At 37.6% G+C, this 114,534-nt stretch overlaps 9 protein-coding genes across 21 annotated transcripts; 3 read left to right on the top strand and 6 right to left on the bottom strand.

Moving 5' to 3' along the window:
- The first annotated feature begins 11,626 nt into the window (after nt 1-11,626).
- On the top strand, nt 11,627-17,556 carry LOC131319506 (uncharacterized). Of its 2 annotated transcripts, none has more exons than XM_058349772.1 (10): nt 11,627-12,085; nt 13,058-13,247; nt 13,557-13,690; nt 14,713-14,825; nt 14,936-15,059; nt 15,544-15,699; nt 16,447-16,602; nt 16,818-16,897; nt 17,027-17,076; nt 17,295-17,556. In XM_058349772.1, exons 1-10 carry the CDS (start codon nt 11,708-11,710, stop codon nt 17,423-17,425), a joined length of 1,512 nt encoding a protein of 503 aa, XP_058205755.1. In that variant the 5' UTR covers nt 11,627-11,707; the 3' UTR covers nt 17,426-17,556. The 2 variants fall into 2 exon arrangements, with proteins under 2 accessions (XP_058205755.1, XP_058205756.1); XM_058349773.1 differs by having other exon boundaries at nt 11,639-12,085; nt 13,063-13,247.
- Nucleotides 17,557-34,842: 17,286 nt separating this feature from the next.
- LOC131321389 (B3 domain-containing protein At2g36080-like) lies at nt 34,843-40,672 on the top strand. 4 transcript variants are annotated; one of them, XR_009198464.1, is made up of 4 exons: nt 34,845-35,739; nt 37,100-37,320; nt 38,842-39,156; nt 40,380-40,672. XR_009198464.1 is itself a non-coding variant. In XM_058352372.1 (3 exons), the coding sequence occupies exons 1-3, from the start codon at nt 34,953-34,955 to the stop codon at nt 40,434-40,436; spliced, it is 1,059 nt and encodes a 352-aa protein (XP_058208355.1). In that variant the 5' UTR covers nt 34,843-34,952; the 3' UTR covers nt 40,437-40,672. The 4 variants fall into 4 exon arrangements, 3 of the variants coding, with proteins under 3 accessions (XP_058208355.1, XP_058208356.1, XP_058208354.1); XM_058352372.1 differs by lacking the exon at nt 38,842-39,156 and having other exon boundaries at nt 34,843-35,739; nt 37,106-37,320; XM_058352373.1 differs by lacking the exon at nt 40,380-40,672 and having other exon boundaries at nt 38,842-39,420.
- A 5,512-nt stretch (nt 40,673-46,184) lies between these two features.
- On the bottom strand, nt 46,185-52,164 carry LOC131321393 (uncharacterized). Of its 2 annotated transcripts, none has more exons than XM_058352376.1 (4): nt 51,892-52,164; nt 48,914-49,135; nt 48,216-48,378; nt 46,185-46,556 (listed from the first exon to the last, which is right to left on the bottom strand). In XM_058352376.1, exons 2-4 carry the CDS (start codon nt 49,049-49,051, stop codon nt 46,363-46,365), a joined length of 495 nt encoding a protein of 164 aa, XP_058208359.1. In that variant the 5' UTR covers nt 49,052-49,135; nt 51,892-52,164; the 3' UTR covers nt 46,185-46,362. The 2 variants fall into 2 exon arrangements, with proteins under 2 accessions (XP_058208359.1, XP_058208360.1); XM_058352377.1 differs by lacking the exon at nt 51,892-52,164 and adding an exon at nt 48,589-48,752 and having other exon boundaries at nt 48,914-49,038.
- Nucleotides 52,165-56,328: 4,164 nt separating this feature from the next.
- LOC131321390 (probable F-box protein At2g36090) lies at nt 56,329-57,846 on the top strand. The gene has a single exon (XM_058352374.1). The coding sequence runs from the start codon at nt 56,386-56,388 to the stop codon at nt 57,400-57,402; it is 1,017 nt and encodes a 338-aa protein (XP_058208357.1). The 5' UTR covers nt 56,329-56,385; the 3' UTR covers nt 57,403-57,846.
- Nucleotides 57,847-62,254: 4,408 nt separating this feature from the next.
- On the bottom strand, nt 62,255-66,308 carry LOC131321394 (small RNA-binding protein 11, chloroplastic). The gene is made up of 4 exons (XM_058352379.1): nt 66,096-66,308; nt 63,134-63,202; nt 62,930-63,036; nt 62,255-62,670 (listed from the first exon to the last, which is right to left on the bottom strand). The coding sequence occupies exons 1-4, from the start codon at nt 66,217-66,219 to the stop codon at nt 62,563-62,565; spliced, it is 408 nt and encodes a 135-aa protein (XP_058208362.1). The 5' UTR covers nt 66,220-66,308; the 3' UTR covers nt 62,255-62,562.
- A 2,396-nt stretch (nt 66,309-68,704) lies between these two features.
- Nucleotides 68,705-75,828, bottom strand: LOC131321388 (mRNA-decapping enzyme-like protein). 2 transcript variants are annotated; one of them, XM_058352369.1, is made up of 8 exons: nt 75,339-75,828; nt 75,169-75,209; nt 73,931-73,980; nt 73,106-73,250; nt 71,437-71,490; nt 70,888-71,011; nt 69,878-70,354; nt 68,705-69,190 (listed from the first exon to the last, which is right to left on the bottom strand). In XM_058352369.1, the coding sequence occupies exons 1-8, from the start codon at nt 75,495-75,497 to the stop codon at nt 69,134-69,136; spliced, it is 1,107 nt and encodes a 368-aa protein (XP_058208352.1). In that variant the 5' UTR covers nt 75,498-75,828; the 3' UTR covers nt 68,705-69,133. The 2 variants fall into 2 exon arrangements, with proteins under 2 accessions (XP_058208352.1, XP_058208353.1); XM_058352370.1 differs by lacking the exon at nt 68,705-69,190 and adding an exon at nt 69,256-69,411.
- A 4,412-nt stretch (nt 75,829-80,240) lies between these two features.
- On the bottom strand, nt 80,241-81,461 carry LOC131321392 (casparian strip membrane protein 2-like). Its single transcript, XM_058352375.1, has 3 exons — nt 81,088-81,461; nt 80,787-80,910; nt 80,241-80,691 (listed from the first exon to the last, which is right to left on the bottom strand). The coding sequence occupies exons 1-3, from the start codon at nt 81,393-81,395 to the stop codon at nt 80,476-80,478; spliced, it is 648 nt and encodes a 215-aa protein (XP_058208358.1). The 5' UTR covers nt 81,396-81,461; the 3' UTR covers nt 80,241-80,475.
- A 1,584-nt stretch (nt 81,462-83,045) lies between these two features.
- Nucleotides 83,046-98,395, bottom strand: LOC131318809 (probable UDP-N-acetylglucosamine--peptide N-acetylglucosaminyltransferase SPINDLY). Of its 7 annotated transcripts, XM_058348787.1 has the most exons (19): nt 98,094-98,395; nt 96,555-96,631; nt 95,871-96,464; nt 94,891-95,052; nt 94,595-94,770; nt 94,404-94,479; nt 93,560-93,688; nt 93,206-93,325; nt 93,048-93,116; nt 92,871-92,952; nt 91,138-91,232; nt 89,617-89,681; nt 88,165-88,363; nt 87,689-87,883; nt 85,823-85,917; nt 85,600-85,735; nt 85,272-85,489; nt 84,466-84,593; nt 83,046-84,006 (listed from the first exon to the last, which is right to left on the bottom strand). In XM_058348787.1, exons 3-19 carry the CDS (start codon nt 96,279-96,281, stop codon nt 83,594-83,596), a joined length of 2,769 nt encoding a protein of 922 aa, XP_058204770.1. In that variant the 5' UTR covers nt 96,282-96,464; nt 96,555-96,631; nt 98,094-98,395; the 3' UTR covers nt 83,046-83,593. The 7 variants fall into 7 exon arrangements, with proteins under 7 accessions (XP_058204770.1, XP_058204775.1, XP_058204769.1 ...); XM_058348792.1 differs by lacking the exon at nt 96,555-96,631 and having other exon boundaries at nt 95,871-96,459; nt 98,099-98,395; XM_058348786.1 differs by lacking the exon at nt 96,555-96,631 and having other exon boundaries at nt 98,099-98,395.
- Nucleotides 98,396-102,376: 3,981 nt separating this feature from the next.
- On the bottom strand, nt 102,377-106,391 carry LOC131319141 (NAC domain-containing protein 96-like). The gene is made up of 3 exons (XM_058349280.1): nt 106,138-106,391; nt 104,906-105,204; nt 102,377-103,411 (listed from the first exon to the last, which is right to left on the bottom strand). Exons 1-3 carry the CDS (start codon nt 106,358-106,360, stop codon nt 102,584-102,586), a joined length of 1,350 nt encoding a protein of 449 aa, XP_058205263.1. The 5' UTR covers nt 106,361-106,391; the 3' UTR covers nt 102,377-102,583.
- Between the last annotated feature and the right edge of the window lie 8,143 nt (nt 106,392-114,534).

Consider the following 114,534-nt stretch of genomic DNA (forward strand, 5'->3'; position numbering starts at 1 on the left):
TCTAAGTTGCGGAAACTAGAATCAAACCACCAACTCGCCATTCTGGCTATTGAGGACGGACAAACCCAGAAGAAATGCCACCAATCCAGAATTTGAGACCATACAGACCAAGAGAACTTACAGTGGAGGAATAAATGATTAGGCGATTCCTTATGTAGCGAGCACAACGGGCAAGACTGATCGGTCAGTACAATGTTCTTGCTAAGTAGAACCGACCTCATGGCCACCCTTTCCTGAATAACCATCCAAGCCAAAATTTCCACCTTAGGGGGGCATAAATTCTTCCAAACCGAACCTAGGAATAAGTTCTGATCCAGAGATAACGACTCCCACTGTTCGTACACTGACCTTATCGAAAACCTCTTGTCCTCCGTCCACTTCCATAGCAAAGAATCAGGCTTGGACGGATCCATTGCATAGGATTGCAATCTTTGTATCAAAACCCCCAGTTGTTGATTCTCCCTATCTCGTAGCCTTCTTTTAAAATTCAGCCCCTAATTTCCATTCTCCAGCCCTCCCCAAATGTTGTTAATCACCTCATCTTTTTGAGAGGATAACATGAACAATCTTGGGAACTCCTCTTTGAGAGAATACGGTCCTAACCAATTGTGGATCCAAAAGTAAGTATATATTGTTGCCCGAATAAACTTTGATTTTGAAACCCTCTTTCACAATTCCACCAACATCCGAACTAGGATCACCCACCGCACATATATCTTTCCAAACAGTTGAAGCGGAGCCTCTCGTTGGGTATTCCGGAAGCCAACTCCTCTGATCCAATTTGTATTTCGACCTCACCACCTTCACCCACAAAGATTCATTGTCATTGCTAAACCTCCACCACCATTTAGCAAGCAAAGCTAAATTTTGTTGTAGTAGCCTTCTCACCCCTAAACCCCCAGCTTCCTTTTTCTTTGTTATACTCTCCCATTTTATCAGATGTAATCTCTTCTTGTCGATTGTGTCCCCCTTCTTGTCGATTGTGTCCCCCCAAAAGAATTGTCGTTGCAGCTTCTCCAATTTTTTCGCCACTGCCACCGGCATCCTAAAGATTGACATAAAGTAAACAGGCAAATTGGACAAATTGGAATTAAGCTGGTTTAGTCTACCTCCGGTCGACATGAATCTACTCCTCCAAATACTCAACTTCTTTTGAGAGCACTCAATAACTGGGTCCCATGTTTTGATATTCCTTGGGTTAGCTCCCAAAGGCAGATCAAGGTATTTAATGGGCAATTTTTCAACTTTACATCCCATCGCTTGGGCAAGAGCAGACACATCTAATTTGCGTACTTTGATACCACAGAGAGAGCTCTTCGAGAAATGAATCAATAAACCCTTGTTCACATATACGTGAGATGAATCAAGAAACTGCTTACAGGTATGGCTTGACCACCTTGGCAATAAGTATCTCGCCCGTTCGGAAACAATGTAGTGGAAAATGTTTGCTTGTAGTCCGGGTGTTATGGGGTTGTATCCATCTACCTTTAGTGTTAAGAATCTTTATTTGCGATTACAAGGGGAAACAAATTGTCTACATATGTTACATGGATCATTCATTTTGGCTCAAGTACCCGTGTCGATATGTCCGACACCCCTATCCATTTTAACATTCGGATCGATCCTCTTATGGCTATAATATTTATAGAAAAAGAATATCAAATTAGCTAGGAAAACGATATTTTGAGTATTTCACATGGACAAAAAATAGCAAAAACATAATTTTCTTAATCTCTTCTTGTTTAAATACGTCCCTGCGTATAATTTACAATACATAATTTGGAAAAATTATGCAATATGCAGTATATACTACAACCAAGTGTTCATGACGTGTTCCCGTACCCATATCCAATTTGGGGATACATATTCTACTATTTATGTGTACGAAGGTCCGACGCTTGGATTTGCACCCGTACATGATACTCGCACCCGAGTCCAGTAACATCTGTCTATGCATGTTTCGTTAAGAATAAAGTTTTGAATGTCACTTAGTATAAGAAGTATGTTCAAAATGATTTTATTTGTATGGCTCCCCAGGAAATGTAATCCTCGTCCAGTCCCTACATTTAGCTAGGAAAATATTGAAATTCAAAAAATGCAACATGGTTTAACATGAAATCTTGCAGTTTACAAGAAAAATGCATTAAATAAGTTTCTAGATGTAAGAAAAAGAACTTACAATGAGATATTTCTTATCACATGTAGGTCCAGTACCATCTAGTTTCTTTCCCGCAATTTACCTCGGGCAAGGGGACTTAATATCTTCCTTTGCTCGCCATATGCATTATCCAAAGATTTCCTCCAATTAAGGAAACCCCACGTTGTGTTTACCTAAAAGGAGAGAGCGTGAAGCATTACAGCAAAATGTAGGGACCGAACGAGGATTACATTTCCTGGGAGCCATATATACCAAGAACATCATTTTAACCATACTTTTTGGTCTAAACCTAGAGATGGCAATTTCTTTGATTTTATGTAGTCAAGTCGCTTGGCACACACAATGCTTGGAACCATGGCTATCTTTGTGTTCAATAAAATGCTTAAACGAGTTTTCTTCCATTTCCAAAACCTCATTTTATGAGTTAAACGTGATTTTCATGGCTAAATCCTCTGAGTGAGATCGAACAACTTTGGGTCCCACTTGATTAATCTAATAGAAGCATTGAATGGCTTAAATTGTTGGTGGATTGAATCCCCTAGGTCTTGCCGCTTTTAATCTTAGTTCAAACTTCATTTTCAATCAAAATTTGGAGGTAGAGAGAATTCCACCGTCAAATTAAAACCAAAAGTTAGCTGTCTTAGCACCAAAAACCTTGCTTAAGGAAAACCTCCGACCTAGCTACAACCGTGCTCCCTATGAATTCAATCCCGGACTTCCGGGCATTATGTTGCAATTGACCTAACCCTACGGTTGGGGCATTCTATACTACGATGCACTTTAGTCCAACAAGTACATGTGGATGCTCCCCATGCATGGCTAGAGGCATCGCCACACAGTTTGGAGGCATTTTTAAAGGAGTGCGCAGCGTGTTTATGGGACTTCATTGTATGCTCATTTATTGTGACACTTCCATGGCTAGAGGGTTGTCGCGTCTCGAATTTTCCGCTGCGGCGTTCCCCGGGAGAAACGGCAGAAGAGAATACTTGACTTTATGCGACGATTTGTACAAATGAATTTGACAGTTGTGACTTATTTAAAAATTAGAGTTGGCCACTTGACAAAGAGTTTAGGTGTATTAAGTCACCTCTAAAAATATTTCCGAAAAGATATCTTTAGAAAAACATTTGTTTGGAAAATTTATTTTTGTCTGTGAATGACTCCTTTTGAGTTAAAGTCTACGAAATCAGAGATGGGTCATGGGATTTATTGTTATTAGTGAGGAAGGTGTTAGACACCCACATCGCCCAATCGATACTTATTTTTCAAAATTAACCATTTGTAAAATTTATCCCTGGCTGAGAAAAAAATCTAAAATAGCATTCGTGCCACATTTTCATTCTTATTATCTAAGTTCAAAATTCATTTCTTGAACTTGTTAATGAAAGATGCGCGAGGGCACAAATCTCATTTTTTATACCAACAGTGGCTTACTAACTTCGACGACCATCAGGACCCATAATTCAATGAAAATAAACTTCAAAATGGAAACTTATAATAACCGTTTTGTGAAAAACTTTAATACTTAAAACCGATTTGGCCGGATTGAATCGATTAATGAAAGACGCACGTGAGTATGAATCTCATTTTAGATATCAAAAGTGGCTTACTGACTTCGACGGCCGTCGGGATCCTCAATTCAATGCAAATAAACTTTGAAATGGGAGTTTATAATAATCATTTGTGAAAAAACCTTAAAATTCAAAATGCATTAAATTGATTAATGAAAGGCACACGTGAGTACGAATCTCATTTTAGATACCAGCCGGATTACTAACTTCAACAGCCATCGGGATCCTCAATTCAATGCAAATAAATCTTGAAATGAGAATAAAGATACAACATAGATAATTTCTTTTGAAAAGTAAACAAGGTTCACACAGTCCACACAAACTAAAGACAAGGTTCAGCTTAACAAAACCATAAACCGAAATAGCGAACAAATTAACTATCGATTGACTAAAAAAAAAAAAACCCCAACAAATTCACTAAAAGAATCCCTCGCCCTTTTTTGTCACACTCTCTCATAAAAGAATCCCTCTCCAAATTCTGTCGCAACAATTAATTTATAGCCACACATTTACACACACACAAATACACAAACTCACTCATACTAGGTTTAGTGTGTGTGGAGCCCCCTATTGAATGTGAATGAGTTTGTGTATTTGTATGTGTGATTGTAGAAGCGTTGAAAAAAGGAATGATTTCCACCGTATGTGCGTGTGCGATTCAGAGACCTATCGACCGAACCCCAATCTGATGTAGACCTTCCCCTTTTATAGGCATACTGTTTACACCATATTTCACCGCCTGTCGATGATCGACCGAAAGGTGGCAATTATGAGAATGCTTCCTATTTTATTATTATTAAGTATTCGTATTAATATTAGAACTAATATTAGTATTCCTTTTATTATTATTTGCATGCAGGACACTTGGCTTGCTCCTACACATGTGGAAGTTAAAAGGACACTTGTCATGCTCCTACACATTTGAAGGGAAGTGGGAAGTTATTTTGACAAGTGGAAGCAAAAGATTGAATGAAGACTAGTGGAGAAGTTAGGAAGTTATTTCCTACGTTTGTTGTTTTCTATAAATAGTCTTTTAAGACTTCATTGTAATTCCTCTCCAACAAATCAAAGTCTATCTTTATTTGTCTTAATTTTTGGCACTACTAACCCATTCGGGTTATAATTAGGAGTAGGAGTAGAATTTCATATTCTAAGCTTAACTTAGGATCTTCGATGTGTCGCTCACGGCGATGGATCAATCCTTGAAGATTAATGGAAGTCTCTTCCATTTGTCTTCAATTTCGTTCTTAATCTCACATTTGACTCGACTACCATTTCTCTTCCGGTGAAGTCCTGAAATACGGCGTGGAACCACGGATCCGTCTTGTGAAGACATAGCCGCATTCGCCCTTATTTTTGTTGTTGGCATTGTTTCCCGAAATCTCTGTCGATTTCGATCAAGGAAAAAATTGGTAAACAATTTTGGCGCTAGAAGGAGGGCAACATTACTAAATCGGAAGTAATGGCAAAGATTAAATGTGAAAATGCAAGCCTTGCATGTAAGGCTTGAACAATTTGCAGAAATGAAATAATGGCCATTTATTGGCCAACTTTGGAATCATTCTGGGCGACAGAAAGTGAAACGGCCAATTAATGGCCAACTGGCCAAAATCAGAGGGTTCATAAGAAACCAATTTATGTGTTTAAAGAATGTCATCCAATAGGAAGATTAACCATTATTAAGTGGGACAATCTGTGGATTTTTGGCATCAATTAATTACATAGAAGACCAATCCTTCATGCCATTTTTCGTGGGTGTTAGAAGATTATTCACGGTCTTCAAGTGCTTAACTATGAAAGTGACCATTATTTATCATAGGCTACGGAAAAATTTGAATTGCTTTACTGGTATTGTATCCCTCTCATCCAGAATTTCATAAGGATGAAAAGCATGTTTTTCAAATTACGGAATTGGAAATGACCCTCTTTCCGACAATGGATTTGGGGGGCAAAAATTCATTTTCAAAAGAGCCAAATCATATGAAGTAAATGGCTTTGGCGTTGAAACTCAAAAGGAGTTGTGTCATGAGAATAATTTGATTGAAAAACCTTGCAAGGGTTTGACCATTTATTTGTGCAAAGAAGCCATTAATTCACTGGCTACCTCTTGGAATAATTCTCAGTGGTTTATATCAAATGGGAAACAAAATTGTTTCTCAATCTTGTATTAAAGGTTTGGACGATGTCCTTGCCTCGGGTAAAATGATTCGACTGGGGAACTGTAAAGCCATGACAGTAGTTTTGAAGGTTTTGCCTTTAACCGAAAACCACAAGAATGGTTTTTATGGAGGAAACACGGCGCCAACAAATTTGGTGGGCAAATATAGAATGAGAAATAATCCTCCCTTCAATGATGAATTTGGGGGGCAGAAATTCATCTTTGGATATATGGCAACGATTGGATTGGTTGCTTGGTCTAGTCGATTTTGAACACTTTGCAGTCGATAATGGACATGCAGAGACTTGTAATTTTGGGCGCCACCTGTGTTCCTAAAGGCCTTCATAGTTTATGATTTTCAACTGTTTTAAAAAGAGGCCATGGTTCATCGTTGGCGACTGGAAAATTTTCAAAGGTCTTGTTGGCATCTATGTCTCCTTCATCCAGATTTTAGTAAGGATGATTGAAATGAGAATTAGGGCCTCTTTTGATATCGAGTTTGCAAGGGGGGCAAACTCATCTTTAGAAGAGCCAATTAGGGGCTCGAAAATTTGAAACTCAAGCAAGTCGAATCATGAAAATAGTCATTCGACTAGAGTTTTTCAATTTAGACCATAGATGGTCGACGTAGAAAATGATCCTCCCATTCCTCCGTACTGGTTAAGAAGAGTAATGGTGAAAATTTAACCATGGAGAATGTTTTCAGCCAAACATGGCTATAAATACTCTGCGTATTGATTTCTGTCGATCAATATACATTTTTGGAGGACACGGAAAATTAGTTTTTGATGGAGTTGGCTAATAGATGTTGGTATTTGGTATTAATGCATATATATAGTAGCCAACGTGTGAAGCCAAATGATGCCTATTAATTGGCTGTTGTTTGTGACTTTAAAGTTCATTATTGTGGGGATTAGGCAAGGCTCATGGCATATGCGTAGTGCTCTGATCGACTAACCATGTTTTGACGTTCCCGGTTTCCTTCCTGTAGGAATCAAAGCCTAAGGGAAACTAATCGACTGAGGCATGCCACCATTCGACGGTGGTTATTAAGCCTTGAAGGCTTTATGGTACCAGTCGAAAAATGAAAAGATTGGTGTAAAATTTATCAAAAACTCTTCGAAAGTTGGGGGCATAAATGTTTTCACTGTAAAAGGTTATTACTTGCTTTTGGCCCTTACTCTTGTTTCAACTTTGTTTTCCGAAATCTCGGATGAATTCGATAGAGGGAATGTTTGTCGTTTGCTACGAGCGTGTTTTGGCCTTTTCTTTATTGAAAGAATCTCAACTCCCATAATTTGATCAAGGGGAATGTTTGTCGTTTGCTACGCGCGTGTTTTGGCCTTTTCTTTATCAAATGTTGGGGGAGAAATTAAGTAAACAAATGCTTGTGCTTGATTAAGGCTCATGGCATAAATCCTTTTATCGATATGCCATTCGTAGAGTTTTGATATATAGGCCTTTATTCGATAGGCCACGTATGTCCAACATGATCTGTTTCTGGTATCAATTGATTGCCCAATTGAGTTGGAGGGCATAAATGTTTACACCATAAAGAGTTATTACCCGTCGATATCGACAGAGGGGTGATTTAAAACTAGTGAAATTATTCACTTGGGTTACGTTAGCTCTTCACCCAAATGAATAAGGGGGGCATTGTTTACACCATATTTCACCGCCTGTCGATGATCGACCGAAAGGTGGCAATTATGAGAATGCTTCCTATTTTATTATTATTAAGTATTCGTATTAATATTAGAACTAATATTAGTATTCCTTTTATTATTATTTGCATGCAGGACACTTGGCTTGCTCCTACACATGTGGAAGTTAAAAAGACACTTGTCATGCTCCTACACATTTGAAGGGAAGTGGGAAGTTATTTTGACAAGTGAAAGCAAAAGATTGAATGAAGACTAGTGGAGAAGTTAGGAAGTTATTTCCTACGTTTGTTGTTTTCTATAAATAGTCTTTTAAGACTTCATTGTAATTCCTCTCCAACAAATCAAAGTCTATCTTTATTTGTCTTAATTTTTGGCATTACTAACCCATTCGGGTTATAATTAGGAGTAGGAGTAGAATTTCATATTCTAAGCTTAACTTAGGATCTTCGATGTGTCGCTCACGGCGATAAATCAATCGTTGAAGATTGATGGAAGTCTCTTCTATTTGTCTTCAATTTCGTTCTTAATCTCACATTTGACTCGACTGCCATTTCTCTTCCGGTGAAGTCCTGAAATACGGCGTGGAACCACGGATCCGTCTTGTGGAGACATGGCCGCATTCGCCCTTATTTTTGTTGTTGGCTTTGTTTCCCAAAATCTCCGTCGATTTCGATTGAGGAAATATTGGTAAACACATACAAGCATTGCATCGCATCTATAGATGAGGCACACTTGTCCTTGCGTCCTGTAGCAGGCCGAAATAATGGTTCATGTCCATGCTGAGCGTATATCGAGCCTCCCACGAACGATCTCTGTTGGTTTGAACCTAATCAATGGTTCAGCTCGGTCTATACCGACGCTCGGCAGAACCTCCCTAGAAGTCAGAAGGAGCAGTCAGCCAAGCATGCTGACCCTTTGATAGTCGGACTCCACGTTCGGCCTTGAACGGAGGTGGGGACCATGCTACCAGCTCACCCACGTGGGAACAACCGTAGCCATGATGACGTCCGTGGACTCAAATTATGTTTATCTTTAATTCGAATCTTAAGGCTTCCGATCTATTTTCAAGTTCCAAGAAATGTAATCTTAAGTGATTAACTTCTTCTTTTGTAAGGCTCAAATTATGTTTTATCTTTAATTCGAATCTTAAGACTTCCGGTGTTAAACTCTGTTTTGAAGAATAATTACACTAAAATTATTTTAAAATTTATTAAATCAATTAAAAATGATTTAATTAACGTTTCCAAAAATCGAGGCGTTACACATACCAGCATTGCATCCTATACTCATGAACCCTTTTAAGTAAAGGAACGTACCCTTTAAGTATAGGAAAAGAACATCATCGTAAAAATGTAAGAAGGGCCAATGGGTATCCCAAAGTCCAAAGCTCATTTTGTGAGGATAACCCATAAATTGATTTTGATCCAACATTTATACAGATTCCTCTATCTCCAAGTACAAAGGAGCTATTTTCATTGAAGTCTCATTTAACTGTATTGCCCAATGCTATAAAATTCTATTTTGTGTTGGCGTAGTAATAACATATATTCATGGGCAACCAAACGAACTTTATGTAGAAAACCAAACATCATAATTGATTTACCGATCAGAATGTAGAATTAAACCAAACATAATGTAGAATTAAACCAAACATCATAATTGATTTACCAATCAGAATGTCTAAACCAAACATCAATTATGATTTTGTGCTGACATATAACATTCCGTTCATAATAAACACTGAGCTGTGTAGATATACCAATAAGAGGGATTGCCAAAACGACCTAATTTGGTACCCCACAAGGTGATGCAATATTCAATGGTGATGCACACACGTTTGATTTCTTGAAGGGTTCCAACCTAAAATCAATTGACAGTAGGTGGACTAACCTCTAAAATAACCAAGCTTTGGTAGCTTAGATGAATGATGTGGGATTAAGTCCAACACTTCTCCTCACGAGCAGCCCGAATGCATGTGGATGTACGAATTAAGGAAACCAGGAGATTTGACTCGGGCGACCCCTTGCGTGCATGATGAGGTGAGGCGATTGACTCGAGCGATGGAGACTTTACCATATGAGGTGAGGTCAACTAAGATCTAACTCTGATACCATATATATCAGATTTTTTGGAGAGTTCCAATGTAAAACCAATTGGCAATAGGCAGAGTAACCTTTAAAATACATTAACCAAGTTCAAATTTAGGTGGTTTAGATGAGTGATGCGAGATTAAGTCTAACAACACATCAATGAAACATGGTGCCATTAGCATGAAACAGAAGGGGGAAAAAGATCAAGAAATGATAATTCCTCTAAAATTGAAGAGGTGCACGTGCCTGTCCTAGTCCTCAATTAGATATGGCATTGCAAGAAACTAGAGACGTAAAGGTCAATTATTAGGTACGTGCCAAGTGACATTGTCACGTGATACTGATCGCAAATAAAAGATCGTCATTGTATAATATGAGCCACTCGTTTCTCTCAATCAGCAAACAAAAGTAAATGATAATAAACCAATCGGAAGATTTGTCGCCACTTAAGTGATTGAAAGTACTTCACAGGCAACGCTAAGTAGTACCCTTGAACCGCTGAATATATAAATTAATCTGACATAAAAGGGCTGGATTGCTTATTAGTACTATATAAAATCCAGATAAATAGAGAATCGTACTGGCCTGTATGATTAAATAACATTAAGAGCAAATCTCGTCTGTTTTATCCTCGCCTCAGAAGAAGTTCAGCCCGCACTAACCGCTGACCTGACATTACTTTTTTTATTCGTTAAACTTAACCTATTCTGTCACATGGAATTTTCACTCGGAGTGATTATTTCGTGTTTTCAGCGCTACAGTTTCTACCATTACACATTCACATGGAGTCATTACATTTAGTCCTTGCCCCACGTGAATATGGGGTGACAAAGGCTTTAGAATCACCTCGTGGCTGTGCTTCAAGAGCGATTACTCCCTTCTTTCATTTTTAACTACTATCTCACTTCGTATATCTAACTTTTTATGGAGATGTCTTTGTTACTACTCCTACATTTCAGTTTTAACTTTTTATAATTACCCTCTATGAAAACATCATTACACTTTTATTCACTAATTTTTTAAAATGAAATATTTTAATAAGGGAAAAATAAAAGTGCACCAACTTTTTTAAAATGAGCAATTATTTAAGGAACAACTTAAAATGAAAATACTGGACTTTAAAAAAAAATGAACGGAGGGAGTAATAATTCTCCAATGAGAAGTGGCCTTTGAAGGGGAACAATGGCCAAAACAAAAGTTTGGATCAACTTCGAAAGTTTCTCACCCTTTCCTTGGGGGAGAAATTTGTTCAATTTATAATTATTGAACTATGGAACTAAAACCCAGATATTCAATAAGAACAACCCTTGGCTCAAAAAAACAAAAAAAGGATAGCGGTGTACGGAATTAATTTAAAACCTTCACAAGAATAACCATAAAATTAGCCTTACTGTTAGGACTTGTGACTAATACATGAGAGGTACTGAGAAGTTTTACAATAAGGGCCAATTGCGAACATAGTGGAGTGGAGCAAAGCGGAACGGAACGGAACGGAGCGAAACTCCTAAAATGGACTATTAAATTAATGGATCTTTAAGTATCTTTTTCAGATATAACAGTCCTAAATCCAATATGGTAACAACATTTCATATTTAATCACAAATAGGTACTCCTTTCGTCCCTATTTAATAGTTCCTCGTTTTATTCTAATCGAATAAAAAATTAGTTAGTATATCGTCAAAATTGGTAATGAATTTTATATCTAATATGGATGTTAAATAGATCTCAATTAGTCTTATAAGACAGTGTTTTTAAAATCGGTAAAACATTATAAATTATAAGATATAAACAATTAAAAAATAACACGAAACTCCTAAAATGAACTATTAAATGGAAACGGAGCTGATCCTGATCCAGAAGATCTTTACCCCCAAGATCTTGTCAACTTTTTTTAATTGATACCTTCCAGCTAAGCTAGCGATAGACTATTCTCCATCCTCAACAAGGCAACAAAGAACTCTTCTAACTTTAACTTAACAACCCACCCCCCTTGTCTCTCCTTTTATAAATCTCCTAGACTCTCTCTCTCTCTCTCTCTCTCTCTCTCTCTCTCTCTCTCTCCATACATGAAAACAATGGCAACTAGGCTCATATTCTTATGCTTTTCACTCTTCTCTTCTACTACTATCTCCTTTGCCAAAGCCACGCCTAAGTTCCCTTCTTCGATCCTCAGGCCAGAAAAGCTCTCTCTTTCCACTGAAAACGAGCTCTACAAAGCAAAATACTTCACTCAAACACTTGACCACTTCAACTATCACCCGGAGAGCTACGAGACATTCCAACAAAGATATTTGATCAATGACACCTCTTGGGGTGGTGCTGAGAAAAATGCTCCCATTTTCCTGTACACCGGAAACGAAGGCAATATCGAGTGGTTCGCCCAAAATACCGGTTTCATGTACGAGATTGCCCCTCGTTTCGAAGCTCTCATTGTCTTCATTGAGGTAATTTATTTTACTTAATTCTTTCATTTCTCATAAAAAAATTTTTTATGTACACTCATATACTACAGGGATCACATTTTGACACCTCTCAGATTGCTATATATCAAATCTTTTGCGGTTAGTCCATACAAGATATTGTCTTTAAATGGAACCCCTACTAGTGAACGACGGGATTGGTAGTCCCGCAAGATTAGACATCGAGGACCTTAATCGTTTGATATGTACGTCCACAGCATACTCATTGTAGGTGCACATGCACTTTCTTGTATGATGTAATGTCTCAACTACCATTTGAAACCAAGTAACTTAATTCATATTTCGTTTTTCAGTAAAACCAAGCAAGTATAGTAAAGAAAGGATCACGCTCTACATAGGAGTAAGTTTTAACCTACCAAATTCCAAAACTAAATGATGATGGTGTAATCTCAAAAATATTTCCACAAAATATATACTTCTTTCGTCCCTAAATAAGTGTCCGGCGCGCAAAACTAGATCTTCAAAAAGATGCATTTGTTTTGTTAAAAAAAATCAATTTTTTTAAAAAATCAATAGATAGCAATGAATTCTATTAGATTGTGAAAAAAAATTAAATTTTTTAATAAAAAATATGCACATTTTGTAAAGTTTAGTTTTGCGGACCGGACACTTATTTAAGGACGGAGGGAGTACTATATATTGCTATGGAATTTCAGTACCCAAAAGAATAAGCATTTTCCATAAAGTGTAATGCTATGCTCGCATGATTTTCGTACTAAACTTTTACGGTAAGGTGCGGCCACTCATTGCCATTTTATTTCAAATCAAGGCACAAATCACTGTAGTTCATAAATTTCAAAATGTACGTCACCGTCACATTATTCTGGAGGAATGTATTGTGTACTATTCGCGGGTATTTTCTTTCTCAAGAGAGGGTTGATTAATTGTTTGCTTTTTACAGTTTAAATTATGACATTAATTTGTTGAATATTGCAGCACAGGTTTTATGGAGAATCCATCCCTTTTGGGGGTGACAAAAAAGTAGCCTATAAGAATACAAGTACACTTGGATACTTGAGCTCAACCCAGGCATTGGCAGATTATGCAACTCTGATAATTGATTTGAAGAAGAATTTGTCAGCACCTGACTCTCCTGTCGTAGTGTTTGGAGGTTCCTATGGGGGAAGTCAGTATTTTTTCTTTTTGGGGAAAATATTCCATCTCTCTTCTTGTCTCATTAAAAATATTTAATTTTCGTCTTTCTTGTGTGAAATTTTAAGTCCGGCCGCCAACAAATTTCGCATTTCTTAGATAAAAATAAATAAATAAAATGGAGATGAGTGGCAACAAATTTGAATCATTAATTCAAGTCACTTTTTATTCTTCCAATTTGTTTTTTATATGTGTCTTTGGAAATTACTAGGGTACAAGTAAGTTTAAATTTGAGTGGTTGGATATGGGTTGGAATTTTGATTGGATTTGGTGGTATTTTCAGTGCTGGCAGCATGGTTTAGGTTGAAATACCCACATGTTACCATTGGGGCTTTGGCATCTTCTTCACCAATCCTCAATTTTGAGAGTATTACCTCAGCTTATAGCTTCAACAACATCATCACTCAAGACTTCAGGGTCTCTCTCTCTCTCTCTCTCTCTCTTCCTTCTTTTTTTTCTCACCCACTTCCTCTTTTTTTTGAAAGGCTCATACACCCACATATGAATATGGATTTTTTGATAACTCGAGTATCTGGACAACTTACTACATATGCATATGTATACTAAAGTGCTATGGAATTGAAAAAATGTATCTTAATTTTATTCCGAACACAATAATAAGTGGATCATATATTTTTTTTTATCGGCAATAAAGATTTTATTGAAACTTGACAAAAGGTACATCGAGGAAAAGCCAGATACAATACCCAAAGAAAGGGCAAAGTAGGAGGCAAAAGGGAAAAGAACTAATTATTTTACTTCATTATGACTCACAACACTACAATTGGAATCTACACGTTAAATTTATTTATTTATTTTTGAATATTTTCACTTTCAGAGTATACAAATTAATTAGTATGATATACTCATGTTCTCTTTTTATGTCTCTATTTGTCCAAGATTTAGACAGCACACTAGAGTTGAGGTTTAGGATAAGGTTGTTTGTCTATGGTCCAAAACATCCATTATTAAACAGACGACAAGTTAGTCTCCGATCTGTTGGTCTCCAAGAATCTCTTTACAGGCTAATAGGAACCAATCAATAATTCAAGAAGTATTAATCGCATAAGCTGGCCTGGACACTTAAGTTATCAAAAAATTATTTACATAAATTAAGTTCATTGGTTTTTTTTTTTTTTTGTTCAAAAGGAAATTGAAAATTTAGTTCATAGTTTTGGCTTCTTGCCAACCGTGGCTTTTGTTATTCTCTCCCTTTGGGTCCTTGCGGCATATGATTGTCGGAGTTTGGAGTAGCCTCTTTGTGGGTTTGCTTGTCCCGGCTTGATGCTTTGTGTTAAGGATCTTTTTAATCTTTATAATTTATTTTCAAAGATCAATAAAATTCTTTTTGACGGTTCAAAAAAAAAAATGCAGCTTTTGTTTGCAATTGAAGAGGCAGAATAATATAATTGCTTTAATTTTCCCATGTTGAAAATCAGAGTGAGAGTGAGAACTGCTACAAAGTGATCAAAGGGTCATGGCAGCAAATTGAAGACACTGCGAACCAGCCCGGGGGACTTGACCTGCTCCGAAAATCATTCAGAATTTGCAAGTAAGAACTTTTATTTTCTTTTTATCGGCGCGGCCGCCGTGATCGTCCTGCCGATCGAATAGATGGGTACGTAGATATATTTGATAAATTTTCGTTCCATTTTTCCTCAGCAATTCTAGCGTTGCGGGCTCTTTGGCGGGTTGGCTTGAAACAGCATTTATTTACACTTCCATGACGGATTATCCTACGCCTTCCAATTTTCTCAATCCTTTACCGGCTTACCCAGTGAAACAGGTACTGGTGTTCAGACCAGCTTACATGCGCGCAACTCAATTAATTCCCTCTCCAATCCAGTCAAAAGCAGGTCATCCATGCCGGGACTAAAAAATTTACAAAAAAATTATTTTCTTGCAACCAGATCCAAGAATTTGTAATGTACATCCACATTCTAGAATCCAAATATTAGCTCCCAAACACTCTTTCTATACGAGCCTTTCATTCAGAATATTTGACAAATCTTTCGGGACCATAAAATTCCTCTTTTTGTGTCAGCATTGAAAAAGAAGAAAGCGATAAGTTTTTAACCCGTTAAGCAGTCCATATTTTTTTGGCCCCAAAACCGGCTAGGGTGGATAAAATGGAGAGGGGGATGAGCTCATCCGGGTGCGAATTGCCCAGCCGTACCTGTCCCATCAAGGCTTCGTCCGGGCTGATGAACTCATACCCCTTTCTAATCCAACATCCAATCGAGGCTTCATTTCGTCCATCCGTTATGCAGATGTGCAAGGCAATTGATGATCCAACGGGAGGCAATGACACATTTGCCAAGTTAAACGGTGCGGCTAACATCTACTACAACTACAGCGGCGATGCCACGTGTTTCGATCTCGACGACAATTCTGATCCCCACGGTCTTAGCGGGTGGACCTGGCAGGTACCAGAATATTTTCCCCCTACCCCGGTCATTTTTTTCTCCTTCTCATAACTCCAATCCATGCATGCTTTTGACTATGAAAAATCAAAAGTTTTTTCTGTGACCACAAAACCAAAAGGCCCCATAACCTTCACTAGAAGAATAGCCCTGTCCTCCTGGATTAAGACTTGAGAGCTAGCCAATCAAGTTATAGTCGAAAAATTCCAAAATTAAATTCATGAGAAAAGATAGAAAGGTAAAGTAGTACTCAAAGTGGACAAAATTTGGACTCATGGTGTAATAATTCACATAAACAAGCTTGAAAGCATCTTTGAAACACATCGCAAACTAGTAAAATTCGTGAGATCGAAAAATCGATAGCACGATCGAGCGCAGCGGAGTAACCGAGAGAGCTAGGGAGTTGATTATTCAGTGTTCCAAGAGCACCGCCATGTGGTGATCCAGTGATCTCACCACCGCACATTCGAGTAGAGCCCTCCTGGGCCCGCGTGGAAGTTTGGTGACGAAGGTTCAAGAAAAACTATAGTAATTTCTCGTTGTGTGGGGTCACAAACGTCCCAAAACAAGCTAGATTTGAATGACTCAAAGTTGGGGCCATGAGACGAGAATAAAGTTAGTGAAACAACTTTAAGAGTGTTGCTACAGATACATACATACATACATACATTCATGTATGTACATACACTGCGTACATACCCATTTTGGACCCGTCTCAAGTCCTAAAAAAAAGGGTCTGATTAATTGCAGGCTTGTACTGAAATGGTAATGCCAACTGATGGCAACAACAAGGAGAGTATATTCCCAGCCTCAGAGTGGGACTACAATGATCGAGCCAGCTTTTGCAAAGAATACTTCAACGTTGAGCCCAGGCCCACTTGGATTACCACCGAGTTCGGCGGCCATGTAACTATCTACTTTCTCTCACTTACACTACCACTACTTGCATACATCTTATCCATATTCATAGACAGAAAAAAAAAAATCCATTTTTTATATGCTGTGTACAATGAAAAAAGTATATCAAGGAAGAATTATAGAGCAGAAGGTTTCGACAACGCATACACGAGTTCATCGACACTGGAAGATCAATTTTTGTTTTTTGTTTTAAAATGGTACAGGACATTAGTAGAGTCTTGAAACGCTTTGGGAGCAATATTATTTTCTTCAATGGTTTAAGAGACCCTTGGAGTGGTGGAGGGTACGATCCTCTCTCTCTCTCTCTCTCTCTCTCTCTCTCTCTCTCTCTCTCTCTCTCTCTCTCTCTCTCTCTCTCTCTCTCCCCGTGTGTTAATGATGTTGAGTGACTTTTTTGTTATGTGTGTGGCAGGGTGCTAAAGAATATATCCGAAAGCATAATCGCCATAACAGCGAAAGAAGGTCAGTAACATGGGAGTAGATAATTTAAAACGACAATGCATTTAAAAGAGATGACAAAACAAATAGATTAGGGTACACATTAGTACAGTTTTGGCTTTTTGGCTCGAAAATGATTAAAAAACTGCTTCAAAATTTCGACATTCGTAACAATTTTCATGCGAAAATTTCACGGATCCCTTACGCGCGCTTCTCTGTCTTGCATAATATACCAACAATAGGGGCACATCATGTGGACCTGAGGTTCTCAACAAGTGAAGATCCAGGATGGCTCAAAGATGTGAGGAGAAGAGAGGTCAATATCATAACCGAGTGGCTCTCTCAATACTACCACAGCTTGACTCCTAATTAATTACCATTAGATCCTTTTAGTATTTCTACATTTCTTAGATGCAAATTCCAGAATACCTGTATTTTACTTGATCAATTAAGTTCCATTTATGCAACGAGGGGAAAAAATCCCGTTCTCTCAACTTTATATTACTACGACAACTGTTTCTGTTGAGTCAACTTTGATTAAGGGAAAAAAAAGCCTGTTCTCTCAACTTTATATTACCATGACAGAAACTTTTGTTGAATCAACTTGATTGAGGGGAAAAAAGCTCTTTCTCTCAACTTTATATTACCACGACAATAGTTTTTTGTTGAGTCAACTTGATTGGCTATTTGCCCTTCTTCTTTTTTTTTTTGAAAAGGATAAAAAGATTTAAAAAATAAATAAATTCTTGACTGTAAGTAACATTATTGATATTTTACTACTATATTAATCCATTGAAAACCTTGTTCATCAGTTTTTTTTAGAGCATGACGTGTCATTTTCGATTATAATATTGTGAATTTTTTTTAATGTACAAGTTTATTGTTTGTACTGCATTAGGCTATCAATCATGGAAAAGTGCCATGCAGGCCCGTGGACTGTAAATAGGCTCAAGTATTCACTGAGGCCGCTTGGCCCAACTATATTAGGAAGGCCCGTGAATTGTAAACACGCCCATGTAAACTAAGATGACAATGCGAGCGGCTGCCAAATACTCCCTCCCGTCCTTATTTAATTGTCCACTACGGTTTTGCATGTATTTTAACGGCTTATATCTCTTGCCGTATATTGCTAAAAATATGCGATATAGATCTTATTTGATAGATTTCAATTTTTTCTATAAGACAATATTGATTTAAAAAACATAAAACATAATATATGTCGAGAGATATACCCCGTTAAAAACGCATGTAAAACCGTAGTGGACAATTAAATAGAGATGGAGGGAGTATTATTTTGACAGAGTCTTAGATTCTAACTTTTAAAAATTAGTTTAGAATGGTTGCCAAAAATTCTACATAAAGATTTTTAGAATTTAAAAATTCTGAGAACCTAAAGATCAAAGGAAAGAAATTCTCAAAATTTCAAAGTTAGATTTGGGTAGCTTTTGTGATTCTGCAACACAAATTCTCGAAAAAGGAACGATGCCCCGAAATGTCTAAATTTTTAACTTTATCCTATAGCACGAGTCTAAGTTCGTAAATTAATAGTACTATTAGGAGGCGTTTTCACTAATTAACAAGTTATGGATCACAACTTTTTGATTTTGTCTTTATTCAAAAAAATTTACGTTTTTAATTTTGTGCCAAACTTTTACTCCTATGTATTATGGATTTGTCTGTGAGAATCCCAAATCCCACATCGGAAAGATGTGAATAGCCAAGTTGTATACATGTAAATGCCCATCAGTTACAGTATAACTTGAGATTAACATTTTGAGTCACGTGGTTAGGCGAAGAGTTAGAAAGTCAGCTGGGGCGGGTCATTACATTGTCTCGACGAGAGGAATTGAAAAAGTAAAAAATTATGATATTTACACAAGTATTTTGATAAATATTCAAGAAAAACCCAAAAAAATCAAGTTTTTTGGCTTTTTCTTGGCGCGAAGCTAACAGACGTGAAATTTTAATTTTTAATAAGGACAGAATGAAAAAATTGTGGTCCACAACTTGTTAATTAGTTGAAACGCCCCGTTTTGCCAAGGAAAATTGAATATGATGCAGGAAGTCTTAGGCCCCGTTTTGCTAAGTTCCAAATTGAGGGATTGTGCCACGCAGTCCTGTGCTGTGCAGCGTGCTATGCGGGGCAAATCGCCGCCACTCCGGTTTTGGTCTGATAATCGGAAACGTTCACTTCGTAGAGCTCGTCGAGTAGAACAAGCGTACCTAAAATCAGTTTGATCGGATATCATTAAGTGCCTCATTTGAACATTATTATCTTGAAATTATTAAGTGTACCAAAAAACAGTGGATTTTAATTTAGTGTTTCGGATCCATTCATTTCAAGATAATAATATTCGGATTAGGCACTTAATGATATTCGATCGAGCTGATTTTTGGTAAACTTGTTCTACTCGACGAGCTCTACGAACTGAACATTTTCGATCATCGGAGCGAGACCGGAGCGGTGGTGATTTGCCCCGCACAGCACGCTGCGCTGCACGGGGCTGCGCAACACAGTCCCTCAGTCCTCTGCTAAGAGAAATTTTGAATTAAAGGTAATATATTGTGAGAGAATAATCTGTCTTGTAAAACGAAAAAAAATACTTAAAAAATAAAAATCTTAGCAAAACGGGGCCTAATCTCATCATTTAATTCAAAGGCCACTATGATAGAGAAGAAAAGGTCAAATCTATAATTATAACAAAAAATATTTTTTAAAACTGATTGTTCCTAGTTCCATTTTAACAAATTTAGTCCCTTAAATAGTACAGTATTTCGACCACCCCGCTGGGGTCTCCTTCGTACCACATATTTCCATTTACTACACCGGTCTTCAATGAATTCGATACTTTTAGAACCAGATGGCTAAGAAAGGGAGCTCCAATTTAACTTGCACTTCGATAGGGTCCTGGTGAAAGAGCGCACGATGTGGTGACAGATCAATATTTCTTTCCCGACAAGGTCATCTATGACTTGATCCGAACATTCTGGGTTGGATTGGTTCTCCCAGTCGATTGGGAGTCACTACGCTGGTTCAATCCAACTCACCTTTTTACTTCCGGAAAAAAATAAATAAAATAAAACCCACTAATGGTGGATTTGGACAAAGATTTTCAAACACTTTGGACTGACATAGTGGTCCAAAAAAACTACTAACAAGGAACTCACAAGTTTCAACATTACTTTTTGGTTACAATTGAAGCATGTTTTTGTTCCCTTTTTTTTTGGTCGGTTTACAAACAAGTACAGGAGTAATGAGATGTGGCCATCTTCAGCATCTTTCCACTTCAAAGTTAGGCCAAGAATTAGGACAGGTCGGTCCATTATTCAAATTGGCAAGGTGGGCTTTCGTCAAATATTTATCTTCCACTTTTGAAAGTCCAATATTGCATGCAATTTTGACTTTCCGAATTCCCCAAAATATATGGCTCCATCCCAAATATCTCCATGAATACATGATTGGGGCTGGAAAATGACGCACAAGGCTAGCTGAAACCGATTGACAGGCTCAGCTTAATTGGATCGATCAGAGCAGACAGTGATATTATGGGTAATTAAGCACTTTACCCCTAATATTATTGGCTGTTACGTTACTTACGTACCGGTTTTTGCCCCTTTCGATACATGTATCGACCTATCAGTTTTCGATTCGTGAACCGGTACACAATGGCTACGTATGGTCGATAGTACTCCACCGTTGCCGCTAATTTAGGCACTTTACAATAATTTTTTCCGGTCAAAAGTTGTTTCTATATGAAAACTCACAAATGCTACAATCGATTCCCGCTACGTTCCGTTTAATACTTTCGGTACCGTTACACTGCAACCCCAACCATTACATGTCCCGATGATGTTATTATTCAAGAACTTGCATGAATCAAACCGGGACTCGTCACCTAGGTGCACTTGACACGGCAGTTGAAATACAAGTTCATCTACTTAGTGAACAAAACTCATTAACTCCTGTCCGATAACAGAGTCATGCATCTAATGAAAAATGGACCCGTTCTGGATTCTAACTAACTGATCATCATAAAGTGAGTTACGTTCACTTATCTATCCATTGGCTCCGTTCCGTTAAGAAAAATAAGTAATTATTTTTTGAATTAAATATAACGTATTGCGAGAGAATGACATGTCTCGTGAAACGAAAAATAAGTACTTAAAAAGTCAGAACCTTGGGGGAAAGGGCCGGGCCTCAGGCTAAAACTCTATTTTCTAGTAAGAGCATCTCCAATCCAATACTCTATTTAAGAGTATCAAAATAGTCTATTTTATTCATAAAGTGATTTTAGAGGAAATGACTATTCATATTTACTCCAACTACAAATCCTCTATTTATTCATAAAGTGATTTTAGAGGAGATCCTCCATATTTTCTCCCATCCTCTAAATATGGAGGATCAAAATCTCATCCTCTCAAATAGAAGAGGCTTGAGAGGATGGATTGGAGAAGTTCTATATTCTCAAATGGAGGAATAGAACATGGATTAGAGATGCTCTAATAGGCATGTTGAGGATGGAGGGAGCAGCAGGGCATTAGTTCATTACTTTACTTCCCAACCTATTGATAGTGATGTATGCTACTAGTATCAGACTAGCTTCATTTTCTTGATTCAACAGAGATACTGATATCTTCTGCTAGGCCTGTCAATGGACCGGATTCGATTCGAAAAATCCGATCCGGATCCGGATCCGAATCCGATAACATCGATCCGATAATCCGATAATCCGGATCCGGTAATTCAATACGGATCCGGATCCGGATCGGATTAAATCCGTTATCAATCCGAATCCGAACTTTATTTTTTTAAAAAATTTTAATTTTTTTTAAAAAAATAGTAAAATTTTTATTTTGAAAAAAAAAATGTTTAAGAAGTTGTATTTTTATTTTTATTTTTTATTTTTTATTTTTTAATTTTTTTTTCTGAAAATAATTTTTTTTTGAAAAAAAAAATTGTATTTTTTTGAAAAAAATATTTTTTTTTGGCTAAAATTTTTTAAGTAAAAAAAGTTTCTGGATCGGATTCGGATTTTCGGATCGGATCCGGATTTTTCGGATTCAGATCCGGATTCTCACTATCGGATTTGAGTCTTATCGGATCCGGATCGGATTGTGTCTTATCGGATCCGGATCTGTCGGATCCGGATCGGATCCGGCCCATTGACAGGCCTATCTTCTGCTGAATCATTTTCTTTCAAACTGGAGTATTCAATTTGCACTTACTTTTTTTTCCCTTATTTTCTCTCTAGAGAAACTCCAAACCCTAGCTGTGAGGCAGTTTGTCTAGACACGAGTACAATATAGTACATAGAAAAGTTTTTGGCATCGTATCTTTATTTTGCTCACCCGTCTGTTTCACGCTTGTACTCCAACCTTACGAAGTAACTAACAAATTAAAGACATGTTACGATTTAAATGCCTAGTCCCTTTCCGGTACGTACGACTCTGATTTTCTATCTCGCCAATGTATAGGGGCGTAACTGCATCGTAATCGTGAAAAAAAATCGTTACGTATCGGTTCACGTTACGTAACGGCCGCCGATTTTAATTAAAAACTGAATATATAAATTTTGAGACTCCAAAACGAACAAGGCAGACTCCAAAACGAACAAGGCCAACATACGAGGCAGTTTTAGACCTAACATACGAGTAGAGTTCCAACTGGCCCTCCTCTTTTTCCAGTCCACTTCTGAATGGTGATAGGGACAGTATATATATGCTAGAATTGAAGGTACCAAAAGTTGGGGGAAAACAAGAAGGTCAGCAGAGGCTGTACCTGGAGTATTTTTGAAACACCTCTCTTTACTCTTTTTTTAGGCCAAACTCTTTCATCATTTTCATGGTTCTGGAAGTATAATTGCATACAAGTACGTCCTCAAGAGTGTCTGCTGTAGAAACTAAAATTCATGCGGATTTCACGAATAGCTAGCGATGAGCGCGTAGGCATAAATTTAGCAGAAAAGCTACGTGCACAGCAAGCTGTGCACAGAGCCCATTTTCTCCCGCCTCGGGTCGTATAAAGATGATCTGAGCCGGCCTAAATTCTGAAGTGATTTTGGGTGTTTTGTCAATGCCTCTAACGATATCGAACGAAGCTCATTTTTTACAGGGACCTTAAACGACATATTTTGAACAAAATGAGCGGCTCCGATCATCTTTGTGCGACCCGAGGCGGGAGAAAATAGGCTCTGTGCACAGCTCTAAATTTAGACCTCGTTGCGGGACCACTGGCCGGGTGACATTTCAGACTGTCTCGTTCACGGTATTTTTCTTTCAGGCAGATAAAGATTGAAAAGTACTACTACGCTACCATTCACCACTTTCGTTTTCCATCGCATGATATTCACGCGCGACTCTGTTTTTCCATCATATAAGACGGATCACCTAACGACGTACGTCACTAGAAGATTTAAAATTGTAAACGAAATGGGAATCTTTCACGTAACGAAATGGAAGTGAAACCACAAACTCAATTGGTTCGTTTTCCTTCAGCATTTGCATCATGGTCCTTCCACCTCCACGGGCAAAAAATTGGACCACCCTAGCTAATTGAACCTTTTGCATGATATGCTACTGATGGTCCCATGTCTAAACGGCACTCCACTACAACTGCTACCCAATGCCAAAAAGTCCAACAGCATCACCTGCCACGTGGCATCAACCCAATTTTTTTTTTTTGAACGGGCATCAACCCAGTTGCCTGCCTCTTTTGTTGCACATGCACACCCAAGAAAAGATTTTGGAGAGATCTTTTTTGCAGGGCCACGGTAATAATGAATACTCCAGCATGTATTGGAAATTAGTTCCCGTCCAGTTAAAGTTATTATTTTTTAAGTATTTATTTTTTGTTTTACGAGACAAATCACTTTTTAACAATGATTATTGTAATTTACTTTTTTAAATTTCATGTACTCTAAAATTTGTCTTTTAATGTACTTTAGAATTTGGGTTATCGATCCATAAATTTAAGAATTAAAATATATAGTTCTAGAATGATTCGGAGAATCAGACGTTCCCGGACTAGCATACAGGGGGACTAGCTAGGGGAGGGAGGGATTGAGGAGGTGCTCTCGATCTGATGGGGCCCATCTGTGGAAGTCCATGCACGCCTACTGATCATGCAAGTGTGGGGGATTTTGATTTCGATTTTCAACGCGCGCGCGCACAAAAAAAAAAAAGGAAGAAAAACCTAGGGACCATTTTAGAGAGAGCTAGCCGGGCCGACAGCCTCAAAAAGAGGAGACGTGGCTTCTTATATATACTAATATATACTAGTTGTAAACATGTAATCCTCTCTCTCTCTCTCTCTCTCTAGATAGTAGTAATTGATACATGTAGTTGCGTACATCTATACAGTATAAAACTACTGGAATTTTATTGGAACTCCAAGGCCAAATTAACCCCGAGGGTGGCCTGGTAGTCAAGAGATTTAGAGGTTCGCTCCTCTTTAAGGTTTTACGTCCAAAACGTTTCAAGTCCTGTCAACACGTTTGGATTAGTTAATACGAATTTTGCTCTGGCTTTAATTAGGTTTCTGCGCGCAAATGAACTGTAGGATTGGACTTTCAAAATTAATCGAGGTGTGTGCGTAAACTGGTGAGATACTTGAGTTATAAATAGTAAAAAACTTATAAATATGTATGACAACATTTGGATTGTGGTGAGCTGTTGCTTGTACGTTCTTGCCTTGGGAAATTGATGTTTTGGTGCAATTTGGTGGTTAATTTATTGGATGGATTGGCTGTTAGCCCCTCTTCAGTCCATGTGTTTTCGAAATTCGTTTGTAATCGTATATATAGACCTAAGTGGTCCTTTTATTTTAATTTCTCTCTCTTTTTTTTCCCCTAAAGTGGTCCTTTTTTCCCATGCTTCATCTCGTGTGTGCATATGTATATATGTTTCTATACATACATGTTCGCAGTGTATAAAAAAAAGACAAACCCAGTGCACGAGGATATTATTTGCCGACAACCTTCTAGTGGCCTATGCTTGTGACATAAGTGGTTTAAAACCTCCTGATGGGGTGTTTCTGGTAGTGAAAAATTTATAGATTTTTATTTGTGATTGAAAATTTGCTATGTGTTTCCGGTAGTGAATAAGTTGTTGAGAAATGTCAAGTTGTTTCCGTCCCGCTAATAAGTGCCCTTGGGGCATTAGTTTAACCCCTAATAAATGCAACAATTTTATATTTACAATAGCCTACATTAATTGTTTTGTAATCAACAACAACCAATAGTTTAGGGGAGCTAAACAACATGCTTGTGCAAAGAAAACTCTTTCTTGTAATTTTTCCGGTCTGTGGACAACTACCTTGCCCCCATGGGTTCCTTTCTCTTTGATGTTTAGGCGTTTTTCCGCCTCTCAGATTAATAAAATCTTCTCTCTTTTGTCAACAAAAAAAAAAAAACATTAATTGCATCGATGATGGACCATAATGTTTCCCAATAGTACCCTCTACTCAGATGCAATTAATTGACCATTTGATATTATCCAATAGTACCCACTACTCAAACGAAATTTATATTCTTACATTATTCTAAGATAAAAAAAAAACGATACATAAATAGGAAAGAATAAAATCTCTAGTCACAAAAAATGGGATGACAACTACCCCTATCCTCCTCCTCAACCTTACTAAAACTTAATGAGGTCAACAATTAAACCTCATAAAAAACAATTCTTTTGCACAATTGGCTGTCTAATATCCTAGACTCTTGTTCTTCGTCGTTCTTCCTAAAATTTTGAATAGGTATTTTTTCAGCATTTTAATTTATAAAAAAATATTATTTAACTTTTTGTCTTAATTTATCCGATTAATCATTCGTCTCGACGTGAAATAAAATAAAGTATAAAAATATAGATAATAATTAATGTAAGACGATACATAAACAAAACTATCAAATGCTAGCTAGTATTTTGTTCGTCTTCAGTGAACTTTTTTTGTTTTTAATAACCTTTTACTTTTTAGACTTCTCTTGTTGAAACGGATGATTAGTCAAAAATATATATAACATGAAAGTAATAAAAATTCAAAAAAAAAACCAACAAAAATACCAAAAAAGGTACCAAAAACTTAGGGATTTGACATGATAAATATATTATTATATCTCATATAAAGTAATAAAGCTAACATAAACCTTGACTTTAATTTTTAAAACCAGAAAACAACTAATAAAAAACAACGGTAGATTTGGCATAATAAATATTTGGTGCTGCTACATTTTAGTACTAATAGTTGAGACCCCTCGTTTACCAAATCTACAGTATTAACTAACCTTTGAAATAAAAGGTTGTTTGCTATTCTTATAACAATTAATGCACTATAACTTGTGCCCCAGGGGCATTAATTAGCATTTGCCTAATTGTAATTCTTGTTGTTGGGTCAGTTCATATAGAGTTTTTGGCCCGATTTTAATCAGATCTTCTCTAGTGATCATCTGGATTTTAGCTCCCGAATGTTTAGTCAAGTTGTGAGGAAAAAACTTTACAATTTTTTGGTGCATTAATTTCTTTGGAGAAAGAATAATTATTGCCTATTTTCTCCCAATTCAACGTCTCTCGGGGCTGATTTTGTTTTCCTTCAAAAAAATTTCCAAAAAGAGATATATAATCAAGCTCAAGCGTAATTGCTTCTATTCACTTGCGTCAAGCTCAAGGCAATACTTGACATAATTGATCCATCAGTCAAGTAGATGCATATACTCCTCCTTCTCTCTCTAAAATTAAAACTCTCCTCCTTCTCTCTAAAATTTCAATAGCCACGTAGGGTTTCAGCCGGGGGCAGCGGCGCTCCTCCTCCTTCCCCGGGCATCTTTGTATGCTTAAATACAAAGTACAATGAGCTGGACATTAGCACTACACCATCGATCCATGCAAGGAGCATAACCCAAACATAGATGGGACATACCCCTAACAAAAATGAAAGAGAAAGCAGTCTAAAACCGAGAAAGTAGCAAGATGCCAACAAAAAACAAAACACAAGCAAAACACCGGAGGCATCAACTCAATGACGCAAATCACCCAGAAACCTTCTTGCATGAACACACCCAAAAGCTCCATAATGTAGGATGTGATCGCAACTTAATAATCTACATGAAAAGCATCATATTCTGCCATCTCCTTGACATCAATTTAGGTATTTCTGAAGTCCAAATCCATGCTGAGTGGCCGGTCCAGCCGTTCATCTCGGCACGGATGACTCGGATTCAATCTGAGCGCATACGAACCTTCCATTGCTCAGTTAAGATCCGGCCGCTCTATCTGCACCACTCTACAAGAAAATGCTTGGTAGCTATCTTCCCTTCCCCAAATCCATATCATGTCATAGTCTAACTAAAATTCAAATCTCGTAAAATAATCATGGGGAGGGGTAAGGTATTCAAGTCCAAAAGAGTACAAGTAAAGAAAGGTCATCTTGGCATGACTAGATTAATTAGGGGCCGGATCCAGTCCATTTGCTCCGGACCAGTTTGGTCCATTTGGACGGCTCAAATTTAAAGAAGTGTTTTTATAATAAAAAAAATCAAAAATACTTTCTTTAAATCTAAGCCGTCCAAAATACTTTAGGACTACTCGGATACACTCAAATGGACTGAATTGGTCAGGAGCAAATGGACTGGATCCGAGCCCGATTAATTAATCAGCCCCACCCTAAAGTTAAAAGTCCAATTAAAGTTAAAAGTCCAATAAAACGGCTCCCATACAGCTCGCCAGACGTATATTATATGAAGGATTTCTAGGTGCGGTCCGTGTCAAAGACTTGTAATCCTCAAATATGGTCCCCCGCCCACATTCGGATTAGCCTAACAGAAAGAAAATATTTTTCACCAATCGTTTCCCTTCAGGAGGTTTTTTATTTTATTTTATCATCCATTTCGAAGGTTGATTTTTTATTTATTGGCTGTCCGGCCACAAAGCTTAAAGAAAAAGACTTTTCCAAATTTTCAAAGTGAGAAGACAAGGAGGGATAAGGTTTTTTTTTGGAAGTTCAAGGGAGAGAAGAAAGTTATTGAGTTCTAGAAAGTTCTAGGGACAGACCCTAGAGATCGTTGGGATGACCGTCACTCCTGCAGTGATATTTTAAGTCCTGCGGGAATTATCATCTGCTGGGAATAAATCCGATCCGTTCACCAAATTTTGTGTTTAAACGATAACAATATGAATTTGATCCAATTTTCTTGTTCAATTTGGCCAAGAAAATGACTTGAAAATCAATCTTGTCTTAGTGCTATGTGTGTTGGTCATTAGAACGCTTGTGGGTTATACATTTATATATACCTTCCAATAATAAGATAATGAAGTTGATCATAACCTTCACTTTACGTACATATATAGAATGATATCTCATATTTCTATGGTATCACTAGGTTCATTCACTTTGTATTTCCATCATCAAATTTTGACGAGATTTATGTGAAAAATGAATAGATAAAGTAATAACTATATTTTCGCCCATGGGTACTTTCACATAATTGACAAAAAAAAAAGAAGGGAAAATGACGGCCAATGACGTGTTTTGATAATTAATATCTGCCAAGGACATTTTCAGTATTAACAAATGTTCTTAATTTGTCCTTGGCGAGTATTAATTATCAAAACACATCCTGGGCCGTCATTTTCCCAAAAAAAATTCAAAAAATTCACACACAGAGACAAGCAATGTAGCATCAACAGTACCACCCAGCAAACACAAATTAAAGAAATCTAAACAAGTTTTCAACTTAATTGATTCTAATCCCAAGACAAGCATATATAGTAATTAAATTTCCAACTAACTACTACTAATTAAGAAGTTCCTCTCTCTCTCTCTCTCTCTCTCTCTCTCTCTCTCTCTCTCTCTCTAAAATAAATAATACAATTAATTAATTATCATGGCCTGACTTTAATTTCCCTTATTTTATGGTCTACTTTTTCAATGAATCACATATGTACAGATGAAACATGTCACTATTACCCATATGATCGGATGGATCATCGGAAACATAAATAGATTCCAGATTATAGGAATAAACTATGCAATAATCATGATTAACCTAATACAAATGCAGATTGCGTATCAAACTTGTGGATTTTGGTTCATTGTTCGTGGTCTAATTAAGGTACACGTTTGGGATTCTATATATGCAGTACTGATGATACCATCTCAAGTGTGCTGCTGATGTAATTAAACCAAAAATATTACTCCAACTGGTTGGAATTATTAAAGCAAAATGCTCCTGATGATGCAATGGACATATATATATAAGTTGGATCGCTTTTCCACTTATTCTCTTAAAATCAATTGGTGTTAGGAAAGCTAGGCTTTAATTAAATCTTTTTCGGCAATATTTGACATCGCAACTGCAAATCGATTTTTAGAGTGCGCGGTCGCAAGGGAGTTGCAATTGTTTAACCAAATCCACAGAGGCACTCAAGTTCAACGAGATGCATTCCAGGGAAAGATATTTTTACGGTAAAACTAGATTGGTTTGATTTGTTTTACGACTATATCATGCCGATCCGAGCAATTAATGAAGCTCTTGTTTTTTTGTTTTTTCAAATTTTAGAGGTACTTTCATTGATACAAAAATTATACATCAGAAACGGGTAGCCACTTCCAATGAGAGAGGAAAGCAATCACAAAAGAGGCCTAAACTGATCACAAACGAAACATTTAAAACCTCACACGGAAAGACTCGTTGCCAAACTTGAAAAGCCATCAAAACGACGTAGAATACCGACTAGACAGGACTGTCTCCGAACAATGAAGCTTGTTCGACTCGTAGTAGACTAAAATCACTCTATGGAGATTGAATTGGATAATAAGCTAGTCAAACATAAGACACACACACACATAGAAAACTTGCTAATTTTAATTACTATATATGCTTTTCTGAAAGCCTATACCTATAAATATTATATTCACATAATATTGTATATAACCGATAAATATGAACTTTCGTGGGACGTTCTCACAGCTAGATTGGTCTCTTAGAAACCAGGTGGGTTTCACTTGGGAATTGGAAAAACTCCAGATATGGTAATATTAAATCTTTTTATTATTATAATATAATAATACGACTAACTCTCTAGTCATCACTTTCCACAATTATCTCATGTGGTTGTCTTCTTCCCCCAGCATGTGGAAAGAAAAATTCTGGACTTTATCGACCAACTTGTGATAGACTCACAATAAATATATTATCTTTTAAATTCGTATCTTGAATACTCAAATTTAGTAGCCAGTAATTAAATGGTAGGTTCCCTAAATATGTATTTTTTTTCCTCGGCAAACGAAACATTTTATAAATCTCCAAAGGGGTGCGTCGAGAAGAAAAGCAATAGAGCGACAAGTGCTTGGTTGCAAAAAAGAAAATGGAAAAAAAAAAACATCCAACCAATAGTTGGATAGAACGCCTCAATACTAGATTACAATCTCAATTTTCGATTACTATATGTATGCTAACTCTTGTCACATATTAGATCTCCTTCTCCATATACTAGCTAATTACAAGCTAGAAGTAAGTCTCTAGAGTATGGTTTAAGGGAATAAGAAATTCCACATTCACAATCGGTTATCCTGTCATATTCAAATCACATCAAAGGCAACAGGTTTATTTAAGAAATCTTGATAAATGATACATCAAGTTGGAGGAGAAGGGAGGAGAATGCAACTGAAGGTTGAAAAAAACCCACTAAATGGGACAACCCAAACACCCAGTTGGCCAAGTCCGAAACACCTAGATTCAAATCACATCTTCTCATCGTTGAGTTACCGAACCCTGTGAATTTTTGGAACGTCTAGGTACGCTCAGAGGCGGCTCCATGTGTGTCCTTCCATGGTCAATTGACCACCCAAATTTTTTTTTTTCCCACTTAGAATACATGTAAATTTTTTGAACTAGCCTTACTTTGAACACACAATCTAATTGTCAATGAACACCCAATCCAAATGTTAATGAACATCCACCCCAAAAATAGCCCACAAATTAATCCACTTGAAATTGAAAGCATTTTGTGCAATCGAATGAGAGATTAATGGATAAATGATTACTTAATTACTTATATAGAGAGTGATGTATTTGATACCGTTGATAACGAGGATATCATGCAACGATTTCAAACTATGAAAACTCGTCGAAGACAATTCTAATAGCTTATATACTTTGCTATTTTTGGGTTGCATTTTAGATATTATGTATAGTTTCACCTAAGGGCGTCTGTACTCAGCAAAGTGCGAAACGTCCCCTTTTTTGACCAGATTTCGATGATCTGAGCCGCTCAATGTGTTCAGAATGTGATTTTAAGGGTACCTGCGAAAAATCAACAAAAAAAAAATCGAGAAGAGCTTCATCCGAGAAGTTTTTATTGAACGGTTAAAAAAAATTGCTCTAATGGAGCCCTTCCCGGCCATTTTCTTTTTTCCGATTTCTCTCAAATATCCTTAAAATCACGTTCTGAACACATTGAACGACTCGGATTATCGAAATTCAATCGAAAAATGCGAAGTCCTTACTTTAGCTAAGTAAGGACTCCCTTATAAGGAGACTACTTATGTATAATTTTTTGTTTATATATAGTTGTGATTTCTCAAGATAGTATAATGCAATTTCAGAACACCCTTAAAAGAATTGCTGGAGCCGCCACTGGGTACGCTCTAATAAACTCTTTATTGAAATGGATCTTGCGACGCGCATGTCATAGATAGATCAGAATGTAATCAGTGTGGTGACTAAAATGACACATTCATGTTATATGTACCACAAATGCTATGCATATACTATTATACAACAAAGGCCAACGACTTGTATTATATACTATGTGACTTCTTCCAACATGGACGTGAATGACAACCAGTCCAACCTTTTGCAGGGGAAGACAAAAGGTGTCCGAATCCACCTGGAAATTGAGGTGGGTTTTGTCCGAAACTCCTAATAACAAACCAAACAATTGAATAATACAAACTTGTAAGTATGAGATATAGACCTCACTGAGGCCCCAAGTGAGTGTCATTAATGTTGTACAGATAAACAAATGTTAGAGAGAGAGAGAGAGAGAGAGAGAGAGATGGGGGAGTGTGAGGAGAGGATTGAGACACGAATGTTAGAGAGACGTAATCAATTGGACAAATCTTATCTGGTCCATCTATAGCTCTCTGCTTATTGGAAAGGCAAGGGATCTCTCTGTATTAATTTCTTTTGTTTTTCTTTTGCTCTCCTGACACCGATTATGGTCTTGTTTGCTCCCATAATAATAAGAATAGATGTGGCCAAATACCAATAATGCTTTTGTCATGCCTGCACGTGACTGAAATTACTACAGTTGTGTTATCTTGTGTATGCACCGCGTGCACCTAAATCCAAATCTAAAAGACACCAACCCCGCTACGGACACGGATGTCGGATACGAAGTTGCATGCTGATGTGTTTAGCGTCGTTCGACGTAAGTGAAGTGCGTGTGTTGTGATGCATGTAGACCTACACATCAAAAACGACTCAAAATTCTCAAAATACATTTGTCTCCGGATCGAGCTTTCTTGAGTCATGACTCATGACAATATTTGTTAAAGAGTGAAGAGCGGAAAAAAAAAAGCAAACAGAATGAGACGACGTTGGGTTGGGTCTTATTAGTTGTGACAACATAGTCTTTCTAATGCTAACGCCTTCTTTCTTCGTTCATTTTCTCTTAGTTTAGGTGCGGTAGCTTTCCCACAGGCCAGCAAGGTACGGCGAAACCGAAGCAATAGTAAACGAGAAAAAGCCCTTTCTAACTTACTATATAGTAGCTGGGCATACACCACACTCTATTTGTGTGTGCACATATTTAGAATGAGTGGAATCGAAGACAATCGGCAGCCGTTGGATGGATGGTCTTGGATTCAATGAGGTGGCGCCACCTGACGATCAATTTCTGAGCCAAGATTACATAGGGACATGGGGTTGTTTCTCCTTTAAGCACAGGACTATTTTGGGATGCTCCACACGTCTCAACTATGCCACCACAATCACGCCAACACTAGAAATTACAGTCTATACAGACAATCAATTACTAGTAGGATAAAATTCCTTTTTCAACCCAAAGTAGATACTACTTTCGGATGTCTGGGTTAAGTTACGCGTGTTTTAAATAATTTCGTAGCCTTGAAATCAATGATCAGGCAAATCCTCCAGTCGTTTAAGGCTTGAAATGTTTGGCCTCCATAAGATTTGAACAAGCAACCTCGTAAAAGAAAAAACACTTATTTGTTTCTCATTTTTACTTGGCCAAACTCAGTCCGACTATACGTACAGACCTTGGTGGTACCGATAATGCACTGACCACTTTTTGGTCCCACTTCAGGTTCCCATATAAATTATCCGAGTTGTTAACTAATTTTTTAATGTCTTTTCAATTAAGCTGGTAAAAAATCAGCTCAATTTGATATGTTCAAAAAATCTTGATCCATTGTCTTACTTTTCATTCTGTACCGTTTGGGTAAGAGACGGGTAGCCCAGTAACCATATGCCCAATTCTCTTCTCTCTCTCTCTCTTCTCGATGATCACGAGTGTCTGGGTCAACTTCTGCATACCTTATTTAATCTTTTACTTTGTTCGGTCAAGATTGAACTAAGAAATTCGCAAGAAATTACTTTCTTACTTCATGATCTCAAAAATCGAACCCTAATCATGCGTGTCAGAAATAAACCCACCAACTAGCCGGATTGACTTCATAGCACAAGGAATGATTTACTCCTACATCTTCAGTAGCTGAGTCAGAATTTTAATCCCGGAAGGGCCAACTTAGTAGACATATATTTTTTATCGGAACGTTTACTTAAGTATATCAAAATGTTTTTGCTTTCGAATTCATTACATTTGTATATTGAAATGATTATTTAGGCTACATCAAATGTCACGTGTTTATTTTTTATTTATGGAAGAAAATGAGAATGTAAAATAATCGATTTTTTATCAAATTGAATCAAAATTATTTAAATTATAAGTAGCTTTACACGAATAATTATCAATAATATTCAAAATCTGATATATAGAAAATAAAATTGAAAACTCAGACGCTAAAGCAGCCGGGCCCGATCCCAATATGGCTATGCCCCAGTACATCTTTTTCCTACTACTGCTACTACTCTGCCCAACGCCACAATCCTGTCTGTCACCCTCACGATATTTTATTGCAGGAGAAAAAAAAAGATTTACGGCGTTAAATTCAGCGTGTTTAAAATTATTTTGAACGGTTCGAATTGAAAATAAATATTGACCGATAAAATTTCACCGATCAAAATTAAAAACACATTTCAGTCATTAATTGAGCGAATGAATGAATAAGATTGAGCGAAGCCGTGAAAAAGTTCTCTTATTGCAGTACAATCTCTTGCATGTACACCATTACTTCTTCTGTCATCTGTATAATCTGGAAAAAAATTTCAATGCCGGTAGATATCACGTGGTTCGTGCTCGGCCTATTTGAGCAGTCCATTACGTTTTTAGACAGCTCAAATTTGAAGACAGAAAAGGAAGAGAAAATATTGGGGTGAGAGAATTTTAATTCAAATAATCCAAATGAAATATTATACGATCCAAATGTATTGAGCGAGTATCACGTAAAATATAATAACTATCCGGCACCGAAAAATTTCTGGTATAATCTAATTTCCACATGCACAAAAACAGAAAATAAGAGGAGACAGACACAGACTGTAACTCTCATCGAGAATATAATGATTGAAATTACCCCATCACGCAAAACCTTAAAACTACTCTAGTACTACTACCACTTGCACAAGTCACACCTCTCTCTCTCTCTCTCTCTCTCCTCCCTCTCATTGTCACACTTGTAGCAGTTGCTAAATAGTCCCACATCAAGACCACAATCACCGCCCCTCCTCCAAAGTCACAAACTCCTCTCTCTGTCTCTCTCTAAAATGCCCATAAACCACTACCCCTCAGACCTCCCCCAATCACTCTGGTGGATACACCCCCAACAACCCCTCATGGACCCAACAACTCCCATTAAACCCTCAGACCACCACCGAACCGCCGCCAACGCCGCCTCCCCATTCTCCGCCCCTCTCAATTTCAACCTCAACCAATACAACGACGAGTTCGACAGCTCTCTCGACAGAGAATCTGAGAGCCCCGACAAGCGGCAATTGCGAATCGGCAACGACCAATTCAATCTGGACGTGATAAAAGAGCCGATGTTCGAGAAGCCGCTGACGCCGAGCGACGTGGGGAAGCTGAACAGGCTGGTGATCCCGAAGCAGCACGCCGAGAAGCACTTCCCGCTGGGATCGGGCGGGGGCGGAGGGAGCGGAGACTCGGGGGGGCTGCTGCTGAGTTTCGAGGACGAGTCGGGGAAGTCGTGGAGGTTCCGGTACTCGTACTGGAACAGCAGCCAGAGCTACGTGCTGACCAAGGGATGGAGCCGCTTCGTCAAGGAGAAGCGGCTCGACGCGGGGGACGTCGTCTTGTTCCTGCGCCACCGGGTCGACGCCGACCGGCTTTTCATAGGGTGGAGGCGGCGGGGGGCGGCGCCGGGTCAAGTACTGGTGGCGGGTGGGAGTGGGGCGGGAGTGAATAGTGGAGGTGGGGGTAGTGGGTGGGGCCGCCGCGTGTACTATTCTGCGCATGCTTATCCTGTGCACCCACAGCCAGCTCCTCATGGAAATGGGCCTTGTTTTCCCTACCAACCTGACTGTCTTCATGCAGGTATCGTTTTTCCACCCCTATCTTGTTTTTATCAGGAGCCTCTAGTTGATCTATTAATCTTTAGAGTAATCACGTAGCTTAAAAGCTCAAATCTCGAATTATACAGTAGTAGCTGCACGCTCTGCACGCTCAAAAATCTTTATAATATTATTTAATATTTTCCCAATTCCCCGATGCGAGACTTCACACATTTCGCTAGGGAAAATGACGGTTCAGGACGTATTTTGATAATTAATACCCGCTAAGAACAAGCTAAAAATATTTGTTAATGCTGAAAATGTCCTTGACGGATATTAATTATCAAACACATCATATATGGCGGTCATTTTGCCTTCCGCCTATAAGCCCACGTGCATCGAACAGTTACGGTTTGATCAAAAAGCCCACGCATATCGAACAATTACAGATACGATTGCGTGATAAGCCCTCGTACATAAAATAGTCACGAACACGGGATACATAAGAACACAGGATACAGTTGGGTACGGGAGAGGTACTAGACTTTTCGATATACGGAGTAAATGTAATTGTATGTATGCATATGTGCATGAAATACATGCCCGTGTCGTACGCGTAGAAAAATATTCTACTCCTAGATATTGGTTTTATTAATAATTACTCAAAAATTAATGCCACTCCTAACTTTTAATTGTATTTTTGTATTCGATATTTTGGATGACGGAAAAAGAAGAGACAGTCATGCAATCAATGAGAAAATGATATACATTTGTTTTCCGGTTCCCGGACAAATGCGTATGCGCGCGCTCACACGTATTTTGAGCAAATATTTAATATCGCCCATTTTTTTCACTCCTTCAATGTGTTTTTATGGTTATAGTCCAATAAGAAATCACTAACGCGAATCGAAGTAAATGATCACTGGATCTAGCATTATTGGACACTTCCAGATACACACGCATCAATTTTAAGTTTTTTATTTTATTTTTATAAATGCATTTCAAATTGTATCTTCTACTTTCCCTATCTTCTAATGTGATTTGAGACCCGTATTGTGCTTAGTTTGAAACAGTTAAAGATATATTGTAAAGTGCATTTACAAGAGAGAGGAACGCAAAATCTAGCTACACAAACACGTATTGACTCCAGATACGCGCACATACATATCAATTTATGTTTGTAGTATACGATAAGTTCGATAGTATAAAAATCGTTTGCTGGGGAGGAAAAAGCTTTCGAACTCACTCTCATGTTTAAACTTTCCGTTTTACTAAAATTTCTTCTTTTGATATTAATTTGAAAATCGATGAGTGGTAAATAGAATTAAACATAGCCAGGTTTTGTTGTTGTTGTTGTGCGTCTATAAATGTGGGTGTTTAATGTTTAATTTCTAAATTAACAGGAGCAGGTGGGCAGAACCAAACGTCGTCCTCTAGCAAAAACTCCAAGACACTAAGGTTATTTGGGGTGAACATGGAGTGCCACCAGCAGCCGCCGTCGCTGCTGCCAGATGAGTCCGAGCCATCCACACCAGATGGTTCATCGACATCGAGCCAGGGCGGTCAACCCCACTACTACCACTACTCCACCAACCTACCTCATCCTTCTAGTTCTAACCACATGGTAAGTTACAAACTTCAAAACAATTCTGCCAAATGTTAATTACATTACACCATGATAATTTTGTCTTCTCTTTCATTTCTGCCATGTCATTTTAGATTCGTTTTCTATTAGTAAGACATTTTATTTGTTAAGAAAGAAACCCAGTTCGATTTAGGTTTTGAAAGAGACTTTTCAGAGTAACGAGAGGGTATTTCCACTAACAAAAAATACTAAAAACTGAACGCATTTTATCATCTCATTTTCAGAGATAACAAATAGTATTTATTGGGAACCGTACACCAAAATTTTGAGACCCAAAATGAATAAGCCCAGTACTACTATAAAAATACCAAGAGTTAATGAAGAGATACGAATAGCTAGTGCAGTTTACCACAATGATTCTGTTGTTTCCTCTAATGAGACAAGTACACAAGTAGTACTCCAATAGTGTTTACTAATTTACAGACAAAATGTACACTATAGTAATACTGCTGGTTAGAGTTAGACTAGTACAGGCCCCACTTACTAATTAACAAGAAGATTTAAAGATCAAAATTAAAGAACAAGAAAAACGTTTGACCAAAAAAAAAATAGAACAAGAAAAACGTTTCCAGCTGAGGGTAAATTTCTTTAGGTCACCGACTCACCGCTCCAGCAAGTGAAACACAAATGCAAGTTACCAACCAAAATGGGTACACGTGGTGTACAGACGATGGTCCCACACAAATAATTCGATCCGTTGATAAATTTTAAATCAATCTTGTGAAAAATCAACTCAATCCAATCCAATAACTGGAAGTATTCGATCGAATTTTCTACCTTTCCATTCATAATACAGGCAAGGCTACTCGAAAAAATTATTTTAAAATTTATCAACGGATTGGATCATTTATGTGGGGCTGTGAGTGAATCCCACACGTCATACGTACACCATCGTATGTACCCATTTGGTCAGTACTAATAGTCGGGTTGCAATTGAAAGCTTTTACAAAAATTTGTGGAATCACACGCAATGGTGGGATCGGTTTAGGATTTAAAAAATAAGACACTAAAATAACAAAAATTGTTCAAAAAAAAAAGGGAAAATGATATCAAGTCTAGTTCAATAAGTGAAGATCCCTTCTGGTAGCAATGATGTATGTAAGCAACTAGACACTTTTGGATTACTTTCTGAACTTAGGGAAACATTGTCTATTCCATAATAGTAACGCATAGACAGCTTTTGTATAACACAAATACATTCATAGATGCATGCATTTATATATGTATGTATGTAGAGAGAAACTTATTCACGGAGAAGCCGTAAATAAGTTCTTCACGGCTTCGCACAATCTTGCCCGTCCATTCGCGCAAAGAATGGTTGAGATTGTTTTTCAATTTTGACCGGTCAAAATTGATTTTCAATTCGGACCATCTAAAAACACTTTGGACGCGCACATTAACCTAGCTATGTCAGTTTATGAAAAGCTCTATAAAGAAGTTATTCTGATGTATGCATATGTAATTTATCTATTTAATTATAAGTGCCATATCTACATGTAGGAATCCTGGTCTTAGGGTAACCCCATGTGCTAAGATGCATTTTTCCACCCCACTTGAGAACATTTCACAACTGTGTGAAAGGAATTGGGGACACTTGCACAAGAAAAGAAAGGGGAAGAAACAGTGCATGATTGCTTTACATTGGCACATAAATCTACATCAGTACTATGTGGGGGGCCATCAGATCATCGACCATGCTGAGAGATAGATGACTTTTGCTGGGTCTCGCTAATCAGTGTGGTCCTGCCTTCCTAGCTAGCCAGCTAGAGATATGTATTGGAGCCCATAAAGTCAACAATGGAATTCAAGCAGAAGGTATATAGTTAGAAGCCAACCAGCGACAAAAGGGTTGGTTTGGTTTTTGAGTTACTGTTTGGAAGGAGGGTACCATCTTCTGCAATTGAACCTTTCATTGTAGTTCTAGTCTGAAGATAGGTTTGTCACGTGAATTGGTGGTCTCTGACTCTATAGAATGCTTGTGGTCTGTCTCCTAAAGTAAACCATAAATAGATGGAAATAACTTTTAGTTATGGTGTACTGTTTTACGCAAGTTATTGGATCCTCTCCGGTCCCTTTATTGGATTGTTTCAGCTTGTTTTTGGTCCTTTCCATGCCCACATCAATGATCCAAACCGTTCACTCTTCATGGAACATCGAAAACAATTATTGTACCCAAAAATCAAGTTGATCGGATGCCGTTAGATATTATTTTAAAATGCATTTATCTTGCCCGAAAAAGAGGGAGAATTGAAATCCATTAAACCCATTTATCTCAAAATAAATTCATTTCGAAATCATCTCAAATGGTATCCGATCAACTTGATTTTTGACGTGGTACATGTTGTCGATCAACATGTTCTAAAATTGCCCTTGCCGTATCATTCTGTTGTATTTTTTGTATGAAAGTCGAGTCATGTATCATTTTTCACATTGATTCATTGCATGTTAAGTTGTTAACGAGGCATTATGACCTTAAAAAATCTAAGCAAAAATGGGGTTAGGACACCTTTTGGGGGGAGAACTTTTGCTTGCATTGTATTATTTGGTCCAAGTGTCCTTATAATTGGTCAGTTCTGTTTCTCGAATGAAATTAGTGGGGTAGATTTTCGGGTAAGGTCAAGGTAGATAGTGACAAGCATAACCAAATTCATGAGTTCTAATTGTTGTTTAAGTGGTTTTGAGGATTAAATCCTGGTCAACTACAAGGACATTTTTTAAACCTAGCCCCCTGTAGAAGTTAGATAGCCATCCCAATCAACACCCTCATTTATGATGAGTTCATGGAAAGGGTAAGGATTTTTACACACTCCATAGGCACACTCCTTTGTTTACTACTATCTTGAATCTTCTATGCTCTACTCTCGCTCTCAATCATTGCTTCGCAAACTTTAATAGTAGGTTGAAATTTGTTTCAAAATAAGACGCTTTCGCGTTAGAAACCGAACTATTCAACTCAGATGCATGCTCTAGATGTTTCATGGTTACTGCTGATGAGTAGAGGATGTACTAATCATCATCGCACTGTATTTTGTCTACAGGCACAGGATACCAACTACTTAAGAGGTGTCAACCAGATGAGATATCACCAAGGATGAAGATCTGTGGATGTGACTTTCATGATTTTTGACTATTTAAGGCACTTGGAATGTCCACTATAAAAAAAAAAAAGAGAAAAGAAAAGAAAAAAAGAAGGGGAAATGGAAGTCCAAAAAAATGGGGAAAATCCCAGATTTTCAGGCAGCTCCCTCATTAAGAAAAATGGTTATATCACCATCATATCATCAAAGCCCCCAGGGTTAAGGTGTGTGCGAGAGTGAGAGAGAGAGAGAGAGAGAGAAGTGGGGGGGGGGGGGGGGGGGGGGGGGGGCATAAAAGATAGGGCTGATGTCATCCAGGCCCAAATTGAGGAATGTGGATGGTTTCCACCAGGAATCTATCTAATACTTTACCACATAATGTGGTGTACTGTTGGGATTCTAGCTGAAGATTTTAGTTTCATGGGGGAGGGCCCCAATTCATGACCATCATAAGTACTAGAAGGAGAGGGTGTGTGGAGTGGAGACTTTGATCCATATTATGAGATGAGATGAGATAGATGGTAGCCCATAGTAGTACTACTAGCCCAGTCTATGCAGCTAGTACCTTTGTTTCTGTTTCTCTCTTTATTTCACTTCTCTTGTGACATGAATTACCAAAATACTAGTGCTACAGAAATTAGAGATAACAAAAAAGGGCCCAATTACTTTTTCATTCGATTGTCATCAACATTCTTCAAGCTTGCTCGCTTGCTTGCACATAGGTGTAAGCCAGTCAATAGGAATGTTTGGTTATTCTGTTTTTTGGCTTTTTGCATTTTGATTATTGACTTTTTGAATTTTGGTCAGAATGTGTTTTAAATATGGTAGAGTGTTTGAGAGATATGTGCAGAATGTATTTTGTAACATGATTAGTGTTTGGAAGATATGCCGTTCAAAAAAATAATGTTTGAAAAATATGTGCAGAATACCTTTTGTAGGTCTTTTTGTTAAATAAAATGAAAAAAGTCAAAAATGAGAAGTCAAAAACTTCCTCTTTCCCTATCTTCTATTCTCTAGACCCAAAAACTCATGTTCGAATAATGAGTTCTAGAATGAGGGAGCCAAACGGTAAAAATTCAAAAATAAAAATGCAAAAGTAGATAATGTGGTGTTTTGAAAAAATTTTAGTTTGATTTTTGGGTAATAGGTTGAGAGAGAATAAGGCAATAATTAGAGATGGAGGTAATGAGTAGAGAGAGAAAAATGAGAATAATAATTGTAAAAATGAGAGGGAAATAAAAGTAATGGTTGAAAGTAAGGATAATGAATATTTTTTTAGTTAGAATTTTTTTTTCCAAAATACCATCCAAACAAGGCATAAACATGCTCAATTTACCACAAGCTTATAAGTTAAACCAATTATCCTGAATAATGTATATAGAGTTTCAAGGACACTGGTATGCATAAACTGATTCAGCCATTTTGAGCTTATACCAAGATAAAAGAATAAAAATAAAAAAAGACCGATGTACATTTTTCAAAACTGGTTTGCCTATTTTGACCTCACTAAAAATGCTCAATTGACCCATCCTCAAATGGAGTGAACAAAATTATGTAAATCTAGTTTCAAGGGCAGACGTATTTGTAAAATAGTATATAGTTATCACACAAAAAGAAGGCGGGCGTACAGTTTTCGAAATTGTTTTGCCTATTTTGACCTCAATACAAATGCTAAATTACCGCAACATTTAATGGACCAAGAAATGTTTCTCTAAATTTTTGTCCCACTGCTCTCCAATCTTGGGTTCGCATAGCAGCAAAAATATTTAGCTTCTATGCAGTCTAGGTGCGAACTGCATACAGCAATCCGTTAATCTTGGCTGTATAAAAGTATCTTTAATAGTTTAGGTTTGCTACAAGACTCGTACCAGTAAGAAAGTAAGAATGTTTAATAAATCTACACTATTCATTATCAAGATGGAATTGCGTCCGGGTTTGGCAAAGAAGCTGAGTCCGAAACAATATGCAAACAAAGCAACTTGAACTCGAAACTGTCTCCAAATCAAAGCTAGACCATATCCAATTGCCAATTGTCTCACAAACTTTATGCTTTTAAGTAACGTGCCAAATGTTAGTTTATACCAAGCTTCCAACAATAAACATGTGTGTAAAACAAGAACTGCCATGCGAAATACTCCCAAGTTATTGCTTCACTATGTGAAATAGCATCAAAGAAATGGGTATGACTTTGAAGATCGAGGAAGAAATCGGACGATTATGCCGTATATGCGAATGAGTATAAGGATTCGAATCAAAGTAGAAATTTATTTCAAGGTTCGAGGGGGAGGAATAACCAATTGATAGACAGGCCTCCTCACTACATTCTCAAAGATCATCAGATCGAACTAATATGGTGCATACTGCAAATTCATAAATTGCAGGGAAATCTCCTACCCCTGTTTATTCTTTTACCAAGGCTTTTAGATTTTGAATCTGATAACAGACATCTTGGTCATTTGATGGCATGGAAAGTTTCACCTAATCGAACACCCAAAATAATAATAATAATAATAATAATAATGCAGCTAGAAGAAGGGTTTTGCCCCTCTCTTGGTAGTCACCCGATCAAGGCAAGTAGTAGAAGCACAAGTATCAGATAATCTAATACAGTGAGCAGTTTATTAAAGCAACAAAAGTTTGAAGAAATGTGTTGCATTACCTCATGTATTTAGCCCAAGTATAATTGTGACATAAGTATCAGCCTATCAGGTCCCATATAGATAAAGACAGGAGAGATAAACACCCGTTGACCTACGGTAACGGTGGCACTGGACGCTTAGTGGTTCTGCAAGTGGGAGGGTCCTGAGATATACACACATGTACATATAATCATTGCCCAATAGGAAGTAATCAAAACCAAGGGCACAGTTGAAGGGACTAATGTGTTTGCACTGAAAGAAAAATAATTGCCTTGTGCACAAATAGTCTAGACTCTAGACCATGTGAAAATATTTCTTCTAACTTTGCTTTTCCCCTAAGCATGCTTTTTGCCCTTTTGGACTTTCTGGGTCAAGCTCATCTCCTCTTGCACCTGAAAAAAGAAAGAAAGAGACATTTTGTCGCTTGGAAGTTAAATCTCATCAAAAGTGAAAAATCAAAGAAATATCGATATTAGCAACTGACAACAGTAACGATAGGAGGCGCTTCTTTACCAGAGATGCCCGTACAAGCTTTTGGAAGAACATCGTTTCATTTTACTGCTGCTGCTGCAAGCCCCTTCCCCTGGAACTATCCTACTTATCGTAACAAAGATAAAAAATAAAAATAAAAAAACACAGGATATAAGTTGATGACAAAACAAACAAGCTTTTGAAAGAACATTTCCAAGTGAAGTTATTCTTCTCATACTCACATAAGTGCGGTGACCACTCGTTCAGTGGTCGAAAATACAGCCCTACAGATCTCTAAATCTTAGTTGCACAAAGCGGGTGCGGGAGCGCAAGTGGGGAGCAGGGAGCGATGGAATACAGAAGCTCCCAAGGTTGGGAGCTTGAGAGGAGCATGTACATATATTATGAAAATAATGTAGCATAGAGTATTCCACTTTAAAAGTACAATCATTTTAGAAAGTGTCCTCCATAAGTCTAAGAAATGGGCTAGTGTTACAATATATGATTTTCCTTTCAAGATAACATGACTTGGGCTAGATATATGAGTTCATCATAGACCAATTAATAAAGCCAAGTGATAACTCCCTGTTTTTCTATACAAAGACCATACAAAAGCTCCCACATTTGTAAGGAGCAAGCTCCCATCTCAATGGGAGTGGGCTCTCCCGTCAAGCTCCTTAGTTGGGAGCGCAAAAGAGGGCTCCCAAGATGGGAGCGGCATCACTTTAGGAGCTCCCTGCAACTAAGCCCTAAATCATGGGTTCTCCCCTGAAGACAACCACGTTGAGCGTATCATGGCAACTGTTCGGCTTGTGCCCAAACTTACCCTCCCTTACATCCGGTATTAATGGAGTACTTTCTTCTCATACTTGAGTAAGGTATCCGATGACCTTGAAATTCCATCATGAAAAAAGGCAATTAGAGTATCCATATTAGGTGTCTGTATGATTTGAAATTGCCAATGTGCATCCAACATCATGCAGCCAATATGGTGATCCACTAAGCCACCAAAGATAACCCAACAAAGAAGTCCACACAACAGCCACCAAATGGGTCCTTTGCAACAGAACCAACCCAAAAATAGTGAAACTGATAAGAACCACTCGTACTAATTTCAATTTTGTGATCATCCTTGCAACTACTTGATCCAAGAGTGGGACTCTGCAGCTTGGATAAAATGACTTATAATCAAAGCATAAATGAGAAGCCAACACAACAACTAGGTACCTATGAGCACTTTTGAGACTTGAGTGCAAGTCATTTTCAAGCACCCCACATGCCAACACACACACCACCACCGTTTCTGTTTCTGTTTGAATATATCTGGTGTGCTCTCATTCAGTTGATTTTCAACTACATTTCCTATGATTCCAACTGAAACTGCCATGTAACTGTGTCCCCATGAGTCCATGACCATATCTAGAAATGCTAAAAGTCCTACATTCAATTCCAACTTCAGTCATGTAGGTCCTTTCCTTCATTGAAAATCTTTCTATCGCCATGTTCATTGACTTTTGAAGAAAAGATAAATAACCACACAATCTCACCTCACTGTTTACACTTTTCAGTGCATCTCAGAGATCAAGGCGCGTTTTGAATTTTTACGAGTCAATGAATCCTTGACCCACGAAATTTTTCCTGTGATTACCAGCAGATAATTCTAAAATTTACAAACGAATAATATAATAGGAAAGGAAAGCCTTACTTTAAGTTCAATACAAGAAGGAATGATCAGCACTGCTTCCACGCTTTATATCACATATCCGAGTAGCAGTAGTAGAAGAGATCTGAACCAGAACCAAAACATTAGTTTGTCAGACTTGACAAATATCATGATCAAAAAATAAAAATAAAAAGACTTGACAAATTGCAGTCAGATATAAACAAACAAGAAGAGTAGTACTGATCTATGTCCTTTCAAAAGCTCTTGGTTTGTGATCTTTCATGCACAAGCCTCAATGTTAGGATCGATTTGCAGTGAACCTGCAAACATAGGGTTACAAACTGGAAACAGTCGTTAAGCATGATAACAACTGCACCACATTCTTGCTTTGTGTCATAAAGTTCAATCAGATTCTTCAGAAATTTTGTCACCGTAACAGAAAAACAATAACAGTTGAAGCCGAAAAACAATAATAGTTGAAGTAGTTATATACAAGTAAATGAATATTAGAACTTTTTCGTTTAGGAAACTTGGCATTTGGGACTAATACAAAACAATAGAAGTACCCAACCTGAAGAGACACTACAATGAAAAGCTATATTACTCTTTTAACTCCCTGTGGTTTCCGTCATACTCGAACTGTTACCATGGACAGCAATAAGTTGGAAAACATAAGAAGACAAAACTGCCCACTTTAAGATATACTCCTAACTCCTTACAGTCTGTAGCAGTATCAAGGGCAATACGGTCCTTTTATACATTCCACTAGGAGAAGTAAGTAGTTCCAGGCCAGCCAAATAGTCATTTCAGATCACATCTTTTACATATCCTGGTATTTCGAATCGGAAAAGTTTGTGTGCATATTTGTCTGTATTTGTCTGTACAAATCATTTTAAATTTGACGAAGTGTACATGATTTCTGCAAACCAAGGGGGAGCGACAGTAATCCACTAATCTTCCTTAAGAACAAATAACATGGAATTCACCAACCAGTACAGGAAAGGGATCATACTTGCTTAAAATGGAAATCGTATGTACAAAAATATCCCATAAATTATAGCAACTTCATTGTCTGCACAAACTACAAAACTGCCAAGTGCCAAAGGGGATGAATCGCATGAGTAACATCTTATAGAAAGCTGTAGCATTAAAACAAACCAAAACTACTTGTTCAAGTCGGTTTTTTTGGGGTATCCTCTTCCTGCTGAGCGCTAGAGTCTTCTTTCTTCTCCATGACTTGTTGTATGCCTTCTTGATACCCTTCTATGAAGCTCCTGAGTGCATCTCTATAAGCCGAAGCTCGTGTCATGTAGACACGCTGCAATACAGGCCTTAGTGTCTCCATCCCCCCTCTAGCAGCCACCGCTATTGAATTTAAGTAAAAAAAATTGAAACATCATAATGTGATCAAGTAGAAACAAGAAGCAATAAAAATTCAAGGAAGAAACAGTTCTTTGCAATAAACCCCGAAAGCAATCAAAATAGGAAGGTGCTCTCCATGATCAAAATGTGACAAGAAGTGAGCTTTTAATATAGATGGAGATCCATGAAGATGTCCAATGTGAAGTACTGGAGTCATTCTTTACCTTCTTCGATTTCTATAGCTACACCCTGAAAAATCTCATAAAGCTTAGTATTTATATCACCCACTTCATGACTCATTTGGAGGAAACCATACCCGTTATGTAACACATTAAGGGGGGGTTTCTCCAAAATAAATTATCACAAAGAAAGTTGGGTTTTATATGTTAACTGAATCTTTTTTTATCTTTTCGTCAAAATTTTTAAGATTAATCATTCGTCTTGACAAGAGGAATCAGAAAATATAAAAATATCGACCGAAGTTGAAAAGGCTAAAGAAAAGACAAACAAAAAGGACACTGTCTAATATATAAACATCAAACAACAGATTCAAAAGTTTCGGTAATATGAATAGAAGGGCCATTACAAAACAAAATCAAGAGCTCAACGTAATAAAAGCTTTTACCTCATAATCTTAATAGAACAGCATTCCGAAATCAAATGCTACTTCTGCCCATAAGATAAGCAATAGCAATGCATCTCAAGAAGAATCACTCTCAAATTTAGTGCATAAACTAAATTGTTCCATCTCCGAAAACCTCAATGCCACATGTCAAGTGCATAACCTATGCTATTCTATCTCTGCACACCTTAATCATACATATTAACAATGTTTAATGTCGTGTGATCTTGCTAGCCAAGCCCTCTTTCATTCTTCCAAAGGTCTATGTAGCACCGACACTCCAAAAGGGCGCCGTGTCCACGTATTGGACACGGGGACACAGCAGGGACACGTATTGGACAGGCCACGTGGCATGTCCAATAATTTTTATTATTTTTTGATAGAGGACACGGCGGGGACACAGCTGGGGACACGTCGGGAACACGGCTAGGGGTCAAAATGTAATATTTTTTAAACTTTTGGGGGTTAATATGAAATTATTCAAAACATTTGGGTTAAACAATAATTATTTGAAAAAAGTTTATACAATTTGTGAAATTATTCATATACAATGGTTCATATATATATTTTTTATATATATGTACATATATTTATTTTTTATTTATTTATACACGTGACATGTCCCCCGCTGTGTCCGTATCCCCATTTTTTTAGAATTGCTGTGTCCCATGTCCGTGTCCGTATCCCTATCCGTGCTACATAGCCAAAGGTTCTCCACTTCTCCTTACCTCCATTAAGCAACCAAGTCAATATCAGAGCGGTATCATTGACAATACCAAAACAATCCCTCTTTCGGTGCTGAAACCTTAACCACTCAATTCTAAACTGAACGTAACACTTCATCATACCGTTTCCGGTCAACTGAACAAATATATCCTAACCCATTAACAAAACTATCATCTGCCAACTAGCTGGCAACACAGCCAACCTGTCATTTAACCTAATACCATATACATTCTTTAAGCGATTTTCCAATAAATTTTATAATGAGCTAAAATTTTACATCATCAATTCAAGAAGAGCAGGTAGGGATTTCTCACCAAGATCCTCCAAAGTAGAGGGTTCTTTATCTTTTGTTGTGCCATTTACGCCACTGGTTTTGTCTTCACTGTCCTCATTCTTCTTATACTCATTTGGCCGAAGTTCAGGACCAATATCTCTTACCCAACTAGCAGCGTAAAGTCTGGACGCTTCCTTCAGCACCTAACAAACAACCACAAAAGATTAATTACAGTTGAGTCCAAATGCAAGAAAAAAGTACTTCGACGGATGATTTTCAAGGCTAGTGCAGAATACAGACAAACAAGAACCTTACAGCAATTCATAAATGGAGCACCAAACTGAAATTTAAAATATATTATTAGGAGAGTCAACTAGTTGATGGGTCAAATCTGCATCCTGGCATACGCCTACCAAGAACTGAACCAGGTAAGCCATATCAAGTAAGGCTCAACAGGAACTGGCCACAGGAGACATGTAAGATGCGGTCCAACATGTTGCTCATAGACACCACTTTCACCTTTCTCTTCCTTACAACCAGCAGTCCATTATAACAGTCTATATTCCCACCGTGTTTGCTTCATCATGCAAATTCAAATCCACAAACAAAAACAAAGGTTGTGATGCTTAAGTCCATAAAACGTGATAAAGCTATCATAAAAGTGAAATCAAAACGAGAGACACAGCCAAACCACTACAAAAGTTTAACCGAAGAAATATACCAAATGATAGAACACACCAGATATCGCTCTTTCCAAGTCAATTTGCGACGCTTCTTAATATGTGGTGGATCAGGCAAAGACGAAGGGAATGCAATTTCTTTCAGATCATAACGAACATAATCATAGACTTTCCTTGCAACAACTTTCAGCTTCATTCTGATGCTTGAATCACTTCAGCAAACCCCAGAAAGACAATAAAGGGACACCCTGAGTTGAGGAACACCTAGAGTTCAGGGAATCTGCAAATAAGAGGAAACAAAAAATATGGATGTCTTTTAAGCATAATAAATAACAGAACTTAGAAACATTACTTGTCAACCATAAAAATAACCCTGTTCGAAATGTCCAGAGAGCGAAATGAGAGTGAATGTGCTGTTTGTGTGCTTGCTGAGAATTCAATTCTTTTTTCAGAAAACGAACACAAAAAAGCATTTGGTAGAAGAAATTTTCAAAAAATGATATTGAGGAAAGTTCCTGGCACTTCCTGCAAGCAGATTTTTGTTTAAAAACAAAACAATTGATACTATAAAAGTTAGGTTTCATAAAAGAAAAATACTAACAATTCAAAAAGGTAGAGGTATCAAAATTTGCATTATATCAAAAAGGTTAAGATCTGGGCTTTGCTTCCACTTTCTAAATATCCTAAAGTACAAGAAATTTTGAGAACTGCAGCTGTTTAGCCCAAGTTCCAGAGAATTAGAACCACATTTTATGATAAGAAAAAAAATTCGAAGGAGTAACAGTATTTAGTCCCTACAACCATGGAAGATGTTGGGTTCAGGACATTTGTTAGTAAGTGTACCACCAAACATTCTCCTGAAGCAAATAAGCAATTCATAATTTGGCCACAAGATTCTTGTTGATAGTTAGTAAGCTACTGAAAGATGTCTCCTGAGGTTTAAACCATTTCTACAACAAAATCATCCCCACTGACAAGAATAGAGTCAATAGGCAATGGCATCCTGCCTAGCTACAAGCCAACAACTAATTGCTACTACTGAAGATCATATTTCTTATGACAGTTTTTTTTTTTTTTTTGCTCGGCATATATCATCAAGCATGTGCTGTCATAAATAATATGGTATGATTCAATTCCTTATGATCAAAGACGCACGGAAACTTCTAAGATGGCTGTGTGTCAGCAGAGACATCTCTTAGGATATCATTAGCTCCAACTCCTCTCTATTTGGACTAGCATAGACATTTTTTCTACTTGCACAAATTCATGTGAGAGTGCATATAAATGTATGGTATTAGTAGTATGCGAAATAGATCAGCAAACCAGGAAACAAAACCAAGCTAAATCTATGATAAAACCTAAACCCTGCCAACTGAATAAACTAAAAAATTAGCAATTTGGGTTAGTTCGTTTGCTAAAGTTCCTGAAGTTGATTATACTCATAACTTTAAAGAAAACTGATTTTGGCGCTCCACTTTTTCGTGAAGTTACCATAAACAAAGTGGAGCGCCATCAGTAAAAAGTTGAGTGCAAATATCAAAATCCAACTTTAAAATATAGTCTAAATTTAAGAGCCGCATTCACAAGCTAATTCATCTTACTAAGACGAATGGCTTTCAAATGCTATAATAAAAAAGGAAAGCCACAAGAAAAAAAATTAAAAAATTAAAAAGACTTCAGAAATTCTCATTTGTACTTCCACCCTATTCTCCACAAGAGAATGAATAGGAAATTAATATATAGACAAACTGCGAAGAAGATAGTTAAAGGAGACAAAAACAAGTGAATTGCGCAATATAGGGACGAAATAAATAAATTTACTCCCTCCGTCCTATTTTGGTTGTCCTTTTTTGATGTTCGTGTCAATTTCCAATAGCTTATATCTTTCAATGTGAATCTCCAAAAATATGCAACATGGATCTTATTTGATAGACTTTAATTTGTTCTATAATACAAAATTGTCGAAATCATGAAAAACATTATAGATAGAAAAATATACGCAATAGACACAAAAGAGACAAAATGAATAATGGACAAAGAAAATGGGACGGAGGGAGTATTTTTTCCCCTCCCAATACAAACTAATTCCCCATTCTCCACAAGCCTCGATTTAGTAATCTGATTGATGGACCCACCAGGTATATGTTGATTGCATTCAAAAGAAACACTAATAACAATAACCATTGTATCAAACTCTTTGTGCCCAATCAATGATCGATTCACCATTGGGTACTGCCTGCATCGAGAGAGGTTTGAGATTGCATCACAGCTACAAGTCTACAACCCAACTATATTCTTTTCTTTTTTTTGGTTAAATTCGCATATATAAAAGTAGATTTCTGGGATACTTCATCCCTTGATTATCCACATAAAAACTGAGTAGAAATAAAAGAAGGCCTCAAAGCTAAATCAATACGTCAAAAAAGAGGATACATAATAAGTTCTTCTATACCAAAAACAAAAACTATGCAGAAGGCTATTCGTCATATTTAGGGCAGAATCAGACCCCTAAAGAATGGGTCTATTCCTTTCTTTTTCCATAGGAGCACCATATGAGGTACAGTAAAATTCTTGGTATTTCTGCTGAGTACTACTAAACTTTTGAGTTTTGATGGTCATGTTCAATTTGTCCTTGGCACTAGGGTTTGAATGATACTAGGGTGGGTGGTTTATGTATCAACAAGTGTACAACCACACCCAAATACACAAACACTCACATAATTGAGTGGGACCAACACACTGGTGGTGTAGTGTGGCACACGGGTGTTGTAACTTTTTAGTGTGTGAGAACCTCACACATTTATGTGAGCGTTTGTGTATTTGGGTACGTGTTTCGGGTGTGGTTCTGGACTTTTTGTTTAGGTATACACGTACATTTCAGATAGTTGGATGGGGTTCCTGTATGGGATTTTCAATGAGGACTTTAAACAAACGCCTGAAATGCATGAAATGCCTTAACCCCAAGACCCATAGATAAATTTAGATCTCCAACACTCAAGACACTCCAATACCTCACGTAAAGAGATCAAAGTGTACCTTCACGGTAAGAAATTCAGAACTCAAACTACCAAGTGTCCTCATCGGCATAATTTGTCCCTCACCTGTTTCCGTTGACACCGTAAGTCCGCAACCAAGTTGGAAGAGGGAGAGCTTACGGGAGAGAGAGAGAGAGAGAGAGAGGCCACGGGGGAGAGAGAGAGAAAAAGCGGTAGCTGCGCACAACAGCCGCGGCCGGTGGTTTTTTATGCCTACAGAGTACGGGTAGAGGGTTACGATACTGGGTGGGAAAATTAGGAGTACTAAACAAGATCAGTGCGAGTGGGATTAATGTCCAAAGCATAATGTAACCAATATCTTAGTCTATCGTTTATTTTACATAACCAAACCGAACATTATGTCTCAATCAATTGGGATCGGTTTTTCTTTATTGAGCTCTATCAAGGGTCATTTGTTCATTCAAATCCATTAGATTCATATCTTTGCGCATAACAATATCTAGGCTCCGTTTGTTTGGACGTAAAATATTTTACCTATTTTCCGGTATTTGGTTGTGTAAAAAATGAGAAAAACATTTTACATGTAAAACATTTTCCATTAATTTGATAAAAATGACTTACACTTAAATCTTCATTAAGTTATTTTCTGAAATGAAAGTGTTGTCTTTTACTGCAATTCTCACTGCTTAGTTTCTTCGATCGTCAATCCTGACCCATGTTCAATTCCAATAATCTCATATTTCTCCATCGTTTAAACTCCCCCCTCTCAATCTCTACACTATTTTGTTGATTTTTAAAAATATTTTCAAGTGCCAACCAAATATCAAAAAATAAAAATTTTGAAATTTGTTTTCTCAAAAAATATTTTACATGAAAAATATTTTACATTGTAAAACATTTTACATTGAAACAAACTGAGCCTTAATGTCAATTTAGGTATTTCCCTCTTCGTAACGTTGCGCCAAACCACCTTAGCCTACGGTAGACATGTCCAAACCACCTTAGCTTATTTTCCCTCAACTTCTCCTCTGTAGGTGTTACACCTACTATCTCACGAATCGTTTCATTTTTAATCCTATCTTGTTTAGTCTTACCACAAATTCACTTCATCATTCTTATTTCCGCTAAATTCATCTTGCTCACCTATTATTTCTTAATAGGCCAGCATTCTATCTGTAAAGTATTGCTGGTTTTATGACAGTTTTATAAAAAAAATTCTTCAATTTTATGAGTGCCCTCTTGTCACATAATATATCAGTAGCGCTCCTCCACTTAAGCCACACCACTTGGATCATATGGATCACATCATCAGCAATCTCTCCATTTGGTATCTCTTTGTCTTGGATCATCACTCTTTCTATATAACACAAATGAAAATCAATCTTGCATTTTACGTTCATCGCACGAGTCCACTGCACGCCTACGTGAGGCCCAATCCAATATGCGATTGAACTGATTTTTCAGACAGTTTCGCCTTTACGAATTTAAAATACATACCTACCGATATGCAATTGAGCTAATTTTTTATACAATTTCGTTTCTACAAATTGAAAAAACATACCTATCGATATGCGATTAAGCTATTTTTTTACTCAATTTCGTCCCTATGAATTTAGAAAACATACCTACCGATACGTGATTGAGTTGATTTTTTACGGATCCCAAAAATAATATTTTAAAATTTATAAATACTTTTTGTATTTTGAGTGGAATTCGGAGTAGGTCCCACGTAGGTTTGCCGTGACTGAGCCGCAAGGGCGGGTCTCCCCCCACACCCCTTGGGGTTTTTTTTTTCAAAATCCAGGCACTAGAAAATAGTGCACACCTTAGCCAGAACCAAGGTTTCCCCCTACTCTCCCAACATCTCGAATCACTTGTGTAGTATTCAATATGGGATTCGGAAACCCTATAGTGCATGGTGCACTAAAGGACATGTAGTACAAATCACAGCCGTCCGACAGTGTTTTCGACGGTCCAGGTTTAAGTTACATTCATTTTATATACGAACCGTTAAAAGCACTTTTAGACGACTGTGAGCTACCCTAAGGTGCCTTATAGGGATCCGCCCTGCAGGGTTTCTGAATCCCCACGATATGAACCCGCACATTACATTTATACTCTTTTGCCCCCTGAAACTTGTACTCGTAGATTTAATAATAGGAAAATAGATGATGAACATGTGATAATTTTGTTTTAACACATATAGTAGAGGTACGCAAGTTTATCCAAGTAGTTAGTTATTAAAATACATATATACTTTAAAATTGTTACTTTATCATGAATGTTAAAATTATTTTGGTGTGTATATGTTTAATGGTAATTCATATATTATGATTAAAAAAAAATTGGTATCCCATTTTATCAAATTTCTGAATCTGCCAATGCTGAGCAGTAATTTGTTCTGTGAGTGTGGACTTTATGCACTTGCCCGGTGACTCGGTATCATAAATCAACGGGTGTGGGCCAACGGGTCCATTATAAAAAGTTATATTAAAAGTCCGCCCTGCGGAGTACGTAACGATTAATTAACTCTTGAGTGTTTTTATTATGGAGTATTTAATATACTCGATTTCCCCATATTATTTATTCTCCGTTCGGCTAAATAAGCCGTTTTGACTTATTTTTTGTCTTTATTAAAAAAATTTCGTATTTTTTAGTTTTTCGTCAATTTTTTGAGGATTATTGCATCATCATGACGAGAGGAATTTAAAAAGTAAAAAAATTTGATCGAAATCCAATTTTTTTGAATAAAGACAAAACTAAGCTAATAAACCAATTTTTTCGTCTTTATTCAAAAAAAAATGAATTTTGGTAAAAAAAATTTACTTTTAAGATTTCTCTCGTCATGATGATGTAATAATCCCCAAAAAATTGATGAGAAATAACAAATACGAAAAAAAATTTGAATAAAGACAAAAAATAAGCCAAAATGGCTTATTTAGCCGAACGGGTATGCCAAAAATGCCCCTCTTATTTCTGAGCATGTCGATTTGCTTGAGTCAACTGTGGGATTTGACTCGGTTAGTTTTTTATTTTTTTTTGGCTCGTGGAGGAATTCTAATCTCTTCGTTCTAACAGCACCTTGAAGCATGTTGGTCAGTTTTGGCCTCACTTTATTAGTATGATATTGTTTTTTATGAATCATACTTTATAGTAATATTACGCGTAAAAAATTCAGTCCCTTCCTCCGGCTTCTTATAGTAACGTGAATAATTTTATCATGGATATTAGAAGTTATCACACCTATCTTTCAATCATCCACCCTTTTTTTTGGCTTCATTCATGTAAAGTTACAAAACATCCTTTGACTTGTTTATTTATTTATTTTAAACATAAAAGAAAATTATTTTTTAACTCACATTAGTAAAAAAAAAAAAAAAAAAGGAGCCTAAAAATCAATTAAGTCTCGACTCCATTTGTTTGGATGCAGAATATTTTACGATGTTAAAACAGTTATACAATAATCTTTCCGTAGTTACATTTACGCACTTCAAAAATATTGGCCTTATTCGTTTCCAAGTTTTATTTTGTTTTTCAATCATTACTCTATATATTTCTTCAATCATTTTCCTATTTTTTCAATTATTAATTTCATTTATCTATCTATCTCTCTCCACTTACTATCTCTCTTTCCAATCATTACCTTATTTCTCTTTCCACCCATTACCAAAACTAAAATATCCAAAGTTACTAAACGAACGAGGCCATTGCCTTTGGATGACAAAATTCCCTTAGAATGTGGAATTAGCGCTCTCTCTCTCTCTCAAAACATCGTCTCTCCCTCTCTCTCTAAAAACATTAGACTAGGATTTCCCAGGGGAGAGGAACCAAACGATAATTTTTTCTTTTCACATTTTGGCCCATGTAATTGTATACATCAACGGTGACTAGAAAGATGTTAATAGGTTAGTTCACAAAAGAGTCTAATCAGAAGCTATCCATAATCTTAAATCCCAAACGTTCATGATAGAACTCAAATCCTAACCTCCAACATGAAGAATACCAGAAGATGTCAACCGAACTAGAGCCCATTGACTTCTCTCTCTTTTTCTTTTTTTTTCTTTTTTTTTTATCCGCTCTGTCTCTCTTTTTCTTTGATCTCCTACTTTTTCGATACTCCCCTTCTTTTCTATTTCTTTCCGCTAGTTCCAAACCCACCACAGTAGAATCATGATAAATAAATAAATAAAAAGTCCAAAGGGGAATAATTTTCTTTACTTTTTCATGTCCCCCGAGAAAGAGTAAGAGCATAAAAATGTCAAACTTCAACTCCAGGACTAGCGATTCTTTGAGTCCGAAATACAGCCACCAATTTTGCCCGTAGTTAAAGACAAAACCCAAGGGTATTTCCGGGAAAAACGTGGCTCAAACTACACTCTACCCACCCACCCCACCCCACCCAATTCTTTTTTTTTTTCGGTCAAGCGGAAAATTCACCCCACCCAATTCACACATCCTATATAAACTCCACAATTACAAATCTTCAAAACTAAAACCCCAACAACAACCGGGCAAAAAGGCCCTAGCAAGGCAAATGTCCAATTCCTCTCCCCCGCCCTCCGCCACCGCAGGCGGCGGCGTCACCACCCTCTCCGACCTCCACGCCGACATCCTGACCACCCACATCCTCACCCGTCTCGACGGGCCCACTCTCGCCTCCGCCAGCTGCGCCTCCTCCCAACTCCGCTCCCTCTCCACCCAGCACCACCTCTGGGCCACCGTCTGCCACCTCACCTGGCCCTCCACCGCCACCTCCCCCCGCCTCCGCCGCCTCGTCTCCGCCTTCCCTGGCGGCCCCCGCTCCTTCTTCTCCCTCTCCTTCCCCCTCCTCCACCCCACCACTACAACCACCGCGCTGCCGCCGCCGCCGGAGCTCATCTCCGCCGTCGACATCCACTACAAAAACAACCTAATTTTCTCTAAAGTCCAGGAAACCGAGACTGTATCCGATTGGTTCCGGTGCTCCCCCTTCCGGGTCGATTTGTTGGACCCGAAAGAGGCCGTCCCCACCGCGGTCAGCCACCCGGACTGCGACGGCGCGTGCGCGTCACTCGCGGCGGATATGACTCTGAGCTGGGTCTTAATCGACCCGGTCGGGCAGCGGGCTGCGAACCTCTCCAGCTACAAGCCCGTGGCGGTCAACCGCCACTGGCTGAGCGGGGAGGTTCAGGTGGGGTTCGTTGCCGTGCTCCCCCGCGGCGGCCGGAGGGGGGCCTCAGAGGAGCACGTGCAGTGCGGGATGGTGATCACGTGCGGCGGGTCGGAGAGGGGCGAGATGCAGGTGAGGGAGGTGAGTTTGCAGATGGAGGACATGGACGGGATGCATTTGACGGGGGAGGAGAGTCTGGTAATTTTGCACAGGGCCATGGAGGGGAAGAGGGTGAGAAACAAGAGGAGGGAGGAAGAAGGTAGGAAGAGGTACAAAGATTACTTGGAGATGAAGAGAGAGAGAAGAGAGAGAAAGCTGAGGAATGAAGGGACATTGGACAAGTTGTGTGTGGCCTTTGGGGTAGCTGTTTTTGGTGCATGGGTTTTCTTTCTCTGCTTCTGATGACCAAAAAGAATTTAATTAATTAAAACATACCCCCATGCATATGGTTAGTTAAATATTTTTTTTCCAGAATTCACCTAGCTAGGTCAGTTAGTATTTGAAGTTGGTCACTCCGCGATTGAGTTCGATCATGGGCCGGAGACCTTAGTTTCTAAACTGGCGATCAAAGCTGCAGTGGGATTCTCCGCATGGCTTTCTGGAGCTCATGAGCTAAGGCAATACTCTCTCGCGAATATGTGAAAGTAGTCTATCAGCATGGCTTTCTGGACATGGATTGGGTTAGAAGAAGAGATAAAGCAACAAAATATGGGTTTTTATTTGAGTTTTTTTTTTTTTTTTTTTTTGTACAGTTCTATACATAGCAACATCAAGAAAACAGAGATTTTTTATTATTTTTCAAGAGATAATGGAATTGGAGGAGATGTCATATTCAGAAGAAGAAAACAAGGTGAGATTATTATTGAGGTTGTCAAATATTCAAATTAGTACACTACCACGTGATTGTGGACTTGACCAAGTGTAGGTGAAATAGTTCTTTAGAGTACTTGGTGCTCTTAATAACCTTGCCTGTGGAAAATGACAATTGAGTGCACTAACGTACATTTGGTTCAAAGGGAAAGCCGTGGGTTGTTTTCATGTTTCTTTCTGGGGTGGGGTTTCTACTTTCTTGGCCTTCACTTCAATATTCATCTCCTTGATGCAATAATTTGGAGAAATTCTCATGGAGTTCGTTAATGAGTGGTGTGAAATAGTTCTGCGTAAACTTAAACAACATAATTCGAACGGATAGAAATGCCGTGACACAAAATATCTAGATCGCTCACAGACGTTCTGAAATCTTCCGATACACATGCATCGAATCGTTTCGAAAACATGTGTCCAGTTCTGTGTACTTTAATTTGTGTGTGTTCGTGACATTGCTAGCAAGAAAAATGATTCTACTCCACTAAACACAACGGACTAGAGTCAAGCAATTCGCCAGCGTGTTACGAGCATCAAACTGGAAACACCACTTTTAAAAATCACAACAGTTTTCGAATCCGTCCATAAATGTTGAATATCCCTTGAGAAAAATATATGGTCTATATAATGACCATGTCGTAACACAGATGAACTTGCTAGACGACCCAGGTGGTTGAATGGAATGCTTTTTAGGTTTCAATTCTTGTCACCTATAACCTCTTTAACTCTCTAGCATATAAACTGCAAGGGTTTGTTTCCTTCTAGGATTAATTGAGATGCGTATAAATTGATTCGGACACCTAATTATTCCTTTGGCATTTATTATGAGATGTGCTACATTGGTCCAACTTTGATTTTGTTTTCTCTTATCGGCCATCAAATGTTAATAAGAGTACAACTTTGTATGGACCCGCCCGCTCTGGTTGGGGAACCCTGAAAAAGAGGTCATTGAAGAAGCCGCCGCGTTAGTTATCTTTCGAGATGTCTCTTTCCGTCTCTCTCTCTCACACATCTCTCTCTCTCTCTCTCTCTTAATTTTTGATTTTACTGGAGGAAAAAGACACACTGATTGAGATAAGGGAAAGGCAATTGATTTCCAGGTTTTCCTATTTTTTTTTTCAATAAAAGAAACGCATTATTGTGGTTTACTTGTATGATAAAAAAAAGAGAGAAGGTTATGGGAGGGTTTTATGTACCTTTACCTTAACAATAATAAATTAAAAGAGTGCATTCATAAAAGCAAAGTGTGATCGATCCCCGATAAAATAACTCGAATATTCGCTTAGCAAAAAAAACAAAAACAAAAACTATATATTCGATACAAAGTTTAACATTCTATATGAAATAATGCGATATAAAGAATTTGCCACATATGATATATATATATATATATATATATATATATATATACATACAGTCCGTCTCCCGTAAAGACCACCTCATTTTAATAAAATGCGAACCTTCCATTTTCCGATCGAATTTCGATGATCCGAGCCGCTCAATGTGTTCAGAATGTGATTTTAAGGGTACATGTGAGAAATCAGCAAAAAAAAAGACCGGGAAGGACTTGATCCGAGCAGTTTTTGTTTATTTTTTATCGAACGGTTCAAATAAAAACTGCTCGGACGAAGCTCTTTCCGGTTTTTTTTGTTGTTGATTTCTCCCGGGTACCCTTAAAATCACGTTCTGAACATATTGAGCGGCTCGGATCTTCGAAATTCGATCGGGAAATAGGAGAAATGAGGAGGTTTGCATTTTAACTAAAATGAGGACCCCCTCATGGGAGACTGACTATATACATATATATATTGATTATCATCGTGTTAGCACCTTGAATCAATGGAAAATAGACGAAATGTATTTGAGTTCGAGACCAAATAAACTGGTGAAAAACGAAATAGGTCGAATTCAGACATTTTCTTCAAACTCGTTCATCAGAGTAAGCTTAACCAAACTATTTAACCAACGCTTTGAGATGGTATAAGAAACAAAGCAAGCTATGAGGATTACCACAAAAAAACCTAGCTGTGAGTTCAAGACTGATTAAACTGAGGAAATATAAAGACCAAATTGGTACAGTACATGTGTGCTATAAAATAATTACATAACAATAATCCTTGTGATGAAAAATTACTATAAAGTCCTAAAATACTAGTTAGCTAGTACTACTATAGATTAAGTAAAACATGCTAGTTAGTAAATTTGGTTAAGTCAAACATACTACTTTTTGAAGAAACTCTCTAAACAGTTATTTTTGCCACCAAGTTTGGACTGGACCAAAAATGAATATTCAACTATGGCATACTACTTTGAATGATCTATCAATTGATTCTTAATGTGACTTTATAATGAGAGTATTTGTTTTCCGTGAGATTGCATGTTCGAATCCCACGGAGTTCTTTGGAGCCATTGGATCTAGGGTTTACGCAATTATTAACTTAAGGGGTCTGGAATTCTGCGTGCAAGCTAATTCCGAAATTCGATTATAAAAAATAATAATAATGAAAGCGTTGCTATCTATAGAACACATAGCAACAAAAAGTCATGGGCTTAAATTATGATATGCAGTAATTAATAATATAAACTTCAACCTTGAAAGCATTGATGTGATATCACATTGCAACATAAAGTCATGGGTATGATGATATGCAGGAATAATAAAAAAAACCTTCAACCCATCCCCATCATTGAAAACATGAACACAAAAACAGGCAAGGCAGTAAAAGCATGATCAAAACTGGGAGAGAGAGAGAGAGAGATTTCTTGGAACTTGTTTAACTAATCAACACTAGTTTTGTCAGAAAATAATTTGTTGCAATTGGCAATCTGCCTGTAGTTGGGGTAGATCTAAAATATTTAGATCTTGAAAAAAAAATAAAGAATTTTAATTTTAAATATGAAATTGTGGCTCATCTTTCAATTTTAAAAATGCATTCTAGCACAATACATTTTGCTTTTCGCTCCAAAAACAATCATAATGCAAAACTCTATAAATGTTGTGCGGAGAACCTTTGGTCCGCTCTAGCAATTGGGTGAGGTTGCCGTGAAGGGTTCACATTCCCAAGCAGAAGCTTTGTCTCAAACTGAACATTCCATAGCGGATGAAAACTCCTATGGTAACGTTAAGGGGGTTGCTAGTTGCCTCTCCATTCCACATATTGCTTCAATAAGAGTGCAGGGGATATGGACCGGAGAGATATGTCAGACAAACCATATCCTGTGAGGAGTAACTTTTTTTTTTTTGGGGGATCTATGTGAGTAATAACTGTATATCAAAGGATTTCAATAGCCTTCTTCCCCCAACCATCCCATTTTGGAAGGTTGTGTATAAATTCATACTACTCCCTCCGTTGGACTTTGTTGTGTTTGTTTCCTTTTTTGGATGTCTCCAAAAATTGTTTATATCTCTTAATTTATAATATTTTATATATTTCAATATAGATTCTTTTTTGATAGATCTCAATTAATTATTTTAAACAAAGTTTTTGAAATCATAAAAACTTTATAGATTGTGTGAGATATAGACAATTTTTTGTGAGGAACAAAAAAGGAAAAAGGCACAACAAAGTGGGATAGAGGGAGTAATTAATTAGTAATTTTTCGTGACTCCGTGGAAGTAATTATTCAACGTTCCAGAGCCTACGTGGTACTGCCAACCATTTATGTTGCAACAATATATGCAGTAGAAACATTATCGTTTACTTTGAGTCTTTGATGATATTTTGTTTGCGTATTTCACATGATAATGACACATGATACTTCGAAAATACCCAATAATCGGCCTCTATACGGTTAATCACATTTGGCATTGCCCGGGACAAGATGGGCTTGTTGAGAATACAACAAGAGCAGCTCTTTTATAGGAGTAATTATTAAATGGTCTTCAGACCTTAATCCTCCACAACATATCCATGCGGAATTCAGTACCAAAAATCATTGACATGAATGTAATTGCAAAGGGAGCAACACGTGACAGTGGTCCACCTCAACTCTCCTAATTCTCTCTCTTAAACCCTAGCACGTCTACTCTCTTGAACCCTCGCACGTTTGCAAGTGCTGTGACCGGACGATCTAACACCAGTATAAGTTGCAGGAATCAGTCCCCCACCAACAAATACTATTACCTCTCTCAGGTTTGCTATGACGGTGTTTGTCGAAGACTTAAAATCGAAATCCGAAAGTATTGAAACCAGAATCGGTGTTTGTCGAAGACTTAACATCGAAATCTGAAAGTATTGAAACCAGAATTGGCACTCAAAGCTTTGACATAGCTTCCAGAGAGCCCACTCAGCCCAGAAGAGCGACAGCCTAGCTCTGGGGTTGTGACCTTGGATCAATAACATAGCCACCATCAATTCCCAATCATAGTTTTCGTACCAGCGAGCAAAAATAGGAGTAACTTTTTACAAAAGCAGAATCTTGTATCCGGATTAAATATATACACCTTTTCAGTTTATCTCTAATAACCAATACAAGGAATAACATAAGCTATAAACTGCTCCTGTGATAGCCCAAAATGTCGGAGCTTCACAAAGTTGCACAAGCTTATTATGCCATATTTCAGTGGCAAAAATCTGAAATCACGACGATTCAGCATTGAGCATTTGCAACAATGATAAGAAAGTGCAACTAATTGAACTGGTATTTGATACCTTCTGCTTGTACCATTTGAGTAGAATCATATCTTCGAAGGAATAATTAAAGGTCTGTGGTTGGCTCCGGAGGACCTCTTGCTATCGGCATCCCACTATCATCATATCTTCGAGGCTTTGCGTAGTCCACAAAAAGAACACGTCCATTCAGTGCCTGCCAGTAACCGAAACCCATTACTGATGAAGTCAGAGCTGTGTTTCAATCATGGATTTGTGGACTGATTTATCTTAGCTAATAGAAAGTACCAAAATAATGAGGAAACAAAACAATAAGTGAGAGTTTCTTCACTCCACTATCTTCTCGTGTTTTCTTTACGTTTGCCTTTCTCCACATAAACCCCTCCAAAAAATTTCATTATCCAAAAGAGAGCCTAAACGTTTTAACCATGAAGATGAGAAAGTTAAAAAGCAACCTTTCCATCCATTTCCATTTTGGCTTTCTCAGCTTCATCTTTGGATGCGAAGGTCACAAAACCAAAGCCTTTTGAACGGTCTGATACTCTATCCATTACAACTTTAGCTGCCAAAAGGAACAGGGTCACAGTTTCATTATGCATAACAGATTCACAAGCTTATGGAAATAGTTTACTCAATGGTTCATAATATCCACAAGGCACCTTCAACAACTTGACCATATTGGGAAAATGCATCTAATAGTCCCTTCTCTGTAGTGTAAAAAGATAGTCCTGCAACAGGGTGCATAGAAAATGAAAGGCTGATGAGAAAATGTTCCAAAAGGAAAATATCGTTTATCCAAGGCCAGAGATAAATAAAATAAAAAAATGACGCAGATTATCCATTTAAAATTCAAGATGGAGGGTTCCTGCATATTAGAATTCAAGATTTTTTGTTTAACACGAGAGATACCTAATTGGCTTACACAATTTTTCCCTGCATTGACTTCATGAAAAGAAAAATGACTTGGACTCCTCAACATATTAGAATTAGAAGATTAATAATAACGACACAAAAAAATCCCAGCTTGCAAATGAACTAATTTTCCTTGTTTAAAACATGCTAATGAAAGAAACGCCTTAGACTTATTTTGATCGTACACGCTTACATTCGCATGGAGTGCAGGTAGATGTGGTTGTCGAGGTTCACCACAACAACCAAACTGATTAGGTACCCTCTAAGTCAGACAACAAAACTATAGCCATATCATGATTCTCCTCAGTGGTGGTTTAGGTAAAGATGCAAGCACATAGTTGCACTTTAACTGGTAATGCTCACAAACGTTTTCAGAGGTTTAGCTTGTTCAGTGCAGTTGAAACTAAGGTCAAAAAGGAAGTCTAAGACTCTAGTATTGCTCATTGTTTTACTAACTGTTATGTGATGTTGGATAGCATTAAGACTTTAAATTGGAATATTGATCTCAATTTGGCTTTTGTACATTAATTCCTTGACTAATTATGTTTGGAAAAAAAACTTGGATTCCTAAATTTTTTTGTAAGGTAAGTTTCGGATCGGGGTGGGGATCACCGATCCCTGTTAGGGGCGGGGATGGAGAGCGGAGGTGTTCTCCGTTCAGGGAACGGGGCGGGGACGGAGGCAAATAACGAGTTCGGGGATGGTCAAATCCGTCCCCGATCCACCCCGTTGCCATCCCTATTCCACAACCTTTTTGGGTGTCCCTAAGGTCAACACTCCTTGTATCATTAGCTATGTCAATTGCACGTTGCAATGTGCCTTTAAGAGAGTGACTAAGATTCTTGCAAACAATTTACAAGTTAATCTTTGTTCTATAAGGGAAGGCATATCATGGGTAACGTGTTACCCATGCATGAGCTTGCAAAAGGATCCTGCCGCAATAAGGGGATGCCTAGATATGCTATCAAATTGGACATCATGAAAGCTTATGACTTAGTAAAGAAGAAAAGAAAAGAAAAAATGTAGGCGTCAGGCAGTTTGGTTTGTTTCTAAATGTTGTCCACAGGTACCCTAAAGCTTCAAAACACCATGAGAACGAATAGGGGAAACTTAATTACTAAGCGACGTAAGAATTGAGCAATTACAAAAAGTCATGTCCCGTATTTTTTTCCCTACACAAATAAACTAAATAAACTCTCAAAGTAAAAACTATCCCATTTTAGCGTGCCAAAGACAGCTTTTGGCCCCTCGTGATTATAGTCAAATCTTCGACTTCATGCTTGAATTGGAGGAAGAGGTTATGTCACCGACTCACCGCTCATCAATTTGATGCTATTCACCAAAAAACAAAAAACAAAAGTTTCATCATGATTCATTGTTGATACATTAGTAAACCAACATTTTTGTTGGCCCCCAATTGATAGAGGTGATTATTGCCAGTTTTGCATGTTTGTGCCCTCTCATCTTGTGTCAGTCTTTTTTACTCATTTAGAGAAAGAGAGTTAGAAAATAAACAAAAAATCGCAGTAACGTTAAGCACTTCTTTTCACCACCCAATGCATTAATCATTTTACCCAAAATATAGGTAAACCCCAAGGGATCGGCCTAGTGGTCAAGGCTTGGGATTCCTCGGTCTCAAGTTCAGGTGCTTTCAACTCCTTTGGAGCCCGTACATAAATTGGGACCCCCGCAAGTAGAAGGTGGGATTGGTCGAGAAAGAGAGTTAGAAAATAAACAAAAAATCGAAGTAACGCTATGCACTTCTTTTCACCACCCAATGCATTAATCATTTTACCCAAAATATAGGTAAACCCCAAGGGATCGGCCTAGTGGTCAAGGCTTGGGATTCCTCGGTCTCAAGTTCAGGTGCTTTCAACTCCTTTGGAGCCCGTACATAAATTGGGATAGAAGATGGGATTGGTCCCCAGGATTAGTCGAGGTACGCGTAAGAGGACCTGGACACCTGAGTTGTAAAAAAAAAAAAAAAAAAAATTCTAACTAAACCTAAATCATTCTTCATTTTACTACGACAAACATAACTACCTCTCTCCGCTCACCGTAATAGAGGATGGATGTGACACATTGAGGGGAGATTTTATAATTTATGCTCTTTTTTCTTCACTTTTTGTACTTTTTGGAAGAATTTTTGAGGGACCCACCGTTCTTTTTAGAGTTTGATCCTCCAAAAGTAAATTTGATCCTCTAAAAATGGAGGACCAAAAGTAAATTTGGAGTACAAAATTCCTCCAAACTCTAAAAAGGACGATAGGTCCCTCAAAAATTCTCCCAAAAAGTACAAAAAGTGAAAAAAAAATGAAATAAATTACAAAATCTCCCCTCAATGTGTTACATCCATCCTCTATTTTGGAGGAAATGCAGATGGATTGGAGATGCTCTAAGCGGGCTTGTTCATTTGGGGTCTCAAAACCCCTGCGCACTGTACCCAATAAATTTTCTCTATCTATCTCTCTCTGCTCATTAATCTTAAAAACCTACCTCAAAACCCAAATCAAACAGGGTACATTCCCAATCATCATTTTTCCGCGACGGTTGGATAATTTGGTCGCTCTTGAATCTAGATTGAGATGGACACGATGAACTTAAGCTGATACCATACAAATTTACCAAAGGTAGTGAGAGAAGAGAACACAAATTCAATCGAAAAGGCATACATACGCAGAGACACAGAGAGGGGGAGGGGTGGGTTACCTTTGACAAAAAGCTTGGAAGCGATACCTCTGCGGAAAATGAAGAGAGAGGGCGGAGGAACAAGAGTGCTTTGCTGTGAGAGTTGGCCAAAAATATGCCTGGGGATTTTTCTCAGGGCCGCCATGAGAGAGAGAGAGAGTACTTTGTGAAATGAGTGCCGAGACAGAGGGCTTGAGACGTGAGACTAATAGGCTTTGTTTGGAAAACGTGGAAAGGATGAGGAAGGGAAAGAAAAGAAAGGAAAATTAAAATTTTCAATTGTTTGGTCCGAAGAGAATGAAAAGAAGGGGAAGGGAAAGAAAAAAATTTCTTTTCCCTTGTTTGGTTTGAAGAGAAAGAGCGAAGAAAATAAGAATTTTAAGTGTAGTGAATAGTAAACTTTCACTCCCATTTTTCTCTCATTTTCCTTTTCTTTTATTTTCCTTTTCTTTCCCTAGATTCCAAACAAAGTGTATGATTTTCTCTGGTGGGAGAGGAAAGGGAGAGAAATGGCAAAGTAGAGTTCTGGGAATAGTAAAATTCCCCCCTCATTTTCTCTTTTTTTTTTTCTTAATTATTTTCTCTCTTTTTGTCTTTCCTTCCACAAGTTCCAAACAGAGCTTTAGGGACGATTTGTCATCCTTTTTTTTTTTTTTGATAATTACGCTCTGATATTTGTGTTTTAGTGTTATTGTCATGTGTATTTTAAACACCAAAAGACAAATATTAGAGTGTAGTTATAAAAAAAAATGGAGTGCCAAAATGAATTACCAAATATTTATTCAAAATTTCCACCAATTAAGAGAGACTCAAATATTTATACAAAGGTTGAAGGCTTGTTTTACTTCGCAATAATTACTCCTATGTCATCCATGAAGCTTTTACTCAAATTTGTACTTGTATTCGGTTTTGTCCAATTGGAATACTTCATACGTACCCAATAAAACTTTAGCTTAAAATTTAAGTAAAACTGTAAAAGCTAAACTTTGGCCTTACCAAAGTTTACCTTCGGCCTTATCAAAATTTTACTTTGGCTTAAACTTTGGCAAGGCCTGAAGATGCTCTTATATTTCATTGGCAAAAACTATCATGTAGCATATGATGCGCGTGCATTAGCATAATTGAATTGTTGTATATGTAGTTGGATTGTTTTAAAAAATATTCCAAATTATACAAAATTTTGAAGCTAAGAATTGAGAGAAAAAGAATAGTGTTCCATTGGAGAATAATGTGACCTGGCGGGTCATGTAACTCGTAAGAGCTTTTTCGTTGTTCAATAAGGGGGGGGGGGTGGGTTCATGTAATTCGTAAGAGCTTTTTCGTTGTTCAATCAGGGGGAAATGAATGAGTATTTTGAAATTTCATTGAAACAAAAAAAACCTGAAATAAAATTTGCTGCATTTCTTTTTTTATAATTAAGGTCCAGTCTAGAAGCACGGAGAAGTTAAAAAATTTGGTAAAATTCAAAGATACTTTAATGAAGACAAAAGCTTGAAAATAAGCTGAAAAAGGTTGGCTACCAAAAAACAATAAACAAAAAACTGAAAAAGTTTATTCCCAAACAAATAGTACTACTATATTGTTGTAACTTTTGGTTAAATGTGAAGCTAAAGAATTGAAGTACCTTTATTTGTAAAATGATAAACCGAGAGGTGAATGAACCCGGATGACCGCCTTCTCAAGTTTCAAAATTTCTTAAAATTCTTCAAAATTAGTTAAGTTCATCCACCCAACGTTTTTAAAGAAAAGCTAATACCTGCCCATCCAAACTTTTTTGAAAAGTTCAATATATGGATGAAACTATCAAATATTTAACATTAGGTTTAACATTCATGGTAAGAAAAAAGACAAGGAAAAAAAAGAGAAAATGTCAGTATCTATCACCCACTCCTTTTATGTTCACCTATCCTAGATGGGATTGGGAGGGGCTGTAGTTCGGCAGCCGCACTACACCATGTCGTGCGGTCAATCCGACCGTCCGTCTTGGCATGGACGGCTTGAATTTAATCCGAACTCCTTCAAATCCAAACCATCCATTGCCGAGATGGATGGCCAGATCAACCACACTACATGTGTAGTGCGAGGGTGCACAACAGCACCCTTGGATCCACTCCTAGACGAGGATATCTTGCAGAGAATTAGGGCTTACTCCCACTATCTTTTTTTCTCTACAACTTATAGCCTTTAGCTAAGCTGTTTCCACTAAACTAAAACACTAATACATTTTCTTCCCCTCCATTCCCTTTGACCATCTTCTACTTATACACAGATTGATAGGAAACATGAAAATTTTCTAGGAAAGTGAACATGAAAGGAAACATGAAAATTTTCTAGGAAAGTGAACATGAAACTGAAATGAATGGCTAAGATTCTTTTGTATTCGGGCTACATTCTCTTAATGCCATGTTTCTAATATAATTACTTACTTGTCAAAAAACCAAAAAAAAAAGGCTGAGATTCACGGTTGTCTTGGTCATTCATTTCAGTTTCATGTTCACTTTCCTGGAAAATTTTCATGTTTCATAACATTTTCGATCAACACATACAAACAGCTACAGCTAAACGGTACTTACACCACAGAAAAAAAAAGAAAAGAGAACTTCCACCATATTGGGTATAAAGAATGCAAGTAAAGACCCAATAACCCCACCCTTTTCTTTGCATTTCACAGTTCCACTTACATAAATCCAGAAAAAGAAAAACAGAAATTACCAAAATTTGGAAATTGTCAAACATGCAAAATCTACTCCAGACAAGTTTATTTTCTAGCTGAGTCCAGAAAACTCTACAGAACTGACATCATGCATTTGGAATGCCCTAATCAACTGGAATTGGGATTACCCAAGTCTGCTATACCAAACATCAGATTTCAACAGCGCAGAAAAAGGTAATGAAATGTAACATATTGAACAAACCAGGCAGGTGAAATCTTCAAAGAGGATTAGCGTAGTAACTTCCAATCACATGAGGCGAGTAAACAACATATGTACAGATCCGATCCTACATGCATCATGTACTCTCTTGGTCTATAGACATAACCCAACTCGATGTTGTAGCAGTCACGATTGGTGCACTTTCAGCAATGCTTGGTAGACCATGTCGATGAATTGATTGTCCTGGGAAAATGGCACATCCAATGGTAAATAATTCAGGCCTAATTTTTCCTATGGCAGTTTTTCCAGTTTTTGGTTCGAATGTTTGGTTTGATGGGAGGAAGCTGAAAAGTTTAAAAAAAATTGTGAGCATAACTAGAAAACCCTCCACTAAGGAGGGAACAAAGTCACGATTGGTGCACTTTCAACAATGCTTGGTAGACCATGTCGATGAATTGATTGTCCTGGGAAAATGACACATCCAATGGTAAATAATTCAGGCCTAACTTTTCCAATGGCATTTTCTCCAGCTTTTTGTTTGAATGTTTGGTATGATGGGAGGAAGCCGAAAAGTTTTAAAAAAAATGTGAGCATAACTAAAAAAGCCTCTGCTAAGGACAGAACAAAGTCAATATTCCAGCTTATTTGATCTTTTCATTTCTTTTGAACTCATTTCAAATTTGGTTCATACTCTTTTGCTTTTCGAGTCCTTTTGTCGAGAGGAATCACTAATCCTAAAATGATGACCTAAAAAACTTCACCAAAGATGAAAACAAATGCAAAAAGAAAAGTGAAAAGTTAAACTCGCTCCAAACGCGTGCTAGGTAACGTTTGGTTTGGTTTTACATGATGGACATTTCTGAATGGCCACTAAAAAACGTCTCAAAAAAAAAGAAAAGAAAAGAAAAAGGAAGAGGGAGCAAGAAATACCTGAACAAGCATTAGAAGCGCATCGCGAACTTTCTCTCTGCTAGCTGGCCCGTGATTCGGAGCCATAGCAGAAGCAGGAGTTAGTAATGGCGAGGGTGTGGGTGGTGGAAAGGGTTGAAGCACCGGAGTACCATGGGGACGTTGTTGTTGATTCAAAGGGGGATGAAACGACGAAGTTGGAAAAGATAAAGATAGAGGTGGAGTCATCAACACAGGGGCAGAAGAAGAAGGGGGAGTAAAGAAAGAAGAGGGCTTGACGAGATTGGTGACCCGATTGTTAATTGAGTCAGGGGTGTCGTGTAGTGGGACCAGAGGTGCGGATGAAGCTGAGTAAGGAGCAGATGGCACATTAAGGACCGGAATAGGGGAGGGAGCAACACTAGGAATGTGAGTTGATAAAGGAAGGTTGGGAGAAATATGGTAGGGTTGTCCAGAGTGTAATATACCGGGAGTGTTATTACCGATATTCACAGCCGTCTGCAATAAGAAAGTTCAAATAAATTCGCACATTACCATGTATTGACAAACCAAGGAAATACATAAGCAGAATAGAAATGAAGAAATTCAGTTACAAAGGATGGGAGGCATCAAGAGTGACAAGGTGACGTGCATGTGTAATGCAAAGCGTTTTACATAGTACACAGGCTGTGTAATATGCAGCTTCAATGAACAACACCTCCAGCATTATAAACTACTAAATAAAATAAACCGTTATTGATACAAAACAATCGGCAACTGCACACAAGTCGTGGGTACGTATAAACAAAAAACCTTTCTGTACCTTACCACTTTAATCTCTTTAGGAAACATCACTACTTTTTCAATGGTTACATTCAAAAACACTTGAGAGAGAGAGAGAGAGAGAGAGAGAGAGAGAGAGAGAGAGAGATCCACAATCAAGCTTTGTCAAATAGCCATACCCCATTCAGTTCCCATTATGGGGGCTCTAGTAGGGGAAGAGACAAACAGTGTAATTAGAAGTAGAATGAGGGTCAAATTAGAATACATACATTAAAGAAGTTCACAAAGGAAGAATCTTCAGGGACATCAGCGGAAGTGGGGGCAGTAAATGATGGTTCCAGTGGCCCTTCAATCACTGCAGTGGTTGGGACTGCTTCAAGTTCCTCAAACTCACTGTATATAAGATATAAAATGAAAACAGGTAAAGGAAGTTAAAAACAAGGATTAAAACAGAATATCATCTACAAACAAGAAGAAATAACCAAAGCAACAAATTAGCACCATAATATGGCACATCAAGATTTGACAAAGTGACAAAACTCAACAACTTTAAAGAAGAGGAAGAAGACGAGGAGGAGATATACATGACAAAACCAAACCGATATTGTTGGTGTCTTCTGAAGTATCAACTAGGGAAAATAATCAACGAATCATGATATTTGCCAATGGATGACAAGATAACTAATTTGTTCAATTGAGCAAAAAAACCAAGATTAAAGCACTTTGTCCAAGAAACACATTTGGCAAATCACAATGATAAAAAAATATGAAGCCAATGAGTAATTAAGCCATCATCGCCATATGAAATCACTCATTACCTTTTATTTGGAGATTTTGGCTTCGAAGGGACCTTTGAGTATGCACTGAGTATCCTGAAAGAGAAAAGGCACAAGCTATTAAAAAAAATTCGCTGCTTAGTGATATAATGCTTTCCAATAAAACATGCTAGTCCAACCACATATAATAAATGTAGAATAGAACTCAAAGCCCTTTAGCCAAGAAGCACGTGTACGGGTACTGGTACGATACAGGTACACAGATGCAGCCAAACTTTAAAAATTCAGGGAGAGGATACGGCTAGGGTAGACTTAAATAGAGGAAATTGTTAAAATGACTTGGGCGATTAAGAATCCAACATCGAATAACAGTTTAACGCCAAACTTGATGTAGGGCTAAGAGTTTAGTCTCATTACACTAAAGAACCCACACACTAAAATCTTTATTCTTCGATCATACTGAGCATAAAAAATTAGTCTTATTAATTTAGCTTCATCTCTTTCAGGGTACGGCTTGAATATGTATTGGGGTACTTCTTAGGTATGACAAAAACTATCACATAAAATTTTGGCAGGTGATTGGAGTACTGGTACGTACTTAGAAGTACTCTGCAAAGTACAAGTACCCAGTACGTTACAAGTACAAAAGCAAGTCGTTAGGTATTAGTTCTCTGCTAACCATTAATTTCTTTATCTACTACCACACAGAATTGACACTAACAGCGTTAATCACCAAACTTGCAAAATCGCCAGTACTTCCTAAGAAAAAACAGCTTTACAACTAAGATAAGAACAACCAGCTTTACATATGACCTAACAACCAGCTTTACAATACTTCTGTCGTCCAAGTCACGAGGAAACTGGACCCAACCTCCAGCCCCTATCATCTTTCTCTGTATTTATTTTTCCCAACCTTCTCTTTCTTTCCTACTCCTATGGTCAATGCAAACAAAATCAATACACTTAGTGGCCCAATACGTGTTTGAAGAAAAACATTTAAGAGCTGTACTTCATTAGGCGGGGTTGGTTATAGTAATTGCTTTGCCAACCATGAAGCTAACATCAGTTTGGTTCTATAACTCGACCAATAAACTCCACACAAAAGGCTTAATCCTTCAGAATCCTCTTTCCTTCCCTTATTCTTATATTCAATCTTCTAATACACACATCCAAACGCAATAATCTTAAGTCCAGACCTACTGAGGGAATAAAGCTTATGATATCATTTGATACTCCAATAAATAAGGAGATTCAAGCAGTGCAAAGCCGAATGTTTGATTTCCAATCCCGTGAGTGGTTCTTTAAGAGGAAACCATAGCAAACCAAACAGAGCCTTAAGTCCCAATCAATTGGGCTCTATCAAGGGTCATATTCATAATCACATACGCGTCATAAGGATCTAATGAGGTTTTCCACGTGCTGGCTGTTAGCTACCTAACAACCCTCTTGAGCCTCCTTTGTCTGGGCTTAGGATCGGCGTGGTAGATATGACTTGAAGCATGACACAGGCATGGTTGGTTCTTTGAGAGGACTGCCATAAAAAGTCCAACCTAAATCTGACTTACGCGTGTACTCCAAAAACTATACAAACACAACACGACTTCAGTTAATCTCAGTTCAAAATATCAACTAACAAATGTATAAGAAGCAATTAATTGTTCGGAGGGGTACACGTAGCACACTTTTGAAAGATGGAAAAACAATAAAATACCTATTGAAGAGGTTTGCAACTTCCTCGCATTCCCGCTGATTGTAGAACCAAATTCCATTAACTTCTTGGGCAGCGTTCCGGTACAAAAGATATGGAGCTTGAAGCTCAAACTCAAAATCACCAAGGAGGTTCTCTACAAGGTTATCTGTGCGATAATGAAAGACAAGTTAAGACCATTTATTGCAAATGCAAAGATGGTAGATGTCTCCAAATGCATGCTGCCAAGGAAGCATACTCTGTTCCAATAATTCACCAAACTCGCATTCACCTTGCTGAAATATAATGCTATGACAAACACTTCCTTTTGTCATCCAGAGTTAGGCTCACAGAAGATCATCCAGAGCCATGTATTTTATGTGTAGCTTAACAATCATCAAACAAGGAAAACCTTTCACAGTTTCATGTAAGATTTGGCAATCAACCGACATCAAAATTCGACAATGGAAACTAGATCATGCCTATGTTTGGAATGTCTTACGTTATAGTAGCTTTTCTCACACCTTTTTTCGCCGGTTCTGAACGATTTTAACTTTTTTCGCCCCAAATTTTATAATTATCGAATTCGACTCGGCAAGAGGAATTGGAAAGAAATAAAAAGATACCAATGAAGATTGAAAGAAAATCACTAAGACGAAGCAACAACCCTAATAACACTGACAACAATTCCAGATCTTATATTTCTTCACTGTATAAGATTACTCATTAACATTATGTCCGTCACACAACGAACCCAAAGTTCATTCTGTCCAATAATCAAATAGATTCTCTCTCAACATTAATAACATAAAGAGAATCAACCCACCAACATAGAGCAAAAGACCAAACCTGTATTTCGCCGGTTCATGACAATGAACTGAAACCGAGGCTGAGTGTTCCTGCAAATACCAGCATTGGCAACCACAATACATTAGAAATTTTTCCATAAAGCTGCAGGGCTGCACACAATTCATCTGCAATTAAAGTCTCTCCCAGAAAAATGGTGTGACAGCTAATGAAAGATCAAGGGTCTAATGGCATGGATTGATCGATGATGCTACATTTAGGATCTGTTTGACTTTGGAATTTGGATAACTGTAGATTTCAAAAGAACAAAACTGAGATCACTATTCAGCTCCAATATTAGGTTTAATAGTTTGGATTGGGATTTATACATCGAGTTCTGAGGTCTATCACGATTCATGATGAACTTGCCATCATATCAGCAATTGTAGTTGTATCATAATCCAAAAAAGAACAGATCACTTACAGTTTGAATCCATCTCCATTCTAATTTACCCAATGTTCTAAAAATTGCTAGGAGTTAGTCAAACGGAAAAGGGGCGCCTAGCACCAAGGTGGGAACTAGGCACTCGACTAGTCAGCTACCCAATCTAGGTGCTGGACAACCGGAAAAGGGGCGCCTAACACCAAGGTGGGAACTAGGCGCTCGACTAGTCGGCTACCTATCTAGGTGTTAGACCACCGCCTAGCACCTAGGCGGAGGCTACTCGGCCACATAGGCCGACTTTTAGAACACTGCTAAAACTCATGTATATTCTACAGTTTTAGATAGTGGTAGCGGACTGTGTAGAGGTAGCGGGAGTATCGAATGATAAGTAGTGGGAACTGGGTGTAGCGGTCGTGGATTTTTGAAATCGTTTTTGGCGCCAAAGCTAGTGGTAACATAGCGGCCGTAGTGGTCGTGTAGCGGGCAAAAAATCGGATATGAAGCAATATGTAGCGGAAACCAGCCGACATGGGTGTGAATTTTGGGCAGTAACGGTAAAGCGGGGTGTTGCGGTACCGGAGGTCTGAAAAACCGCTACGTAGCAGCCAGTTTTTAAATCTATAATTTCTATTGTGGAAATTGAACATCACATGCCTTCATTTAAAATCCACATCATCATCCTGTTTGGTTCTCATCTCATCTCATCTCATTTTCCTCTCTACACGCTTCTCAATACATTTTTCTCTCTATCTCTCTCCACTCATTATTACTAAAAAATAACTTTCAAAAATGAGAACCAAACAAGGTGAATTAACTTCCCCAGCTTCAATTTCCAAATCCCAAATATAACCCTTACCTCTTGACCACAAACAAAGACCCCTCCACGTCCTTGCGACTCTGCAACCAAACACCAACAAATCAACAAAAACAAAAACCTAATCAAACCGATCGCACCAAAGACGAAGATAACTCTAAACCTAAAGATTTCGAAGTAAATTGGTCCAACAAGCAAGTATTAATACAAACCCATTGGTTGAGATCGATGTTGAATTCGTAGAAGGTGACGTGGGCGGCTGTGATCAGGATCTCTTCGATGTAGGGATCCATTCGCTGGAGGACGGTGAGGTTGAGTACTTTGGTGCTGTTCTGGTCCAGATTCGGCATCAATTTACCGGTCTGAGACATTTTTTTTTTTTTGCGGTGGTGGAAACCCTAAACCCTAGACGGAGTACAGCTGGAGAGAGATTACTGTTCTGATCCAGTTACAGATCCAGTGTAGAGAGAGAGAGAGAGAGAGAGAGAGAGAGAGAGCTTGGTAGCTGTGGGGGCTTAGAGAGAGAGAGAGAGAGAGAGAGAGAGAGAGGAGGGGGTGGATTTGCGGGTCAAAAACTTTTACTAGAACTGCTCAAAAAGGATAGTCCTAGGGAGTTGGTGCTTGGGAGTGGGGAGCTTCCGAAATGAAGCGGGTCGTGTCCTTGAGAATGACTACAGACTGGCCTCTAGAATCTACTAGTCTGAGAATAGTATACCGGTTAAAGTGTCGGTTTCTAAACTACACTAGTAAGGTAGTCTTGTATATATTTATCGTTATCGGTGTGATACTGGATATCGTTGATTATTATTGTTATTTTTTAACATAAAAGAATTTTAGTGTAATATCTTCAATTTTAAAAAAGGAAAATGAATTTGAAAATAAGTTTGATATTGTCAGGTATCGTCCTGTATCATCCAGTATTTGATCGATAATATTCGGTATTGACTGATAATGAAAGAAAAAAAATAAATAAAGATTTAGTTCAGTATCGTCTGGTATGGCCAGTACCGATTGATATTTGAGCCGGAATGAATTTAGGGTATAGGTTATAGGATTTGGTCAATATCAGTATATACCGGTTGATACAGCATGGGATTCAAAACCTTACTCTAGAGTACCTCCCACTATATTTTTTGCTTCACGCTAAAATGACATGGGCAGTGATTTTCACATTTTTTTAATCAAAACTCTCCTTTTTTTGGTCTTATGTGAATTTACAATGTTATCCTTTCAAATATGAAAAATATACAAGTGAAAGGTTAATTTTTTAAATTCACATTACAAGAGAACAAAAAGAGTGTGCTTATGAAAATAGGGTAATGTGAATTACTAGTGACAATAGTCAATTTGTTTCTGTTAAATGATATTTTAGTTAATGTATATGAGGAGAATGATCTATCTAGAAATCCATAAAACCATAGGCTTTTTAGTCTATTTATTCTATATAATTTAGTAGAAACTCCTCTTACAATCCTTTCAGTTTGGCCTTTGCCCGCGTTCTCAATCTTTCCAACCGTGCTCTTAATTTCTCTCTTCACTTAAGTTCATAATCCTTACTCTCATAAATTTTATTGTGGAGACCCGCAATTTCATTTAATAAATTTAAAATGTGTTATGTGGAATAAAATGAAGGAATTGGTGGAGGATATTGGTTTTGGGGTTAATGTAGGAAGATTGTTAGTAGAAGGGTGTAAGTGTAATTTACGTTTGTGCTAATATATATAGGTGTGTGTGAGTGTAGGGGATTAAAAATCCCAAGTCTCACTCTCTCTCACCTCTCCCGACCTCTCATCTCCCTCTCGGCTCTCCTCCACTCTCACTCAAGAACCCATCAAAACCACTTAAGCTCTACACAAACCAACCCCTAATTTGTCTTCTAAACGCGATTCATGCTTCGAATTTCGTGGATCAAGCTCGGGAAAGGATTATTCGGTTGAGATTGAAGATTTTGGAGTCTAGGGCTCGGAGAACCTCTTGGGTTTGACTTTAATAATCGAGGTAGGGATTTCTCTCACTCTTTGTATGTTCTTGAGTTGGTTTTGTGCATGAAATCGTGCCTATGGTTGTTGTGATTGTTGTTGTAGTTGAAACCCATGAAAATCTGCTTAGAATCTGCTCGAATAACAATGTTATCGATACCTTTTGCGATTGTTATCGATACATTTATGTTACCAAGCCCAGAAAATCCATTGTTATCGATACCCTTGCGTCTGGAATGAATTTTGACCAACAGGTATCGATACCATTGGCCTTGGTATCGATACCTGTTGCTTATCTCCAGCTTTCACTGTTTTGCCTCAATTTTTCACCGTATTGATTTCAAATCACTTCTAGTCATTCTAAACCACTTCCAAACATAGTCATTCGCACTCCAATGATCTCTTGGTCATCCTCACTCGTTGGTTCTCGTCGCGTTGAACATAAATATCATATGGAGTGAATTAACGTCCTAATCCTTTATTGGCGCGTTCATTTAACTATTAGTGGTAATGTGAGATGCTAAGATAGACGGGGTGATCATACTTAGATTAGATGTGTGTGTGTCTTGATGAGGTGGATTGTTAGATAGGAGGATGAATAAACCGTGGACGCACGTGAAAACTTGACACCTGGTGCAATGTAATACGAGGAATGAGTTGGAAAGACTAGTTTGGAAACAAAGTGGAAGTATGAATGGGTATGTGGATCATTTACTCAATATAAATCCCTCCTTAGCTATAATCGTGCAATTGGAGCATTAGAAACACATATGACATAAAGCAATACAAGTGAGTTGTAATCGGCATACGGGGTCTTGATACCCGGAACTTGAATCGGATATACGGGGTCATGAGTACCCGGAAAATAGAATGGATGTACGGGGTCATGAACGCCTGAAAAATGGAATGGATGTACGGGGTCATGAGCATCCGAAAATGTATTGTGGGTGTATGGGGCCCTAAGACCCGGAAAATCTCTTAAGCTCACTATTCGGTATGTTAATGGAGGAAGAGCTACTTGAGCTCGCATAGGAGATCAACGGGAGACGTATGGGGTTCTCAAGTCAAGACCCGGAATGTAAGTCACTCAACGTAGAAGTGTGCGAATGAAATTTTGAATAGAAAGGGGAAATGTAAAAGATAACTAAGGGATTGACTAGATCGATCAATGACAAATGAAGTACTCTAAAAGTCTTGAGCTTCCGGCATGAAGTTAGCGTTCATTGCATTCTCTTACTGGTTTCAGACTTTATTCTTTTTATGTCCAAAATTTTGTCATTTGCATACAAGGTTTGTAGAGACTTTCCTACTGGGCACACGTTGCTCAACCTTTCATTTTTCAGGTGTACATTCGGAGCTGTAGCATGGAGTAATGTGCGTGCGTTGGTTGGAAACCTTTTGAAAGCTAGCATGGGGATATTGCATTGACACTCGTTGGGATTCTTTGGAAGATGTAATTGTACTTTCATTTTACCTATTTGACAAATAGGTAATTGTAAACTATTTAACTTCTCTTTCACTATTTGTAATTACAAGTTATCGGGCCGATGCGCCTTGGGTAAAACTCTTTTGGGGAATGATGTATGTCATTGTGAGGATTTTAATAAAAAAAAAGTTATTTATATTTATGTTGAAAATCGAGGGCGTGACATTTACTCTCTCTGTTACTTTTTAAGTGTCTATGTGTGTCATTTTCAATGACTAATACCTCTCGACGTTGTCTCATAAACATAATTGAGATCTATTAAATAAGATTCATATGACATATTTTTAATCATATACATTGAGAAATAAAGACAATTGAAAACGACACGTAGAACAGTGATAAACACTTACAAAGGGACGAAGAGAGTAATAGTTTAGCAAATTCTTGAAAGGCACCTTCGCGCTCCGACTTACGCACACGCAAGCTCATTATATGATCATTGACTAACCCCTCCGAAATTGTTTGTCCTAATTTTATTATAATCAAATAAAAAGTTTATTTACAGTTAGATTATTTTATAATACGTTTGTAATGCACTATGGATGATAATGTGATAGTACCTTAATTGACTCTACTAAATAAATATTTTAAGATCAAATACTATATTATAATTTAAAAGATATATATTAGCAATCTAAAAAACATATGAATCCGACAAAAGATAAACAAATTAGGAAGAAACGAATAGGAAGAAACGAATCTATCTATCTATCAATATCCTATGTAAATGTGTTTTTTCCTTCAAAAGCTTACAAATCTTCAATCCTAATTTTCTACATTTTTTTTTGTATAAAAAATAAATAGAGTGAAACATGGGAAAGTGGGGAGAGAGGGGAATGTGGGAGAGGGAGGGAGAGAGACTTGGGGATTGAATATGGAGGAAAAATTATTTTATGCCCCCTGCAGGGTACTGTCACGTTGTACTCCAATTCATTTTTCACCACACATGTTTTTCCGTGCATAGAATGAGGCCAATGCTAGCGTGCATCGAATACAAGTCCGAAAAAGTATTAAACTATCTTTTTTTATCACGTTATGCCCGTTCGATACGTAGAACCGAAAAAAACCAATGTGATTTTTTTTATCCCGTACATTGAACGGGCACAGGGCCAATGCCCATGGCCTGTTCTAAGAATGATGCTCTAAACGCTTGACGGTTTTTACGAAAAAAACAAACAAACAATCACAATACGAGAAAACAAACTATAGTATTAAATCCCTTTGACTAATACACGATAAAAACAAATTATAAGGCCGGGTTGGGTCACTATAAAAATATAAAAATACGTATATCTATATAAAGTAGGTAGTTTCAAAAGCCAACAAACCTAACAAAGATCTCAAAACAAGCAATCTAATTTTTAATTAGTACATAGTATTTTGTTATTCCTAAAACTATGTATTTATTCTAAGAGATTGGGCCTTCTTTTTTGTTACCACGGTTTGGGTCTTTTTTTTATTACCACCGATTCATACAATCACAAATGAGTCTTTTTTTGTATTTCGTATTTTTTCTTCTATTGGGCTAAAAGGAAAATTAGTAGAGTGTTCCAAAAATTTTACATTTTTAAGATGCCCAAAGACTAGACCTCTTAAGCCCTGGGGTTGGGCGGGCCTTGAAGAGGCACAAACGCTAGTCAAGTATACAGTAAAGTAAAAACTGCATCACACAATCCCTTATTATTCGATTCTTAACAAGGTCAAATACAATTCCTCTATTGCACACTTGGTACGAAAACTAAAGCAAATTACACTTCATCCTCGTTTCTTTTTCACCCATCCCACATTAGCAAATAGAACTTTGAAACAAACACATGCAAATGATAAAGCACAATTATGGACCGCCAAAACCAACTCATGCGATCGATTCGGCTCCATATCTTCTTAATGTCTTTTCAGAGCAACAGCAGATAACACTACCAAGAACATGAAGCCAACCATCGCAACGAATGATGCCACCACGGCTCCGCTGGTCTTCTGGCAGAAGTTGTCGAATTGCTGGCATATCGCTAGCCAGTTCGCGCTTGAATTCCCATTGTGAGCCAAGTAAACTATGGCCGCGGATGATCCAGCAGCTGCAGTGGTCAAAACAAGCGTCACCTGCAGCACAACGTATAGAGTTTAGTTCAAACAAAACTATATATATAGGAAACAAGTAAGAGGTAATGGCATGATATATTGATGAAGGGACTTACTATGTCGAAGAAGATAAGGAGCAACCTTGGTCCCACTGCATGTGGTCGGATTATACAAACAATGGAGAAAGCAATGGAGAGGGCAAGGTAGACACAAGCTATTGCCATTGCCACCACGAAAAACCTGCAAATACAGATAAACACCATGCATATATACATGCATGACACCATTAGGAGGAAAGGTTCTGTTAATATATAGAAGGACCGTTCGTGTAAAAGGACTGCAACATATAATTGTATACGGCATTTCACATAATAATTATGTCTCTATAGCATTATTCTGAAAGAAACTCGTACGTACTGGAAAGCCGGTAGATCGTCGTAGCTGGCTTGAAACTGGAAGAATTGAGTGAAGAAGGGGAGAGTCTGATCAGTAGTCCCCATTATAGCTGTTGCAGCTATGGCAAGCGCAAGCGTACTTAGCCTTAAAACAAAGTCCAATATTGCAATCCCCCTCTTATACCCTCCTCTGTTATCCTCATGCCCCCTTAATGCAGCCATACCTTTGGCAACTAGCCCGGGAGGAGTTGCCAAAAGAGGAGCTTTTCCCTTTGCTTCTCTGCTCGTCGTTTCTGTATCTGCAACGTCGACCCTCGTTGAATCAGCCATTTTCGAGAGAGAGAGAGAGAGAGAGAGAGAGAGAGAGAGAGAGAGAGAGAGAGAGAGAGGGGTGTGTGTGGTGAGAATAGGGCTAGATGGGAAACCTTATATAGTGATCTGCAGTGGGTTTGGTAAATAGGAATTTGCATGCAGAGTTATAGAATTGTTCAAGTGTACGTGTTATATTCTTGTGTTGATGGAGCAAGAAGAGTTGTTGATAACATTTCTTTAAATGGTTGAATATAATCCTCCAACCCTAAAGTAGAGAAGTTTGAGTAGAGATTGGAGAGAGGGTCAAACAAATATAGCTAACTAAATGAGTTAGTGACGCCCACTCCTCTAATTACTTGACTATGATAATTGCAAATAGGCAGGCAAGATTAATTATTGGTATACTTATTTGTTTTAATTAACAACTCTTCATTCCCTTAATCCATCAACTAAACAACCACCCCACACTATTCCACTATTGTAGAAGAGAAGGCTCTTTTCTCAGCTTAGAAAAGACTTGCTGGAAATGAAAGTAGTTGGAGAGGTGTTTCGCATATGGAAAAGTCATTTGGTGGTCTTGTGTCCAAGTTCGTATAGGGGATCATTCCTGCAAAAACGGTGCCAAGCGGCCGTTCATCTCGGCACGGATGATTTGGATTGAAATTTGAACCGTCCATTACTCGGTTAAGATCCGAGCTGTCAATAGCCGAGATGGAACAGCCGGATTGGCTGTTTTGCACCTTCTTTGTAGAGTGTTACTTGGCAACATCCCCCATTCCGTAAACTGCACCTTTCCCTACCCCAATTTCCCTATTTCCAATGGGAAGGAAAAATCACCATTTCAGGGGGAAAAAACTTGGGATTATCAACTGCCGTAACACTTCGTAACTACAGTGGAAAGTTATACTTCAGTCAAGTGAACGACAATTGTCCGAAGACATTTAGCCATTTAGCAGCTTAAGCATTGGCACCACAGCCATAATTTGGATTATTTTGGGTGAAATTTAAGTCCACCCATTGCGCCAAAAAATAGCAAATGTCGTCTTTGTGTGCCTAACTGGCTGGCTATTGCCATTTCACTCACATCATATCCAAACCATTTGATTCATGTTAAAAGGAGAGATGAGTTTGATTCAATGGTCTTGATTTGAGATTGCGTCGAATTAGTCAAAATATTACCAACCGGTAGAGGAGCATTGCTATTTTTTAACTTATTGATATTGACAGACTCGGGGCTGACCCCATTGAAAATTTGCTTTTCTTTCTCGTCTTCTATAGTTCCCAGCAAGAGACATACTACAGAGGCCTAGGCCTGGCACCCTGTTGTCAGAGAAACCATCCTCTCCGTCACAGAAAGGAAATAAATTTCGAAAACTCTAACTCCACGTTCATTTACACACCCAATTATACACTCACACTCATAATAAAAGTGAATTCCATACATACTGGGTGTATAGTATATACAGGCTCCACCCATGTTGTTAGTGTGAATGTATAATTGGGATAGAATGATCGAATAAATTTGGCATGGCCATTTTAACATCATTTCTTTCATTGAGTCTCTAATTGAAGTGATTGTCTTCACGGATCAAAAAAAAAAGTGATTGTCATCACTCTCTCTCTCACACACACACACAGAGTGTTCTAATTCCTGCCACCCAAATCATGTGACTGCCACCAAAATTTACACCAGCAAAACCAAAAACACTGCAACTTGACTGCAACAATTTGGAGTCCATCAATTGCCATATACACGACCTCAGAATCTCCTATATCATCAAACTTGGAAACTGAGATCAGGAGGCCTTCACATCCAACTCGAATTCTTCCACTAAAAAGCAAGCTATTTTGAAGAATAGAAAATAAGAATCACCATATTTTACAAACCACGCTAGGATCTATAATGCAGGACAAAAAAAAAGAAAAAGAAGAGACACGTCTCGTATGAGATTGCAAAGCATTCTTACCACATTGCAATACACTAAAATTCTATATTGAACAGACAGAACCAGAGACCGAAAGTATAGCCATCACTCTCTTCCCAAAAACTTCAATCCAATGCAGCAAGTTGTTGCCGCTCTAGTTTAACTCTAGCCTCAACTTCGGCAGACCAAGCCTCCATTAATATATATGATACAGAAGGCCAAATTCCAATGGGGAACAGAACCATGCATGCCTCTATAAATACCTCATAAACTCATCTGTCAAATTCAATTTCAGCTCAACTTGCCTGAGTTAGCCGTCTGAGTCAACTGGGCCCCATTTTCTTCACAAGAGGAGAGATTCAACATAGAATTCGACCCCACGGTGAATCCATTTGTCTTGACTGATCCTATAGGGCTTTCTCTTGAGGTGGTTGTCTTTGTTGGCTCAGAGAGCTTCACAGATGGCTCGTCTAAGGATTCCATTCGTTTTAAAGATGGCACATCACCTTTACAGTACCTTCTCCACATGTTCCGGTATGATGACTCCAGACCAAGAGTGAATTTTGAACCATCGCAAAGGGGGGACTTAGACATGAGGCGTCTTAGATCCATTCTCAAGTTAGAGAGAGCTGTTACGTCTGAGGCCAAATTCAGTGCCAATTGGACATACTCGTCTTCATTTTTGGCAACCAGATGGCCTAACCCTGGATACAATAGACAGAACATCCATGTTAGTTGGGATCTGGTTAATTAATTTTACTACGTACATGCTTCAACGCACGGACAAAATTGAACTTCCGCACGGGGGGAATCATGACGAAATATAGAGGCAATAAAAGAATACTTAGAACCTTGGGGGGAATTCAATACATATTCTAAAAATCTCCCTAACTAAATGGATGCTATGATAATTAAAAAAAGTTGGAAGACTCACGAAATTAGAAGAAAAACAAGATACATATGCACAAAACCAAAAGATATATGTGATTAGATCTGAATACACTTGCTGCGCTTTAGAAAGGAGAACTGCTTTGGGAAAAATGTGTTAAAAATTTACTTGCATGTCCGAAGTAGGAAATATAGGACTAATGAACAACCAATTCTAAACAGAAGAAGAGAAGGGCTACTATGCCAAGAAAGGTACTAGGAAGGATGCTCCTCACCGACTGTATTGAGAAGACTCACGCCGACGTTATGAGCATGCACTGAACCTCCCATGGTGACGCATGGAACTCCCATGTACAAAGATTCACAAGTAGTAGTTGTCCCAGCATACGGGAAAGTATCCAAACTACAAGAAACGTGAGGAAAACCTCATCAATGTCCTCAATAGGATACAAACTTCTCTTATCTAAAAATACAGCCATCTGTTCCAGCTCAACAGTATATTGCGCAAGTAGGTAAATAAATCAAACCACAGGTCCACAGATAGATAAATCAGTTTCTTTGGACAAGAGGAGACAGGTAAATTATAAAGACAACAGTTTTCTTAATCTTAAATAGAAGAGAATAACTTATTGATGCCAAAATGCCTGCTAAACATCCGTATATACACTCTTAGTCACACACATTTTAAACAGAAAAGGCACCCCTAGAAAGTTCAAAGAAATTTTGATTGAATGAGGTTACGTGTTGTCTTCTTTTTTTATTTCCTACACAAGTACATCCATTAAGTGAAGTGTCCATATCAATAGCTTCTATTATTTTTTTATTTTACTTGTTAAGAAAAATCAATAGCTTCTAATCAAAGCAGAATCAACAACATGCAAAGGCTTACAAAAAGAAAAAACCAATCAGGCAAAGAGCAATAGAGATAAAGATAGTATTATCTAACACCACAGAAAATAGTGTCCATTTAAAGTGGGTTCTCTAGGCAGTAGATCAGGTTCGTGACCATTTTAAGGAGCACAAGAAAAAATGTGGAATGAATTTTCATCCTTAGAAAAGCAATAAAAGAACAAAGTACTACCTTATGTCCATGAGAGCATATGCTTGCATATGGTCATGGTTGAGAAGAATTAGAGGCAAAAGATCAACCCGTAAGGATTCCAATCCTAACTGCTCCAGTGTTGAAAGGAATCTCTGCCTTACACTATCACAACAGAAAGGCTTACACTTAACAACAAGTCGAGAGTTCGGAACTGCACACAAAATTCTTGCCCACACTTGTAGCACTTTAGGCGTGATCTGATAAGAAGGAAAAATCACAAGGTCAAAGTTCACAAGTGAATATACGGATTTCATTATTTAACAAGTATACAATTAGAAAAAACTCCATGTTCCACCCTACTCAATACCTTCGCTAGATTGTTAAAGCTACCAAACGTAATGAAGCCATTGGAAAGAGCAGGAGCTGGAGTTGCAGGCCCAGCTTCAGGGGATGGTGTATAACAAAGGAAGCAATCTGGTAAGCGAACCAACTCCTCAACATGCCTGTCATTTCAAAAGTACAATTGTGTATACTTCACATTGGAAATCCAAATAGTCCCTAGGAATAAAATATGAAATAATATAACTTACTTCTGTCTTGTGTCAGGAGGGTCCGCCAGTGAATCAGTGATTCTATAATCAATGCTCGGCAAACCAGTTGTATTTGGGTAGCCGATCCAAGTCACCTATCAAAGAGGGGCCACAAGAATATAAGAAGCCAAACAAGTACCAGAAGAGAAATCTAGCAACAGATCCATTGCCCAACTAATTCCTGTCCTTGTACACCAATAATTACTTAAATCACATGAAGTGTGCACAAATACCTAGGGATGGCAACGGGGCGGATATGGGTATATCCGTACCCGATACCCGAAAATATTACCCTACCCGAATCCGCCCCAATAATCAAACGGGGAGAGGAGAGTTGTCTCATACCCAAACCAAACGGGGTTCGGGTATTCCCCGAACCGAATGGGTAACCGAATTTAGATGCAGAATTTTCTCTGCTCTTTGATTTTGCCTCGCTTTTCTCAGCATCCAAACAACAGATGAAGCAAATTAAACTCAAGTCCACACGAGAGCATAAACATACAGAAACACATACTATAGACCCACATATAGACATGTCTTAAGTCTGTAAGAGATATAACAGCAAACAAATGGAGACGATTTCCATTTATTGAACTATTTGACGAATGACTAACCTCAGCCTCAGGTCTTCAAAAATAAACGAGATCCATGACAATAATGAGAGAGAGAGAGAGAGAGAGAGAGAGAGAGAGAGAGAGAGAGACATTACATTTCAAAAATAAAACCAGATCTATAACAATAATGGAAACCAAACGACCAGTCTTCGTTGAAGAGGGAGGAACGAACGAAGAACGGATAAGAGGAAGGAAATCGATCAGAGAAGACCGAGGAAATCGATCGGCGAAGACGAGTTCTCCACCACCGTTTGCCATTTCTCTAGGTGTGGTCCGTGTGGAAATGTTCCCGGGGCTGGGAAACCCTAAACTTTGCAAGTACTTATAATCCTTGTATATTTATATAAAGGGGTAATTTTGTAATTTTACTGTACGGTTTGGTTTGGTTTGGGTACGGTTCGACTCGGGGATCGGCTCGGGTGGCAAACAAAACCATACCCGAACGGTTATTTCTTATCCCCACCATACCCATACCCGTGGGGAAAATTTTGGTTATGGTTGGGGGAAAAACTTCAGTTACGGTTCAGATATCCATCGGTTCAGTATAAATTGCCATCCCTACAAATAACCCTAGGAAAAATTGTTTTTGAACAAAAGACCACCTTTAATGGACCCACGTACATGTACCATGAGAGGAGGCTAATGAAGAGTCATATTGAGCATAAACAGATATACATCACAGAGCACACCACAATGCCTTTTGTGCAACGGGAAACATGCACTACAGTCACAGATCATGCCACGACTAAGCCTATGATATGCCAAGGAACAGTACACAAGACAAGGCAAAGACTTGCCATGCTATCCAACACAAGCATTTAAAAATATATGCCCGAGCAAGTACATTATTTTGGCACGACCAAAGTGTATCTATACGTGCGTGTGCGCACACGTGCATTTTGGGGATACAGAAACAACCAACAATTTGTACAGCAGGCATATGGAGAAAGAAAAGATACAAAATTAAGGGTTTTATCTACTGGTGAAATCAAGATAGCATCCCAAATCCCAATTTCCATCAGGAAGAGTTTTCTTGCTACAATAGGCCTGAACGTCGCCCTATGTGACAACATATGTGACTGAAGGCATGAAGATTATTTATGTTATAGACTTTTGTGAATGATCTATTCATAAATTTGGTTTATCATGTAACAACACAACCCCCAGCAGCAATTCACACTTCATCCAAAGCAACTTGAACTCAACAGGAATATATCTAAGGGAGATAATGATAAGTCACTTCTTTAATTACCTGAATAGGTGCAGGTCGGCATGCCATCATTCCCAACTTATTATTAGCAGTATGACCGGTAAGTTCTACCAAGATATCAACACTATCTTCTCTAACCATGCTCGCAACCTTCTTCTCATCGATCCCGTAAATATCTCTCCATACTCCACCCTTTTTTAAGACCTTGTCTCTGAATCTATTAGTTTTTGCATCTGCCTGCAACATGGAAAGAAAAGGACAAATTCATGGACTTCATCTCCACAGAGGGCAGTAGAGTATTCATTCTGCATATGCAAGGATAGGGAAACAGAGAGACTAATGGATTAATAGCTCAAAGATAACCAAGCATTTAAGATGTCAAACAAGTTCCAAAATAACACCCCAAAGAAGCATGAAATGGTGCATACTAAGACCTAAGGATTGAAAAGCATAGGTGGGTAATGTTAACAGTTCTAAATTTTCTGGGAAAAAAATAAATCAACAGCGAAAAGGATTACCTTCACGACAGCTGAATAAACTACCACCTTGTAATTCGCATAGTCATGAAACACAAGAGGTGCTTCAATGAAATATGATACAGAGTGGGTAAAATAATCAGGTGATACATATCCAATAATGAGAGGTCGTTCAGGATCTTTTCGGTTGTCCCATGAATTGTACCGTTGATGTAACCTCATAAAGCGCCTACCCCAATCTCTGCAAGGATAAATTGTAATTTACACACAGCCCAAAGCAGCATAAAAAAGAAGAAGATAAAATCCCAATAAAAATCTACGTTCTGACTTCTGAAACATAAACTAACATATTGACCAATTAATAAAAGAAAAATATAGTCCATGACGGGACAGCCAAGTGGCTTACGCCCATTCCCCTGACAAACAGACTCAAGCTTAGTGCCATTTACTTGCATATAAAAAAACTAACATAAAAACAATACACCCGTATGGGAGGGGGGAAACTGAGTAGATCTTCCATATGTAAATTCATGAAAAGCATTAAATGATGTATTTATTATATTTTGTGATCAAGAAGCAATTGATAACAATATATAAGGTCTTCAGGAGCAAGTATGAAAGACTCCTAGAAAGATTACGGCAGGAAAACACCATGTCATTCCTTTCCAAACAAGTTTCCCTCTCCAACCAACTCTTCCTAGTCAACACTAGATTATGATTTCTGAAATGCCTAAGAGTTTTCATGCATTATACCACCAATACTAATTTTTGGTCAGAGTTTGCAGAATCAAGGAAACAAATACCCCAAAAATCGAAAAAGATTTAAGTGTCAGAAAGATGAGAACAAGAAATTTAAACAAACCAGTCATGCAATTCCTCTTATTCGTTGACTTCTACAGACACTTTTGCCAAAACTGATTTCAAGCAACAAGAACTAATCCCTAGAAAATCTAGACAACAGATGCCATCTATTCCGATACTACTAGAATAGCAGATCCTTGCACGGCACTATGATATTTGCAATTGTGACTCACAAGTCCTCAATGTCAAGGATTAAATCTACTATAAGTATCAACTCCTGCCTGACATTTAAAAGAGCATACAAGTGAGAAAAACTGACAATATAAGCAGGTAAACAGGATTAAAAATTAACACTAAAAAGCACAGGTGTTTGCCTTAATTGGGTACGCAACTATACTGGCTTCTAATGATACAAAATAATTGAATCCATTTGAAATTGAATTAGCCATGGAAATGCTACACAGTAGTCCGGCTTCCACTTCATGTAATTATCTCTGTAGCAATTGCTCGGAGTTGTCTCCATTAGAAGCAAAATTTCAAATTTCTATAACAAAGACTTCTTTAGCAACACTCAATAGAGACAACGAATTCATGTAGCTAAATCTGGACTTAAGGCTCGGTTTCATTTGGTTTGACTTCCTTAGCAAACACATTCAAAGAAGTCATATGCACACTGATAGCAGTTAATCGAACCTGTGAGCCTCAAATAGTTTGTCGTCAGCTCCCTCATCTATGTAGTTCATAGCAAGCAACCGGTTCTACAAGAAATGGACACCAGAATAGGAGAAAAAATTGCATAATCCAACAGCAATAGAAATATTCAACAAAATAGAAAAACAGATTGCATACATGAAAAGGCTCAAGTACTTCAATTGAAGTAATATCACAAAGTCGTATTCCAACCCCCCCGCCAAGAAAAAGAAACCCAAAAACATCTACAACAATCAATGCAATAAATCCATGAGGAAGTCCTTTGCAAACTTCAATCCCCAACCTCTCAAGACTGATCATTCTGCGTCTGATCCATTTTTTTTTGAAAACTTTGGCAGCAACGCCAGAAGGAAAAAAAATAAAAGCAGCAGTCTTGTAAACATGTGTCATCTGTTCACTATAGTATTAGTAAGACAACATTTGATGAGGGAGAGCAGGTTTCTATACCAATCATAAGAACATCAAAATAAAAAGTGCAAAAACTATGAGGCAATAAAGTTGGATTATTTAGTTTCAAGTCGAACTCACTTGAGAACAATTAAGATCATGGGTAAAGTGTTTTTATCTCATTAAAATCCTATGATACAGTTAGGTCGGAGATCAATAACATCTGCTTCTGATACATTTCCTTCTACTTTTTGGCTTAAGAATATCTGGACTAGCCGGTTGGGGCCAACAATTGATGGAAAGCACAATATAAGATTTCACGTAGAGCTCACTTATTGCTTTTTCAAATCATATTTAGCGTTATTTAGTCACACATTAAATGCACTGTTAGGTTTACAATGCTGCTGGAAGATTTAGCGGCAATAGTAGGTTTCAACATTTGATTACTACGGTTTTATTATTTGGACATGAGGAGTGGTCATAGTCCATGGATCATAAATGGAGACAAATGAAATTTAAAGAAATTACATCTGGGATTCAAGTTGGTCTAGAATATTTGGAGTTACCAAATAGTTTCTAGGCTCCATTTGTCTCGACCTAAAATATTGTAAACCAACATTTTTCCACATGTGAAAATACTTTGTAGAAAAAACTATGTTCCTTTCTATTTTTAGCGGTTCAATTCAAAAATATCTTCGGGAAGACCAGATTGCACTTCCTTGCTCTAAGAAACAATTACGTGTGACCAACAAAGAACTGATACTTGGAAGAGAACATTTGCAACCTTGGGTTGAAAATGGAAACTCTGCAGAGATTGTGTAGAACTAATAATAGTGGAGACAAATATACACACAGAAAAAGTAAATCTGGCCTCAAACATTGGTTTTTGGGCAACAGGTCACTAAAATCACCACCATATCCCCAACCAACACCTTGCCAATGCCATCAATTGCATGAAAATCTCTAACCCCAAATTACTTTCTTCATTATGTACGGGAATTAAATCTATAGCTTGAAACGACAATAGGATAAGGTTTGAAGATGGGGAGATGATCCAACCATGCCTTTCCAAAATCACATTAACCTTTAGACATGTAAACCAAATAGCAAAAATACCTGGCCTGCATTGCGAGAATCGGGGTCAATCTTAAGGCATTGCTCATAAGCTTCAATAGCCAGAGATATACTGCCAGCATCTCTATAAAGAACCCCTACAAAACAAAAAACAATTATGAGAGAGAGAGAGAGAGAATAGTTTCAAAAGAGATTTTCCATTTTGGCCTCCAGACAAAAAATCTATAACAATAGACATCCTATGATACTAAAAGTCACCGCACAACAGAAAAGCTCATATCTATTTAGTTTTCAAACTCAGCTTCAACAAGGATTCCTATTTTGGGTGCATAATTACATTAATGACTTCAAAGGGCACAAACTCCAAACACAGTGCGTCCACTAGAAGCCAACTATACCCATGCACACAACTCTCACAAAATTCAGCAAAAGCAAAAGAAGCATCACAAACATTCCCCTTCAAGCCAGAAATTCAACAAATCTAGAAGAGCCAATGTTGAGTCTATGAATCTCCATCCCTAAGAAACGAATACGATTTCAGTAAGCATAAGTCATATCTCTAACAACCCAGAATTCTGCTAGATAAATGATGAATACACGATGGATTAATTTCAGGCAGACTACTAATAAAAAAATGAGATGGGTTACTCCAATGCAAGGACATAAACAGGAGACATCATCCAGCCTCCTCCAATGTCGGGTATGGGTGTGGAGAAAATCAGTTTGTCATAGTGCTGTGAATTGTGAACTAAAAACATATTCCCTAACCATCTCGTTGGGTTGTGTCTGGGATTCTGCGTGACAATATTAACGTCCATTTACATCTATTACGATTGGTTGCGGAGTCAAGAATTCATTGGAGTCCAAATATGCGTAGGGTTTTCACTATTTTGTGATCCTCTCTCCACATATTGGGGATTGGGTGTGGAGTCTAGAATTCACTGGGAACCAAAAACATGTATAAGGTTTAACTTTTCATAACTTATGGTCGACTCTCTACACCTATTGGGATTTGGGTGGGGTGAGGAGTCTAGAATTCACTAGGAACACGTGTAGGGATTGCCCATAACTACTGAAATTGGAAATTCTAACAACTTTGTTGAGAATAGACCACAGTAATAGAGATGCAGGTGAAACAGAAAAACACCAATGGAAACAAGGTGACCATTGAGCCGGAAATTGGTAATTGGTTTGGGGCTCAGGTCCTGGTGAAGTGTTTTGAGTGTTGTAGAATCTTGTTTGTCGAAAGTTCGTACACCCTACAGCCCATTTTGTACAATGGATTCTCTCTTGTCCGTGGACGTAGGCTGGTTAATGCTGTACCACGTAAATTCCATGGTGTGTTCTTTCTCTTTGCTTTGTGCATTATTGTGCATCTATTCGTAATCATGGGAACAGGAAACAATTCCAACAGCTTGGCCTTCTACATTTCCACCCAATATACCACACGGCATAGGATGGCTTAAGTTGAATGTGACGAGATGAATACTTAAGTTCTTTGGCACCAAATGTTGAACATCGAGTGTCAGATGTCTTGAACACTTCACTATTTTGGGAAAAACTTTATATTATAAATGCATTACAACCCTGTAAAGCTAGTGAGAAACTTCAAATTCAAGTCTGCTGAAAAAACACAAGTGTAACTCAAATAGGTATGTAGGACTTCATTGGAAAAGTTCAACAGCTATAAGTTGTCATATTCATCAACATTACACAAGGTCTTGGACACTAACGAAGCATGGCAAAAAACATGATTTGCTGAGAGAGAGAGAGACCTAGGTTATTATATGCTTCTGCATATGTGGGGTTCGCAACAATAGCTTTTTCAATCATGCTTGCAGCAGCATCCATTTTACCCTGCAAAAATAAAACCCCACAATACTTGTCATTCATGGTCAGTTGTGCCTTATCCTTCCTTCCAAATTTCTTAATTGATAGTATGAAAACTGAACCTGTACTGTGTAGACAACGCCAAGATTGTTCAAGGACTGAGAGAAGTTTGGTTTGATGGATAGAGCCAACTGCAGAGAAATGAATAGCAATTTCTGTCATGCCTAGACTCCCTTGAACCTTATAAGTTATAATGACCAAATAAGTATCAAAAGTTTGCCTGATAACACTCCACAGCTTTATCAAGGTTGTCACGGTCTTTGTATATCACGCCTAGATTATTGCATGCCTCCGCACAATGGGGATTGAAGTGGAAAGCAAGTTCATAAAACACAATTGCCTGCATAGACATTAACTAAATCTTGTCAAGTTCTAGGTTTTAAATTACATCAAGTTACGACTAAAGAAACAACTGAAGAAAAAAGTAGACAAGGCCACTAGGTTCTTGAATAAGAACACATCTTTTCTCACAAGGCAACTATTTGAGAATATAGGTTTCCTGGAGATTGCTTCAGAATCACACAGATGAACGTCCGAGAAATAGAGAACACAATACTTTCGTAAATATATTTACCATGTCAAACTTCAGCATTTCCCCATATGCAACGCCGAGATTATACATGGCATCAGCATAATGCCAGTTATAATACAGAGCCTTCTTGTAGTAAGCCACACCTTTGTTGATGTCTCCCTCTAATTTGACCTGAATATATCATGAATCCAGAATCAAATAAAAAAGGTGGTAATTGTGCAAACCAGAACAGTAAGATTTCTACAAGCGCGTCTTCCACGAAATAATATTGACTGTTAAAAAGTGATCCTTGAATTTCTCTCCTTAATATAATCCACAGTAAAATCTATGACCAGTATCATGTCATAAAAAAAAAAAAAAATCTATGACCAGTTTACTCCCAGTGTGAGGTGATGGGGGTCTGGCAGAGGTAGAGAACAAAAACCAAACTTTCGGCATTATGTGCACAAAGTGGCTGCCCTCAAGTTCAAAACCATAGGCCACTAATCCATGAGTAACACAGGAAGATTCTAAAAATTTGTCCAGAATGTGATCCTAGAAAGTTAATATTGTTTTGTGGCGTCATCTTCATCACTGAATTGATATAAGCAGAGAAATTACGTGGTGAATGAATGAATATTGAGTTCAACGAAAAACATACTTAAGCAACATGGAACGTTAGTATATCAAAAAATCAGCATAACTTGCACCAACTACGACTGATCTAGCATTAGACCATCCAAACTACTGACTATGATGCAGCGAGGAGTCACATGCAATAACATATATGATTTGTCAAGGGAACACAACAGTATCCAGACTATGATACCCTGAACGACATCATGTAGTTTGACATGCAAGATCATGACGATTAATTCTGTGACTACAATTGTCTCAGAAGACCCACCTTTGTTCCCAAATCTGTCAGTGCAATAGCCATGTTGTTCTTTGCAATCTCAAAGTTCGGTGACACAGCAAGACACCTGAGAACCCACAAGCATAAAGCACATGTCATCAGCAGCAGAGGAAAACTATCAATCACATACTACATATCTTCAAGCCAACACTAAACAACATGATTCCTCACAAGTAGCCTACCTCTCATAACAGGCAATAGCCGATTCCAACTCTCCACGATTCTTATAGATGACACCCATGTTGCAATATGCTTCAGCATACATGGGCCTCTCTAATGCAGCCTTCTCATAGCAACCTAGGGCCATGTCATATTGCATCATTTCCGAATAAACAACACCAAGGTTATAATATGCAGGCTGCAAAAGCAAAATCAAGTCATTACAGAGTGTGCATGCGCATATAACCACATATGAAACAAACTACAAGTTCTTGCGCAAGGGACTGATGAAGCAGAGATTTAAGGGAATATGAATTACAGCATAATGGGGATCTATTTTAATAGCTTCATAGTATTTCTGTATTCCCTCCTGAGTGTTGCCGGCAAGCTTTAAGCTAGTTCCGAGATCTGTCAAAACGATTGACAGGCATTCTGCTGCTGCTTTGTAAGAAGGGTCCACTTTCAGAGCCTTCTGATATGACTGCATCAAATAAAATTGGATGAGATCATGTGACAAGCAAAAAGGCACAATTTTTGGAGGGAACAATTATCCTGAAGATCGAATATTTGAATCTCACATACCAAGTGAAGATAGAAAGCAAAAGACTACGTTTTGCTATTTAGGTATGAATAATAGAAGGATATTTTTGGTCCAAAACAACTAGTATACCGCTCCTAAACGGTTACATAGGGTGCGGTTTAGCTGCACCTTAATACCCTAGTATGATACAAGTTCAACCTCCCATCAAGACCATTTTGTTTTGATAGTACCCTTACCCAAACTAAATATTGGAAGGTGGAGTTAGGGGTTAATCTAGCTCAACTAAAACACCAAATCACAGAAGTATCTCTTTGCAACCGACATGTTGCAGGAAAAATTCAACTCCATTTCTACATAGGTTGGGGCAAAATAAGGTGACAGAAGACAGGCAAGAGAAATGATAAATTCGAAGAATCATTTATAATCTTATTCATCATGTTACACATGAATCAAGCATGGATCAGAATTTCTACAGGCCTACCCTTCCCATAAATGATTCCTTTCGAAACAATAATACTAGTAGGTGTAAGTACATTGTCTGAGAAACAAAATATAATGCTACTAACAAGTTGAGAGTGCCAGTATATATTGCAGACGTTCCTATTAAACTCAACCAGTAATAACCGTGTTCAGAATAAACAGACACAAAAGACAAGCAATGCATGGAACAGGAAGTTTATGTTGAATATAACCAAGGCCACTGCGTCAAATAACAACTACACTATTTATACTTGATAAGGATATGGTGTTAAGCATACCTCCGCAGCTTCAACGAGCCGACACTCTTCTTTGTACAAAATACCACAATGAGTTAGAGCGCAAGCATTTTGCGGGTCCAATCTGATGGCTTCAGCAAAACTCTCGAAAGCAAGCCTTCCCATATTCTGCATCTGCAGGCAAATCCCTTTGCCAATGTGAGCTTCCAAATTTTCATTATCCGTCACCAATATACTCTCATAAAGAGCAAGAGCATCAACAAATTTGTTCCTGGAGCGAAGAATGTTGGCGTATGACAGAGGATCCTTCCCTTCAAATTTCTTCTGCCCAGGGCTAATGCAGCCGAGAGAGCTACTGGTCGGAGAAGCCTGCTCCACTCCTTTCAGGAATCCATTATCTCCGACTAGGTCCCTGTGTTTCCCATTGCCGGCATCCTTTTCTGTCCACGCCATCTGGGTAAGCTACAAGCTCACTTACCTACAAGCTCACTTTCCTTAACTAAAATCATCAAAAGTAGGAAATTATAAGTTCTGATCCAAATCAGGAACACATGGTCTCCAACTGGATACTTCGGCTTCTGTTACCAGCATCTTTCTTCAGTCCATACCATCTGGGTAAACTACAATCCGCCTTTCCTAAATCAAGATCACCAAAAACTAGGACAATATAAGTTTTGATTAAAATAGCGATTGCAAGAAACAACAGTGAACTTTCCAGAAACTAACGCCTAACGGGCAGTCGGGCACCCCTCATATATCATGCTACATCAGCTAGTTTGAGCTCTTTTTTTCCAACACAATATCTGGAAAAAAAAACATACACATATAAATATTAGTATGTACATATGTATGTGTATGTGTGTACTGTATGAGAATCTATATTCCTTCAATTAAGTAAGAAAGATGAAAAAAAAACCCAACTTTACAGTATTGGTAACTCAAATCCCTAGCCTTGAATGTTACCTATAATCAGCTAAGTTTTACTTTGCAACTACGCTTTTACAATTTTTTCTAATAGCTAAGTTGAGGAGACTCGAAGATGAGTCTCTACAATGGAAGTAATGTGACTCAGCAACTACCAAGTACCAACCATGCCACATAGATTATTACACAACTATGCCAAAAAGAACAAATAGCTCAACACGCTTAGTTAGTAGTTTTAACTATGAACTCACGTCCCTAAACAAAATGACCAAAACAAACAAAACGTAAATTTTGATGCAAAGCATGAATACGTGAATAACGCGTAAACTTGCTAGGCAGAAACTACAAGGCAAACCCTATCTCAACTACTCTGCAACATCAAGTAGTTCTACTCATTCGAGCACAGGGCGAAAATAATCCTTGTTAGACATGGAACCCATAGACTTGAATATGTACTTAGAACCAACTAAGAGCATCCGCAATGGGAATAATCAAAATCAATAACCAAAATGTGCCACGTCAGCATTTGATTATCCATTTAGTTCATAATCAAACTTAACAACCTTTACCTCTACATTGGTTATTTTTGCATCCCTACAAAAAAAAACCCCCACAGTACGCAATGCACCTATGTCCAATTGCACACGAGTTCCAATCACGCACTCGACCACACCAAATTATTCGTCTCGATAAGACGATTCTAATGTGGGGTATTTTTTAGTTATTGAGTTTTGAGTTTGGTTATTAGGTTTGGTTATTGAGTTTTGGTTATTGGTAAAAGTTGTTAAGTTTGATTATGGAATGAGTAGAATTTGATTATTTGCTAAAAGACTTGTAACTTTGCTTATTACAATGTGAGGTGTTTTTTTAGCATTGTTGTTAAGTTTGCTTATCCATATCGATTTGATTATTACAATGGGGATGCTCTAAGCTTTACTATGCATTATGCAGTTGTTTTAACTACCAGAGTTATGGAGACTCGAAAAAGGACTCCCCTTTAATGCTGCCGTAATGCAACCTAATCTGTTGGGATCCGCTATGGAACACTTAGCAACTACGCAAAGTACAACAAACTAATAGGAACTCGAAATTTTGACCAATTGAAGAACGGCACCGAATTTCTTATGCTAATACATGCACAGATACATATAGCGTGCGTGTTTTTGTATGTGCAAACGTGCAGAGACAATTCCCTAATAAGCCATTTGAGCCCTAGATAATGTACAACGGATCAAACAATCACGCTTTTAATCATAGTTGATCGCAGAAACCCTAAGGACAAAAAAAAAAATAGGGGTTTGAGAGAGAGAGAGAGAGAGAGAGAGAGAGAGAGACTTAAACCTCACATTCAAGGTCCACCGGCGCGCGATGCTTCGGCAAACACCACTGTCTGAAATCAAGAGTGGTATATAAGTTTGTGTATGTAAATATATTTATGTAGAGAGAGACAGAGATGGAGGAGGGGTTGTGATGGGGGGATTCGAGCCAGGCCCGACTCTCTCTCTCTCTCTCTCTCCGACACACTGGTCTGGTCTGATGTGGTCTCCAAAGCTGCACCGGAGCTGCCCCTCTCTCGGAGTGTTGGTCGGTTCGCTACATACACAGCCGCGGTATAAATACACTCCCAAAGTTTCTCTCCACACCCACGGCACATGCCCGGACTTGTGTCAAGTTTTTCTTTGATCACGACTTAGGTAAAATTATAAAATTACCCTTCATAAATTTTTTCATTTTTTCTTCACACGTGAAGGGTAATCAAGTAATTTTGTATCATTACAAAAAAAAAAGAAGCATTTAAACGAAAGGTAAATGTGAAAATCAATTCATCTTTTAAAAATTTACAGTAACTTTTTAAGGAAATATACATTAAATGCACTTTAAGTGACATCAAAATGTGCTTATTATCCAAATAGCCCCTTCAATTCAAATTTTGAAATTGTTCATACGGTTTTGTGAAGGTCATTTTTGAAAAACGACAAAGATTATGGCTTTGACTTTTGAAAGTGGACGTGTATTTTAGGACGTCTCAAAATAAAAAGATGCACGAAAAAAATGGACGAAGGGAGTATAAATTTTTGAAGAAGGAAAACATATTAATAAACAGATTGAACCGGAGATATTCCATTAGGAAATTCTATGATCTAGTCCAAAGGAGTTAGCATTGAAGAATTTAAACTTGAGATTTTAGGAGGAAGTAATCCCCTAAGTCCGAAGCTAGACCGTTTGACCAACCCTTGGTTTTGGTCAACCCCACTTGGTTTTAACAAGATTGACCCCTAAAGACCCATTGCCAGTTCATTTCAGCCCTGCAATGAAGTTCACGCCCACCATAAGAAAAAGCTCTATAATCACAGTACTGTACATTCATCTCTTTGAGTTCAATGCGCTGAGTGTCAAAGGTCAGGTCAGGTCAGGTCACCATGGCACCATTAATTCATAGTGCGTGTGTGAAGTCACATGTTCTACGGATCACGTGTAATTGGTAGGAATACCAAATGCTAGTTTTCTCAATCTCAAATGGCTCTTTGCTTTATATTTGCCTTCTTTATAATAAGCTATATATAGATCAACTCAAGTGTTTCTCATTTTTATATTCTACTTTTGAGAGTTTAAAAAGTCCTTAGTTCCAATTCTCTCTCTCTCTGGTAAAATGGAAATGCATTAAAATAAATTACAGTAAGTGTTTACAGTTCTAGGGTAGACAATCTTATAAATTCGCACGAAATATATCTGCAATATAATTTGGAAAATAAAGATAAACATAGTAATTTCCAACAGAAACCGGAGCATCATTTGTCAACACATCTGCACATCAATTAACTTCTCGATAGATATGTTTGATGGACATCGCTTCAAGCTCCTCCATAAGGGACCTGCAATCAAGTAAGATATTACCAAGGGGATGATTAGCCATTTCTTGATCTTTTAGCAGCTGGATAACACCCAAAGCATTTGTTTCTACTTCCAGATTCCTCACATGTTCCACGTTTGCAAAGATAAGCCCATCTCGCAAGGCCCATGGTTCGGTCATGAGGCCAGAGTTTTTTTTGATCCTCATGAGGCCAGAGTTTGCAAGGAGAATTCTGTGAAAATCCCAAAGCCATCTGCCACTGTGATCCCGGAGAAGTCCTCCGGTGGCTGCCATCCCCGTGGATGGATTAAGGGAGCCATCCGTGTTAAGTTTGACAAAGTTTTTCTTAGGAGGTATCCAACCAACGAGAAAATCACTCCTTTGGTACGTTACTGACAATGAAATACCAGTCCGAAGCTTTATTCCTTAGGCCCCGTTTGGATGCGTCCAAGGGGGTATTATTTTGGACCCAGGTATAAGACCTGGAGCCCACCGTTTACCCTCGTTTGGCAACGACAAAGGGATGGGTTTTCATTTGCACCGGTTTTGGCTTAATACCAAAGAAGGGGGGATCTGGCGGTTTAATTTTCGGACAGAATCTGAGGTCTCCATAATTTATCCCCCCAATTCTTCTTTGAAATTGGACGATTTTACCCCTCCTTATACCCCTTCTCTCACCCAGCTTTCCATTTTTGATTTTACGATTTTCTTAAGACTAATTAACGAGAGCTCTAGAGTCAAAATTTAATTATGACTATTTGGGATAAAATAATCAAAAAATTAAAATCTTTCCACCGGTTCAAACGGATTGAAATTTGGAACGCTTAATTTTTTAACCTCTTTAGACAGTTTATATATTAAAAAATATGGTTAAAAAATTAAGTGTTCCAAATTTCAATCCGTTTGAACTAGTGAAATTTTTTTAGTTTTCTGATCATTTTATCCTAAATGGTCATAATTAAATTTTGACTCTAGGGTTCTCGTTGATTAGCCCTAAGAAAGTCGTAGAATCAAATATCTCTTAGGGCTAATCAACGAAAGCCATAGAGTCAAAATTTAATTATGACTATTTAGGATAGAATGATCAGAAAATTAAAATCTTTCCACCGGTTCAAACGGATTGAAATTTGGAACACTTGATTTTTTAACCTCTTTAGACAGGTTTATATATTAAAAAATATGGTTAAAAAATTAAGTGTTCCAAATTTCAATCCGTTTGAACCGGTGGAAAGATTTTAGTTTTCTGATCATTTTATCCTAAATGGTCATAATTAAATTTTAATTCTATGGCTTTCGTTGATAAGTCCTAAGAAATATTTGATTCTACGACTTTCTTAGAGTTAATCAACGAGAACCCTAGAGTCAAAATTTAATTATGATCATTTAGGATAAAATGATCAGAAAACTAAAATCTTTTCACAGGTTCAAACGAATTGAAATTTGAAAAACTTAATTTTTTTAAAAAAACTTAATTTTATAAAAAAAATGTTTAATAATTACGGCTTAAATCGTGAAAGAATAATTAAATTTGCAATTACATATAAAACATAATACATAATTAATTTAGGAACTACACAAGGGCAAAATGGTCATTTGACAGCTTTTTATATCATTCACCCTTCCTTATACCCCTCATTAATCCTCCATCCAAATGAAGTATTATTTAATCCCCTTCTCTAATACTTCATCCAAACAACTTACTATTTAATCTCCCTCCATAAATATCACATCAATGTGGGTCATTCTTTATTAACTAATACCCCCTACTATCTTATCCCCCTTATTAACTAATACCCTCAATTCTTTTCCCGCATCCAAACGGACCGTTTTATGGTATTAGCGATGACCGTCGTCGGGCTTGGTAAATTCGAGTTGGAGTTTGAATAAAATAGGTGCTGGTTCCTATAATTCCAAATGTGTGGAATACCTGTGTGATCAGTCTGTTTGGTCCTGGAATTTAAAAGGATCCAATCATGGGGGTTATTTGAAGGAACGGACAAATGGGAGTGAAGGGCTGGCCAAACGGCCAACGCACGGTGGCATACACTTACGGAGGGCGTGGCAAGCACTCTATATCTTGTCGTGACAGATGATCCAATCATGATCAGTCTGTTTGGTCATCGAATTTAAAAGGATTTGTCCGTTGAGTGGTGCTAGGGACACAACCACTTACACACCCAAACACACACCCATTACTCACATGAGTGGTGGGTCCCACACACACTACACACTTTAGTATGTGTATGGGACCCACCACTCATGTGAGTGTGGGTGTGTGAGTGGGTGTGTCCCTAAAATTATTGTTTGTCCGTTTTGCTAAGAGTTCTTAAAAAAATAAGTACTTACTTATTTGTAATTTTTAAATTTAAAAAAATGGATTTACTAAAATAATTTTTTGTGCAATATGAATCTTATTTGATAGATCTCGATAAGATTTTTTAAACGGTGCAAAAAAAAAAATCGAAAAATTATTTTCATATATACATTATTTTTAAATTTAAAAATTACAAATAAGTACCTATTTTTTAAGAACGCTTAGCGGAACGAAGAGAAATGATGGCAGTGCAACGAAAACAAGCATCCCAACAAAGTTTTCATTCAAGACTTCCGAAATCATATCCATGGGCCCAAGAGCAAATACAACACAATTGGTAAGAAACCGGCCGAACATGACATGAACCCAACTAAAAATACAACTAATAGATCAATTCCCAATCACAACCAAAACCAAAAACCAATGAATATCACTAATATTATTTTTCCTAATTAACATCATATTTGTCCTCAATATTCCATATAGCCACATGAACTAACGAATTTTTTCACTATATCCGTTAGTTTTACTCATGTCCTTGTGCTTTTAATTGTTGCAATTCAATCTCTCTACATCTAATTTATTCTAATAAATGTCCTCGTCACTCGATGATCACTTCACCTGAGCTGTTGATCCTTAATTTATTTTCATTGTCTTTCCCCAGAATTAGGACAAATTAAGTTGTTCCCAAAAGTCCCACAGATCCTCATTATTATCAAACTCCATGTCACAGTTAGGGTTTGCATGGTCCCTTGTGGAGCTCTGATCTAGTGAGGTGGTGATTAATCTCTCCATCATGGGATGATCGTTCTGAAGATGATCATGGCAGGTTGTTGCCGCCCAATCATGATAAACATTGTGATGATCATGATCAGCTTGGTTAAAAGTTTGAGAATTGGGGTTTGCATGGGCCTCTGAGGAGCTCTGACCAAGTGAGGTGGTGATTGTCCTCTCCATCATGGGATGATTGTTTTGATGATGCTCATGATAGGTTGTGGCCGCCCAATCATGATCAACGTGGTGATGATCATGAGCTTGGTTAAAAGTTTGAGAATTAAGGCTTGCATGGTCCCTTGAGGAGCTCAGATCTGGTGAGGTGGTGATTATTCTCTCCGTTATGGGATGATTGTTCTGATAATGATCGTGATAGGAAGTTGCCACCGAATCATGATCAACGTGGCGATGATCATGAGCTTGGTTAAAAGTTTGAGAATTAGGGCTTGCATGGTCCCTTGAGGAGCTCAGATCCGGTGAGGTGGTGATTATTCTCTCCATCATGGGATGATCGTTTTGATAATGATCATGATCGGAAGTTGCCGCCCAATCATGATCAATGTGGTGATCATCATTAGCTTGGTTAACCGTTGCAGTGCTTGTCACACTCGCAGCAGCAGCTGATGATGAGGATGATGATGATGAGGATGGCCGCCTATCGAATGCACGTAGGCATTTTGATCTGATGTACACTCTACATAAGCTGAACTCTTCCCGTAGCTGCATGTATAGCAAGGGTGTAAAATGACAAGTATTGGGCAGCTTTTGACTCTCCATTACATTGATGAAGATTTGCATATGATAACTAAAAAAAAAAAAGAAGAAGATCTATCTCAAAATCAATTAATAACATGAGGGATCTCTAACATCATCGTTGAAGATTTGCAGGGGTGGAAATAGAGTATCACGTTGCTTGGAAGTGGAATAGGTGATCACTTAATAAAACGAGGGATCTCTAATAAACTTTATAGTCATCTCAAAATCAATTGGTAATGAGTCGAAAAGGTCTCTCATGTTATTAAGTGAGCACCTATTCCACTTTCAAGCAATGTGAGACTCTATTTCCTTAACATGCCCCAAATATAATTAAACATGATCTACGTATGGTTACAGACTCTCACATAATGGTACGTACTATCCTATTATTGGTATTCTCATGATGTATGTCTTGGCCTATAATTAAGCAACAGTCGATGTAACTTGTTGTCTTTTTATTTAATTGATACACACACACATATAGTGGAACGTATTGGTGTGAGCCGTCGATATACCAGACAAACTGTTGGGGAACCATGTAAATTAATAAGTCTCTGCATCTTGCATTTTTGTTTTATGTTCCTGATCCCTCTTTGCACGCTGTGTACGTGCTTGTTAGTTTGGCTAAATTCCCAACAGTATGTTAACGAAATTCCCTTGACGTAAAAAGAACCAGTTCTTGAAATCGCAAAAACATACCATTGCAGTTGTTCATGTTCTTTGCCATTATTAATTCTTTCTAGCTGTACTCCTTGCTGCATTTACCAACATCATGTAGCGGGTGCTTGTCCTTTTTCCTTTGATGTACCCTTATCGAGTTTATTAAATAAAAAAATTTGGCAATTAAAAAAACGACTGTATTCTTGTACTAACCTATAACCTTCTCCAGTTCAAAAAAAAAAAAAACATACAGAGAGATATAATTAAATAAGCGTGCAACGGAAACATTGGTGTTTACGCATATCCAATTATTCAATTAAGGAAATCTATTACCACTAGAATTTTGAACCAAACCTAACTTAATATTTTTCCGTTTCAAAAAAAGAAAAAAGAAGAAGCCTAACTTCCAATTACAAATTGTTCTCGTAACGTTGGTGGTTTTATAAATTCAAAATTACTGTACACTAACTATTATGAATTGGGGTTAAACAAAAAAAGAAGAAAAAATTATAACAATCTTGCAGAATTTCTCTTCTCCGAACACACAACAATAAGATTAATGAAATGGGCGCAGCATATCTATATCATGGTTGGCAAATGATTTCCGCCTTCGGAGAATTAGGCAAAATTTGGGAAGAATATTATTTCATGCACTAATTTTTATTAAGTTGATCAATAAAATTTGGGAGGAATACTTTTTTTGGTAAGACTATTATTTGTTCTAACAAGTGTCTAAAATTTATTCTGAATAATAAACATCCTAATCAAGCTCTCAAGCATGGTGTTTGAGTCACAAACCTTTGGCGTTGCACTAAGTGACGACGGTGAAGCTGATTCTCCATCAACAGCCCTATACTCATTCATCTTCCATTGAGTTTTCGTTCCAGTTGGAGCTCTCCCCTTGTAAAATACCATAGTCCTCTTCGCACCGATTATTCGGTTATCGGAAGAATAGACGTAACCGGGGGAGCCCGTGGCTTTCCAAAACCCCGTATTTGTGAGCCGGTTCGGTCTCCCTCCACGGACTTCTTTCTCTTGCCTAGGGACGAAGAAGAACCATTGTTCCGTATCTTTGGGACAACGCTCTCCTGCAAAATCTGGGTCATTGAAAGGAACGGTTTAGCCGAAAATATACCACTGACTTTGCTAGATTTTTAATAAACTCACATTCTATAGCACTTGTAACAACAATATAAAGTTTCCGTATAATCCGCAATCGATGGAAGTATGGACGGTGAAAGACTTGAGACAAACCAATCGTTGCGAATATTCTACACACAGTGCATGGTTGCTCTCAGAAAGTCTATAGACTTGAAGACCTGACTTTGTTGGCGCTTTCTTGGACTTTTGTCTTTTTTGTTAATCAATTAATCTCTAGAGAAAATGAAAGAAAAGATAATGGAAGATGTAGATCTTGCAACTATCAGATTAAATGGTTGTTTAGGGTTTTATTTGAACTTGTGATCTTGATTTAAATAGTTGCAAAAGGAAAAATAAGACCAAGAAGGACACAAATTTAAAACAAACACCGGCCGTAGATATCAAAATTTTATTTTCCCTTAACTTGACATCTCTACGGAACACTAGAAGAGCGGGGAATGAGAAAATAAATTACGAATCCGCCTCTTTCTCTCTCTAAACAAATTTTATATTCCCTAACTTGACAACTCTATGGAACCCTATGGTATCCTAAACGATGAAGAAAATAGAGGGGGGAGAGAGAGAGAGATCATGGATACAATTAACGGAAACAAATAAATTATATTTATTTTTTAAGTAAAAAACAATAAAACATTTAGGTGTACAATTTTCAGATGTTTTGCACCAATTTAATGATCGATCTAAATGACTTCTTCAAATCGATACGAAATGATATAAAAAACTACGAACAAAAGTAGGAGTATTAATTTCATTTTGTGATCTGATAAATATCACGATTTTTTTTCGTAATGATCGGAGGAAGTAGTAAGAAAAAAAATGAAACAATTAGTACTAGTATGTAGAGAAAGAAAAGAGAAGAATGTACAGACCTGGGAGATCCCATGGGTTGAACTCGTAAATGTAAAGCTCGGGTATCACTTGGTTTAGGTCTTCTTGTCTCCTTCCTTGTATCTTCTTCTCCAAATAGAACGAAACCAGCTCTTCCTCCGTTGGGTAGAATCTATAACCTGGCATCACATCCATCTCTCCCTCTCTCTCTCTCTCTCTCTCTCTCTCTCTCTCCTGTTTTCTGTTTTCTTTCTTTGCTTGCATGTGTATTTTAGTACTACTACTTGATCAATAATGCGAAGTGTTGTTAGGGCAATTGTGTGGGAATTTAAAGGGAAGGGAAAAGGTGTAGGCCTCAGGTTTAGGCAAAGACATCGAAAGAGAGACAAGCCGAGTGAAGTAAGAAAATAAAGGCAAGTGGGGCCCCGTATTTACTCTTCGCTGAGGTTTCATGGGAAGTTCCACGAGCCTGAGTTGAAAAACATGAACATTCCCCTTGCGAAACTTACTAAGAATCGTGTGAAACGAAATTTATTGAGGACCGTGCAAAGAGAAACTTATTGAGGATCGTGGAAAGAATTCAAAAGTTTTTCAGTTTTTCTCAAGACTTGTTTAGAGTCGTCACTGTAAATGTTTATGAAAGATTGTTTTGATCTTTTCTTCTTTTGAAATTTTTTTATTTGTTTGGGCTAGGGTGTTTGGGCTTTACTCAGTTTTATCTAGGTGTTAGGTTGAGCTGTATTGTTTTATTTGTCTTGGACCATTGTAAACCTTTGGGTATTTGGGCTGTGCCCTTTTGGTGTATTATTCAACTTTATGTTGGATCCCCTTCTCTTTTTTCCATTTTTTAATAAAATTTCATCTTTTGCTGATAATTTTATTTTTTTTTGTCTGTTTCATTATTCCTGTTTTTTTTCGTCTTTAGCGATTTGTTTATCATAGCGTATCTATATTCAAAATGTAAAAAAATTTGTAAAAATGCTTAAAACATTGAGTAAGACAAAAAATGTAAAAACCTATAAAACTCTTTTATCTTAAAAACTTACCCCCTTCGTCCCAATTTAAATACTTGCCCTTTTTGAAAAACCTTTCATTTTTCACGCCAAAAATAGGGTAGTGATTTCAGCACTACCTTTTTTTACGAACGACACTCCCATTTTTGTTTTTAGTATGTGAAGTTACCATACCACCCTTCTACGTTTCAATCCTTTTTTTTTGTTGTTAACCAAATGAAATCATTTTTTGTACAAAGTTTAAAGATATTTTAGTAATTTCACACACTAAAACCGAAAAGGGGAGTGTGGTTAATAAAAAGAGGAGTGCGACAGTCACTCTCTGGAAAATAATGCTTTTGTGAGATTTTTCTCAAAAAATATTTACACCAATTTTTTTGAGAGATTAACTTATACGAGTAGACCGATCAAAAAAAAAAAAAAACTAATACAAGGAGGGGTGGTATTAGCTGGTTCCCTTCTTCGAATTATCTTCCTCTTCATCCAACAATCAATAATAATTCTCATCATCTTCACTCCACTCTTATAACCAAATACGGTTTGAGGAGTCTTTTTTCCTGCGTAAATAATAATTTGTCTCTTTTTTAGAGTTGTGTTTAAAATAACGAGGATGTGTAATAATGGTGGTGAATGATGATGTTAGATTTTTTCATTACTTTAAATATCTCGATTTGTGTAATTATCATGAACTTACTACTCCCTCCGTCCCTTTTTAAGTGTCCTGCTTCGTAATTTCAACTTATTAAAAAGACAACATCATTATACCTTTCACATCAACTTTTTCTTCCACTTTTCCTATTTACCTATCATCATTACACTTTCACTCACTTACTTTTTAAAATAGAATCTACTTTTAGGGACAAAATAGACAATTCATCAACTTTTACACACTAACTTTACAAAATGGACACTTATTAAGGGACAGCTCAAAATGGAATACTGGACTATAAATACGGGACGGAGGGAGTATTAAATATCAAAAAGATGACGTTCGAAAAGTACGTTTGTAATGTAGTTTGAGGTGTGGATCCAACTATCTGTTGGATGTGTTTTCTTTTTGTTGCATTCTAGCGCCTTGTGCTTAGATGCTTTCTCGATGTACCCATTTCAAGTTATATATAAATGTTTCGTTTGCCGAGTAAAAAAAAAATCAAAAAGAATTTGAAATTGATTTTGAAACTCTCCAAATTTATAACCACACACTGCTTCGGATATACGGTTATCAATTCACTCCCCAAATGAATTGTACAGTAACATAAGAGAGACGACTTTGTGGATTGGGTCAACATATTAATTAGACTTGGTCTCTGCAAGACCGCAACCCCGCCAGCTGGATATTCTCGCACTTGGCAGACTTTAATTTGATAGCAGAATTAGGGGCTCTTTGGACAAATAAGCCAAAGTGGTTTATTTTTTGTCCTTATTCAAATTTCTTTCGTATCACTTGGCTTATTCTCATTTTTTTTGGGAATTATTGCATTCTCATGACGAGAGGAATCTAAAAAGTATAAAATTTTGATCGAAATCCAATATTTTTTGAATAAAGACGAAAAAAGTAGCTTATTGGCTTATTTTCGTCTTTATGTGACTTTATTTGGCTTATTTTTGGCGGAAAAGTCAGTGGCTTTTTTAAAAGAACAACCCCTAGCTTCGTCTAAGCCCAAATTCTCCAATCCTTATCCGTTAGGGAAATGCTAGAGACACCCCACTCCAACCCCATATCTCTCTCACATGCATGTGTGAAAAATTTCACAATAAATACTAGAGACCCACATGTGTATTACTCATACCGTAAATTTAAGTAAAAACCCTAAAAAAAAAAAAATTCATTTCCAATGTCATACCAATTTTTCTATCCATTTTGAGTTCTACCATTTCCTTCCTCCAAATTCGGAGAAACCCAAACCGAGACCCATTTTTTAAGTCTATCTTTTTACTTTCTCATTAATTACAAATGTGAAATTAAAACTGTGAAAGAAAATTAGAAAACGGAGTTTTGGGAGAACCTTTGTCGCAGGAGAGACGCTGGGTTACTTCACTGTGGTTGTCGTCCTTCTTCTCCGTCACCGTCATCGTTAATTTGAAAAAACTTCTCATTCGCTAAAGTTGCTCGTTGTAAGAAACGAGCCACTATTCACCAACTCCTTAGTGTTTTATGAGCCCTGCTATTCGTAAAGAAAATTTGCAGGAAACCATGCAAGGAAAAATGCGTTTTGTCCCATTTCGGGTACCACAAAAATCTATAAAAATATTCATAAATATTTGAATATTATTTTATGGGGCCATGTAAGAAATCAGCTCCAACGGATATCGGTAAGTATTACTTTTGGATTCATGGGGTGAAATTCAAAAATTTATGGATATTTTTTTAGATTTTTGTGGGATCCGAAATGGGCCCAAACGCATTTTTCCTTGCGCGGTTCCCTTCAAATCTTCCTTGGGACTAGAATTTCCTGTATTTTATAGTGCCCCAATAACACATTTGTACTGATCAAACAATGGTTAATATTCATTTGGACCTATTACGGGTTCTAAAAAATGTCTCAAATCACAAATCATTTTTAAAATTTTTTTTATGAATTTTTTAAAAAAATTAGCTCAATCCAATATTCTATATTGGTAAAGGTTGTTTCGGAATTCGTAGGTTGTTTCAGAATAAAGAATTCCAAAACAGCCTTTACCAATATCGCATTGAACTAATTTTTTTTAGGAACGCATAAAAAAATATTTTAAGAATGGCTTGCGATATGAATCATTTTTGTAAGACCTGTAATGGGCCCCGCAAAATCAAAGATATCATCAATTTCTTGTCTGATACCAAATAGTCCCTTAGAAAAAAAGAATAGTTTAATACAGTGCAGCTAGAATAGAGAGCTCGATCCCGTGTAATTGTGAAAAAATGACTAGCTAAAGTAGAAAAGTAATTTTTAGGATTAATTTGATAAAGTGGTTTTGCCACTCCTCTTTTCTCGAACGCCAGTCCCCTTTGTATCTCTATTTTTTTTTATAATTTATTTTTTAAGAGAATGAGAGTGACTTTAAAAAAAAAAAGTAAATCAATTCCCTTAATTTGGTCCAAAAGATGCTCTTGCTTCACAGCTTGTCTACAAATGATGCTTGTGTGACACAAGCATGTTGCAATTGACATGACAAAACTAGGAGCATGTCATGCTAACATGCTATTCTTTTAAACCGTGAGTGTACAAGTTTAATTTGAAATAGGAGAAACAAGTTTTGCGTCCGTTCAATACATGAACAATAGAAAATATGTTCACATTGATGTTTTTTTTCCTTCCCGATTTCATGTATTGAATGAGCAAATTAAATGCTAGTTATGTTTTTCAAAATAAATTGGTCAAATCATGTAATGCAATTTAGTTGGGACCAAACGCTGCTATCGGTTATGCACAGGAAGAGTTATATTTGTTGAAAAACTAGTAAGCTTGATTTGGAACGTGTGAAACTATTGTTTTGGAGGCTATGAATGCCTGCAAGTGGAAGGGTAAGTTGGTGAATAATGAAAGTCAGATAAGCCTGCAAGAAAAACAATAACAAAAACGTGGGTATTGAATTTAAGCTTCCGTATTTCAATTTGTGATCTTTGCATTTATTGCAAAATTATCTACTTGTTTGCCTAATTTGCCTATAAAAAAATGTATTCTGATTATGTAAAAGATACGAGTGGAGTAAAAGAATAAGAGAGTTACAAAGAGAGAGAAATTCCTCCTCCTTGTATGTTATTTTCAGATTGAGTGAGTTCAATATATTGTGAGTGTGTTTGTGCAATTCTCTTGTGAGTTTCATACATTATTAGTGTGTGATCAATACTCCTCCACCCAACAAAGTGGTATCTGTAACACTTTGACTTTTCGGGAGCAAAATAAAATATTGTCTTAAGAAGACTTTGCTAAATAAATATAATTTTTCAAGATAAAGGTTTATCTATTACAATCACAAGATAAATTTACTGATTCAAAATACATTAACTTCAGGGCTGACTCTAGGCTTGATACGGATTCCAAGCGAACTCGATCTCTGTCCCTGGTATTCCTCTTGTGTCCGACCGCTCCTCCAATGAATCCTGCGCCTTCTGGCAAATTGATCGCCGAAGCAATCGATTTACCAGGATACAGACGTATCCGTGAGTGATAAATCACCCAATAGAATAATCCAACCCAACTACCCCTCTTACTTTACAGTTAGCAAGCAGCAGAATAAATATGGTACGAAGAAGTAAAACAGAGATTCACAAACATCAATTTGTTATTATTCATTATTCTAATGTGAAATCTAAGATCTCTCCGCGAGATCTTTCCTCCCCAACCGCTAGCCATGTCCTATCCCATGAGATCACTTTCTTTTGTTGTCGCGGATTGCACCTCAGTTATGTACCTAGCGTGTATCCCTCTCATTACAACAAAAGGAAGCTTATCATGCCCGAATCATAACTAGGGTTCGCCTATCTTATGCACCACTTCACAATCACCACAATCATCACAATCACCACTGGGCTTACTTTGCCAGTATCAATTCATCACTGGACACCCGCCAGTTTCAATTCATCAATCAACACTGGGCTTACTTTGCCAGTTTCAAATCATCTCATTCACATCTCAAAATCACGCCTGCAGGCAATCTAAAAATAAAAACTTTCCAATTTATCCATTATCTAGCATCGTCTAGATGAATTCTATTTCGCAATACCACCCTATGTCTCTAGGGTCCAATCTAGCATTCAAATCAAGTATCGGTGCAATGTACAATTAATCAATAATAATAAAAATAATTAATAAGCAATGCAATCACGTAACTTATTATGAATGAGTCATTGCCCTTGATCTTGTATGGTTAAGAAGTTAATATTAATAACGAAAATCTTTATTAATAAAGAAAACTAATTTTGTTCCCTTACTAGTATGTGTAGGCTTGTGTTGGATTAACATATTAGTGATAATATAACAATGGGGTTGAAACTGGGCACGTAAGTACCTTAAGGGCCTAATTGTTTCAAGTCAAAAACTTAATTGGACCAAATTTCTATACTAAACAACCTCAGGGTGTAACTGCAATAAGAAAGCCAATTTCATTTAATGATCTGGGCTGAAACGTTACATTCAAAATGAGCAGGTGGATAAGTGGAATTGTCATGCTATTTCTTTAACTTCCAGCGGGTATGAACAGTAAAAAAAGAAACATGAATAGTGTTCACGCCTATGAACAGTGAACAGTAAATATTTTGGAAAAAAAATTGAGTTTCATTCGTCCGATTCTAATTTTGATTCTTTTCGATTCTAATCATAAAAACTAACCACTTAGTACATTAATATACTTAGGGAGAGGTAGGAGAGGGATTATAATACCTTTAATCCAGACAAAATGATTTTGTGGAGTCCAGTGAGTTTTCGTTTAGTGGCGAAAGATTAATATTCTAGCAGCAACTTTGAACTGAAATAACTTGACCAAACCTCTGCCGTTTTGGACGATTCTTGTGTCTAACGCGAAGATCTTGAAACACTCTACAACTTTTGTGAAGAAGTCGAAGCCTGAAAACCATTCGAACTAGGAGAAAAGTGGGGGTTTTCATAAGTCATGTTTGCTGTCTAGAAATAAAAATCCGAAAATTTCACTGAACTTTGGACAGCGATAACTCTTTCAATTCTTGACCATTTTGGATGATTCTTGGATCTAAATCGAATCACTCGACGCCCTCTACAACTTTCGTGAAGAAACTTAGGCCTAAAAACGGCAGCAACTAGGAGAAAATAGGCCGTGAATAGAGGGACGTGATATAGACGAAAATTGAAAGGGTGTGATCCCTCTTTTCTTGTTTTTTTGTTTTTGTTTTTGTAGAGGACTAGGAGTATTGTATTGTGAGAGAGGAGAGAGGTATTTATAGAGGAGAAGTATAGAGGTGGTGGAATGCGGGAGGAGAGAGAGATATAGTTTAGGAAGAGTTTGAAGGGGAGTGGAAGATTAGTTTCGATAGAATTTTGGTTAGATAGGATAAAAGATGAGTATGGATACTTGTATATCTAAAGTGTAAATATATAGTATCATATACAAGTGTGTAAATAATATCAATTATACATATAATAATATATAATTAATAATTCAATATAATTAGTTATTGAATTAAGAATTTAACATTATAAATTTATATAAAAAAATAGGGCAAAAATCCAGGTCGTTACAGTATCAGAGCTTTAGGCACATCCAAAAAAAATCTCTCACAAAAAACATACCTTCAGCCTGCTATTTTCAAACAGAAAATTAGCTCCCTCAAAAATGAATTTTTGAGTGCAAGAGTGAAGTCCTCCCGATCACCCAAACAATGCCCAACAACACCGGCAACGACTTTCCGGCGAAAAGAAAAACAAACAGATTTTGTTTTTTCTTTGTTGTTGTCCAGAAATTGATTCGATTTAAACCAAGTTTTGAGCATCGAATCAAGACCTCCTCGTCAAGACGATTCCAACACCACCAGAATCAAGTAATTTCGATCGACGGTGATACAACCCGGCGACCATAGTTCATCGAGCAAAAAGGTTTTTTTTTTGAGTGAGAAATCAAACCCATCTTTGATTTCGGTATTGTCAAAGAGGAGACCTACCATTGAAATTAATTTCAATCAGACGCACCGCCAGACAACTTGTCTGATTCCATTTACTCATACCTTCCTATTTCCCATAAATAGCTGGTCCACAAAGAGCATTCAAGTGTGGCCTAAGTGAGGTTGCAGGAAGAGCAGAATAATCCAGTGTAGCTGGAACACAGCTCCAACAGGCCTAAGTAAACTTTAGGTCCCTGAAGTTTGAAATATTACATTTCAATCCTCGCCAGACGTATTTCCATCGTTTTCAGGTTCGATGGCTAACGGAACATCCCAAGTCATCATTCCAAAGCTCACCAAGGACAATTATGATAATTGGTCCATCCAAATGAGGGCACTGCTTGGTGCTTAAGATGTTATGGAGGTGGTAGAAGAAGGTTACGATGAACCCACCTCAAAAGAAGCTGAAACAACTTTAAAGGAAGAACAAAAGACGATGCTCCGTGCCGAGCGAAAGAAGGATTGCAAAGCCAAGTCCATCATCTATCAAGGACTTGACGAAGCCACGTTCGAGATCATCACTTCCGCCAAAACTTCCAAAGAAATTTGGGAGATGCTGCAGAAGACCTACAGAGGTGCTGACAAAGTAAAGAGGATTCGTCTTCAAACTTTACGAGGTGAATTCGAGTCTTTACGAATGAAATCCTTAGAATCTATTTCTGAGTATTGTGCTCGAATTATGGTGTTTTCAAATCAAATGAGGAGAAATGGCGAAGCTCTCACCGACACGAGAGTTATAGAAAAGATCTTGTGATCTTTGGATCGCAGATTTGACTTCATCGTTGTTACGTTAAAAGAACTTAAAGACGTTTCAA

The sequence above is a fragment of the Rhododendron vialii genome, chromosome 3a, assembly GCF_030253575.1.
Source record: "Rhododendron vialii isolate Sample 1 chromosome 3a, ASM3025357v1".
Lineage (NCBI taxonomy): Eukaryota > Viridiplantae > Streptophyta > Magnoliopsida > Ericales > Ericaceae > Rhododendron > Rhododendron vialii.

What these genes read in the sequence shown, in the direction of transcription:
- LOC131321388 (XM_058352369.1), bottom strand. Translation starts at nt 75,497, where the DNA reads ATGTCTCAGACCGGTAAATTGATGCCGAATCTGGACCAGAACAGCACC. An exon ending in GTTGCAAACCTCTTCAATAG is followed by an intron (nt 71,491 to 73,105) that starts GTATTTTATTGT and finishes TTTCTCTTTCAG; the next exon opens with GATACTCAGTGCATACTCAA. An exon ending in CCTTTGTGAACTTCTTTAAT is followed by an intron (nt 70,355 to 70,887) that starts GTATGTATTCTA and finishes TTCTTATTGCAG; the next exon opens with ACGGCTGTGAATATCGGTAA.
- LOC131319506 (XM_058349772.1), top strand. Translation starts at nt 11,708, where the DNA reads ATGAAAACAATGGCAACTAGGCTCATATTCTTATGCTTTTCACTCTTC. An exon ending in TCATCACTCAAGACTTCAGG is followed by an intron (nt 13,691 to 14,712) that starts GTCTCTCTCTCT and finishes GTTGAAAATCAG; the next exon opens with AGTGAGAGTGAGAACTGCTA. An exon ending in GACCCTTGGAGTGGTGGAGG is followed by an intron (nt 16,898 to 17,026) that starts GTACGATCCTCT and finishes TGTGTGTGGCAG; the next exon opens with GGTGCTAAAGAATATATCCG.
- LOC131321393 (XM_058352376.1), bottom strand. Translation starts at nt 49,051, where the DNA reads ATGAAGCTGAAAGTTGTTGCAAGGAAAGTCTATGATTATGTTCGTTAT. An exon ending in CTTGGAAAGAGCGATATCTG is followed by an intron (nt 48,379 to 48,913) that starts GTGTGTTCTATC and finishes GTTGTTTGTTAG; the next exon opens with GTGCTGAAGGAAGCGTCCAG. An exon ending in CTCTACTTTGGAGGATCTTG is followed by an intron (nt 46,557 to 48,215) that starts GTGAGAAATCCC and finishes TAAATTCAATAG; the next exon opens with CGGTGGCTGCTAGAGGGGGG.
- LOC131321389 (XM_058352371.1), top strand. Translation starts at nt 34,953, where the DNA reads ATGCCCATAAACCACTACCCCTCAGACCTCCCCCAATCACTCTGGTGG. An exon ending in ACCTGACTGTCTTCATGCAG is followed by an intron (nt 35,740 to 37,099) that starts GTATCGTTTTTC and finishes CTAAATTAACAG; the next exon opens with GAGCAGGTGGGCAGAACCAA. An exon ending in CTTCTAGTTCTAACCACATG is followed by an intron (nt 37,321 to 40,379) that starts GTAAGTTACAAA and finishes TTTTGTCTACAG; the next exon opens with GCACAGGATACCAACTACTT.
- LOC131319141 (XM_058349280.1), bottom strand. Translation starts at nt 106,360, where the DNA reads ATGCAAGCAAAGAAAGAAAACAGAAAACAGGAGAGAGAGAGAGAGAGA. An exon ending in CAACCCATGGGATCTCCCAG is followed by an intron (nt 105,205 to 106,137) that starts GTCTGTACATTC and finishes TCAATGACCCAG; the next exon opens with ATTTTGCAGGAGAGCGTTGT. An exon ending in CACTTAGTGCAACGCCAAAG is followed by an intron (nt 103,412 to 104,905) that starts GTTTGTGACTCA and finishes CTATACATGCAG; the next exon opens with CTACGGGAAGAGTTCAGCTT.
- LOC131321390 (XM_058352374.1), top strand. Translation starts at nt 56,386, where the DNA reads ATGTCCAATTCCTCTCCCCCGCCCTCCGCCACCGCAGGCGGCGGCGTC.
- LOC131318809 (XM_058348792.1), bottom strand. Translation starts at nt 96,281, where the DNA reads ATGGCGTGGACAGAAAAGGATGCCGGCAATGGGAAACACAGGGACCTA. An exon ending in AAGCTGTGGAGTGTTATCAG is followed by an intron (nt 93,117 to 93,205) that starts GCAAACTTTTGA and finishes ATTTCTCTGCAG; the next exon opens with TTGGCTCTATCCATCAAACC. An exon ending in AGAAGCATATAATAACCTAG is followed by an intron (nt 91,233 to 92,870) that starts GTCTCTCTCTCT and finishes TTTGTTTTGTAG; the next exon opens with GGGTTCTTTATAGAGATGCT.
- LOC131321394 (XM_058352379.1), bottom strand. Translation starts at nt 66,219, where the DNA reads ATGGCGGCCCTGAGAAAAATCCCCAGGCATATTTTTGGCCAACTCTCA. An exon ending in ATATGGTCAAGTTGTTGAAG is followed by an intron (nt 63,037 to 63,133) that starts GTGCCTTGTGGA and finishes TCCTTTTGGCAG; the next exon opens with CTAAAGTTGTAATGGATAGA. An exon ending in AAATGGAAATGGATGGAAAG is followed by an intron (nt 62,671 to 62,929) that starts GTTGCTTTTTAA and finishes GGTTACTGGCAG; the next exon opens with GCACTGAATGGACGTGTTCT.
- LOC131321392 (XM_058352375.1), bottom strand. Translation starts at nt 81,395, where the DNA reads ATGGCTGATTCAACGAGGGTCGACGTTGCAGATACAGAAACGACGAGC. An exon ending in GACGATCTACCGGCTTTCCA is followed by an intron (nt 80,911 to 81,087) that starts GTACGTACGAGT and finishes CTGTATTTGCAG; the next exon opens with GTTTTTCGTGGTGGCAATGG. An exon ending in TCCTTATCTTCTTCGACATA is followed by an intron (nt 80,692 to 80,786) that starts GTAAGTCCCTTC and finishes GTTGTGCTGCAG; the next exon opens with GTGACGCTTGTTTTGACCAC.